The 144,179-nt window shown below is 34.9% G+C and overlaps 3 protein-coding genes across 4 annotated transcripts in view; all 3 read left to right on the top strand.

Annotated features, from left to right (window-relative positions):
- The first annotated feature begins 7,723 nt into the window (after positions 1-7,723).
- Positions 7,724-47,820, top strand: LOC132553290 (putative ferric-chelate reductase 1 homolog). 2 transcript variants are annotated; one of them, XM_060217522.1, is made up of 15 exons: positions 7,724-7,742; positions 28,799-29,043; positions 29,247-29,425; positions 32,612-32,706; positions 34,748-34,853; positions 35,617-35,829; positions 36,385-36,486; positions 36,823-36,970; positions 37,875-37,997; positions 38,367-38,482; positions 39,537-39,692; positions 40,165-40,264; positions 40,950-41,096; positions 42,573-42,643; positions 43,937-47,820. In XM_060217522.1, the coding sequence occupies exons 2-15, from the start codon at positions 28,815-28,817 to the stop codon at positions 44,027-44,029; spliced, it is 1,878 nt and encodes a 625-aa protein (XP_060073505.1). In that variant the 5' UTR covers positions 7,724-7,742; positions 28,799-28,814; the 3' UTR covers positions 44,030-47,820. The 2 variants fall into 2 exon arrangements, with proteins under 2 accessions (XP_060073505.1, XP_060073504.1); XM_060217521.1 differs by lacking the exon at positions 7,724-7,742 and adding an exon at positions 12,940-13,042.
- Positions 47,821-49,012: 1,192 nt separating this feature from the next.
- Positions 49,013-112,403, top strand: LOC132553289 (pikachurin-like). The gene is made up of 14 exons (XM_060217520.1): positions 49,013-49,342; positions 71,301-71,414; positions 92,843-93,274; positions 97,801-98,002; positions 101,769-101,913; positions 103,921-104,113; positions 104,387-104,512; positions 105,520-105,757; positions 106,257-106,485; positions 106,656-106,836; positions 107,695-107,773; positions 108,379-108,612; positions 108,903-109,006; positions 109,308-112,403. The coding sequence occupies exons 1-14, from the start codon at positions 49,183-49,185 to the stop codon at positions 109,463-109,465; spliced, it is 2,595 nt and encodes an 864-aa protein (XP_060073503.1). The 5' UTR covers positions 49,013-49,182; the 3' UTR covers positions 109,466-112,403.
- Positions 112,404-136,099: 23,696 nt separating this feature from the next.
- LOC132553293 (uncharacterized) overlaps positions 136,100-144,179 on the top strand; it is a 19,478-nt gene continuing 11,398 nt past the window's right edge. The window contains exons 1-3 of the mRNA XM_060217525.1: positions 136,100-136,216; positions 142,548-142,612; positions 142,920-143,032. Of these exons, the coding sequence (XP_060073508.1) occupies positions 136,140-136,216; positions 142,548-142,612; positions 142,920-143,032 (255 nt within the window). The 5' untranslated portion in view covers positions 136,100-136,139. The remainder of the gene's footprint in view (positions 136,217-142,547; positions 142,613-142,919; positions 143,033-144,179) is intronic.

The raw sequence follows: 144,179 nt of genomic DNA on the forward strand, positions 1-144,179 counted from the left end.
AAACCATTAGTTTCTGATAGTGGCAGTGTAATCGTTAGTTTTCTACTGTGTTTTCGCATTATTACAGTTAGGAAAACATTTCATTCATTAATGCAATATTCATATTTACACAAATATTTGTTATAAACAGAATCATCTGATTATAATCCACAATGGTAATTTCCATGTTGAAAAAAAAAAAATTAAGACCGATATTTTGTTTCAGCAGATTTCACTTATACATTAAAATGGTAGTGTAGCCTTTCATTTAATTTCAATAGCATAAAAGCATTTCAAATGTTTTTTCTCTAACACAAAACAATCAATAAAATTTTAAAATAAACTGAATTTTTAAAGAAACATAAACACACCTACACACAGCTTTGTCTTTCTATATCTGTAAAATTAATTTGTGAAAGTTTTACTTGCATTTCTAAATAAATTTCACATATCTTCTCATACTAATACTTCATTCCATTAAGGCTGTATGCTGCCTTACATAGATAATTAAAAGCAGATTTATCTCCGTTCTCGTCAATCTTTTGTTTTGTTATTGCTAATATGTCATTATTCCACAAAAAATGTTATGAAGTTATTCACACCTGAGACAGGAGTTTATAAAAGCCTTCAGACTATTTTGTTCTTTTAAACATAAAACTGAAGTTGGTTTGTGTCATTACACGATAATTCTAACCTTCTGCCATTATCTCGTTTATTTGATTTGGAATAGGAGCGAATAGAATCTTTTATCATCTTTTTTAAATACTGATGGCAATTTCTACTCCAATCATCTATTCAAAGAATCTTTGTAGGTAGACATCACATATAGTACATATATACTACATTGTACAGCTGCTACTGATGTATTTACAGCTAGATGTCTAGTAACTCATTATTGCATATAAATTTCTTGCTTTTAGTGTGGGATAATGTTATATTGATATTAAGGAATTATTCTATTCAGATTTAAATTAATAAGGTTAAAGGTAAACAAGTATATTTGAATTTTAATTGAAAAAGAAATAGATTTATCTCCCCTTACAGAAATACTGGGGAAACTAACCAAATATAACTAAGTGCATACTAGTAAAATACAATATGAATAATTGTTTGATAGTGAAGTATTTTGTTGTTCAAAGAAGAAATTAGAATCAGAAGGTTAGTTTTTAAATAGTATTAACACAGACATTAAACCCTGTCAATCAATAAATCATTTTTAAGCATATTTGTAAAAATGAATCAAAACTTATTTCAAGAAATGCTGGTAATAAAACCAGACAGTAGTAATAAATTGATTTAAAAACAAAAGTAGACAACACCATTTGCAACTTCAGTGAAATTCAACATTTTTAAAGTTCAACTCGCTATAATTTTTTCTAAGCTTTAAAGGCAATACGAACAATATCAACAGCTAAAAGCCCCTGTTTGAGACACGCCTGTCAGCACAGAACATGATAATGAATCAAACATTTACTTCATAGCACAAAAGCAAACTTCAAACTGAAAAACAAACCTAGATTGTATTGTTCTGCTGAAAATGAATGTGCCTTTCACCGATTTGGTTTAGATTACTCTATTTGAAGACATGCAATGATGTCAACTTTCCCAACTGCGATCTCAGATGCACACAGAATTGACGGACATGTAGACCTTCGTTCAAGTATTGTCTGCTATAAGTATGGAATGCTGGAATCTGATCAGTAGATGTCATGAAAAATGTCAAAAAGTGATCAGATGTGTGAATCCTATCATCAGGACAAGACATTAGGATTGTTCTAAAAGCTAAAAAATAGCCTTTCATTATTTGATTTTGATCACCAAAACTTTATCGAGTATACAATAAAGAATTTGATGATATTATCCCATGATAAACTGAATTTGTGAAGTTGAAGTCTGAAGATGATCTTGATGTTTGTTTGCTTGGATTTTTTTATTTTTTTATTTTTACCTTTTTACCTAGACCGAGGACCACCTGTGTAAAGAGATCACCTCTATTGAGAGACCACCTGTGTGAACAGACCACCTATTAGTCCACTTCATGTTAAGTTTTAGCACTACACTGTCAAAGTACTGATTCATAGTCCAAGAAAAACTTGTAATTAAAGTAACACTAAAACACATCATATTTCCATACCTACAAGACAGTTGTACACTTCACAGAATTTTGTTTCTTTGTAATGTTTACTGGACTTTGGATATGCTGGGGAGTTTTTGGTTAGTCCTGAACCATATTTTAATAAAATTTTACATAAAATTAGGAATTATATGCTCCCCATCCACAGAGCTCTAAGTAGGGGACTCAAATTTATCAAATTGATTCAAATTTCAGGGATAGAAGGATTAAAGATGATTTAATAAAATGTGAATTTTTTGCCCTTAGGGTTTCACATTTCCCCTTGGGAAGGAATTAACTACAATTTATACAGGAATATTATATTTATCTTCTTCTGCCTTTCTCTGTATTTCTGTTCATGTTATAGCATCTCTGTATTATCTATAAATTCCAGCTATGTCATTGACTTTTTACATTTACAAACAAGAAAATTGGTCCCATCATTGAATATCATGACATTATTGCCAATCATGGTGTTCAGGGTCTCCAACCCACAGTATGACAATGGGAGAATGGAAATCATTTTCAAAATTGTCCTCTTTGTAATAAAATCAACATGACGCTGTAATTGAACTATTAACTGAGGTAGATGATTAATGACCCTGGTGTCTTATTTTATAACAGACAGATTTGACAAGTCACCATCAAAATATTACATAACTAATTTAGATACATTTATCTTACAAATATATTTTACTTTAAAGATTTTCCAGTCAAATTAAAAAAGGATTTTTTTAAATAGGATATACAAATCTAGAAGAAATCAAATTAAACCTTTGCATTTTCCCCTCTGACCTTCAGCAAACTCATACATGAAACTACTACCCATTGTGCTTCTTAAGCTAACAGTTATGGTATAAACATTTTCCTATATTTTCTATTGATGCACTTAAATTGTTGCCAAAATTTGAAATATTAGGCGTTTAAAATTTGCACAAAACTTCAAAATTTGTTTATGTCTTTGTTTCATTAATTATTTTTTAATACACAATGTCACTTCAAAGTTGTGAAAAGAAAACTGTAATGGCTAGTTATGAGTTATCTCCCCTCTGTCAATATTGATGTTGTCAGAAACTACAAAAGGATATCAGCTTGAAGCTATGTATTTTTAGCAGCAATAAAAAATGCAACATTATACACAAATTCTAAATTTTTAGATAGCTTCATGTTTTATCATTTTTCCAAACATCTAAAATTCTTAGATATTCCCCTGTTGACATCAAATCAAAAGAATGATTCCATTTCTATATTATTATTATTAAGTTATTATTATTCCTTTTATGTCCTCCAAGATTACATAAAAAGAATAAATACAATTAAAACACAATCAACATTAAAGAAGAGTTGTATAAATGTACAAAGCAAATCATAATAGTGTAATTGAGAAGTTTTAAATATTTGATACAGAAATCTTAAATTTACAAGTCTGAAATATTCCAAATCTTCTTTCAACATTTCACAGCTAAAAGTACCCGCCAAGAAAGTATTTGCTAAGTCAAAGCCTTACAAATTATTCAACCACGTCGTGAAATTTATGCCCAACTTATTAAATAAGTGACACCTTAATTCATCTCAAATATCAATATTTCCATAGCAGTGACAAATAATATATGTAATAGAATCATCGCACAACATACCGCAGTAGTGACACAATTCCTCATGGTTCAAAATGCAAGAGCTTACACATATTTTAAAATACACTGTATATAAATATTGAAAATACTTTACTGCTAATTTCCGTGAGTGATGTGTTTTAAGCTTAAGATGGATAAACTCTGAAAAAATTGTTGTAATAGAGAATGATATTACGTATGAATAAAGTAGAACCTGGATTAAGGGTCAATTATGCATATCAAGTGAGTTACAACTACATATTTTCAAAGGAGATTATTCTTATACAATAAAAATGGTGGGTGAAAAAACCTAGTGCTTGCTGCTAAAGCAGTATCAAGTTGAAAATTGAGGGAAAACTTTTTAATATCTACGATGTCAAATCCTAAAATCAACAAGCAACATTTGTTATGGTATTAGATACACTTGTCTTGTCGAAAATGTTCTCCCACTTAATAAATATATGCTAAAACTAAGGGTTTTCTGAAAATTTAGTTATTTTGCCAATGCTAGATAATTAATATAATACATTATGATTTAATGTTGATTATCAGGAGTGAATCACTTCATGTATTTGGTTTTTTAATAATAAATTCAAACTTTATTGATAGTCTGTTCTGAATAAAGTAAAACTTTAGGAGCAACGTATTACGTGTAAAGTGGGTGAGAAATTCTATGAGAGGTTACAGTGGATGCGAGGCATTATAAGGATCATATCATAACAGGCTTGAAGTATTAATATCGAAAGTCAAATTTTATGTTTGGTCGATAATGCTAATGAGAAGTGGAGATTATTGAAATAAATCTATTACATAGCCAATGGGACATTTTACGGGAAGTCTTGTAAAAGAGGAAGTGTAATCTTTGTAAGGTGTAGAAAATATTGAGAAGAAACTGTCAGGATGGGGCAAATAGTACAAGTAGTTAATGAGTGTATGGTATTAGGTCTCAACTTTACTTATCACTTAATATGGTATTAATAAAGTTTGCTAATGTGTATTTAGTTATATGCAAATTAGAACATAGTGTACTATAGACCAGGTCAGTGTGTAAAATTCACAAATTCACGAAGACCATGTATGTATTATTGTGAGCCATGGCACTTTTGAAATTAATTAAGATCTGGCACGGGAAAGTGATTCTGTAAGTCCTCTTCGCAATAATGTTTTCTCTCACTTCTGGGAGAGGGGTTCCGATATACACCCCATATAATATTGAGTGGAAGTGATTAATCCTCCCCTAAAACGACTTTACTATTTGATCATGATTAATGACACATAACTGTAAAATTATATTGAAATACCATTATTAAAGATGAAATAACGATATTTAACATATTACATGGTGTATTAGTGTCTGACACATTTATGCTTAAGCTATGAAAGTACAGGTATTTTTTACTTAGTCTAATGATCAATGTACCTGTCAGGTATGAGAACTTAGCGGTACTGGTATATTTGTGTATATTTTAATATTATAATTTTTTGGGAGATAATCCATAGATCAAAAAGCTTTGAAATCTTTTCTATAAAAAGTACTTTTACAACAATAAGTTTCATTGGCATTAGTTTAAAATAGTTATTCTCTGGACATGAAGTTTCAACAAACGGCAAAAATTCTGAGAGCCCTGTACATTGCACATCGTCTTAGTATTACAAAGTATACTCTTAGTTTCATTATGTTAGTTTTGATACAAGTAAAGTAATGCTCCGGACATAATTTTTTAACAAAACACAATAACACTGTAATTAATAGACTGCGGACCCTGATTGTGGTTTACTGCACATCGTGTCAATGTAAACACCCAGTTACATTATCCTTGTTTAAAAACACAAAAAATATTCTCAGACCTTAAACTTTTAACAAAGGGCATTAAAGGTAGATAGTTAATATCTACGTTAGATTAAACAATATTACACCCATATATGTTACATCTTGGATGTAAATCCTGAATATCAAAACATAAGACAAACCTTTATGTGAATCGAATGTCAGTTCTATAGAGCGAAATTGAATGTCCGTACTATACAGTGAATTTCAATGTCTATATTATTAAGTGAAGTGGAATGTCCGTATTATTCAGTGAAGTGGAATGTCCGTATTATTCAGTGAATTTCAATGTCCGTAATATACAGTGAAATTGAACGTCCATACTATATAGTGAATTGGATGTCCTTTTATTTTAACAATGATACAATTGAATGTCCACACTAGAGAGTCTTGCTGAATGTCCATACTGTAGACGGAGTTGTCAATTTATCTGAATGTCCATACCACTGTCTGAAACTTAATGGTACATACAATAACATATGATAGATCCATATTCATGAAATTCACACTAAGTTGCGTCATTCTGGCTGATCTGTTGTTCACTTGAATAAACTTTTGAAAACTTTGTCGGCAAATTAATCGGTCCAAATATATGCCTATGGAAGAGAATGAATTCAGCGAGGTTTAGATGACAAGGGCCTCAGAGATAGTATCTGCCATTAACGGATTGTTTCAAATGAAGAAATTGATAACAAGATCCTTTATTTTGGTGCCTACGAGAAACTCTGATTTTGGTTTCCTTCGAAAACGTCTGCAGCTTTTGGGGATTGGGTGATGATTTGAAGAGTAGGCAAAACATATCATAAATGATGTCAGCTGAAACCAAGATACTGGTTTAAACAAAATAGAAATCAAATTTTCTTTTAAAATTATTGTTCGTTAGTAAGTTCAAGCTTCAATAAACTTATTTAAACAAATTGAATTCTAACTTTAATATTGTAATCAATTAATATATAGTCACAGCCTACAGGACAAAACATTGACGTGAGACAAATCTAAAATCCAACAGAAATTAGAAATTTTATTTAAGCTTTGGTCCATATTCCCAAATACATTTAGATAAATTAAACTTTCGGCATCATACAAGCATGTATTGATAACAAATGGTAAATTCTGAAGTGTGTGTGGTTATAAAAAATTTTGATAATCAGAGTAAACCATTTAAAGGGAGGCAACTTTTGTAGGAATATACTTACCTACATGAACTACTCAGATATATTCCATGGTTAGATGTGTAATTGAGGGCGTAAAATCCGGTAAAATAAATAAATAAATAAACAAGCGCATCACGTACCGGAATCCGAAGTTAAAGTGCATAATGAATAGTTATGTCGTAGGTGCTTGGAAAAGTGTTACATTTTGAAAGCACATCATAGCAATATTAAATGCATTCTATGTAAATTGATCATGAATTCTATTACAGATCTATGTGACGTCCCTGTCAGCATATAAATATTTTCGTGTATGGCATTAGAATAAACTTTTATTTTAAAATAAATAAAGATATTGTTTAAAACAGCTACGTGGACCGTGCATCACCAACTATACTACTTAATCTTAGTAGACCATATAAGTGTCTGATTCAAAGCTTTGGCTGTAAGCTCTGGGTGGAAGAATAGATACTTTTTATGTTTACAAATCAACCAAAAACAATGTTTTTATCAATCACTAAAGCTTAACTGTTCTTGCTTCTTTTTATCGTCGTATTTTTGGAAGTGGGTGGTGCCGGATGGTTTGGGTAAGGAGAGTCACGGTGTGAATGTTTTATTGTAAACCAGTGATCAGGTTCTCGACTTAACGCCTACTATACTTTAATGGTTTGTATAATATAAGACGGTAAATATGTTTACATTCTACATTTTTAAAATTACAATATTGCAGTACAACTGTGTATGATCGGGAGTGAGCTGTATGTGGTGGTTTGGTGGGAGGGGTCACGCTCAGGGGACTTTAACGTAAGATATAAACAAAAAGTTATATTATATCTTTCCGCGAAGTTTGATAACAAAAAATACTTAACAAAGTAAAGATAAAATAAAGCTGAAAAATCTCTATTTTCTGTCTATGCTGGGTGTCGAAGTGGACCATAAATCTCCTTTTAATACCGGTTTCCGTTCCGGAATTATTACGCACAACCAGTTTCCTGTTTGAAAAGTTAGCTGCTGGACCAAGACCAAATTATTTTGAAGATTCGAGGAGAACTAAAATAGTGAGTATTTCACCGTGAACTCAAGCTTATGTTTCATTTGAATATCATCCCAGTCAACTTTTACAAAAGTGTGTGTATCCATTTATGTGGAAAGACACGGACACAAGTATCAACTACACAATCCGAGTAAAAACTACACGATTCTGTCGAACAATTCTGTCTTATTGGAATAGGGACACTCTTCGTTCTCCAGACCTTCTTAGTAAAACGATAATCTATCTTGAATGCATGGGGACGCAGAGAGAGAAAAAATACAGTAAAAAGCTATAGCGAAGAAGTTATAAAAGTTATAACCTAGAAAAATACAGTAAAAATCTATAGCGAAGAAGTTATAAAAGTTATAACCTAGTCTTGCTATGTTACCAATTTTCTCTAGAAGTACATGGATAAGGGCGGGCGTTTCAGGATAAAATACTAAAACCACCGAAGTATATAAAGGGTTTTGGCCTCAATTTCGATTTTTGTCAAATTTGATAACACTTTTATCCATATTATGCTGTTCTTACATATTTTATCCCGATACCTGTTTTTCAGCAGTCGAAAGTACTTCGAAAGTACTTTTGTATTAGTTAGACATTAAGTGAAGTCAATAGTCACAAAGTATATGCAGGGACGTATAATACTGTTATATACGTCCCTGGTATATGTGACGTCAAAGTATTTCTTCGACTGCCAATGTCTTTTATGTAAACCGTAGTGTAAAAGGTAGACACTTTTCATATGATCCTGTTTTTTTTTTAGTGTTATCCTTGATTAAAAGTGAAATGTTCTGCTTAACTTAACACTGTGTATTTATATACAAAAACGTCAGCAAAAAAAATGTTTTATTAAAATCATATCAGTGGAAAATCCATACTGAAATTACATGTACATACATCTCCGAGTACATAAAGGTGGTAAGAGCAGTTGCTACTGTTATGATATAACTTTGATATAACATAGAATATTATTATATTGGTGTGCAAATCTTTTATGCTTTTGGTTTGTCAGTTTCAGAGGAATAAAATTGTTTTGTAACAGAGGTACTTACTCACATACACATGGAACGTTTACTTAGTTCAACACATGTCACACATGTGTATGTGTGTCAACAGTCGTCACAAAAACCAAGAGAGTTATGTGTATACCCAGGACTAATTGATAAAATATATGAAACAGGTTAAACAGTGTTGCAAGTTCTTATCTTCATTATTATCTATCTGGAGGGGTTCATTTGGACAGAGATATCTCTGGTTATCCTTTTTCCCACCACTTCAATTATTATGCAGAAAAAATCAGTTTGATTTGGTCTTGCTCTAATTGTTACTGAGAACATATACATTGAAAATATGACCAAAAGTAGTTATTTTCCTCAAGATCTCTGCTTTTATGTATTAGTCACCATATTGATTCTGAGGCGTCGTTAATAAGTGTATATCCGCAAGTGGAGAGTAGTAGAAAGCTTAATAATTTAAAAATTGATTGTGTGAAGTCTTTTGATAATCAGTTTCTGTTAACTTTTGATATTTTTAAAACGATACAAATGTTTAAGCTATTTACAACTGAATAAACACCCTATATTAGATACTACTGACTAATTTTCCGTTTCACTCATATAATTGTTCTGATATACTTTTTATAAGTATTCTTTTTTTTTTTCAAAAATCAGATTAATTTCTCATTGGTAGACAAAATATCTCTGGTCCACATTAACTACAGTATAAAATTGATTTAAGCACAAAGGTAGATAACAGAAATGAATACATCTCTTGCATAGAGAATACATGGTCAGTGTCTTAAAATATAAGCAGTATTTTGACAAGGGCAAAGAAAGACAAAAGTAGCGAGCCTCTGGTGAGCCTTTGTATATTTTAAAGACAAAAACCATGTATTCTCTTTCATCCGGCAACATTGATTGAAAATTAGATTATTGAAACTTGCACAATATTTTTGTTTAATCTGTGATTACCTGACATTGACGTTAAGCTGAAATTTGTCTAATCACTGACACCAAAATAATTGCTCAGGGCGGAAACATAGTTCATTACTTCATCGGATATAGCAGCGATTATATGAATTTTCATAAATCAACTTGTTCATTACAACATGTAAAATTGCTTATTTCAACAACTTTTTATATTTTTATACATAATATTTTAGTAAATTCAAAGAGTAATTCTATCGAATTACCATATGTACAGCTGTTTTGTGTCACTGCCAAATATAACAAAAATATATTTGGCAGGTGTATTTCGACAGTTGCATGATAAAAATTAATACAGTGTCACATGGGAAGGTTGTTTATGACAAGTTTACTTTAACTGGTAATATACTAGCTACTTCTAAGGACTAAATGTGATTTAAGAAATGTTTTGTTGTCCATTTGGTAGAGCAATATCCCGACATCAAATTAAATTGTCAGGTTTGTTAATTACTTATTACACACGATTTTATTGTTATTTACTTAATGGTTTGGTATAACCTAAAATTTGCTGTTGCCCAGCAGATAGTAGGTTGCATTTTCCTCAAGCTTCCCAGGAAAAAAATCTTTCCTCGAGACATGATGGTTTTATTTACTGATGCATATACACTTGATGAATAAAGATTTTGTTCCTAATTGGGGCAGAAGATCTATTCCAAATCTTATGTACATTCTGTCTATAAACACTTTTTATCAAGATGAAATATAAGGGAAAGGCTACAAGGATAATTATGATCCAAAAAAAAAATCAAGTATCTAATGATTTGAAAATGGCTGAATGGAAACATCCACATCGTCTGTGATCTGTTATGACTATGTACATTGTTACACTCAGCATTTAATTTTCTCATAAATATGATTTCCAGTTTGTTTCCTGTACCATTAGATGTGTGTGTTTAAATCAGCCTGTCAATTACTAATTGATCTTCCTTAAAATCATCCCATATCTTCTTGGTTTTGTCATTTGGCATTTTCAAAGAAAGCATTACCATATTATGGGTAACACTATGTATATTGATGTTGTAACAAAATGTTATTGGGAATATTCTTAAGATGACTGAGCAGAATTAAGGTACATCGGTATCTAAGTCAGCTGGCGTAGAGTTTTCATTTAGGTCCTTCATGACCAAGGTTGCATCCAAGTGATTTTTTTGTGAGAGGTTGTTTCAATGCGTATTCAAAAATCAAAGGCCAAAGATAAAATAATTCATCACAGAGTTATCAAAATAAGATTGTACCTTTTTCTGACAGTTTGTAATATATGATCAAGGTTTTCGTTATTCATTATCGAAAGTTGAAAGTCCATACCATTTCATAAGGGTGGATTCATGATTTTAAATGAGTATGGAATCATGATACACTGTATTGTCATTTAGTTCAATTTTAGTTATCTCTTTGTTATTTCAATATGATGATAACACCCTTAAACAGTGCTCCAGATAACTTTTTGACATGTGGGGTTTTCACTCCTACCTTTATAAATTGAGGGGTTTTTTCACCCCTGCCTTCAACAAGTGTATGGGTTTTTCCATATTAGGGTAACACTGAATTTGTAAACATTTTTGACAGCGCCCTATTTGCTATGCGACTGGTTTATAATCACGATCAAGAAAGCGCTTGGAGTTTCGTTTACTTGATAAGTGTCTGTTTTTAGATTATTGAGTTTTCTAACTACGTAATATGGCCGGACATGATGATACACTGTATTGTCATTTAGATCAATTTTAGTTATCTCTTTGTTATTTCAATATGATGATAACACCCTTAAATATAGTCTTTCAAAATGGATAATTAAACAATATATCTTCTTACATGTTAATTTTAGTTGTCAGTGACTTTACTACAGATATCCTTTTCTCAGTAGTAAGCAAGAAAAGCTTATTGTGCACATGCTCAATGCTAAATTTGTTAAAGTAAACACTTAAAAATCCATGCACATGTTTTCTTTAATTCACTTGACATTTCATTCACATCTTGTTTTGATACCATGTTATTATAATGTCTTGCATGCTCCTTTTAAAGTCAAGTTTGAATATTACTAACAGCAAGTATATAAAATTGAACATACCAGGTATAATTGAATGGAAAGGTGTGTATTGTAATGCAACTGATTGTATCAGAGCTAATATATGAAGTGAATTGTTAAAAGCCTACATTATTTATCCTGTTTTATTGCTGTTGAAGGAGCTTTAGTGTGGTAGATCCACCTCCACTTTTATCTGATTTTATGTAAAAGGATTGTTTTTTTAAAGGAATAAGGCGATTAAATAATAATTTGGAATAAATCAAATACATATCATTAGCATGAATATAACAATAACATTCTGTCATACACATAGAGTGAATGATATTTAAGTCTATTCAAATGAATTTAAAAGTCATCTACTTTATGTACAAGTTTGAGATTTAATTTTACAATAGAATTTGGGGCACCTTCTTATAAAGAGTTAATCTTGCACATTAAACTGACTAGCTCCTCAGTCCTGTCAGACCCATCACCATATGATCAATTATAATACATAGCTTAGGGAGATTAGAATATAGAGTATTGTATCAGTATTAAATATGCTATTTAGAAGATTTTTACATCTGTAAATTTTAACATTCTTTCAGCAAGTCCACTGTCCCCTGTAGGTATACAATGAATAACAGTGTTGTTATAGCACACAGAGTACTGTAACCTGTCAGACAGTATCCCTGGAGTGTCGCTGGTCCATTGAGGCGTAACCCACCATAAACAGTGGGTCAGGGTAAGCACTCAGCCCTCAAGTTTACAGCGACACTGTCCTTTTATATCAACTTGTTAAAGGACCATTACTTGAAATGATGGTAGTGTGGCACATGGTACATTATGCGCTTGTTTTAGCTGCCAGAAATAGCGAGGTGTCATAGAGAAATAACACTACCAATATACCAGTGTTGGAGTATTAAAACAAGTCATATTTCCCCTTGGGGGCCCCTGTGATACTGAGGAGTGTAAAGTTTTGAATACACTTACATTTAGTTGTGGGTGTTAAGATTAGCATAAATACACATATTGTGCTATAACAGTTGGATTATTAGATACATAAAGTACTGTGTGTTAATAGTCCCTTACTCAGTAGCATGTTATGTTTAGGCTAACCACATACTTCTCTGTAGCCTTGTGAATCATAGGGTCAGACTGTAGGAGGGTTCAAAGGTCACAGAGTGGAGGTCAGGCCTCCCTTGTTTGGATGTGAAACAGTATACCCTCTTTCAATATGGAGGATGCATGTAGCTGACTGAGAGGGATAAGTAAGCGTTGGAAGTTTGTGTTCTTTCCAAGGGAATCAGTTTGAAATCTGAATATTAAAGTGAGGTAAGTTGTTTGCCACACTTTGGGAGATTAATGTTGTGTAAAAGTATGTCGTAGACTGTTATTGCCCACAGTTTCTGACAGACATCTGTACAGGTTTCTATGGTATACATTGTGCTCTATGTAGTGTATTACATATGACAGCACAGTGGCAGAACCTGTTTGAGACTTCAGCACCAACTACCTGTGTATTTTGTGCCCTTTATAGACTGACATTTATACAGAGACATTATCTGTGTGTTCTCTACCAGTTGAGACTGACATTTATACGGATACATATTGTGTCCACTTTACAGACTGACTTTTATACTGATATATTTACCCACATTTTCTGTACACTTTATAGACTGACATTTAAATGCTGATATATTTACCTGTGTATTCTGTACCCTTACAGAACGACATAACAGTTTTACATTTACCTGTGTAATCTGTACCCTTTAAGACTGACATTTAAATGCTGATATGCTTACCTCTGTATTTTGTGCCCTTTACAGACTGACATTTATACTGATAAATTTACCTGTGTATTCTGTACCCTCAAAGAATGACATTACAGTTTTACATTTACCTGTACATTTTGTACCCTTTAAGACTGACCTGTGTAATCTGCACCCTTGGTAAACTGACATACTGATACACCCACCTGTGTAATCTGTTGTATCTGTGCCCTTGACAGACATACTGATACTTGTATAATATATGTGTTATTTATACTCTAAATGATAAGACATGCTGTTACATCTACCTGTGTAATCTGACCTCACTAGCCTTTGACATGTGTGTCATTCTCTTTGTTGCATTCATAACTATACAAAGAACTTCTATTTCAAGTTATACTGGTAATATGATAGAAACTAGCTGTGCTTCAGATTTCAGAATGTTTGTTTATGTTATATATATCAATTAGCATCAGTGATCACTTCTATGCATAATGAGGGTATTTTTTACCAGATATGTTGAAGTATTGAAATACAAACATTTAATTATGAATTAAGGACATCAAAATATGTACCAGTAGCTTGTATCTAGCCATATTTGACTTACAAGAAACTCATTAATGATGATTGACAGGCTATTTACCAGAGTCTATGTGGGGCGGAATATGGGTCCCATTCCCATTTCATAATATGGCTAAATTCCAAAAAACACATAGATTACCCCTAAGAATTTCCTTCCCAAATGATCTTTTTTTTCCATAAAAAAAGATAAAAAGGCCTATTTTCAAATGAGTGGAAAATGCTCTGATCGATTTAAAATCCATTTATGAAGAAATTTTGTCTTCTATGATACATATTGTACATTATTTTTGTAATAGATATATTTATACCAGTATTTTGTTCGCCTACACACTCTAGTTATACCTGTATTACCTACAGCACTCCTGCATGGAAGTTATGTCATTGGTATGTTATTGAGTGTAAACTGTTTTTAAGTAATCTTATATATAGGTTTAGGAGAGGCACTAGCCAAGTATTTTATTATGGTTTAGTACACATGTATACTTGTACACACCACTATAATTATTGGTGTTTATTTTTTTTTCAAGATTTAAGACAGAACCTTAAGTATTCAAAGGGTATTAGTGGATTACTGCCGAAATAGAACATTTACTAAATGACATTAACGAAAACAGAAAAAGTCAATATAGGTAAAGGGATAATATTTGTGCATGTATTTGCATTGGATTTATAAATACATAATTAAAATTCATGTGCTATACTATAAAACCTTATTTCCTGTGAAAATTAAAATTCATGTACTGTAAAACTTGTGAAAGTATGTATTAAACTGAAAAGTGGTTGAAACTTAAGCTAGCCAGATTCTAATAAGTACATTGAAATGAACATTATTTGACTTATTAAAAAAAAAAGTAGATGGTGGGTGGTACGGGTACTTGACAATCCTGCATTCTGTCATGATTTTTGCCCATTCACTCCTAAATACATGGAAAATCCTGGCAGCTAAGAGTAATGGGTCATTTCCCACAGTTTTTAGTCAATATAGGAAATAAGAGGGAACATTATATATAAGAATAAAAGAAAATGGCTCCTTGACCCCTCCAGGATCATCCCTATAATCTTGAACTATAATTTGGTATAAAGTTGAGATTGTATAATGGTAATATATATTGGTCAATTTCTCATGTAGTTTTGGTCAATTAATTTTTTCCAAAGTTTTAATGGCCTTTTTATTTTAAGAATCTTAATTAAAATTTCCACAAAAGATGGTATGACCAGTAATGGAAAGCCTTGCTACCTCCATTTGGAATTTTGAAATGCCTCTTATCAAAGCCAATAACAGCACTTCCATACTGCTTGGTTGCCAGCTGTGACAGCTGTGTCGCTGGGACATATCTAGTTTGGACGACTAATCTGAAGTACAGAAAAATGATACAAATGTGCTACACAACTCTCTGAGTTGATGATTTAAGGAATTTTTCACCTTTACCCTGTACATGTTATGATGACAGAATCTTGTTTACCAGATGAAATTTCTGTGATATAAGTCCTTTAGGTGTCCGAAATTGAATCAGATTAGCACCCTATATTATGGTAATCTGCTCATCCTGTAGGCTGCAGGCATTGCTGTGACCTCTGATCTCACAGCTCATCATAAAAACTGAATCGCTGGCACAGGAATGTTGAAAAAGAATCCTCATGTAAATTTATAGCACTGGTGATAAGACTTGTCTTCTGGTTTTTAAAGCTGCATTTTAAATCTGGATTTTAAGTTTTCAGTAAGACCAAGGTTTGCTTCAGATGAAAAATACTAATAGATAAAAAATAGCTGGACTTTTTACATGCAGAGATCCAATTTTGACAGACCATGTCTCCTTCTCAAAGTCATCTGTTAAGAGTTCAGCTTCATATTTCTTTGTGATGCAGTATGTCATGTTCAAATTTAAGTGTAATCATACCATGCTTCCTGAAGAAGCTGACATCCCCGTCTGACTCATCTGTTTCTGTTGGCTTGTGATTAATAATTAGTCCATCACAGAACAGTTTGTGATCAGGTAATGGTGTCTGGCACCTGTGTGAGGGACCATATGTGCATTAATTGATAATATGCTGTTCATGTTTTCTACCTATTGGAAGGTGTAAACATGTTGTTTTACAGTTGTTTAGCAGTGCTCATTAACAGATAGAAATACCCAGTCAATCTTTTTTGCTTAGTGTACTTGATGCCAACCCAGACCACCTTACTTACCAATTTTCATTCCATTGAAATATGTATATGTTACTATCTTTTTATTTTTCATAATTTAGTAACCATCTTAATTCCTAAATTGCTACATATACGTATACAGGAACATATTCCAGTATTTTGTGTAACACACTGGAAGTGTCCAAGGGATAATAAAAGTATATATCAGACTTACTACTAAAGTCTTGCTGAAATTTGAACTTTCTCTTGTCCTGTCAGACATTAGCAAATCTACCTTTTTCCTGAAAATACTTACCAAGCTACTTTCTTAGAGAAACTTTATTTCTTAATACTCTAGATCTAGAATATGAATTTTATGATAAACTTCTGAAGTAAAGGCAGCCAAACTTGAAAATTCCTCTATGTTCCAAAGTTATCTCCCTTCTATACCCTATCCTGGCCTTAAGATACATTTAATGGTAGCTCAAAAAGTAACATGGCCTAGATGGCCTTAATGTTTGACCACTGCTAGTAAATTCAGTCAGAGAACTGCCTTATAGCTATTGGTGGGTGTAGTTATTATTTATGATCTGTTAGACATTCCCCTTTTTTGTAATTATGCAATGGAATAAGACAAAGAAACCCGCACCTTTCACTTCTTAAAGCAAAGATTTGTTAGTATTGCTTTGTGTACAGGTTACATCATCACATTATCCACATACTGTCACACACTGTATAGAGCTGTCTTTAGATGTTCCATGTTTAAAAGTTACAACAGGTAAAATTTGATACATTTATACCTGATTTATGAAATAGCTTTCACTGTAATAGCAGTGGATATATGCATGTCAGTCAAGGGTTTGAACCAGGGACCCACAGAACTGTAGACGGATGCTCTAGCAATCGAGCTACATGATCACCAGACAGTCTACCTGGTCGAGTACTGCTACATAACAACAGAAAAATATAAAAGATAACCATTATGACATTTCTCCAAATACAGAGCTGTGAAAACATATCACATTCCTTAGATGTCTGTTTACCTTGCCCACAGTTATCTAATTCAATTTGGCAATCTCAAGTGTAAAATTTTTGGTCCCAAACAGGAGATGTAAATAATTTTATATTGAATAATAAATATAATTTATTCTATTATGAATTCTTGATAACATTACCGCCGGTCATAATTAGATGTTTTGAGATTGAATTTAAGTAACATAACAAATGATATCTCCAGCTTGTGAGATTTTTAAGCTTCAGTTTTGACCTCTTGGCAGTAATATTTTCATTTGGTTTTAAGCCCCTTTGTTTTGCCTTTTTGACCTTCCAGCAGACAAGAGAAGATAAGAAATTAAGAAGACTGGGTAAAAGTGGTTAGTGGGATATTAGAATGGAAAAGAGATAGCACTGACTGATACATCTATAGGGATAAGGGACTGTCTTTATCTTTTTGTATAAACTACAGTAAATAAAATAGGGTTTAATATCCTAGCTGTATATATATTCCATTTTTTTCAAAGGAACACAACAAATATTTGTAATATAAACGGCAGTTGAAAGCTGAAAATTTTTCAAATTGAGCATCTTAACTTGGTTTTTTGAAGAATAAAACTTTTCAAGTTTTGGTATTTTTAAAACAAAATGCATGTTGCATTGGTATACAATGGAGGATGATATTTAATTTTCAGTCTGGAATGTTAAGAAAATTGTTTTAAATTGATGGCATTATAAAGCTGAGCAATTTTCCTTTTGCTTAAAAATAGTTTGATTAGCTTCGTTTCTAAATACATCCTATAAGTGGATGAGGTGCAGGTAGATAGAATTAGATAGCAACTGTGAGGAGGTTAGGCTTCAATGACAACTCCGCCAAGCTTCCACAGGGCCTTGTTTCCAGTCCCTCCATACATATATTCCAGATATATGCTTACACTGCATTTTTACTTTAAGAGTAATCTCAATTGCTTAATATTTAAAGTCTCTGTCTGTTTCATGTAGATTGCAGATTTGTAATATTGTCTTAACTTATATCTGATGACTTATGTCAGACTGGAAACCGGTAACAACTACCAGGTATACAACATGCTTGTACAAAAGGAAAAGAGGGTTCTAACCTATGGCATTTTGGTATAGTTTGTATTTTCAGTTTTCCTAATCTAATCTCTTAATGAAATATTTGTTATTTTAATTTATATGACAAGCATTACACAAAATGATACAGGTCTAAATGGATAAAACATCTGTACACAGCAGATTTAATTACTGTACACCTGTGATGTTGGGATGAAGCTTAAAGTCTCTGTCTTTACAACACCTACATGAATCTGTGCAGTACATATAGAGCCTTTATCACTAATCAAGGTGTGTCAGTTGGCTGTCAGCCCCAGGGGGACATTCCTCATGGCTGACCAGGACAATGACAGTAGGTCCCCTCCCTCCAATATATTATACCTATATAACACAGCTCCAGGGTCAGAAAGGCCTCAGATGTCAGTCTCTCTAGGTGTGCTCAGTATACTCAGGTGTACAGATCTTGTGTTAGTTGTGAGATCAGTATTGCAATGAAAATTGTGCATTTCTACATTTTTTCCTACCAGATTTAGAAAGTTAGAAATGAAGCCATGAAATAGTAAGGAAATTATATATCTGTATAATAAATTATGTTTTATAAAGAGTTATAAAACTTATTTTAATAGTTCCAGTTAATGACATCTCTGATCCATAGTCCATATCCTCATCCTTACAACATCTCATTGTTTGTGACTATGAATGGCTGGGTAATTTTGTCTTTTTTTTTATTATGTGTACATGTCATCAAGGGAATACTTATAACCAGTGTTAAATAAATATTTGGTGAGGACAAGGACGAATGTTAGAACTAAAGATCAAGGTAGATGACATCTAGAGGTCATAAAACCTCTTACTCAACAAGTTCTATCACTTTAGGCATGTACAATGTATATGCAGGGAAACCGAGGGTGTAACTAAATGACCTCTTTAAATGTGGAAGGAAACTGGAGTACCCATAGAAAAATACACACTGAGCCCATACCTGTAGATACTGTATGCTATGTATTCAGTTCTATATTCTGCCCAAATTGTTAAAATCCTTTTTCTTTTGAAATTGATTTCCCTCTGTCTGGTTGACCACTTTATGTATATCTTCATAGGTGTTATATCTTTGATTGTTAACTGTCAAGATGGCCATTGATAATTGTGTATTTTGGAATTTTTATATCAAATCCTTTTAAGGATCAATTTCAAAATGATTCCTTTGGAGGAGAATGTGTTCAAATTGTTTACGATATATAAACATTATATGACATAGATTCTGTAGGATGTCTTTATTTACAGTGAAGCAATTAATTATTATATGTTGGTGCATTACCATTCTGCTGACCAATTCAAATTTTTATCAGCCAGTTTATCCCACTACCTGTATATCTATATAGAGTCTTAACCACTGACAGCTGGCTGCCATGACATGCCTCACTACCAAATATACCCTGTATATATGCCTCCATGGCTACATGTAATATGCCCTATCCCAGCCTGACTCCCTGTTATCCACCTGCCCCTGATCATCAGATGTACATGTACATTGGCTGTGAGCTGTTATACCACAAGGAAACACAGACAATTTGTAGTGATTATCTCTCCACCTCTGACCCAGGTATCTCCCTCGATCCTCCTCCCCCAATCATCATTTGAACAGACCCAGCTGCTAAACCAGGATATTACTGCTGTCTGCATAGTCAGATTCAGTGCATATCAATATATTCTTCAAAGAAAGAATTATACATATATTTGATTTTAAATTTTATGGTCAGTCGATAACTTTTGATATATAACTGAAAAATGAACCTTTAACAGTTATAAAACTGAAAAATATTTCAGACAGGAAGCATAAACAAGGACAAAAGATATATACTGTCCCACACATGAAATAGAGCTGAATTATTCACATAAACAGGGACAAATGATATACTGTCTCTGGCATGAAATAGAGCTAAATTTCTTCACATCAACGGGAATTAGAAAAACTGGAAAGCAGAATTATGTACTGATGGGAGAAGAAAAAACTGAGAGGTAACGTATATGAAGAATGTTAAAATTGGATTTCTTTTGTCGTATATATAGTGGTGCATGGTTTCTGGTATATACACAACATTTTAATTGAAATTTATGTCTTTTATGACACAACACCATTAACACATTTAAACATATACATGCCAAATAATGAAGATAACTGCATCAAACAGCTGTTCAAATATCCTTGTAGGATTCTTCAGTGATGCTGAAGTGATAAAAGGGGCAAAATATACTGAAGGAACCAAATCTTCTCAAAAAACGAAGGGTGAAATAATAGCTAAATCTAGAACGTAAAACATATCTAGAAATGATATATGATCTCTGATGTTGATTTTGAGGGAGGGTTTTACATGATGTAGACATTTTGGTTTGTGATGTAGATTTTGAGGGAGGGTTTTACATGCTGTAGACATTTCGGTTTATGATGTAGATTTTGAGGGAGGGTTTTACATGATGTAGACATTTTGGTTTATGATGTAGATTTTGAGGAAGGGTTTTACATGATGTAGACATTTTGGTTCATGATGTAGATTTTGAGGGAGGGTTTTACATGATGTAGACAGTTTGGTTTATGATGTAGATTTTGAGGGAGGGTTTTACATGATGTAGACATTTTGGTTCATGATGTAGATTTTGAGGGAGGGTTTTACATGATGTAGACAGTTTGGTTTATGATGTAGATTTTGAGGGAGGGTTTTACATGATGTAGACATTTTGGTTCATGATGTAGATTTTGATGGAGGGTTTTACATGATGTAGACAGTTTGGTTTATGATGTAGATTTTGAGGGAGGGTTTCAGATGATGTAAACATTTTGGTTTGTGATGTAGATTTTGAAGGACTGTTTCAGATGATGTAGACATTTTGGTTTGTGATGTAGATTTTGAGTGAGGATTTCAGATGATGTAGACATTTTGGTTTGTGATGTAGATTTTGAGGGAGGGTTTAAGATGATGTAAACATTTTGGTTTGTGATGTAGATTTTGAGGGAGGGTTTAAGATGATGTAGACAGTTTGGTTCATGATGTAGATTTTGAGGGAGGATTTAAGATGATGTAAACATTTTGGTTTGTGATGTAGATTTTGAGGGAGGGTTTTACATGATGTAGACATTTTGGTTTGTGATGTAGATTTTGAGGGAGGGTTTTACATGATGTAGACATTTTGGTTTGTGATGTAGATTTTGAGGGAGGGTTTAAGATGATGTAGACAATTTGGTTTATGATGTAGATTATGAAGGACGGTTTTAGATGATATAGACGGTTTGGTTTGTGATGTAGATTTTGAGGGAGGATTTCAGATGATGTAAACATTTTGGTTTGTGATGTAGATTTTGAGGGAGGGTTTTAGATGATGTAGACATTTTGGTTTGTGATGTAGATTTTGAGGGAGGATTTCAGATGATGTAGACATATGTATTATATGCTGATGAATGAAGACATTTTGAATTCCATTATATACATTTGTGTACAGTTCTGAATTGAAGAAATACAATGTGACAGGCCTATAAATACAAATCCTCCGTGCCTTGATTTAGTTAAAACTTGTGTTTCATTACTTATCCAAGTATTTTGAAGTTATTTTAAGAAGGAGTAAATGAAACCACTTTGCCTGTTAACGTGATGTAATGGTCTGTCAGATGTATTTATAGCAAACAGAGATAAGGTAATTCCTGTGATGCTGATTTGAACCAGACAGATAGCAGCTCCATATCTCCTGTATCTTCTGCTGCTTCTTGTTGTTCACCACAGATCTTGGAGTTAGATTTTATAGTTATTCTGTCCCTGATCAGGATTACATATGCTTTCTAAATGATAATATTTTATTTTGATAAATTAGGAGAAGTTTCACTGGAATGTATCATGATCACAAACAATTTATATGGTCTTGTCACAGATACATATTACAAAGACTAAAAAAATCCAGTTCTTGTATGTTATAATAATAGGCCTGTACTAGTATTAGGGACCGAAAGACATTGGGATCATGACCATACAGAAAGTACGCGAGTCTACATATATTTGATGAATTACTGTATATAATTGTATATTGATAAAGGAGTAATTATATATAGGTAGTGGGTACGGAAGAGATGGAGTGGTTACGGAAGCTTGTGTGTGTGATACAGCCGCTGGTATGTATGTAATGCAGTTACTTACAAGATGGCATGTCTGTAACAATGGACTGGTCTCATTCATTTTAGAATGTATGTCTTTGCTGTAGCAAATATGAAGTCATTTGTGGTCATGGTACAGGGCTCTCAAACCCCATTTTGGGACTGGGGCCCAGGGCCCTTATAATTGGGAAAACGTTGGGTCTAAATTGGGAAAAAAATATAATATTTTGCATTGGAAATGGGGCTGAATATCGGCCCCAAATCTGGCAGATCGAGAGCCCTGTGGTATATTGACATTCATCAACTTCCACCCCAGTTGCAATAGAATATATGGGTTTTTTTTTCTGATAAATGTGTCCAATAGTTTGTATAGCCATGCTGTGTTCTCTAGATTTCAGTGTGGAAATCTCTGATTTACTGCACACCTGTATCAGTGCTTGCCTATAACAATATATTGCTGGAGTCACGCTGGAGATCATCTGATAAATATTAGCCATCCCCCCTTAATTATCTGTACATTGAAGTGTGTGCTTGGCTCGCCTTCATTGTTATTACGGTATTGGTAGATGTATAGCCCGGAGTACAAATGGGAAAGAAAATGTCAAGAATTCTCATAGGTACAGTCATTGGTAGATAATCAAGTGAGGCTGTCCTGTTGCTGTAACCTTTACATGGAATATTATTGTGCATTGACAAATGGGATCTTTTTTTTAGTAGGATACACCATAACTTGGTGACCCCTTGCCTAAATTACTTGTATGATTAAGAGTTAATAATAGATCTTTAGTTCTGACTCAATTAACTACTGCTCTAAGACATAGATAGCTTCCTTGGGTTATGTCTTACTTCCTGACTAAAATGTATTGTCCCCAGTCCAGATTGAACTAAATATCCCACATCCATCAAACTTAAAATTATCATCTGTCTCTAAACATCTCATCTTTCTTTGAGTTCTGTCTTTAAAACTTTCAATAGATTGGTACGCATATCTTTTTGACAAAATGCCTGTTAATTAGTCTTAGGAGAATGGCATAATTTGGTACAGTAATGAGTTATTAAAGGAACAGATCCCCCTCCCCACTTTCTGTTCTGTACAGATCAAGGTCTAATTGTAACTGTAAGGGATTAATAGTACAGATCAAGGTCTAATTGTAACTGTAAGGGATTAATAGCCCCTTCTCTCTTTGTGGCCTCCGCCCCCACACCTGTATCATTCAGATCAACAAGTTCCTGTACATTGTAGTCAGCTATACTGGTCAGCCTTGGACACATTCTACTGTACACCTATGTGTGCAGGAATGTATACTAGTACATTGTCATTTCTCATTCATTAATTTCACAACCTTTGAAGCACTTGACTTTGGACTCTACTGTAACACTGGTTGAACTAAGAAATGTCTTTGTTTCAATACATAAAAAACAACTTAAAAGCAATTTCTTGATTTATATGTTTTTATTGCATGTCAGTTTCGATTAGGAGTCTATGTTTATGCCGTGTGAGTAACCGTGTTACACATAACTTTGGTATATAGCATGAGATTAGTATATCTAATACAGCTAAGGGATCAAGGCTGAGGTATAATGATTCGGGATCAGTTTGTTTGACTAAAAGGTAATCCAGGTCAGCATATACATACAACAGGCCAACATGTTATTTTTATAATAAAAATGAAAAAAAAATGATATTGAAAATGTTAAGATTTTTTAACATAAAAAACTGTTGAAGTTTCATCAGTTTAAAATAAATTGTTCATAGTAAGGGTTAGCCTGTAATACAACTGTAAAACTGAAAATGGAGTAGTATCTTCACTTAAAAAGGCTTTGTTTTTAATTTTCGTACCTCTCTTCAATGAGACAATCTGCAACAACTTTAAGCTTTAAGTTGGGAACCGAAACATTTTGATGAGCTTTTCCCCAAGTTTAGATATATATGAATAAGCATATGATATTTTTAGTCCATGAAAATAAAACTTTCAGGAATAAGTATATGTCTAATGTAAGATTTCACTGCATTAACTATAGAGACACTTTATAACTGTTATGATACACAGTAGCTGTAGGTTGTTGTACTGTGATGAGGAGCCGGCCACTCCTGCCAAGTGTTTGATGCATGTTGTGAGGTACTGCTAGTCTCTGAAGGAGAGAAAGAGAGAGCTGACTCACAGATATAATTCTGAGATCATATTTACACCTCACTGATGAGATAAGGTAAACACACACAGTTTGGTACTTCCTGCTCTCATAGCAGTCTGTACAACACACCTGGAACAGGTTACGAGGTACTGTTCAAACTTTGACTATCTTTTATTGGTCTTTGTATCCATGAAGTTAGTCTCTTTTTATCCATTGTTCACATTTACTGTCAAGGATATTCCATTTCCTGTTTTCCAATATACTGGACAAAATGTTGGGTATTCCTTTCCCTGTTTTCCAATATACTGGACAAAATGTTGGGTATTCCTTTCCCTGTTTTCCAATATACTGGACAAAATGTTGGGTATTCCATTCCCTGTTTTCCAATATACTGGACAAAATGTTGGGTATTCCATTCCCTGTTTTCCAATATACTGGACAAAATGTTGAGTATTCCATTCCCTGTTTTCCAATATACTGGACAAAATGTTGGGTATTCCTTTCCCTGTTTTCCAATATACTGGACAAAATGTTGGGAATTCCATTTCCTGTTTTCCAGTATGCTGTCCATGATGTTTGGAACCAAACATCAGAAATATTTAGCACTCTCAATATGTTTTGTTTACAAATTTTGATATTTATGTTGTTTAGTTGTGTATTGAACACTGTATCCTTAATCTCAGCATCTCATCTCAAAACGTTACAGCTTTTAAAGTAGGTTTTTGTGATAAACTGATAGACACTGCTTTATATGACATTTTAGATATATATTGCAAATAATTGACTTTCATGCTTAAATAGAAGTATTCTTTTGCTGCTACTGGTAAGCACCGCTGTCTTTCCAGTATAGTATATGAATCTTAAATGTTGTTTGATGGCTGAGTCATATGAGTATTCTTGTCAGAGTTGTTTACCAATATAGCTTTCCTTTTCCTCCCAATATACTGATTAAATAGGAGAAAACATAGTTAACATTTTCATGTAGTCATGTGGTATTGTTGAATTCTCATGTGGTACATGTTGAATTTGCTTAATTCATTGACTGTGATATTTTTTACACAAATTTAAATGCAGTGTATACCTTCTTGAATTTGGAAAATTCAGTGATATTTACATAAGAATAATCAAAGGATTTTTTTTTCATTTTTGGAAAACAGTTAAGGTTTTGACAAAGAGGAAATATTTCTTTGAAGGAATATCAAGAAGCAAATTGATATCAACATGGGTTTTGAAATTTATGAATGATAAAATGGTTTTACTCATAATTCTAAGCTAAACATTGTAAGGCCATTTATTATGAAGTCTTCCTCCACAATAAGAAGAGTTATTATAATGACACTTTTATGAGTAAACTTGTTTATGTGTTTGAAAGTGAGTAGGTGTGACTGTCATCATCCTATTTTTTCTGTGATATCAACTGTTCACTGGTATTTTTATATACGGATTACATTACCATAGGATATATTCTCGAGAGTCACATTTACGTTTACAATAAATAAAAAGGCTGTCTTTTGCATTCTTGAAAACGGCTATAATTTTCACATCTTTTCCGATGATAAATTTGATTCCTTAAACAATGAACATGAATAGATAGATATTTTGTGGCCATAATTTTTATGTTATGTAATACCAAACTTGCTGTTTGATGGAGTTTCAATAGATTTTAGTGTAGAACAGGAGATGTTCTGATTGCACCAATGGTGTATTATGACAGCAATCCTTTTGACCGGTTTTTTAGGTGACACTAACAGAGGTGCTGAGTTATATATGTGGGTAGATACATCCAAATTTTGTTGTGTCACTTCATATGTGTATAAGGTAATTTTATACGATAGTACCATATATGGACAGAGCATATAAAATACATGAACCTAATAAATAGGCCTGGAGTCAAATATTGTAGTGTCTATCATTGATAGTGGTTTACAATTGCATAGACGGTCACCGTTTTCATGGGTTTTAATTCGTGTGATTTCGAGGTGATTTAACTATAATGAATTAAAAATTCATTATCTAGATATAAGTTGATGAATTATTTCTGTGAATATTGTTCCTGATGTCAAGTTTCATCAAATTCATGATTTCGGGTTTAGCAGTCAATCATAACTATGATTTAATGGTAGTAATGAGCTAGTTATGCTTACAAACACATGTATTTGTGTACAGTGTATATCCTTGGAGTATTAGGCACGGCCATGACTGTAAATACTGATACATCATCAGTAAAATTATAGTTTCATACTTCTGATGATATTTACATCCATCTAATTATTTTATTCATCAAATTTCCGTGATCACAGTCATATGCCTCGCCAAATGCCAAGCAGGTTATTATTGATGATCATGGCACCACAAAGTGTTATTGATGATCATGACATCACAACAGGTTATTGATGATCATGTCATCACAAAGTGTTATTGATGATCATGTCATCACAACAGGTTATTGATGATCATGTCATCACAACAGGTTATTGATGATTATGACATCACAACAGGTTATTGATGATCATGTCATCACAAAGTGTTATTGATGATCATGGCACCACAAAGGGTCATTGATGATCATGTCATCACAACAGGTTATTGATGATCATGTCATCACAACAGGTTATTGATGATCATGTCATCACAACAGGTTATTGATGATCATGTCATCACAAAGTGTTATTGATGATCATGGCACCACAAAGGGTCATTGATGATCATGTCATCACAACAGGTTATTGATGATCATGTCATCACAATGGGTTATTGATGATCATGACATCACAACGGGTTATTGATGATCATGACATCACAACAGGTTATTGATGATTATGACATCAGAACAGGTTATTGATGATCACGACACCACAACAGGTTATTGATGATCATGACATCACAACTGGTTATTGATGATCATAACATCACAACAGGTTATTGATGATCATGACATCACAACAGGTTATTGATGATCACGACACCACAACAGGTTATTGATGATCATGTCATCACAATGGGTTATTGATGATCATGACATCACAACGGGTTATTGATGATCATGACATCACAACAGGTTATTGATGATTATGACATCAGAACAGGTTATTGATGATCACGACACCACAGCAGGTTATTGATGATCATGACATCACAACTGGTTATTGATGATCATGACATCACAACAGGTTATTGATGATCATGACATCACAACAGGTTATTGATGATCACGACACCACAACAGGTTATTGATGATTATGACATCACAACAGGTTATTGATGATTATGACATCACAACAGGTTATGACATCACAACAGGTTATTGATGATTATGACATCACAACAGGTTATAGATGATCATGACATCACAACAGGTTATTGATGATTATGACATCACAGCAGGTTATTGATGATCATGACATCACAACAGGTTATTGATGATTATGACATCACAACAGGTTATTGATGATTATGACATCAGAACAATATCATGACCAAAGATTAGATTAATGTTACTAATGTCAGTAAAATGTGGGAGGGTAACAGATATTTCTGAAAAATACAATTTTGGTGATGAAGATGGCTATGTTTGTTCTGAAATTGTAGCACATATATTTATCAGTTTTAGGAGGTAAGATGGAGGCTGAAGAAAAGTGTTATCAGTAACTGGTGGGTGTGGAGGGATGTTATAGATTGTAACTATCAGTTCATTCAGCAAAGATAATCGTTGAAAGATGTGTTGTAAATAGAGGGAGGTCAATGTCTTCATTCTGATGGTCAAAACCAGACTATACAGTAACAAAGAGATTTGATCTGCTCTATCAGGATTTTTTTTCCTGCATGCCTTGCAGTTTTTTTTGTTTAATTGTACAGTAACAAAGAGTTTTGATCTGCAATACCAGGATTTTTTTTATTCTACATGTCTTGCAGCTTTTTTTGTTTGATATTTTGTCTTTCTCAGTGTGATGCGTACATTCTTGCACCTAAAGGATACCAGGTTATATATGAATGGAAATGTACATGTGATTTAGTTTGTTTACTTTGTGGAATATTCAGTAATTTACTGTATTAGAAGTTAAAGCTTTCACGTACAGTTCTAGATAAGATTAGAACTGAGAAACACAGTGATGGAAGTGTTACCTGTAATTGTTCCACCTCTGTTAAAATAACACGATCTTCATTGATAGAATGTAACTTTAGTGATTTGATTATGTTGTATTATAGGAATAATATCCCATAACAAATATGTGTTTATCAATAGTGTTACTGACCTTTGTTACTTTCTTTTACAGGGACAAATCGTCCAGTATGTGTGTAGGGAGAGTAGTCCTGTTGGTCCTGGCCCTGGCAATTGGCCATGCCCGGGCGGACACAAGTTCTATAACACGGACTCCAACCATAGGATGTTGTGATTGTGTTACTCTGATGCCTGACCCCCGCCCAAATATTGAACCCCAATATATGCCCTCTCCATTCCACATCAAAGTCAGCAAGACTGTCTACAACCCAAAGAACAGTCAAGCAGAGGAAATTAATGGTAATTATCTTATTTTTTAATTTATCTTATTAAGGTTGAACTGTACATGCATATACATATACATATAAACCTGGTATTTCACATCTAAGCACTGAACCCACTTACTTTGTATTGAAAACATTAACAAATGAATTATCATCATGTGTTGATACAAACTTCATCTAAATGATTCAAAGATTGTAATACACTGATTTTTTTGGTAGTGAACCTGACATCCGTCCAGCCCTTGACAGCTTTCACACGATTCATGATACAGGCTGTGTATGTCAACACAGACGGTACAGTAAAAGACAACACACCACTTGGCAGGTTTATCGATCTCGACTACAACAGTACTGATCCTGAATTAAGAGGGAGAACAGAGATTACCTGTGCAGGCGGGGTAAGTAATTTAAGATGGTGGCTCTGTATGCTCTTTGTCTTAGGGTAGGTTTGACGTGGAGTGGGCCACAGAAATGACCTGGATATCATGAGATTACCTTTAGAGATTAGAGATTATGTGTTAACCTGATCCAGGTATCTATAGATTACCTGTATATGTGTTGTGTTTACTTTACCTTGATTTCCACAGATTACCTGTATTGGTGGTTTGTTAACCTTACCCTGATATCCACAGATTACCTGTATTGGTGTTGTGTTTACCTTACCCTGATATCCACAGATTACCTGTAAAGGTGTTGTGTTTACCTTACCCTGATATCAACAGATTACCTGTATAGGTGGTTTGTTTACCTTACCCTGATATCAACAGATTACCTGTTTAGGTGTTGTGTTTACCTTACCCTGATATCAACAGATTACCTGTATTGGTGTTGTGTTTACCTTACCTTGATATCCACAGATTACCTGTATTGTTGTTGTGTTTACCTTACCCTGATCTTCACAGATTACCTGTATTGGTGTTGTGTTTACCTTACCCTGATATTCACAGATTACCTGTATTGGTGTTGTGTTTACCTTACCCTGATACCCACAGATTACCAGTAAATGTGTTGTGTTTACCTTACCTTGATATCCACAGATTACCAGTAAATGTGTTGTGTTTACCTTACCCTGTTAACTGTAGATTACTGGCATGAATGCTGTGTTTACCTGACCCAGAGATTCATTGATTGATGTGTTTAACTGACCCCTAGATCCATAGACGTCCACTATAAATAAGTTAGTGTTTACCTGTCCCAAACATCCATAGATTACCAGTATAAGTAAGTGTTTACCTATCACAAAGATCCATAGATTACCAGTATAAGTAAGTGTTTACCTGTCCCAAAGATCCATAGATTACCAGTATAAGTAAGTGTTTACCTGTCCCAAAGATCCATAGATTACCAGTATTAGTAATTGTTTACCTATCACAAAGATCCATAGATTACCAGTATAAGTAAGTGTTTACCTGTCCCAAAGATCCATAGATTACAGTATTAGTAATTGTTTACCTATCACAAAGATCCATAGATTACCAGTATAAGTAATTGTTTACCTGTCCCAAAGATCCATAGATTACCAGTATAAGTAAGTGTTTACCTGTCCCAAAGATCCATAGATTACCACTATTAGTAAGTGTTTACCTGTCCCAAAGATCCATAGATTACCAGTATAAGTAAGTGTTTACCTGTCCCAAAGATCCATAGATTACCAGTATAAGTAATTGTTTACCTATCACAAAGATCCATAGATTACCAGTATAAGTAATTGTTAACCTATCACAAAGATCCAAAGATTACCAGTATAAGTAAGTGTTTACCTATCACAAAGATCCATAGATTACCAGTATAAGTAAGTGTTTACCTGTCCCAAAGATCCATAGATTACCAGTATAAGTAAGTGTTTACCTGTCCCAAAGATCCATAGATTACCAGTATAAGTAATTGTTTACCTATCACAAAGATCCATAGATTACCAGTATAAGTAATTGTTAACCTATCACAAAGATCCAAAGATTACCAGTATAAGTAAGTGTTTACCTATCACAAAGATCCATAGATTACCAGTATAAGTAAGTGTTTACCTGTCCCAAAGATCCATAGATTACCAGTATAAGTAAGTGTTTACCTGTCCCAAAGATCCATAGATTACCAGTATAAGTAAGTGTTTACCTATCACAAACATCCATAGATTACCAGTATAAGTAAGTGTTTACCTATCACAAAGATCCATAGATTACCAGTATAAGTAATTGTTTACCTATCACAAAGATCCATAGATTACCAGTATAAGTAATTGTTTACCTATCACAAAGATCCATAGATTACCAGTATAAGTAAGTGTTTACCTGTCCCAAAGATCCATAGATTACCAGTATTAGTAAGTGTTTACCTATCACAAAGATCCATAGATTACCAGTATAAGTAAGCATTTACCTGTCCCAAAGATCCATAGATTACCAGTATAAGTAAGTGTTTACCTGTCCCAAAGATCCATAGATTACCAGTATAAGTAAGTGTTTACCTATCACAAAGATCCATAGATTACCAGTATAAGTAAGTGTTTACCTGTCCCAAAGATCCATAGATTACCAGTATAAGTAAGCATTTACCTGTCCCAAAGATCCATAGATTACCAGTATAAGTAAGTGTTTACCTGTCCCAAAGATCCATAGATTACCAGTATAAGTAAGTGTTTACCTATCACAAAGATCCATAGATTACCAGTATAAGTAAGTGTTTACCTATCACAAAGATCCATAGATTACCAGTATAAGTAATTGTTAACCTATCACAAAGATCCATAGATTACCAGTATAAGTAAGTGTTTACCTATCACAAAGATCCATAGATTACCAGTATAAGTAAGTGTTTACCTATCACAAAGATCCATAGATTACCAGTATAAGTAATTGTTTACCTATCACAAAGATCCATAGATTACCAGTATAAGTAAGTGTTTACCTGTCCCAAAGATCCATAGATTACCAGTATTAGTTAGGTATTTACCTGATCCAGGTATCCAAAGATCCAATTGACTGGTGTGTATATATATATATATATATATATGTATATTATTGTTAAAATTACTGTTATCAGACTTTGACAACTAGTGACGTTTTTTTTTAAATAGGTTACTAGAAAGTCTTCTGACAGTGAAATTAGACAATGATCAATGAGCTCTTCATTTACAGTAAGGTTAAGATATTTAGTAAATTACCGTGAATATGGAAACATATGTAAACCTTTCTAAGAATGTGAAACAGTTACAATTATGCATTTTTATGATGATCTGTAGATGTGTATAGCTAAATAAAGAATGTTAACCTTCTTGTGATGTTAAACAAACTCGAATGATAAAATGTATGGTGTATTAACTGTGTAGTTGTTATGTCTGATGGAATCGATTAGTTTCACTTGACATTCTGAAGGTATTGATGCAGAAATAATGAGTTAACCAACAGGTGTGCCTAGAATTTCACCTGCCCACTTCATGTTAAAAATGAATAAATTAAACGATTTTACGTAAAGAAATTTAAGATCTTTGCATATATGGTTAGTTATTATGTTCTACTTTCTGCAATAGTGAAGTAAATCATACACAGTATAATGTATATAATTTAAGACATGTTTTTACATTACAGCGTGCTACAAAACAAAGTAATGCCAACCAACTGAAGAAAAATGTGCGTCTGGTCTGGAAGCCCGACGTGACCATGAAGGGGCCTATTGTGTTCAGGTAATTTGTAGATACCAAGACACCTTCATGATTATCGCACTATAAAGAACACATCCAAATCTCATCTTTATAGTCTGTGAGGTTTTTAAGAAATTACGTAAACTTCCCTGTTAATTTTTCTCTGATAAACTCAGGTATGACACCAGTTCGTTTTTTTTTTTTGCATTTTCAGTTCCTATCATAATTGATACTATGGGCTGTCACTTCAAGAGTCCTAGTGTACAGGATAACAATACCTGTACAGGTATCTTTGTGACACAGTATCTTTCATTGTTTAGATCTGTAGATAATGACTGTATTTTGTCCTTTCATCTACATTCATGTGTGTAGCTTGTTTCACGGTTAAACACACCTAAGTTAGATACTCCACTGAACATCAATACCAATCTAACACATGTTAACTGTGTTAACTTTCCGCAGTTGTTTGTATGTTTAACAGCTTATTTTGTCTGAAGGAAGTGAGGGATGGGTAGGATAATTGTGTAAATCTGTTATAAGGTGTTACTGAGGCTGTTTTAGAGAATACCGGTAAATGATTAGAGATTATGCACGGTAGATTGTCATTATCATATACCTGTATCATATATAAAAACTTAACACCTTCATGTCAGCGACAGACAGTATCATTTACATAATATCCATGAAAAATCTTTGGAGTGTAAACAGTGCACCACATCACTAGGTAAGGAATGTTCTGCCATGTAGTTAGAGAAGGCATGGGTGCTTTACCAATGTGAAATGCAGTGATCATTTCCCTATTAGGTGTAAGCTTCCTTCCCAATGGTAAATGTAATTAAGTTTAATTATAGATTTGTTTTGTAGATACAAATGTATCTATATATGAATTTAGTCTGATTTGATATGAGGCTGTGTTTTAATTAGGACAGCTGACTGATTATATGTACACAGTTCTATATAAAGATACACATATAAGTATTCCGTGCTTGTATAGTTCAGTCACGGTGTTTAATAAACATACAGGGATTGTTATTTGGTTCATTTCTCACTGGTTGGAAACATTTTATATACACTGTATAGTCTCTGTGTCAAGGCTGTTTCTGTTGATAACTTCAGTTGCTTGATGAGGCTGCTTTCTGTTGATAACTTCAGTTGCTCGATGAGGCTGCTTTCTGTTGATAACTTCAGTTGCTCGATGAGGCTGCTTTCTGTTGATAACTTCAGTTGCTCGATGAGGCTGTTTCTGTTGATAACTTCAGTTGCTCGATGAGGCTGCTTTCTGTTGATAACTTCAGTTGCTCGATGAGGCTGCTTTCTGTTGAAAATCTCAGTTGCTCTGTCATCTCTTCATTGCCTCCCTTATTATTCTCACTTTGTAACTTTGTTATTTTACTGATGATATGAAACATTGGTGTCAGTTTTAATGTTCATGCTGTCTTTCGCAGCAATATTCACAAGTTGCATTTAGCTGAGTTTGTCGAAGAGTGAAGTACTCTTCAACAACCAAGTTTGATATATAGGTAGATGATAGGTCGTATAACTTGAATCCAGATAAAAATATGAAATAGTAAAAAAAAATTCAAAACTGGCAAAATCTTCCTCAAATATGTTCAAATTGTCTTGAAATTTTGTACCTGTCTTCAGTAAGAAATGAACATAAACCTTTGAAATAGGCCTTGTGCTCATTGATTATAATTCTTTTTAATTCCTTAACTTCAATCTATAATTCTTAAAATGACTCAAAATTTACTGTAGTTCAACATGATTAACAAAAAACAAAAATTGTTGGGGACTTGATTGTTTAGAGAATCAAAGTGGAAAAAGAAAAACAATCTGCGGAATACTTGTACTTTCTTGTCTTTTTTCTTTGTTGTATACGCTTTTCAAAGTATAAGAATATTCATGATTTATTTTCTTAACGTTAATGTTGAAACTTCTCTTATTTTATATTAGAAGGACCTATCACTGCATATATATTTCTATCCCTGTACTGTTGGGTGGAGATGAATATAAATATTTTAAAAATATATTTATAAATATAAATTATAAGAAGTTTGTGTTAACTTATGAATCTCTTCAACAGGGCCACTTTCATTCAAGATGGCAACCGTTTCTGGGTGCGAGAACTGTCTGAGCCTGTCATTGACAAGAACGGTCCTCCCATGGACAAAAAACCTACAGATCCAAACGTAAGTGAGATGTAGATCTTGTTTATCTTACTATCATCACAATGAGGAATTCACTTTTATTAATATTTGAAAGTCACATGACATTTTTTGCTGATGAAAGATAAATCTGTCTTTTCTTCCAAGGGAAAGACAGGTCAAACTCGACTGTTTTGAAAATGACACTCAAAAGAAAGTCACAATATTTTCTTCATGTAATCACTGAACAATCTGTTAGCATTATCAAAACACATCACTTTGATGATGGCATGCTCTATTGAGCTCAGCTTTACCATACCTTGTAGCATTTTCTATTAGGAAAGTCTGGAAGAAAAATAATCAATCACATCTGTGTAACATAGACAGATAAGGCTCATCCAGTCTGATACTTCACTTCAAGATTGTTACTCATGGGAGGAGATTTCTCTTTATACTGAGGTTTCTCTTGCTTCAAAACAGAAATGAAACAATTATTCCATCTCATGTCAGGTCACACGGACAAGATTCTTCACATTTTTTCCAATTGTACTGTATTGCTTGGTTTCATTGTTGATATCCAGTTATGAAAGGTGGAGTGGTTTGTTGGGGAATAAACATTTTGCAGAACAGAAATAGACATATTTCTGTGGGAGACTTTTAGAAATTATTGCTTTCATAATCCTTATTAACTTAAACACATGTTGAACATATTGCATTCTTTGTTAAATTACCATATCCTGTTTAGTCTGTCACTTGTACTAAACAAGTGGGGAAAACTTATGTTAAACATGTTGTATTCCACTCACAGAGACTGCCTTTGATAGACCCAATAAACACGAGGGACTGTGGAACCAAAAAGGGTTGTTTCCGGATCCCTGAAGGCTGCTGGGAACCCTACTGTCAGTACATTGCCACCTGGGTCCACTTAGGAGGCAATCGGTACAGATTTGAAGTTGGAGGCATCACTGATGGGATCACAGACAGATATGTGTCACTTGCCATTTCGAATGACATCAGATGGGTAAGATATATCAAATGGCTCACCAATAGTTACTTTGCTTATCATTTGGATACACCACATATTAAGCAAATTGCCACCTTTTAAGTCTCGGAAATGATCAGATATCTCAAATATAGTCAAACTAGGTTATTTTAAAATCTGAAGAATTTATGACCACATTAATGTTGAAGTTTTTCTTCATTTTCAACAAATAATCTCTTTCTATCTTTGTTACAGTTATCAAACTTGTTGACTTGGATATATATAGATATATACATACTTTTTATGGACAGATCTACTTTAAGATTACAATGTTCAAACTTTACCTATCACATAAAGACAAAAAAGTTATAAGTCTTGTCATTTAAAGACATTGTCCAATAATAATTACAAAATTGTTGGGGTGGAGGGATTGGAGGATAGAGGTCAGAGAAAATGTACATAACCAATCGGATCTTGTTACACTCTCAATGAATTGTTTCATTGTTTGTAGGATAGAGGAAATTTCAATGGGATATGTATTGATGGGTATATTTATATGAATGTCTGTCAATATTTGTTTGTGTAAATTTTCAGGGTGGAGACTTGGTAATGGAGTGTGTCCACAATGGAGCTACAGGTCTAACACAGGTCTACCTGGCCAAGAGTGTTGACCACTTCACTCACAGACTCAAAAATGTAAGTACTGAGTGCTGAGATACAATCAGTACAGGTCTATCTCACCAAGAGTGTTGACCACTTCAATCACAGACTCAAAAATGTAGGTACTGAGCAATGAGCTACAGGTTTACTTTTCTAAGAGTGTCAACCACATCTCTCACTGGCTTCAAAATTGTTAGTGCTTACTGTCACATAGTCTAGAATGTAAGTACGGTAACCATTCACCACACTTACAGATTAAAAATAGTTTGTTAGCTCTAATTACATAGATTGAATGACAAATTTTTTTGTGAGATGAAAATGCTGCAGTCATATTTACCTTTCAAATTATAAATATTGTTGGTTTCATTGCAGCCAAAGGCTGGTATAATAGCCGAAGAGGGACAGTTCCTTAATGGCCGCCTGCGATGTCGATTTGAGAAGGTGCCCCATCCAGATACCAAAGATTACCCCATGTCTGGCTATAGCCATCTTCTCATGTCAAGGGGTGTCGCAGAATCAGGTTAATTTTGTATTTATATACAACAAAGACAGCTTCCAAATTTATATAAAAGAAATCATGGCAGAGTCCAGTTAATGATATAGTCATGTACAATGGAGGCTACTAATTGTATGCTAATAATGGTATTTGTGTTTTACTTTGTGAAATACTCTGACTTTACAGAGATGAAAGATTATAGAGAATATATGTATTTTTGTAAAATTTCTGTACGGCCTCCCATGTAATGCCTATTATGATGTAAGAACTAAGATAATAGACACGCTGATATTATAACATTAAAATGGCAAATTAAATACTCAAATACAACAGTTGATACTCAAATACATTCCTTGTACCAGCACAAACTAGTGAAGATATTTATGAAGCTCATTCTGACATATTCTTTTTTGTTGAAAACAATGGCTTATGTGAAAACAAAGGTTGCTTCTGTGTAAGCATTTGAAACGGTTAGATTGGTTGAACCTGCAAGGAAAATGCCAGGTACAGATCGTTTTCGAGGCAAGACTGCAGAATATTTGGCACATACAAATTGAGGGGTCAAACCATACCTGTTTGTAGTTTACTTGTTAAATATCATTAGTTTTCAGAATTTCACAATAAAGTAGGATCAGTACAATCACATATTTCCGGGAGCATTGTGCTATTAGGACTGAGTAAAATGGAGGATATCTTAATGTTAGTTAATTGATTTAAGCTTGACAGGAAATTCTGAAATCAAGCATTTAGAGCTTCACATATATCAGTTCCAACATCCACCTACATGAACATTTGTGTTTAGTGGAATAATTGCAGACCACCTGAACCGTTTCAAAAGGGTTACACAAAAGTGTCCAAAGACTCTCAAAATCTCTTGTGTATGAGTAAAGTAAGGGAGATAACTCAAGAAAATGCTGTTTTACTACAGGTGAAGCTGCCCCACACAGATTTGGTGTAGGAGAGATTCCTCTGTCCTCAGCTGATGAGATTACCCTCTCCTCTACAGCCAACATTGGTGATTACGCTCGTTACTCCCTTGTCAAGGGACATGGTAAGTAGATGGACTTTATGTCACGACATGATGAGTTCATCAGCAGTAGATTTTATTAATCAGAAATAATTTCCAAATTATTTATTTATTCAAATAAAAGGAGAAACATTTGACAACATTCTTGGTAAGATTTTAGTAGAGATATTTCTTTCTAGAAATTTTGTTTTTCAGGAAATAATTTTATCAGTCCTGTAAATGGAGGGATGGTTATCTAAAATTGTATTAAATGTTAAAACAGTAAAATATCAAAACAACATTTTACAAGAAATTGGTAGAGTGTTTTCTTGTTGTATAGAAAATGTCACTGTACTGACTGCTAAGTTACCGTTTTGTTATGATCTTCCTCAATAAGTACCATCTTTGTTACAGGTATCCTCATGATTTTGGCATGGTGTTTCTTTGGCACCACTGGCATGCTCCTTATCAAATATTACCAAACCATGTGGCCAAACAAGCGTTTCTTCAGCCATAGATACTGGTTTATTGTAAGTAGCGAATATTACTGCTCTGATATTAATGGTAATATCGTAATCATATTTCTAAGTAACACTAAAAGCAGAGAGTTACATGATTACTGGGTATGTCAATTTGATAGAAATTACCCAACTTTCACTTTAAGTGGGCAATCGTTACAATCTACACCTATATAGCTTGTGTAATGTATCTATAACATTTTACAAATACCTACGGTGACTTGATGTTTACAATATGATGAATGTAACAAATATACAGTTGTACTGGAAATGTTAGTTGTGAGAAATGAAACCAATTTCTAGGCCTGTGAACTTAGTAAATAAATGTGAAAATACCGTAAAAACATGTCAAAAGAAATGGTAAGACATAATGACACAGAAATATACCCTCTCATGTTTTGAAACTTGGAAAAATTAATTGTTATTAAAACGTATAAATGACTTTTTTCAATATAATAATTGTAGTAGTACTTCATAGCATATTTTTTTTCACTTTCCATGTATTTTAGAATATAATGCTAATAGTGTCTGAGCTACAAGGCCCTGAACAATGTGAACAAAAACTATTACTGAAATGATTTGTCATATAACACCTTTTTATTGAAATTGGCATCACTATTCACAAAGTTCTCATCGTCAATGTACAATAATGTAGCTATTAAAATGTTTGCACGAATTAAATGCTGAATTAAGTGACAGACAATGATAAGTTCACACAATATAACAGATTCAGCTTTGATTTTTGTTTCACATGCAAGAGGTGCGAAACTTTCCCAGATAGAGGATGACCTAATGACCCTAATTAGTCATGATGAACTGTACAGGTGTACAACTTTGAACATCTTAATACCTTGATGATTTAGCTTGTAAAAATTATATTGGGAATGAAAATTGAACAATTCTTTGAGAGTGAAAGGTTAATTTGAACGTTATATATTACAGTTGTGAAAACAAATGTTCAAATATGTGGTGACATCCCTAATGATTACAGTTTAAAAGTTGCCACATAGTTCTACTGTAACCTTACCATTACTTGTGTTCTATGTGTGGTATTGTTGTGTTTCAGGGACATATTAACTGTATGGCGTGGCTGCTACTACTGGTGATCATCGCTATAATTCTAATCTTTGTTGAGGTTGATGGGTACAGCAAAGCTGACTATCTACCCTACAAGGCTCATCCTATCTTGGGTATCATCATTTTTGTCTGTGTGATCCTTTGTGTAAGTATAATGTATCATGCCTTTGGTATTTTGTATAGGAAACATAGGCTGGTGAAGTGTAGCAGTGATTATAAAGCAAACTGGCATTATAAACCAAGAAAAATTTTAAACCTGAAAAATTATGTGTTTAGTAGTATTATATACGAGAGTATCACCTATTTTATTATATTTATAATATAAGGTTAGATATCTGACAAATATTTTTTAAAAATATTTTTCCCAAATGATCGGATTTAATTAATTAATGTTGGGAGATATTTCTTGACAGAGTAAAAAAACAAAACCCTTGACTGGACATTGTAAACAAACTTATATCTCTCTGTGTAAAATCATACATAACTTGTTAACAGACCCCGGAACACTTGTTACCAAAGATATTTATTTTTGACAATCCAGTGGAATACATGTATTAGAATATTTAATTACATGTGTATTTGTGTTGGTGTTACACATATGATATGTATTTGTACAGTTCATCATTGCCCTAATCCGACCTGACGAGGATAACCGCTGTCGTCCAGTCTTTAACTGGTTCTACTGGTTATTTGGCACAGTAGCCTGGTGTCTGGCAAGTAAGTAGAAAGTACAAGGTGGATGACCTTGATGTCTGCTTCTGAAATCTGTTTCCTTGTTTCATACTGTATTGAAACTTGTGAATGTTAACAGTTCATATTTTCACGATTTCTTTTCAAAACGACCAAATAGTAATTTAAACAATCAAAATTTTGCAATCTTGATGTGAAAGGACATCTAATACTCTTGTGTTTCATTATTTCATGGATTTAATTTTGGTGACTATGTTTATGTACCACAAAATAGTGAAAATATCATCCCCCAAAAAATAATCTGTTATACGGTATGTTTTATCCTATAATTCTATATCATAAGATGTAAATGCCACTGTTTAACCATCAACATGGATCTACTGATTATTTCATGTGTAACTTCATATGTAGTTTTGTGATTCTCACATTTGTTTGGTGTTCAATTTCAAATGTGATTTCCCCCATTTATGTAGAGATCAGTTTCAAAGTTTAACAATCTCTGTGTAATCCTTTTTTTAAATAATTTTTTAAAAAATATTTCGATTTTGTTATTCCATAATAAGGTCTTCTTGTGAAGTAATTTTAAGTGATGATTTTTGTAAAATTTTTATAAAATTTCTCATTTAAATGATTTCTTTAGAACATTCTAGTTGCTTGCAAACATTTCTACAAGATGTGATATTAGTACTCATTACCTTTGACTTGTTTTCAGTCCCTAACATGTTTATTGGGATGGACTTTGGGAAGTCTATGGTGCCATGGTGGGCTACATGGATCCTGTGTATCTACATATTGTTCCACATCATCGTTGAGATCACCCTTGAGGTTCACCAATGTTGTACACACAAGAAAAATAAAGGTACATAACATCACTGGCTTACAGACATTGTCAGGGCTAAATAATACATACCTGGTATAACTCAAGGACTAGATAAAGGATGTCATTCAGGCTTGGTGTTGTTAGTGTTTACTTTCTCTTTGGGTATATATTGTATAGAAAATTATTTATGCTGTACCAACACATGATTACTTACTGTAGTAGTCAATGACATCTATATATGACAATAATTTACAGTTTCTCTTTATACTTTGGAAACCAGTTTTCTCCTAAAGTTGCTTTTTTTCATGTGGTTCTAATTTTCATGATTGTCCAGGGTGTATTTAAACCACAAATTATAGTTCCAGTGAAAATTTAGTTCCAAGGTCGATAATGTATTTATAAAATCAATGGATATTTTCCTCCTTGATTGAAAGTTTATCAAATTAATAAAGAAGTGCAAACATAACTTTAAAAGTATGAATTTTACTGACTTATAGAGGTAGGAATTCACTAGATATTGTTGAACAATATGGCCTGTTATGTAGTACCGAATTTTCCTGATTATAAGTCACATATTTTTTTCTCATGAGTCAGCTGATGTGTGGTCGGGAAAAAATAGGCAAGATAAAAAAAAACAAAAAAAAGAACATGAAGTGTACCAGTACCTGCCTGTTGTGTTTTTAGGACTGAAACATATCCTCTAGAACCATCATTTGCAATAGTATACAGGATGATTTGCAGATTGAAATGAAAATAACATTCTCTTGGATTTAATCAATCATACTAGTTAATGTGAATCGCAATAATATTTTCTGGACTTTCGCGGTTACTTGAAAGCCATAGCAGAAGTTTCTAATTGCATCCTGGGTTCGATAGGTCATCAGATTGTAGGTCAAATTCTAGCATAACTGCCATGCTTGTTTACGATATGAATGGCTTCGAGTAACTTACAAGAGAAAATAATATGGGAATTTAAGAATTTAACAGTACAGACGATGGAGAGATTGTTTAGTAAACAATATGTAAGGTCAGGCCCTATATCTGTGCATAGACAATGCCTTTGAAGGCACCCAAACCAAACAAGTTCAATATTTCCTATTTCACATTTTTTGAAAGACATCGATAAAATTAAGGATTGTGTATAATTCATTTGCAAACTTTTATTAAATGTTTAACTGACGATCTTGATAAGTAGTCCTCCATTGTCTGTCATATCAACTAAATTTGGTCAACATAACGGTTACCACTCCGTAAGACAGGGTGTGGCTTATATTTGAATCAAATTGAAAAAAAAAAGGTAGAAATTAGCTCTGCAGCTTATAACCTCGAAAATACAGTACTTAATGTTTCTGCACATTGATAGCATGAAAAAGTTGACCCCAAAAAATGTATCCAATGATAAAAACAACAGTATATACTATATAGGACAGATACATAACAGTTAAACTAACCATGTTTGTTTGATGATAAGGCTTTTATTTCTTTATGTACTCAATGAAGATAATCTTTTTACAGAACGAAGGAAGAAATATGAGTTCCAGAAGAGAGACAATCCTAAAGCATACATCCCAGAGCCAGAACCAGCAGTAAGTATCACTACCGGAAGAGGACTTTACAATATAGCTTAGCACACATGAAATGACAATATAACGACAAGCAAAGCACCAGACCTGTTACATCAAATAGTCACAATGAAATTGGGTGAAAATAAGGTTTATTTTCACGTAGGAAGTTGTGATGGGAGTCTTTTTTCGGTGCCTGTGCCCTAAGTTGATTCTTAGAGATAAGCGTAACTTGTTAGAGATAAGTCTACCATGCAACTTCCCCAAACCGTAAACCTTCCTTATACTCGTTCATTTCTGAATACCAAACCCATTTTGTGTCGGATGTGATTGAAGTTTATAATATACTTCTGCAAACCAGTCTTGCTTGAGCAATCAAAACCCGAGCTCTGACCTGTGCATTATTGAATATTTTGTGCCTCAGGTTCACATGTGTCACCTGTAGGCATTATATATAATAGCTAACCCTTTCAGGAGGATTATATTTAGCATAAGGTATAGTTATAAATGTTGACAAGAAAAAGTCATACAGAATGCATCCATTATTACACTTCTGCAAGTAAAGGCTATAGACATTATGCAGAGCTAGAAAGCTACAGTTTCGAATCTCAGTGGCACACATTATGTAATATGTCATTATAACACATACAAAATTGAATCGTTGATGGAATGTTGTTTTGAAAGAGAATTTTGTCATCCTGGTCAACCAAAACACCAGTTATCAAATATATAGATTGTAAACACTTCCAAATAAGAGGACCGTCATTACAGGGGACTGGGTTTGACATAGGAATACAATTGTGGTAGTCTCGTATCTTTGTACATACATGTTATTTATTCTAAGTCACATTGGCACCCATGTAGGGACCCGGGAATAGTATTTAGCCATGCCCCACCGGTGTCGCTGTGACCCCTGGAAACTCGAGGACGAGTTATTTCCTGGAGGGGAAGTATGTAACCCTGGTAAAATACTAGCAGCAATATACCACTCGGCTAGGGAGAACGTCACTTTAGCTCGATTGGTTGAGCGTCAGACTAGTAAGCCAGGGGTCCCGGGTTCGTTTCCTAGCGGAGGCATTGAAATAAATATTGACCTCTGTTGCACAATTGTAATGCAAAGATAATGTGATGTACAGATGGCATCTACTCTGTCAACTTAATTTACTCTTGCAACTCAAACTCTCCTTTAACTGGTCAAATGTTTTATGTCTCATGCATGGTCTGTCTGGCTGAAAAAACCCCACTTTATTGCTAACTTGTTAGAGAAAGGTATATTGATAAATTACTAAGTTTTGTCTCCATTATATCTGTTTGCAGGGTCGGAGGTTCAAGAAGAACATGCTGTTAGCTCACTTCATTGTGACATGTATCGTAGCTCTCATCATGGTCATCTCCATAGCAGCATCCTAAACAGCTGGCTTAGTCTGAATGACCAATGTCCACTTACTCAGGACACCTTCATTGGTCATTTGTTATCATGTGATATAGTAGTGGTGCTTTGATTGACTGTAATAATGATAGTAATCTTTCACTATATTAGGATGTTATTTTCAGTATACAGAATTATGATAGATAGTATTGAAACATATGGCTGTAATTTAAAATTTTATCAAAATTATGAAACAGTCAAAGCATTACACTTATAAGACAAGATTGTAAACAAGAATGGTAGGAACTCAGATTACAAATGTACTGATGTAGTTAATGGTTGAAATAAGAGTTTAGGTAACTCTGATAAAATGTACTGTTGTAATTAATAGTTTAAAAAACCAAGAGTTTGAGTAACTCAGATGTACAACTGTATGGTTAAAACAAGTAACTCAGATATGGTAATAGAATGACACCAAGTTACGAATACATTTTAATTCCAAAACATGTGTACATATTCAAATTCTTATTGTGCCAGATAAAGGAAGGATGTTTGTAAAAGTGTGCACAGTGATATATCACAGAGAGGTGAATGTGTTGTCGTTCAGTGATCTAATGGTATTCACATTATGCAAACAAAAATAGTGCATCTTTCAACCAAAGGTATAGGAAAGTCAGAAGCCTTACTGCAAGTAATCATACCTATCATGTTAAAAAAAAAGATCTTAGTGTAATAGATAGTTGATGCTTACATGAGGTTCCCTATATATAGTAACAGGCTATGCATCATTGCCACACTTCGCCAAGTCAGGATAATATTCATTTTTACCTATAGGAGAGAGTGCATTCAGTATATTACCTGTGTCATCCTTGTATGGGTGTGTCCATTGAAATATTATAGTAATGTTCGGTAGTACTGTTATTCTGCTTTAATTTGTATGCCATATAATACCATATACATCATGTCATATTTTCTGATCCATTGTCAGATGATTTTCAAACCTTCTGAATGTAACATTCAAAACTGTTTTTTGGTGTTTTACAAGCATATTGTCATCAAATCTGAACTTTGTGGAGGTTGTTTGTGTAGAGGTAAGATTTGGGTGTCAACATTACCAGTCTTTACGAAACTGTTCGCTCTGACATAAGAAAATATGCCTAAATGCTCGCATAGTTATTAATAATATTAGCTCTCATTTAAAATATTCGTTAAGTTGTTCATCAGCACCTCCTTTGTAAAAACAATGAATGAAGAAAAGTCAGGTTTTGCTAGGCAAGAAAAATGGGTCAAGATTAAATCAGTTTGATATAAACCTGTGAATGAGTAGGTGAATCTTTGTAGATATATATGTTACTGATATAAATATTTTAATACTGTTACGTAGGAAATTATCAAAACAGTCGACTTTTTTTTCACTGTAAATATTTACAGTTTGAAAATATGAACTTTATCACTGTTAAGTGAACATTGATACGGATTTACAGGTTCCTTAATACCTGTACTTAAGTCACAAAATTAAAATTTGTCCTTGTTACTTGTAATCTTGATGAAAAAGTGAATTGTTATTTACATGTACACAATGAACAGTAAATAAACTTCACAAAAATATCATGTTTATCAAATAAAAACCAGCATTTACATACAACTAAGTATCTCAGCAATGTTATGCTCTAAATTTCCATGCCAGTGTTGTATATATCTCATTGTACGCTTGTTTGAATGTGAAAGGGAGAGAGTGTGGAATTATTTACTCTAGATGTCTACTTGTTTCTCAACAAAACAAGTCCTCATTGCAATGGTTGTAGCAGGGTCTCTAGGTAGTAAGGTCATTACCTGTATATTTGTTACCTGTATATAGTTAGATCTGACTACATGTGTATATAACAATATAGAGTATTTTGTTGTATAATTTAGATAACTGCTTTATAAGTCTGAATGTATATAAATCTGTGTCGCCCATATTATCCAATACACAGTACAAACTGTACAAGGAATGCCAGTGAATCTCTGTTTGTGGTATGTAGAAAAAATTCAGAAATTGTTGTTTATCTAATTGAGAGAACCTAAGTCACAGAATTCCTTTTTTAACATCTTCATTAATTCTTTTACCTTGTCTAATTGGCTCAAGACGTTTGGAAAGGAAGTGTAGAAGTAGAATTTAAGAGTTAAAGAATATCCAGTTTTTGAGATTTTTTTTAAAAAACTTAAAACTGAACTAGTTTATTTATAACCTTAAATTTTCTTGCAATGATTTTCAACCAAATGTCAATTTTTTTTCCTTCTGAATTTGATCCCATCTCTTTAATATCAACACAGTTTAGTTGTTCCTACCACTCAACAGTTATCCCCCTTGTATACAAGTGGGTTTTTGCCATGCGATATTTTTACTATGCTGAATAATATCAGGACCTTTAGTCACTGATGCATGGAGTTATGGATGAACCGGGTAAAATTGGATTCTGACAGTGCAGTCTGTGATGATTTTGTCTATGGTGGTCAGCGATAGGAATATAAGCAATGAATGTGTTGCTAAATTGTTGATTGTTTTTTGATGGTTTATTGTGTTAGAAATTTGTTTTAATATATTTTATATGTTATTACCAGATTCAAAAGGGATTTAATCTTCTGAATGTACTGTATCGACACTGTCTTCCTTGCAAAATTTTCAATCAGAAGTACTCAATCTAATCCCTTCCCTGTGACCCAATACTTAGCTATGTATTGTTAGATATACCCTGTCATGGTATATGTCAGTTAGGAGAAAAGTTATTCTATCCATAGAAAAGACTTAGTTATCAGCCTATACTAGATACGAGATAATAATTTCTATTTGGACATAAGGTAGACTAGTATTACAACATGCAAACAATTCTATAGTATTTATTTTTTGGGAATTAAGCTTTAAAAAGAAAACGATTTTGAGATGGGATACTTTTAAATGGGAAAGAAGACTTAGCCTTGAACAGGGGCTTAATATAATTTATGTAAATAGTCTACAGTATAAAATTATAGCATACAATGCATATATATTTACAAATAAGCTTTAAACATATGTTATAGATACTTTATCAGTGATAGCTGTGATGAGAGTCGACACAGTTGATGTATGGACCTGATTGCCCCACCTAACTAGACAACGATATTGATGAATGTACATAGCATGTGCAAGTTTTATTTATATTTGAACTTTTATATTAATATATCTGTATTTTTGCATAGGAATGTGCTTTGATGTGGTATATCTGACAGCAAGTGTGGATGGAAAACTTATTGCTTTTACAAAAAAAAAATATAAAAAAACATAGTTATATACAATATTTAGTATTTTTGTTTCCCTTTCTCTCATTTTTCTTTTGTTTTCACTTTTTGATCAACATATTCTTTGTTCTGTTAATTACTTTTCTTCTTGATGTAGAAAGTTCTATATGCTGATATTTTACATAAAATGGAGATCTGAGACCACCACTTTGTAATTTTGATGATTCAGCTGACAGATTACTTCAGTTTTACTCTTTATTCATAGTATGTATAGAACTTTTTATGAAAGTAGATATCTTAAAACTGATTTGTGATATTTTTGATATGCAGAAAAGTGCAATATGTTTATGAACTATTAAAATTATATTTTATAAAGCAATTTCAAGTCCAACAAGTTTTATAAAAGTACAAAAAATAGATAATGGTCGAAAATTATTTTTGTACATGGGGAAATAGTCAAAATCATGAATAATTTGTAAATTGAAGCTTGAAAGAAACTATAGTAAAATAGGATTAAACATCTGATTTATGTATTTGCTTTATATTTCTAATAAATAGTAAACATGCGACAAAATGAGCCTCGTTTCAAATTTATTGTCTTTACTGTCATTTCATGCCCTCACCTTTATACAGGGGGCATTTAACACTACCCATATTCACCCTGTCCTGTCTTGTTTCATCCTATGTGAAACATTGTCAGATCTTGAGAATCTCTCAATGTATCTAGTTTATATTAACCTCATAATATCAAAACATTAGGTTCTACACCTTATCATATCAAGATGGTTATTTGTCTAGGGTAAAGGGTCAATGGTCATATTTGACAACTATGGCAAGGATTGATCAAACCATGAACCATGTACTTAAATGCTTGGCAGTTGGGCCATTTATGTCCTGTAGATATTTTCTATTTTGGTTCTGTTTGTTGTGTTTCCTGTCCATCACGGGTAAACAGTGACTGGATTTGGTCAATTCTGGAAACCTTTATGAAACTTATCTACCAATGGTCTGTTAGAGTATTTCACTAGCGATAAGTCCAGGGGGCCAATACTGACAAAGAGTTGAGAGCAGGCTCATTGAAATAATAATTGGAATAATAAAAAAGCACTTGTTTGTTATTTTACTCAACATCAATAGATATGAGTTGGCTTATTACAAGGACAGATTAAAATGTATACATAAATTCTCTTCAGTGAGTGAACAAGTGTTGTGTGCAGAAATATCTGTACTGTTCTATATATATAAATCAGTGAACCACCATCTCTCTCCTTTATCTCTCTCCCCTCCTCCTGTTGTTACATCAATTTCTAGTTAAGCTCACGGGCAAATGATATCCACATAATCAATGTTATACTTTGTATATCTGTAAATATTTGTTACATAATATGTATCCCTGTGGGTAATGGTGTACAGCAATGTAAAGTAAAAAAGTTAAAAGCAACCGTCTATTTATGAAAAAATGTGCGTCTCAAAACAAATCGATTTAATTCAGATAAAGTATTTTCCCCAATGGACCTATAGCGTTCCTGGTAACCACCTGCTGATGAATCATGTGGTGGTTTGACATTCCAGGAGGAAGAGTTGTCTCCCCTATCAGAGAGAGCTTATTCCAGACATAGGTGAGGCAGGTATAATTGATTCTGATAAAATCCAATGTCTAAAAATAATATGATTTACATCCATTCACATACAGCATACAGGCATTACTTGAATCTTATACAACAACGTCATTGACAAACCGTTGTATGAAGTCACTAGATATAATTAAGAAATGACAGACGTCCACGCCTACATGGACTGGTCCATCATGTTATGGAAGGAGCCGGATCTGGGATACAGTGACCACAAGTTTGTGATGACAGAGGCTCGGTACCAGGGCGTAATGACACACGTCCAGTAAATACAGCGGATCGTGCCACCATGGAGTAGTCCGTATATGCGTTATAGTGCACACACATACACATTTATGTTATCGGGCACCTGCTTTCGTCAGTCGACAGCCATGCCAGCCATTCGAAGTCTGTGCGTTTCTTCTCTCCTTGTATTTGTCCTCCTGGAGTTAACCGTCTCTCAGGATATTCAGGCGTTTTATCAAGGTACGTATTTCAAATAGTAATCACATTTATGATTTGTGAGGGGAATGGACATAAACCACAAGTATAGACAGAAAGAAACGACTTCAAATATACGGATCAGCAAATTGAAAGTAGATTCGGAGGCTGGTACCATCTGTCATCTGATTCAGAGACCGGGAGTAGTCAAAGGCGGGCCATTCATTGATAATTCCCATATTACAATGTCATTTCAAACTGTTTTCGATTTTTCATTGTAGTACAATGATTTTGATAATTAATTTTAATATATCTTAATTAATCAATTAACTTTGTTAATGATCAGGTGTTCACGAATGCTTACCTTTTACCATGAAGCCTGAGTTTGATTCTCTAATCTGAAATGAAAATGGAAGTACTATATTCAGTCTCCTGCCTAACCATACAGGTTTCAATTGTACAGTTTCCTCATCCATTCAAATAAGAGGATCTACTGTGATAAAAGTTCCAATTTTTAATATTAATAAAGTGAACGGAAAAGTGAAATAAATTGTAACATTAAATGAGAGACAAAGGCAGGATTGTTGCGAAATTAAGATCTACAAAAGGCAGCTTGTCTTCATGAGGACAAGGTCATGGAATTGACAAACAGTTTACTTTTTCAGCAAAGGTTTGTTACTTAAAGAAAAAAAAAATTCAGTAATACTTATGGAAGTTAATATTAAGATAATGGAGATTCTAAGCTATCAACCAAGAATATAGACTAGATAAAATTGATCTTTCTTTTTGTAATAGAATAAATGTTCTACTTTTTATGAAATGCTTTGTAAATCATGAATCCAAAATTATGTAAGAACCTCTATATATTCCTTTAAAATCTTATCAAAATACTGTAAAATCAAAAAAAAAAATTGGGGAAAATTGTTGAAGGCAGAAAACAACAAAGGCTCTTCTCGTCAAACATTTTCCTCAAGTTTATGATTGCCTTTCTAACACAGCCATTTTAAAACAAGGGAATTTGAGTTTGATAAACTTTGAACTTGAAAGGCTTGGTTTGGACGTGTACTATTTATAGCAGCTAGAACAACTGTCAATAAATTTTTGATAGGAATGAAAATTCACCACATTGATAAAATCCCTATGGACTGTTGCTGTCATGTAATATTATGTAACTAAATACAAATCTAACCAGGTTATATGGAAATTGTTATGGAAATTTATCACCGAGTTTAAAAACTTGTAAAAATTTAAAAACATGATCATATTTCAAATGATGAAAAAAACACACTTTTTTTTGTACAATGTGTAGCTGACAATGCTGTGAAGTATAGAATGTTAGTATTGAATATCTATATAAAACAAAACAAGATGGCATGGAAACATCCTACGGTGGCTACATATGTATATTGATTTTGAATTTGTCATTAACATGTTTACCATAAGTGACAAATGGTTAGATATATATGTAGGTCAATAATATAGGTGTATTTTATGCAAATGATTGATTGACATAAATTACAGTACGTAAAATAGAATGTCTATTTGGTGAAGAAGCCAGATGTGTCTGTTTTAATATTGAACTTCTGTTGCTTTCTAAGCCCATGCCTGGTAATAAGCCCACCCATAACTGTTAGTGTTAAAAAGAATCTCCAAAACTGGTATTCTAAATATAGCAGAAAATAAACCCACTTCCTTGAAAAATACATATGTTTCTTGTAACATGTTTGAAAAATTTAGGGAAGGTAGCTAGGCAAAAATTTCATTTTTACAAATTATTTTATATGGTTTAAATAGGAGACAGATCTTTCCTTTAAAATTTGTCCTTAAAAATTGTCTTAAAATGTGAAATGTAGGCACATATTTTTAGGGTAGGCAGGAAACATCTTTTGTTTAGTCGTAAATGTAATGGTCTCCTGGGCTCATTGAGGAATAAATACAGTACAATATCTTTCTATGTCTTTTTTAATGTTGGGGTGGGGTGGAAGGGGAGGGAGGGGGGAGGTATCAAAGAGGCATGATCGTTGATTGGTAGAAGTGGATAGATATGATATCAGATTGTTTACAACTTTGGAAATGTAGGATTCATTAAATTTCAAATTCTATTTGGTTTGATCATTAATTGTAACAAGTCAATCTGTGGAAATATGTTTACTTTTAAATCTGGAATCTTATGAGTTATATGAATTGTTTGTTTCAATTATCTACAATTAACATCAACCTGCTACATGATTGTGACTATTGAGTCTAGAAGAAGAGAATAACATCTATGGAGATTAAAAGTGTTCTACTACATTATAGTACGGTTTGGAATGTCTGTATTGAGGTTTATGTGATAGCAAGGTTTGAAGGCTGAATATCATATTGGTACCGTAGATCAAAGGAATGTGTACATTATTTTTACTGGTTTAAATGAAAGAATTCTCATTTTCAGAAAAGAGGTGAGGATGTTATTATGTTTGAAATGAGCACTGATGTAATTAAAATCCAATAGAAAAGTAAATTTTCTTCATTACTGATATGCACACACAATTATTGGAAAGCTTAACATTTCTTTAAGAAATAATGTAATATACCACATAGGTAGGAAGTTATACTTCATCAGAAGAATCTAGAAAAATTATTTATTAGCAAGCATATATTATTTTTTAATTATTTCCATATGGCAGTTTTGAAATACATAACATTGTCATTGGATTGTTGTAGCATTCCCTATGTAATCGTCTGTAAGAGCACTTGATTTGTATATCTATCAGTACTGTGATTGTAGACCTTTTCAATTTTATTTTATAATTTCTAACTGGTTGATAAGAAAAGGCTAAGAGTTGTTATCAATGTTGATACAGAGTATTGCAAGTCAGCATGAGAAAAACTGGTCTTCACAAATATTTACAACAAATTTTGGATGAATTTTATATACAAAATCCTAAGTAGTTTTTGTAAATCTTTTATTCAAAGAGATTCTTCAAAGTGAAAAACTTCTAACAGGATCAATTATCAAGACTTTCCTTGACATGTTTTAAAGATGTCATTGGTTTGTCCCATCATTTGTTAGTCCTATCTATTGATTGGTTTACTGATACATTGACCAGCAGTGCAGTAGAACACTGTTTAGACATGCTGTCCTTCCTGTTACAAATTCATTTTTGTCAGGACTGGCTTTATGCCCAGGCCCAGTTTTGAAAGAGAAGACATTAAAATGATTGTGACAAGGCGTAATTACAGTTCCAACAACATTTTTTTTTGTTTATTTTGTTCATCAATGTGTCACTGTCAGGAACAGTGTGATTATGGAGTTCTAGATGCGGGTTGAGTAATGTTTAGGGTCGAGAAAGAGTTGAGAAGATGAGAGAAGGATGAAAATGATGTAAAGATTGAGTGGAGAAAAATGATGAAAATGATTGTGCAAAGATAAGAAGACAAGAGTGATGCATGAGGGTGAGAGAAGGATAAAAATACAAGACAAGAAAAATGGAAGCCATGCATATGGGATGGAAAAAGAGTTAGGACAAAAGTAATAGTAGTTATACATTTGATAAAGGAAGTGATAGGGACACAAGGAAAATAGAAGCCATTCATTTTGGAAAGGGAGAGATCGGGGAACAAGACAAGAAAAATAGAAGCCATACATTTTGTAAAGGGAGAGAACGGGTGACAGGACAAGGAAAATAGAAGCCATTCATTTTGTAAAGGGAGAGAACAGGTGACAGAATAAGAAAAATAGAAGCCATACATTTTGTAAAGGGAGAGAACGGGTGACAGGACAAGAAAAATAGAAGCCATACATTTTGTAAAGGGAGAGAACGGGTGACAGGACAAGAAAAATAGAAGCCATACATTTTGTAAAGGGAGAGAACGGGTGACAGGACAAGAAAAATAGAAGCCATACATTTGGTAAAGGGAGAGAACGGGTGACAGGACAAGGAAAATAGAAGCCATTCATTTTGTAAAGGGAGAGAACGGGTGACAGGTAAAGAAGAATGGGAACTATACATTTAGCAAAGGGAGAAACAGGGAGACAGGGCAAAGGTCATTGGTCAAGGTCAGTTTTTTTTGTGTAGCTCTTTACTGATGCACTTTTTTGTGATGTCATTATGAAGAAAATGTTGATAATTAAATAAGATGTCAACTGACTAAAGATCAAGGTCAATGGGTTTAAATGTTGGGTTCAAAGGTCAAGGACAACGTGGATCATGATAAAACAAGATGTCAAAGGTTAAAGTCATATCATTGTTGGTATAGTGTGTGTTTTGCATAGGGGCTAGTGACAGGGCCCTTGCTGTTCTGTCAGTGTTCAAGTTGTCATCAATGAGGCTAGCAAATTCCAGATTTTTACATGGAAGTATTAAAAATTTTGTTTCGCAAGGTAGAGAGACAAGAGAAATAGTTTATTGAAATAAATAAAAAAATGAATAAAAAAATAATAAAAAAATAGTACAAACTTGTGATAAATCATATATGTTACAGAGTTACAAAGATCAAATATATTACAAATATATATTACAAACTTAACATAAATCTAATATGTTACAAAGTTACAAAGATTCAAATATGTTACAAACTTTACAAAGATGAAATATGTTACAATGTTACAAAAATTCAAATATGTTACAAACTTTACAAAGATGAAATATGTTACAATGGTACAAAGATTCAAATATGTTACAAACTTACAAGATCAGTGGAAGGACAAAAGCTCAAAAGTCATAATGATCATCATGTCAAAAGTTCACATTGATTATAGATGGTCTAGTGGTATCTTTAGAATAGTTGCTGGGTTAAAAATGAGGTTATTTGTAACTCATTGCTGTTAAGTCATAAACAAGAAAGGAAAACAAAATGAAAATGTACATGTTCTGTTACACCATTTTAGAAAGTATCAAGATTCAGTTGGTACATATATGAAGCAGGATAGAACATCACTAAAGTAACTATTAGAGAGGCGGAGGCAGGAGAAACGAATGATGTATTTGTAGCAGATGGAAATAATTTTTGGAATGAAATGTATCTTATCTCACAGCATTAGACAAACTTGATATGTCAATTGTACTGAGCTGCCACATCAGGCTATAATCTTCATTCAAGGTCACATTGTCAGTTCAATTTTAATGCAAACTAAAAGAAGGTAATTTAAAACAGAAAGGTCAATGAGTGCCTTTGGGTGAGCCCTTTGAGTCGAAGGTTAGCTATCACATGGTATAAAGCAGTGTTAAAAGCAGCATTCTCTTTCTGTAACCTCATCTCTAGTGCAATGTCTCTAATCAATTTGTTAGATAATGGAGTTGAAAAAATGAAGTTTAGGGTTAATTTAAGTGTCAAGGCTTATAATTAAGCTACAGAGACAGAGTCATCAGATAGTAGAATAGCAATTGTCTGTTCACGGCACCACATTGTCCATAGCACCCAACGACAATCGCCCGTCAATCTCCCTAGCCGTGAAATGCATTTTATTAATGTTTTGGTATCAGATCAATAGACACTGAACTGATATCATGAAAATCAATTGCGCATGCTGGGAGCTACATAATCAAATTTACAATATTTACCATCATGTTAGCCCAAAGGTTCTTTGACGGTGAAAAATGATAGTGTTTGCAGAGTAAATTTTGTATACAGGTACCAGTTGATGACTTGAAGTGCCATATAAAATGATGTAATTTAGTTTTGTTGTTTTTTGTGATCTATATACCAAAGCCTGCAGATTTTCTTTGTGAAGAGAAAAGACTGCCATTGGTTCAGTCGATTCAACTTCAGATTATAACATAAAGGTAGAGATTTGAACCTGGCAACTGAATGACTGTATTGGCTCTATAGCTATTATGGTATGTAAATATTTCATAGTCTTTGTTATTATGTACTAGTATTGGTAGTTTCTGCTGGGTATGTATATCAGCCCTCAGGAATACTCACCATAGTGGAACACAGTCAATCATGGCTCAGGAATCAATAGGACGGTCTGTCATTAAAAATTAATCTTGTCGGTACTATTGATGCTGTGTCATCTGAGGTGTGTTGTGTTGTCTATTTCTCACAGTTGTATAATATCAGCAGGCAATGTATTGATACTTAAATGATGTAGTCTCCTTCTCCACACTTAATTGGTTATTCCTGGGGTGGCTGTTTCCCAGAAGCCGAATACCAGTTTGATGTCAGTGTTCTGATTCAGAAATTGTCAAGGCCAAACTGTCATGTTTATATATACTACATAAAGTTTGTAGCATTTGAGCAGTGTTTCAACATCAAAAGTCATAAATCATATTCTGTTTTCACATTCATTTATCATAGATAAACACTTAAACTTTAATGTCCTTGTTATATGTTTTCATTTTGCTTTCACTGGATATCAAAGTCACTTTGATTTTTTTTTTACTTCATTATCAAGGCAGATCACTTGTTTACATCAAATTGTTTCCATTCCAAGACAGATTTATGCTGACATGATGTTTAAATCTCAAGTTTTAAAGTCTGTTTTCGTTGCATTAGTGGCAATGTCAAGACTTCAATATCATGATGTTTTAATATCATTGCTGTTAGTATACTGCTGGTTAGATGAGTTTCTTGTTTGTATGATGCCTCTTTGAGAAATTTGTGATCTATACAGCTTCAATTTCCTTGTCAGTAAATACGGGATATTTAATGGTTTCTGGTTAAATATCAAAAATATTTCAGGAGTTTTGCACTCAAAAGATATTGATCAGTTTTGTCATACAAGTGAATTATATATTTTACGGGAAACCATAAAGGTTTCTCATTTTTTTTTCAAAATTTTTCAATGGAATATAAAAAAAAATGTTGATCACATATGGAATAAAATGGTGTTCACAAAAGTTTGGGAAATATTAGCACACTCTTCAGATTCATCAGATCGTTTGATTTGATGCCAGACAAGAAGAAGATGCCAAAATAGGCTGCTGTATGATGTATTCTATCTGTTTATGCTGTTATCTGTTAAGATCGCTTACAAAACTGTTTTGATATACTGTATTTGAGAAAACCATAAATGCATAAAGGAAATATTTGGTGGGAAGCCATCTTATTCAACTTCGGCTTCATTTGTGTCTGAACAAGAAAACTGGTAAATTTCAATGCAATGACTACAAAAGCACCACTCTAACTGATCAAAACTATGAAGGTTAGGAGAGCAAAGCTTTTGAGGCTAGTTAAAACTAAATTTAACATGGGTGGGGTAAATTTCTTTCAGAAGTGGAAAGGGGTATAGGTAATAATATAATACAAACTATTTATTATACAACAATTGCGAAACAAGTTATGTCAACTTATGCTAATCACTCTTGTTGGCCCAGATGTAAGCATGCGAGGGGTCTTATTGTGGGAGGAAACCGGACTACCCGGGGAAAACCCATGTGGTCGGGCAGGTGACCCCATACCTTTTCACATCTGTTCCAGGAATTGAATCCCAGTCGGCTAGGTGAAAGGCGCGTTCGTTACCAATGCGTCACCCGACCACTCATAGGTATAGGTAATCTGTACTACTTGAAGCTATTGTTTATAAATTTCTTGTATCAGACATTTAATGCCATGCAACCAATATCATGATGTTACAGCATAAACATAAGCACACAAAACATCAACATAATAAAATTGTGCAGTCAATCACTTGGTCTAGTGTGCTAAATTCTCTTAATTCCATAGTACTTACTAGCCATGGCCAGTCAACCAAATATTTCCTTGTGTTTTATTTTTCTTGATACTTTCATACACAGTATGTCAATGTGGCATACAAAGCTGTGCTTTCTCCAGGCACTGCCTGACTCAAATTACAATTTCTGGAAAAGTTATATCATCTCTAGTGGGGGATTCTTTATAAGATTGATAAATTCTGATTTTTTACTGTCAAAAATGATATGAAATATGTTTGTGTCAACTTCAGTCTGTGAGTCAGTGAAATGATTGTATTACTTTGTAAACTTAAATTTCTTAGTCAGGAAAGTGTTTGATTTAGTTTCACTTTCTTATACAGCTATAGGGAAATGTTTGTATTAATAAGCTTCACTTTCTTATACAGTTATAGGGAAGTGTTTGTATTAATAAGCTTCACTTTCATATACAGTTATAGGGAAATGTTTTTTTATTAATAAGCTTCACTTTCTTATACAGCTGTAAGGAAGTGTTTGTATTAATAAGCTTCACTTTCTTATACAGCTGTAAGGAAGTGTTTGTATTAATAAGCTTCACTTTCTTATACAGCTATAAGGAAGTGTTTGTATTAATAAGCTTCACTTTCTTATACAGCTATAAGGAAGTGTTTGTATTAATAAGCTTCACTTTCTTATACAGTTATAGGGAAGTGTTTGTATTAATAAGCTTCACTTTCTTATACAGTTATAGGGAAGTGTTTGTATTAATAAGCTTCACTTTCTTATACAGTTATAGGGAAGTGTTTGTATTAATAAGCTTCACTTTCTTATACAGTTATAGGGAAGTGTTTGTATAAATAAGCTTCACTTTCTTATACAGTTAGAGGGAAGTGTTTGTATTAATAAGCTTCACTTTCTTATACAGTTATAGGGAAGTGTTTGTATTAATAAGCTTCACTTTCTTATACAGTTATAGGGAAGTGTTTGTATTAATAAGCTTCACTTTCTTATACAGCTATAAGGAAGTGTTTGTATTAATAAGCTTCACTTTCTTATACAGTTAGAGGGAAGTGTTTGTATTAATAAGCTTCACTTTCTTATACAGCTATAAGGAAGTATTTGTATTAATAAGCTTCACTTTCTTATACAGTTATAGGGAAGTATTTGTATTAATAAGCTTCACTTTCTTATACAGCTGTAAGGAAGTGTTTGTATTAATAAGCTTCACTTTCTTATACAGCTATAGGTAAATGTTTGTATCAATAAGCTTCACTTTCTCATACAGTTATAAGGAAGTGTTTGTATAAATAAGCTTCACTTTCTTATACAGCTGTAAGGAAGTGTTTGTATAAATAAGCTTCACTTTCTTATACAGCTGTAAGGAAGTGTTTGTATTAATAAGCTTCACTTTCTTATACAGTTATAGGGAAGTGTTTTTTTATTAATAAGCTTCACTTTCTTATACAGCTATAGGTAAATGTTTGTATCAATAAGCTTCACTTTCTCATACAGTTAGAGGGAAGTGTTTTTTTATTAATAAGCTTCACTTTCTTATACAGCTGTAAGGAAGTGTTTGTATTAATAAGCTTCACTTTCTCATACAGTTATAAGGAAGTGTTTGTATAAATAAGCTTCACTTTCTTATACAGCTATAGGGAAGTGTTTGTATTAATAAGCTTCACTTTCTTATACAGCTGTAAGAAAGTGTTTGTATCAATAAGCTTCACTTTCTTATACAGTTATAGGGAAATGTTTGTATTAATAAGCTTCACTTTCTTATACAGCTGTAAGGAAGTGTTTGTATTAATAAGCTTCACTTTCTTATACAGTTATAGGGAAATGTTTGTATTAATAAGCTTCACTTTCTTATACAGTTATAGGGAAGTGTTTGTATTAATAAGCTTCACTTTCTTATACAGTTATAGGGAAGTGTTTGTATTAATAAGCTTCACTTTCTTATACAGTTAGAGGGAAGTGTTTGTATTAATAAGCTTCACTTTCTTATACAGTTATAGGGAAGTGTTTGTATTAATAAGCTTCACTTTCTTATACAGTTATAGGGAAGTGTTTGTATTAATAAGCTTCACTTTCTTATACAGTTATAGGGAAGTGTTTGTATTAATAAGCTTCACTTTCTTATACAGTTATAGGGAAGTGTTTGTATTAATAAGCTTCACTTTCTTATACAGTTATAGGGAAGTGTTTGTATTAATAAGCTTCACTTTCTTATACAGTTATAGGGAAGTGTTTGTATTAATAAGCTTCACTTTCTTATACAGTTATAGGGAAGTGTTTGTATTAATAAGCTTCACTTTCTTATACAGCTATAAGGAAGTATTTGTATTAATAAGCTTCACTTTCTTATACAGTTAGAGGGAAGTGTTTGTATTAGCTTCATCTTCTTAGTGAGATGTTTTATGTCTTTCTTCAATGTCAAGGTCAGTTCCCTTTTATTATTCTGCTGTAGACACACTAACCAATGAGGATATACATTACAAACAGCATTAGATAGAATTGGCCATCTGGAGAAGGTTAATAGATTTACAGTATCATGTTGGTATTGATCAACCTTTCTCCTTGCAATATTTCCTAATGTTCAAGTGAAAAAAAAGTTCCCAGCATCTTTCGTCTTTAACAGCTCTCACAAAATAATCTCTTGCAGAAAATTTGGTCTTTGGACATTGATTTTTGCCAACATTTGCTCAAGCAAACAGTTCAAAAGCATTAACCGTGATCAGAAACCATTTGAAGGCTATAAACTAGGACATCAATAATCTGGAAGCTTTTGTAAACATTCGTAATTGCATCCAAAGAACTTGATTAAATTCTGCAGCATTTTGTTCCACAAAAGGATAATTTTGGTGGCCAAGGGTTACCAACTAGTAACAGTGGTCAGGGATGTTTTTGACAGCAAGGGTGGTCATTGGAAAACTCTAAGTGGTAGTGGTTATGGTCACTAATAGTAGCCATAATGGCCAGTGTTAGGGCACTGTACTTGATGTATAAGGTAGTAATGGTTTAGTAAATGTTATACATTGTTGACCTTTGAACTGTTTTTTAGCTCATAAGGATTAATGTACCACCAGTTTCTTTTCTTGCATCAACTGTTTTACATGCCCATCTTACTAAAAAAATCTGAAGTGATTATGATAAAACTTTGTCAAGGACTAACAAAGTTGTGAATGACATACTGCGTGGTCACTGTTCCCAAATTCTCTGAGAAGTACATGTATTGCCAAAAATTGTCATTTTAGCTGGGGACCAAATGTGTCAACTTCATCAGGTAAATTAAAATTTCACCTTATCATATTACTACCATACATATTTACCATTAAAACAAACGTTGATTCTTTGGAAAAGAATGAAGAAACAAACAAATTTTAAAACAGCTGTGGAATTTTACAATCAAGATATATTACATAGTAATATGTAATTTTTAGGGGAAACATCACAGGAAACAGAATTAATCAAGTGATACTGAGGTGGTTGATATGCTTTAGTCCAACATGATGGGAACCATGATCCACCTTGATATAGTTACAGGCCATTACTGCAGCATGGTTTACAGGTGTTTGATTCTGGGGTTTTCCATAAAATGTACATAACAGGATTATAGGTTACAGTGACCTTGTTCAGACCTATATAAACCTGTATACTCTCTATGTTTGTTATTACCGATTAATTTGGACTGGTCTCTGCTATTGTCTCCTCCTATCAGGCAGATCTTATAACCAGGAATTAAAGTCCCATGTTCATCGATGTTTGTAGACAGTGCCCATTGTATAATGTAGTGTGTTGTTGACAAGTTATAGGTTTTTGATCTAGATTCCCGGAGTATTTAGACTTGGGCACTTAGTCCTCAACTGGAGCTGTGTAATTAATACAGGAAACAGTGCTATGGCCTGTTCAGTTAAATTTCAGCATACACTAATAGTAACATGCAATTTGTTAATGAAGATCGATATAAAAAGACTGACAGTTTACATGAAAGACGATAAAACATTGGATTTCAATAATTTATGATTTCTGTATATATGACATTTTGTAAATGTCATAATGAGTGTCTGTGGAATTCAGTGTACATGTAATTGAATCTTTCTGTTGTTCTCTTATGAGCCAATGACATTCAAAAATCATCACATAATGCAATAGACTTGATGTCCTTTCATTGAGGTTAGTGTTCTATGAGTTTAGCAGAATTTAAATCCAAACATTTTCTGTTTTAGCTCATGCCACTTTAATTGAGTGAAAATTTATGCACATGTACATATAATTGTGAACTTCCGAGCACAAATCTTTGTGACATGTGTCTTGATGTAATTACTACAAATCTGTACTTATCTCAGATCTGAGGGGGACTATCTCAAATCTTTATTTATTGAAGGGTGACTACCTCAAAATCTATACACACCAGAATGTGACTACCTCAAATCTATACACACCAGAATGTGACTACCTCAAATCTATACACACCAGAATGTGACTACCTCAAATCTATACACACCAGAATGTGACTACCTCAAATCTATACACACCAGAATGTGACTACCACCTCAAATCTATACACACTAGAATGTGACTACCTCAAATCTATACACACCAGAATTTGACTACCTCAAATCTATACACACCAGAATGTGGCTACCTCAAATCTATACACACCAGAATGTGACTACCTCAAATCTATACACACCTGAATGTGACTACTCAAATCTATACACACCAGAATGTGACTACCTCAAATCTATACACACCAGAATTTGACTACCTCAAATCTATACACACCAGAATGTGGCTACCTCAAATCTATACACACCAGAATGTGACTACCTCAAATCTATACACCAGAATGTGACTACCTTAAATCTATACACACCAGAATGTGGCTACCTCAAATCTATACACCAGAATGTGACTACCTTAAATCTATACACACCAGAATGTGACTACCTCAAATCTATACACACCAGAATGTGACTACCTCAAATCTATACACACCAGAATGTGACTACCACAAATCTCCACAAATCTATACACATCTGAACATTATCACTACCAAAATCTGTATACACATGAGGGTGACTAACACAAATTTATACACATTTGAGGGTAATTACCACAAATCTATACACATCTGAGGGTAATTACCACAAATCTATAAACATCTGAGGTTAATTACCACATATCAATACACATCTGAGGGTAATTACCACAAATCTATACACATCTGAGGGTAATTACCACAAATCTATACACATCTGAGGGTAATTACCACAAATCTATATACATCTGAGGGTAATCACCACAGATCCATACACATCTGAAGGTAATCACCACAAATATATACACATCTGAATTTGACTACCAGTGTATTACAAATCAATGCAGAATTGTTTTTTTGAATTTGGCTGCCACATTTCTATTCTATATTCACAGACAGTTGTGTTTAAACATACCTCTAAATTGTATTTGCTGGGATTTGGCACAAATTCCCTACTCATGGTCTATATATATTATAGTGACAAGGGTTGTCACATTTGAGAAGAGAAAACTGAACATATTTTTCAAATTTATGTCATTTTTTGGTGTGTCGAAGATAATAATATCACATACATAACCTTTAAGAAAAATGTTTTATCTTTCCAACTAGTGTTTGATGAATGAGAGTGGCCAAGTAATGACGAAGATATGACTTGACGAATTCGGAAATGTATGTAGAAATGGCCAGGAAGACAGTTTCCTGTTTGGAAGAAATTTCCTCTTGCCCCTAATGAGTACCTCTAGGACAATGTTGAAATCACAAAATCTATGCTGGTAGCAGTATACAAGTATACAGTACCTTATAATGATCATGTCCTCATGGAATATCCTTTGATGGTGTTGTGTCGTGTAAGTTGTAGAAATTCCATATTAATAACATCAAAGTGCTCACTTCCTTCAACAACAACGATTGGTGTACACTGAACCTGGTCTCGGCCCCAGTCCCAAAACCCAGTCCAGGATTATAATAACTGATTTTTATCTCAAGAATGAAAAAAAGAATAAATATATAATTTTCTTTAAAATGATATTTCATTTTATTGAAAATCTCAAACTTTCAATGAATTCATTGCATTTTCTTTTTATTTATATCAGGGACTTGTTCTGCTTATATCGACGATTTGCATTTTTCGGGCATGAAAACTTGAACTATACTCAATGTGAAATTGTAATGAATTAATTCAATGTACTCTGTATTAGATTTTAAAAATATTTAGATAGATTTCTAAAGAAAATTTGTTTTGCCATTCATGACACATTTCTCTGCAACTATATACTATTTTTGATGAAAAGTGAACTTTCCACCTAACGTAAACCTGTAACTACTATGTATACACAGGTAGGGTTTTTATTGATTGGATCGGCTGATGATCTTTTGAGGTAAAACAGAATTGATTGGAGCATGGTCAATTATTGAGATGGCTAATATTTGTCCATTATCACTGTCCAACATTAATATACTTACACGAACATTGACCGCCCTCTAAATGAACAATAAGAGGTCATTGATTGTTTATTAAGTCTATGCTAATATAGCCTACCCTTATTTGTATGAGGAAATGGAGCTCTGCAGACCATTCTATTGTGCTAGCTGAGTTATGTCGTCAAGTCTCGTTATCTCATTCTGATGCTGTGCATTGTCTGATAGTTTGTATGGAAGTGTGGAGATTTCAGAATGAGGAGGTCTCCCTGTGGTGTATTATTGCGTAGTCTTTGAGCAGAAATAAATATCGGTATTGGTCTTGAATTCATTTTGAAGTGTGAATGTACATATACACATGTGCTTTTCTAGGTTTTCTTTATGAATAAAATATGAATTCCTTCCGACACCTTGAGGATTCTCTCATTTTTTGTGAAGTAGTAATTCAATAAAACATGGAAAATTGCCATGTAAAACATGATGGGAAAGAGATAAGCATGTTTCACCAAGTGAACAACAAACTCACAGCAGAAAGGCAATAACTGACTGTTCTAGGATTTCAAAGGTATCCCCAATAAAACATTTTATACTTTAAAAGTGTTCAATACTCTGATAAATTATTAACTAAAAATTAAATCTCTTAGGAAATATATCTTTTTAATTTGCAACAACAGTAGTGATATGATGGTGTTTGTATTGCCAGTCTTCATGAAAATTTCCAGACAATTTCAGGGCATATATCACACCTAATCATACATTATCTGGTAAAATATTCCTAACAGTTTTGGTAAAACATTAATGAAACATACTAATTGCTTTTCAAACCACTAAAAGCAGAGTCATTTTCGAATGGAACGAATCAAATTTGTTATTTAGATGTTCGATAGTATGGTCTAAATCTGCCTAGAAGATAAAATATTCAGTATGCATATGTTACCACATAACCATTTACATATCAATCATTTTCACAAAACGCAATTTTGTCTCTTATCGCCATCTCTTACACTATAGCTGACTTGTCATTGGAACTTAATATTTCTTGTTGGGGATATGGATTCACCTTGATGCGGCATTGTGTTTGTCAAAACTCAGTCAGTTTGACCTACATTTTAATCTTTGACCTATATCAAAGAATAAGGTTGTCCTGTCTCTATCTTCATCACTACTACTCACCAGAACTTTTAACTTTGAGCATGGATTCACTTTCACTGCATTCTTGGCATATAATTTCACATTTGAAGTGAGCCTGTAAATTGCGGAATTGTCTAGTTTATTGGTTATGGTAAAAATAAAAATGTTGATATTATTTAGTTTTGAAAATTGTCAGTATCAACTGTATGTACATGTAGATATCTTTTGAAGTGTGTCTTCTATCACACCGAAAGGCAAATATCAGAATCATCTGTCCTCTGTTATTTAGTGACATCACTTTTAACTCTTCACCATTGACCAATAAAAGTCACTACAAAAAATAAGCTGCCTTATCAAGTGACAGTCATATATTGTTTCAAACTCCGCACCCACACAATACAGTTAAAAATCATGGACCTTATCAATACCATGTCAGCATGCAGCCTTTGGTCTGGTTGTCTTGGGTACAGTAATTTCTTTAGAACTGCATTTAAACTTTACAAACATACAGTTAAAAATGTATGTACAAAAGTGTTATAGGCCTACCTTATAAGGATCTGTTTCTTTTGAACTCTTTAAATGGGCTTTATATCCATTCAATTCCTTTGAAGTAATGATATTATATAATCCTTTTTACATCCTACCCTGTATTAACCTGAGACCATTGTGTCAGCTTTAGTACTGATATGAGGGTTGGTACAGAGGTTTAGGAAAAAACACTTATTTGATTATAAAGCAATAAGTCCATGCCTGCTAATAAGCCTACCCATGTGTATTACAGTTCATTAAAAACACTTATTTCATTGTCCTACAATAAGTGCATCCTCTACTTTGAACAAGATTTTATGTCTTGGTACCCTTGGGTTTTTACAGTATGAACATGATAGATAATCCAATTAAAACACTTTCAATTGATGATAAATTATAGCACAAAGTTACGTAACTAGTGCCTAATAGAAGAGACTATGCATATTTGAACACTTTAATTAGTATAAAGAAAAAAGTTATTTCATGAACAACAGAATCGATAAAGCCTGGGACTTTATAAACCTTTGTTCTTGATTGTAGTGGAAATTTCAAGCTTCATCAAAGTATATTAGGCTAATCAAAAGTTTGAAAATATTGATGATAAAGATTATTTAAAATTTCAGTTGAAAAATTAGCTTATGTTGTAAAACATTAATGCTCAAAGAAATTTATAATTTAGGTTAAAAACATTATTAGCTTGTAAAATTGATTTGGGAGTCTCCTTCAGAATAGGGAGGGATAATAGATTTAACATATCGGTATGTCCCGTTTTGTTTGTTTGCACTGTTATCGTACCATCTATTAAATCTATCATATCCTCATGACCAAAACAACTGATCTAATACAGATTGATTATATCACAGCTTGGTGTTCTTCTTTAATCTTCTTTTTTTTTGTAGATCATAGATTAGCATCAGAAAAATTTTGAATCAGTTGAAATGAAACAGAATTATTAGCTTTAATGATTAAAAATAAATGCTTATACCCTATTTACCTGTAAGGTCTGTATGTGTTCTTAGTAGTTAGTGTTATAGTCTAAAATATCAACCACATTGACATCTGTTCCTGACCCAACTGTCCCTGAAAGTGAAAATAAAAAATAAAATCTCACCTGTTTACACTATACCTGTCATTGTATTAATATACTGAAAAGTCTACAGTGTTCTACATCTGAACAGAAAAATTACCAACTCATTAAATGAATCGTTATACTTTCTAGCTGGTATTGACCTGGCAATATAGGATTGACCCATCACATTCCTAATGGCTGCTGAAGGCGAGTGAAAAAGCCTTGAGGTGGATATGATAAAGAATGGTTTAAAGTGTTGATTTGATTTTGCGTGATCAAAACGAATATAAAATATGTACTTAGAAGCAAAACCTGAAGATCAAATAGATTGAAAGCAAACTGGTCATACATGTAAATAAAAAATTACAATAGATATTGATTTGATACATCAAAGGTTAGTAATATATCTATCACAATGGATATAGATAGAAGGTAAAAGTATTGAAATAGTAAATACAGGTAAACATGTTTGAAACATCACAGAATATTGATATTTCTTAAACTGCTGGATATCAGCAGTAACAGCTTCACCATTTCAGTTCCCCTTGATTTGCAAAGAAATTAGTGACTTTCATAGACAGATGGCTTTTGTGTAAAGGTTCCATCTATGAATTGTATCAAATTAGGAACCAAAATGAGTGGCCTTAATAGAGAGGTGGTCTTTATTAAAGGTGACTTTTAAGACTTAAATGCTGTGATTTCAATACGAACGAAAAACAACCTTTCATTCTGACCTCCATGAGTAACATACCTGTATATGTATCAGACACCACACTTTCATTAATTTTCAGTCAATACTACCTTTCCCTTGTTCAGATGTTACTGGTATTTGCCCTGGGACCTAACATTACTGTTTCACCTTTGAACTCTTGTTGTCCCCTTTACAATGTATTGATTTGCCTGTTTATGTGGTAATCTGAGGTCATTGTGACATGTTATTGTGGTCTGCTAGACATAACCTTATTTCAGTTTGTAATCAGGTTCAGATGAAAGCATTTTACACACATTTGTATGTGATCTAGTTGGTTGTTGGTAATAATTGTGGGAATGCTTGAATTGATATGGTTTTTTCATTGTCGGGATCTTGTAGACAGAAACAGTTGACACCATTTCTTGTCTGTACCGTGTGTGAGGGAGATGTATGGTTGGTGTTCCTTGATGTCGAAAGGGTATCACTTGGAGCTATTTGCTGTCTGTATCATTGTTGTAGGTCACATATAGGTAGCAAGCCTAATGGAAAGTAAAGATAGGAGGAGAATCAATGCATCCATTAGCAATCTGAGGAGGAAGCTGAGAGGCATATTGTGCCTCATGAATCAGTAAAACAGTCAAATCCCTTCGTTCTGGGATTGATATGCTTTGTAGGTACCAAAGATATATATACACATTTACACAATGGATTTGCAGATCAAGAAAACGTGGACAGAGACCTAATGTTGTTCATGTTGACTCTATACAATATACAAATATATAACTTTGGGTTGAACACATTAGTAGGAATATAGTAGCTTTTGTGTGTGTCAATGTGAGTTGGGACACATGACCAGGAATTCATATTCCTTACACTGTTGTATGTCAATCTTTGGTTGGACATTCATTAAGTAAATAGGCTGAGATATGCCAGTGTTTGATAGGATACCAGACAGGGAAATAGCTCTACTGCTAATGTATTGTTCCGCTGGACACATAACAGGGAATTAGTTCCTACTGTATGTAGTATGTGGTAGGACACATACATGGTAAGGAAACAGTCCCTTCTGTAGTATGTCAATGTTTGGTAGGACACATACATGGTAAGGAAACAGTCCCTACTGCAGTATGTCAATGTTTGGTAGAACACATACATGGTAAGGAAACAGTCCCTACTGCAGTATGTCAGTGTAGGGTAGGACACTCTACATGATAGGGACATAGTCCAAACTGTTGTATTTCAGTGTTAGGTAGGACACACAAATGATTATTAGTCACTAATAAAATATGTATTGTTTGATTAGCCATGCTTTGTTCAACATCATTTTTTTTTAGATATGTTTAATCTTAAGCTAAAAACCTGGGCTGAATGTTTTTTTCACTTCGTCCTTCAGAGTTCAGCTAATGGTCACTGCCAATCATCAAAACACATATAAGTTTCTGCTGGCGTCTGTGTGACATAAAGCTGCATTTAGGAAGACTAGCCCACTAATGGTTTCACCTTGGGTCCATCATATAACTGTCAGCCATGTCCAGTAATCTCATGAGTAGTGCTAGTTTGTCTAAATTATTGTAATAACCTGTTTACATCTCAGGACTCCAGATCTAGAGCACATCCAGTTAAGGAAGGATAGACAGTGTAATGGAGTTAACTAGGTGTATATCCCAGTTAAGGAAGGATAGTTAGTGTTTTAGAGTTAACTAGGCTTATATCCCAGTTAAGGAAGGATAGTTAGTGTTTTGGAGTTAACTAGGCGTATATCCCAGTTAAGGAAGGATAGTTAGTGTTTTGGAGTTAACTAGGCGTATATCCCAGTTAAGGAAGGATAGTTAGTGTTTTGGAGTTAACTAGGCGTATATCCCAGTTAAGGAAGGATAGTTAGTGTTTTGGCGTTAACTAGGCGTATATCCCAGTTAAAGAAGGATAGTTAGTGTTTTGGAGTTAACTAGGCGTATATCCCAGTTAAGGAAGGATAGTTAGTGTTTTGGGGTTAACTAGGCGTATATCCCAGTTAAGGAAGGATAGTTAGTGTTTTGGAGTTAACTAGGGGTATATCCCAGTTAAGGAAGGATAGTTAGTGTTTTGGGGTTAACTAGGCGTATATCCCAGTTAAGGAAGGATAGTTAGTGTTTTGGAGTTAACGAGGTGTATATCTAGTTAAGGAAGGATAGTTAGTGTTTTGGAGTTAACGAGGTGTATATCTAGTTAAGGGAGGATAGTTAGTGTTTTGGAGTTAACTAGGTGTATATCCCAGTTAAGGAAGGATAGTTAGTGTTTTGGAGTTAACAAGGTGTATATCTAGTTAAGGAAGGATAGACAGTGTTGTGGAGTTAACTAGGTAGTCAAGAAAGGAATGTCATTGTTCTTGAATGAACTGTATAATATAATAAGACCCTCTCTTCTTGTTTTGATGTGATAAGTTTTTGTGATCATTTTAGTTTATTTATACATCTTCTGATATCCATTTGCGTGATCAATGTTGATTCCACTTATGTATCCACTATAGGATGATATGTGTATGGCATGCATATATCTTACCAAATATTTTTCAGGTTTGCAGGTATGCGATATAGATAAAACTGTGGTACCCTAAAAATGCTATCTATATAATGTTTTGATGACTTGGACATAATATATATCTGGCCGCTTTCATCAAATATCCAGTTAAGTATGTGTGGTACACTTACACGTAGGAAAAAATTGTTTTAAATGTCAGTATTCACAGAAAGTGTAGACATGCAATCATTTTGTAGCAGATAAAGTGGATTATACTTTACTTTAAGTTTAAGGAACAATCCTAAGATGTTACAAGTTATTGTTATGATAAAAATGACAAATTAATAAGGTTACTCTTTGTAGTCCTAATCATATATATGAAAGACACAATGGGCCCACTCATCTTGATTCAGAACTGATCTTGTATGTCAAATCCAGATGATTCTTGTACTGAAGGCTTGACAGATTGTTGTTTCTATCTTCTGACTCGGAGTTATCATAGTCAATGACAATTTTACTGTATGACATAGTCTTTTACTTCCAATGAATCTCTCATCGCTTTCTATTTTACCTGATTTCAGTTTAAGTTTCCATGTCTTTCTGACATTCACCAGATAAGACTTCAAATCGCCCTCTAGTCTCCAATTTTAAGGACTTAGCATGCAGTTTTGTATCACTCATTCGGCAATGTTTTTCTCTAGTTGGTCCTTAATTTAAGAAGTAGCTCTGTAGGCACTGTGGAGTGTATGCATTGCCTGACAAAAAACAATTATCTGGATGTGTATTCTGGATGTTGTAGCTATACATTATATATCAGGTGCGAGATACAATGTCCAGGTTCTCTACTTAGACTTAACACTTGTACTTGGTCATATGGTAGAATATCATCTCAGGAATATTTATGCTCACCATCATACCTGACTGACAGATAAATAATTTTACTGTATCGTACAGATAATATTGTAGGGTCTTGGCACTTCTGGACCCCAGGTCTACATACAAGATCTTTATCACGATCAGGCTAGTCAATGTGCTGCAACTGTTAATGGTATTGAGACACTACTTATTCTACTCAATAGTGATAAACAAGTCTGATCGGTAAAGCTTTCCATTTCATCAGTTTCACAAGCAAAAATGTCTACATACCATTGAGGTTACAATTGTGTGGTAGTTGTAAGATGTATACGTACCATTGAGGTGACTAATGTGTGGTAGTTGTAAGATGTATACGTACCATTGAGGTTACAATTGTGTGGTAGTTGTAAGATGTATACGTACCATTGAGGTGACTAATGTGTGGTAGTTGTAAGATGTATACGTACCATTGAGGTGACTAATGTGTGGTAGTTGTAAGATGTATACGTACCATTGAGGTTACAATTGTGTGGTAGTTGTAAGATGTATACGTACCATTGAGGTGACCAATGTGTGGTAGTTGTAAGATGTATACCTACCATTGAGGTGACCAATGTGTGGTAGTTGTAAGATGTATACGTACCATTGAGGTGACCAATATGTGGTAGTTGTGAGATGTATACATACCATTGAGGTGACCAATGTGTGGTAGTTGTAAGATGTATACGTACCATTGAGGTGACCAATATGTGGTAGTTGTGAGATGTATACATACCATTGAGGTGACCAATGTGTGGTAGTTGTGAGATGTATACGTACCATTGAGGTGACCAATGTGTGGTAGTTGTGAGATGTATACGTACCATTGAGGTGACCAATGTGTGGTAGTTGTGAGATGTATACCTACCATTGAGGTGACCAATGTGTGGTAGTTGTAAGATGTATACCTACCATTGAGGTTACCAATGTGTGGTAGTTGTAAGATGTATACCTACCATTGAGGTTACCAATGTGTGGTAGTTGTGAGATGTATACGTACCACTGAGGTGACCAATATGTGGTAGTTGTAAATGACTCCACTGATAGAAGAAATCTTCGAATCTTCCAAATGCTACTTCTGCTGATGATGATATCATGAAATGATGATGATGATGATGTGTTTTTTTGTTTTCCACCAGGTAAATGTCCAGAGGAGAAGGTCTGTGATCACTCCTGTATACCTATAGACAATGGCTACTTCTGTACTTGTAAAGAGGGATACATGCTCAGCACCAATGGCTTCTCCTGCCTCGGTAAGTAAACTTTGCATCTTTATTTCCTTCCTAGTTGTCTCCCCTTTTCTCCAAGAATGGAATTTACCTTTTCCCTGCAAATCTGAAGAAAAAAATAATTTTGATTTTTTATTAACCAGTATTTTCAAGAACAAACATTGCCTAGTTTTCTCCCATACTTTCAAGAATGTTGTTGAACCTTTAGGTCTTCATTGGTCAACACTCTCAAAGACTTGGATATTTCCTGGAAAGTGAGAAAATGTTATATGATATCAATTTCAGCTTCCATGCATGCAGTCATTATAACATAATGCTCCAATTTCAAATTTCCAGGAAATTAATCAGAGTGAGTTGTTTCAGGAGATTGCGGATGTCACAAAGTAACGGTTTCAAGGAGAAATCTATGTATTTGTAGTTGTAAAATATCTCAGCTTGTCATGTGGGCATGTCAAGTAAATGTCTATAAGTGGTCCACAACACTAAATCAACGATAGATCACCGCCTAGATTTCCCTCACGTGAAATCATTTTTTACTATTTTCTGTTAAAGCTTCTTTGTACACCGAGATTTATAACTACCACTACCAACAGAAATTGATCGCTCTAGTCAAAAGAAACCGAAATTTCCATTTTAAATATGTTTGTTTTGTAGAGAATTTTACTAATAATTGATTATTTCAAACTAGTTCACTGATGTTATCTGCTGTAAGAAAAATTACTGTGTGTGAAAAAAAAGTTTCCTGTTCTAGAGGGAAAACGTACCGTCAGTGTGATAGTAATATTATTTTGTGACAAGAACTGTTAGTAACTTATTAGACACAATAATTTTACCCCTATGAATTTATTTTTCTGTCATCAATAAATCATTTATATCTAATTCAAAAACTGCTAAAATGATTTAGACTATGTTTGCAAAATTCTTTTCAACAAAAGACTTAAATATACGATGTTTTGTATACCCATGAGGTTTTAATGCTCTCAGCTTGTATATATCTTATTTAATAGAATGAATGGTACTATTAATCTCAAAAACACCACTTGTTAAGTATTGGTAAAGGGATTTTAACTCAATTTCACATGAAGCATTCATGTCGAAATGGAATTGAATATTGAAATGAACAGCATCAGCTTCGTAAAGCAGGCAAAGTGTATGTGATAGACTGTTGGGTCTACCCTTGGTATACAGTATGTGATAGACTGTTGGGTCTACTCCTGGTATACAGTATGTGATAGACTGTTGGGTCTACCCCTGGTATACAGTATGTGATAGACAGTTGGGTCTACCCCTGGTGTACAGTATGTGATAGACTGTTGGGTCTACCCCTGGTATACAGTATGTGATAGACTGTTGGGTCTTTCCCTGGTATACAGTATGTGATAGACTGTTGGGTCTACCCTTGGTATACAGTATGTGTTAGACTGTTGGGTCTACCCCTGGTATACAGTGTGTGATAGACTGTTGGGTCTACCCTTGGTATACAGTGTGTGATAGACTGTTGGGTCTACCCCTGGTATACAGTATGTGATAGACTGTTGGGTCTACCCTTGGTATACAGTATGTGATAGACTGTTGGGTCTACCCCTGGTATACAGTATGTGATAGACTGTTGGGTCTACCCTTGGTATACAGTATGTGATAGACTGTTGGGTCTACCCTTGGTATACAGTATGTGATAGACTGTTGGGTCTACCCTTGGTATACAGTATGTGATAGACTGTTGGGTCTACCCTTGGTATACAGTATGTGATAGACTGTTGGGTCTACCCTTGGTATACAGTATGTGATAGACTGTTGGGTCTACCCTTGGTATACAGTATGTGATAGACTGTTGGGTCTACCCTTGGTATACAGTATGTGATAGACTGTTGGGTCTACCCTTGGTATACAGTATGTGATAGACTGTTGGGTCTACCCTGGTTATACAGTATGTGATAGACTGTTTGGTCTACCCTTGGTATACAGTATGTGATAGACTGTTGGGTCTACCCTTGGTATACAGAATGTGATAGATAAGTTGAATAAATGATTTAAAAAATTCAAGTTTTTGTTTTTGGTGAAGTTTGTTAATCAGCCATTTGTATGTTCTCTCAGATGGTATTTTTCTTCTTGACTTTTGCTGAATGGCTGAATACTGTATAAACTTCACCACGATTTTAAAGCTATTTTGTTTTCAGTATTTATCTCTCTGTTCAAAGAAGTGATTACATGAAAGCCCTGTAACATTTTCGTTATGAGATTTATTTTTTTGTTATGTTTTATCATGAAGTCTAAACAATTTTGATAGCCGAGTTCATGAGTTTTGGTGCAAAGATTTTTAATGTTCCTGACGTTCCTTGTACTTTTTGTCACTTTTATAAGTGATTAGAGTATATGCAGAAGAACTTGTTTTACAATTATGTCAGATGTTGTTATCTGGCCTATAACTATCAAGAGAATTTATCTCCATAGCAATAAATCAAATAGAATAGTTCCAACTGTCTTCAGCTTTGTCATGCTAATGAGTACAAACTGTGTTATGAAAATCCTTGTCGTGTAAAATGCTTTATAGTCTTGAAATATTAAAAATACAGAAAGGCAGTCTTGGCAACAAATTATATATGTCCCCTAATCCCATCTGTCAGGAACAAATTATCCAACCAGTATCATTACAACCAATGACCGTTCTTCTCATACTGACATCTGTTGTATTAGTGTGCAAATTCCACATGGCATCCAAGGTCTGTGGAACAACCAAGAAAATACTTGACATGTTAACAGAATCTGAATTCAAACACAAATCAATGAAACTATGGCAAAATAAAAACAAAAAAAAGATTTACACAGAGACTCCCGAAAAGTACAAGGGGAATGAGACTTAGCCTAGTACCGGGCCAGTGTTGTGATTGTTTTCTTTTTGTCACTTTTTGGCTAAGGGTAAGTGTCTTCTGTTTTATCGACAGCACCAGCCGTTTAAATCTTGGTCAATGAAAATATCACATTCTCAAATGAGAAACTACCTGCAGGAGTTGAAACATGTTGAACTTTTTAAAGGATTGAAACCGGTTCGTTTATACACATCAAACTAGGTCTGTTGTTTGTAATTTCAAAGTATTTCATCTTTTTCCTTTATTTTTCAAAACATTACCTGTTTCAAGGTCAGATGAACACTTCAAAACATTATCCTTATACATTATGATAGGATTAGCTTATTTACCGGTATAGTTCTTTTCATTTAACTTTTCAAAATTGATCATGATGACGAGAACTAATTCAGGATATGGAAGTAATAGACACTGGAGACAACGTCAAGGGATTTCTTAATGATAAAGTTTGATATAATGTATCTTGATTTTACCATTTTAGCAGTTGTCAGAAGAAAATCATATTTTCATTAACAGTGGTGAATAATGAAAAAACCTTTTTCACAATTAATGCCACAGATGAATTTCAAAACCTGTTTACTAAAAGATTATCTCATTTGCGCATCGCTCATTTTGATAATATTGACATACAAGAATGATTTCTATAGCAAAGGATATTACAAGATGTAATTCACTTTCCCTATAGAGAGGCACCTACTTTTGTTATCAATTGTGATCAATAAATTACCAAAATAGCTCAAATCCTTTAATTGCTAAGCAACAAAATATGATTAGAACAGTAAAGCTGTTTCTCAGTGCACCTACAGCAGTGAGTGTTGTAGATGGACAAATTTGCCACTGTTAAAGCTGATGTGGGAGGCAGTCCGCGTTGTGTAATTACAGTGTTTTTATGATATTTCTGATGTTCCTGACACCTCTAACATGTCCAGGTTCTCCAAAGTAGTGCAGATGCTGTATGACTCATCTTGACTAAATTTGGCTTGCTATGGCTATGATGGCTCAATCTTTCATCTAGACATCAGGTGGTTTAATCTAGCAAGTGGCACTGGCATTCCAAGAAATATTTGGTCTGTCAGTCTTGTAGTCATTTCCAGAATGAAATTCTTGGTGTGATGGTATAGCAATTGTCCCCTGAAATCTTTTGTCTGAGTGTAAAGCAGTCACTCTGTGTAGCAATTAAAGAAATATTTGGTCAACCAGTCTTTTTACAGAAAGAGATTTTTTAATCAAATTTGCTTCATGATGGACAACTCTAAGACTATATATATAAGATAAGATAGTCATACCCAGATGTCTATCTGCCTGATGACATGACAAAGATATCTAGACATCTCATCTCATTCGTTCAGGTAATTTAATCGGACAGGTTTGGGTCCATTGTCTGAAATGTTTGATCAGATATCAAATTTGGGTTAGCATCTGAAATATTTTATCAAACATCAGGTTCGGGTCAGTGTCTGAAATATTTTATCAAATATCAGATTTGAGACTGCATCTGAAATAATTTAGTGTGACATCTGGTTTCACTTAATAATGTAAGGTTTGGATATGTGTATAAAAAGTTTGGTTTGACATCATGTTTGAATGTACACCTGAAATGTTCAGTATGATCTCAGGTTCAGATCAGTATCTGAAATGTTTGGATGGACAGCAGGTTCATACTAATTTAGCGATGACCAATAAAGTAACAGGACCACATGATTTAAGTGATGTTGCCACTGTCTGACATTGTTCTTTCTGTCTGTAGGATAATTGTGGTGGAATGTTTGTGATCTGTGTGATACAGCAGTCATTCTCAGATCAGACACATGTTGTGGCGGGGTGGCTGTTACAGAGAGACAGGCACAATGACAGACTCATCAACTATATCACATGGATCAATTGATTCCTCAACTAGTCTTATTAAATTTGAACCAACAAGATAAAACAAATTGCCAATTATTCATGAAAAAAAACATTCTAAATCTTTTCAATGTTTGAACATGACCATCAATTTTCCTGGGTAGCCTTATTGTTGTAATTCATTCTGGTATCAGACTACAAATTTCTCTGACATGATTGATACTAATTAAGCGGGTCCTCCCTGCCTTACTATAATCAACTTGTTATTTCAATGATTCAAATCAATTTACTAAGGTTACTAGGGCTGTAAGATGAATGAGAATGAATGGAAGGTTCTATTTATACATCAAATGGACATTAGTGAATCATTGTTATAGTAAACTGCTTCAGTAGTGCCTACCCTGTGATGGACACAGCCAAGTACACAACATAATCTGTGATATAACATAAATCATTTAAGCACCATTAAGTTTATAAGACATTTTAATCAGATTGTGAATAAATGATGTAAGATTTATAAGTAATATCTCGTGACTCAGGTAATAAAGCTATAGTTAGCTTAAATACCCAAACTGACTGTGTCATTACCGTGTTCACCCCCTACTAGCAGCAGTTTTGAGATTACACTCTGAGAAGTTTGGAGGGTCAGTGAAAGAGAAATCATATTGACCCCAAGGAAGAGATCACATATTGATCCCAAGGGAGAGATCACATGTTGATCCCAAGGGAGAGATCACATGTTGACCCCAAGGAATAGAATACATATTGATCCCAAGGGAGAGATCAGATATTGACCCCAAGGAAGAGATCACATATTGACCTCAAGGAAGAGATCATATGTTGACCCCAAGGAAGAAATCACATGTTGACCCCAAGGAAGAGATCACATGTTGACCCCAAGGGAGAGAATACATGATGATCCAAAAGGAAATATTATATATTGATCCCAAGAGAGATCCCAAGGGAGATATTACATGTTGACTCCAAGGGAGATATTACATGTTTGACTCCAAGGGAGATATTACATGTTGACTCCAAGGAAAATATTACATGTTGAATCCAAGGGAGATATTACATGTTGAATCCAAGGGAGATATTACATGTTGACTCCAAGGGAGATATTACATGTTGACTCCAAGGAAGATATTACACGTTGACTCCAAGGAAGATATAGCATGTTCACTCCAAAGAAGATATAGCATGTTGACTCCAAGGAAGATATTACATGTTGACTCCAAGGAAGATATTACATGTTCACTCCAAGGGAGATATAGCATGTTGACTCCAAGGGAGATATTATGTGTTGTACCCAAGGAAGATATTACATGTTGACTCCAAGGGAGATATTACATGTTGACTCCAAGGGAGATATTACACGTTGACTCCAAGGAATTGTATTTATTATTTTAAAGGTATTTTTCAATAATATGCATCTGAGATGGCTACCATAGCTTCTACAAGTTTGAATTTATATGTGGTCCAATTTCGATGAAATCTGGTTTTGTAGATATAAACTAGGTTAACAAGATTTTTGGACTGGTAAAAGTGTTTTAAGTAGATATCATTAATATCATAATCATATTATTATTCAAAGCTACAGGTTTGGTTTTGGGAACTTGTGAAATGGTTGTCATTAAAACTTGTTAATGTTCTATACTGGTACTGTATTATATTGTTTATTTGTGTAAGACCTTCAGTTATTGAATCAATCTGAAATTAATTTCTGAAATTAAATGTACGGGCACCAGGATCCAATGATGCTGGAAAAAGAAGAATTGTTCAGTCCTAAATGTTACGGTAAATTGATGGTTCTATGATTGGATGTCAGTGCTTTTATTCAGTTGGATTCAATTGCACACGACTTTGCTCTCTTTCATAACACGTTACTATAGAAAATTATAACAATTCAGGATTGCAAGTTCATCATGGCCTGTAGTGCACATTGTAGATTCCATACTAAGGGTGTTGGTTAGTTCAAACATTGGAGACATGTATCAAGCCTGTGTACTTGTACTTACACATTCATCACTTTAAAACTCAATTTGAAGATTGAAATATTGATTGTGTATATTGGGGTATATGTACGAGTGTTAAGAAGAGTATGGGAAGGATCCAAAATGCACTACATCTTGGTTTAATTCCATGGGAATCGATTGGATTTAGACATTCTAGAGTGTGAGAAATCTATAAGTATTACATAACAGCAAAACCTCTATACAATGCCCTTGTTATGTTTTTCCACTTTACTTTCCAAATCAGGTTTTTCATTTTTCTTCAGTGTGTTTTTTCTGTCCCCAGTCTGTAAAACACCACTTCCTGTAATACCCCAACAAACAGCAGTTGAGTATAAGGTTTCATTGTTTTCACTTGATCCTAAATATTTCTTAATACAAATTACAGCACTTACAACTTCTAGAATACTAATTTGATGATAATTTTAAGTTGTTGTCATGGTTACTGAAGACAAAGCTGAAAGAAAATGGATTTCTCAGAAAGGTTTGCACGAATTGATTACTTTGAGAGCAGAGGTAGCTGGGATCTGTGGGAATTAAATGTTTGTTTGTATTTTATCTGAAGGAATACTACATACCGTGTTGTAAATCAAATTACTATTTAGGGAAGCACTGAAAGCACAACGTGTACACAATAATTCAAATTTGTCTGTAGAGGATTCCCGGCAAACTTATGGAATAAATCTAATTTCTCTAAAAGCATTCAAAGCTTAAGTTTGAATCAAAGAAACTAAGCTAAAGACTGCTGTAGATGTTCACATGGAATTGTGTCTCATAGGATGTGGTGGCTTGGTGCATTCATATTACCTAATTTTTTATAATGTCAGCTAGAATGTGACATTAAACACTGATGACAGTGGAATGTGCTATATATGTAGAAGGGGAGGCAAGGTTTATTTACAGACTCCTGTAATTAATTGTCTGTTATAATTACTGAGGGACATGATAAAATTGATGTCTGGTGGTCAAGTTAGCAACTGTCCACATATCAATAAGAGCAGAACTAAGGAAACATAGGAATGAAACCATATTGATTCTCTAGGTAATAAATTAACAACAGTGAAGGAATTCATAGTAAAAATTTAAGAAAATTAAAAACCAATTCATACCTCCTTTGTTCAAGAAAATTACTTTTTACTTTTTAAGTTTTATTGAATTAGTACATGACACGGAGTAATCTGTAATAAAAGTTTATGTGCCATCTCATGTAACCTATTTTTTTCACTGTTAATTTCAATAAGCCATTTTATGAAAAAAAAAACATGTTTTGGTCCTGAAACATGGATACAATTCATTCTAATTAAACCTCACCATCAGGGTCACCTGTCTATAAAGAACACTTTTCAGCTTTCCTTGATAACCTCTATGGACAAGTTTGACTGTACATCATGACACCATGTTTACTTAAAGTTGATAATTAAGGCTGTAGAGCCACAATGTTTAAACACTTGTAAACTACTGAAAGCTGCACCATTTACTCTGTTCTGAATAGTTATACATAAAGTTGACAAAGTACGCACCTGACAATCCTTTTGGGTAGATCTTTCCTCACCACTATCAGTAGATTAACACTGCCTGAAATGGAAACCAAATTTATTTTCTGACATTGGTGAAAATGATGCATGCTTTTCATGCTTCATCTAAGTCTTAGAAGGCTGATAGAGAATCCTAATGTGATTGTCTGTTGACAAATTAACACAGATTTCCCGAAGGAAGAAATCCCAGGATTATGATCCAATACAAAGAATTTATCTGGAGAGAAATCAGAAAGGCTTACTTGATTGGTGTGTGTATATGATTATGTAGACCTCATCAGACTTTATACACAGTCAATAAGATTACTGTTGATGGACTTGATACTTTTCAGTATTCATTAGATGATAATGCCAGAAATTCATACAAAATAGGTTTTGATTTAGATATGTTCTGAAGTATATCATTCTTCAAACTTTCCAGATTGATGTTTGTTAACATTGATGTGATCATTATGATGGACAGGTGATTAAACATCGATCAAAACATCCAGTCTAACCAGTTATGTTTATGGTTATCAGCGTTTTTATGTCTGAATGTTACCTTTTGAAATAACTTCCATCCTTGTAATAGGGAAATAGTTCTGTTCAACATACATATTGATCAGTTGTACAGCTACTTTATGAGGAAAGGATGGGAGTGGTGTTGTGGGAGGGATGGACAGAGTGGGGAGGGGATAAAGATAGGGGAGAAGTGTGGAGGAGGAAGAGGGACAGTGTGGGGAGGTGATAAAGATAGAGGAGAAATGGGAGGAGGAAGAGGGACAGTGGGGAGGGGATAAAGTTTGGGGAGAAGTGTGGAGGAGGAAGAGGGACAGAGTGGGGAGGGGATAAAGATAGGGGAGAAGTGTGAAGGAAGAAGAGGGACAGAGTGGAGAGGGGATAAAGATAGGGGAGAAGTGTGGAGGAGGAAGAGGGACAGAGAGGAGGAGGGGATAAAGATAGGGGAGAAATGTGGAGGAGGAAGAGGGACAGAGTGGGGAGGGGATAAAGATAGGGGAGAAATGTGAAGGAAGAAGAGGGACAGAGTGGGAGTTAGAGGTAGGGATGGGAGGAAGAGGGGCAAAGTAGAAAAGGAAAGGAATATGATGGGAAGGAAGAGAGGCATTGAGGGGAGGGAGAAGATCTACATTGGGGAGAATTTATAGGGGTAGGATAGGGAGGGAGAGGATCTGGGTGGGAAAGGAGAGTGGCAGATTTGGGAGAGAGAGAAGCTGAGTTCGGAATGAGTTAGAAGGGCAAAGGAGGGAGAGTGGCAGAGTGGGGAGGGAGAGGGACAAGTTGTTTATCAATGGTTATCAGATGTCTGTACAGCTGGTCTACTGTGGCTACATATTGTTTATCAATGGTTATCAGATGTCTCTACAGCTTGTCTACTATGGCTACATATTGTTTATCAATGGTTACGAGATGTCTGTCTGTACAGCTGGCCTACTGTGGCTACATATTGTTTATCAATGGTTACGAGATGTCTGTCTGTACAGCTGGTCTACTGTGGCTACATATTGTTTATCAATGGTTATCAGATGTCTGTCTGTGCAGCTGGTCTACTGTGGCTACATATTGTTTATCAATGGTTATCAGATGTCTGTACAGCTGGCCTACTGTGGCTACATATTGTTTATCAATGGTTACGAGATGTCTGTCTGTACAGCTGGTCTACTGTGGCTACATATTGTTTATCAATGGTTATCAGATGTCTGTCTGTGCAGCTGGTCTACTGTGGCTACATATTGTTTATCAATGGTTATCAGATGTCTGTACAGCTGGCCTACTGTGGCTACATATTGTTTATCAATGGTTATCAGATGTGTGTACAGCTGGCCTACTGTGGCTACATATTGTTTATCAATGGTTACGAGATGTCTGTCTGTACAGCTGGTCTACTGTGGCTACATATTGTTTATCAATGGTTATCAGATGTCTGTCTGTGCAGCTGGTCTACTGTGGCTACATATTGTTTATCAATGGTTATCAGATGTCTGTACAGCTGGCCTACTGTGGCTACATATTGTTTATCAATGGTTATCAGATGTCTGTACAGCTGGCCTACTGTGGCTACATATTGTTTATCAATGGTTACGAGATGTCTGTCTGTACAGCTGGTCTACTGTGGCTACATATTGTTTATCAATGGTTATCAGATGTGTGTACAGCTGGTCTACTGTGGCTACATATTGTTTATCAATGGTTACGAGATGTCTGTCTGTACAGCTGGTCTACTGTGGCTACATATTGTTTATCAATGGTTATCAGATGTCTGTACAGCTGGCCTACTGTGGCTACATATTGTTTATCAATGGTTACGAGATGTCTGTCTGTACAGCTGGTCTACTGTGGCTACATATTGTTTACTTATAGTAATCTTATCGATGTCTCATTGATCCTATTGTAGGGAACCTCCTGGAAGTTGTACACTCTGAGAATGCTACCTTTTGCAATAAAAAATAGATATTTAATTATGATTCAGCTGAACTAAGTCAATAGCTTTATCACCAATTTTCAAATTTTAATTTCCTCAGGTTGGTTGATTGCTGTCGCCACCTCGGTACATTTGAGATATGCAGGCCTAATCAATACAGAACAGTGTTAGTGCCGCTTAGAAAAGCTAGAGGAAAAATCAAATTTTTCTCCATTAATTTGGTTTATAACCTTCTAACAATGTAGGATTGGTGGTCCCTAATGCAATTTTTCCTTGTGTCCATGTGTAACTTTGCCCCACCAGGTCACGTAACTGCCAAGTACTATGGAAAATTGCCACTGCCTTCTGACAGATATGTGTTACTATGGTATCATGGGGAATCAACTCATCGTTTCTTGACTTAAAACGCAATTTTTCATTGTCAGTTTCAAGGAAGTAAGTGTTCTGGTTTAATTTAAACAAATATCTCCAAATATCATTGACATGATCTATAATGAAATATGGTCGATTGGTGCAGGACAGCTACAATAGAATAAGGTCAAGTGGTGCAGGACAGCTACAATAGAATAAGGTTGAATAGTGCAGGAAAGCTATGATAAAATATGATCAAGTGGTGCAGGACAGCTACAATAGAATAAGGTTGAATAGTGCACGACAGCTACAATAGAATAAGGTTGAATAGTGGAGGACAGCTACGTTAAAATATGGTCGCGTGGTGCAGGACAGCTACAATAGAATAAGGTCAAGTGGTGCAGGACAGCTACAATAGAATAAGGTTGAATAGTGCAGGACAGCTACGATAAAATATGGTCGAGTGGTGCAGGACAGCTACAATAGAATAAGGTTGAATAGTGCAGGACAGCTACAATAGAATAAGGTTGAATAGTGCAGGACAGCTACGATAAAATATGGTCGAGTGGTGCAGGACAGCTACAATAGAATAAGGTTGAATAGTGCAGGACAGCTACAATAGAATAAGGTTGAATAGTGCAGGACAGCTACGATAAAATATGGTCGAGTGGTGCAGGACAGCTACAATAGAATAAGGTCAAGTGATGCAGGACAGCTACAATAGAATAAGGTTGAATAGTGCAGGACAGCTACGATAAAATATGGTCGAGTGGTGCAGGACAGCTACAATAGAATAAGGTTGAATAGTGCAGGACAGCTACGATAAAATATGGTCGAGTGGTGCAGGACAGCTACGATAAAATATGGTCGAGTGGTGCAGGACAGCTACGATAAAATATGGTCGAGTGGTGCAGGACATGATCAGCGTTGCAGTACTTGAATTATGATTTATGGATTATGAAAACTTTCTCAAAATATGTAGTTGTATTCTTATTTTCTTTTCTTCTAAGATTAGTTATGTACATATCTTCCTTAACGGTATTGGAGACTTAAAGATGTACTGCAGTCATTTCCTCATACTGGTCACTGCATGTATTGCTGCTTCTGTAGCACTTGTAGATCAGATTTATCTTTAGGTTCCTGAGGGTACCAGTGGACTGATAACCCAATGAAATCCTAGGACTGGTTGCTTGGATCACAACTGACTAGCTATAGGTCAAGAGTACCAGTTAGGAAGTCAGAAATACTCGCCAGCAGACATTCTAAAGTATAGAATTGAAAGAGAAGACAACTATATTTTGTCTCCATGTCTTCGCTACCCATTTCTCATTGGAGTAAATATATTGCTTTGAAACATGGATAGGGGTAGGAGACTGGAAAACAAATATGTGACTGCATCACAAGTGAAATAAGCCTATTTAGGCAAGGGAACTTCTGCCACCATAGACATACAGGGGGCTTTACTGGGAGACTTAGGACCACTGTGTCTCCATCTCTCTACACACTTATCTGAGAGATCAGTCTGAATATAGACTTACAGAGAACTTTTCCCGAGAGACATACAGGGATATACTGGGAGACTTAGGACCACTGTGTCTCCATCTCTCTTCACACTTATCTATCTGAGAGATCAGTCTGAATATAGACTTACAGAGAACTTTTCCCGAAAGACATACAGGGATATACTGAGAGACTTAGGACCACTGTGTCTCCATCTCTCTTCACACTTATCTATCTGAGAGATCAGTCTGAATATAGACTGACAGAGAGCTTTTCCCGAGAGACATACAGGGATATACTGGGAGACTTAGGACCACTGTGTCTCCATCTCTCTTCACACTTATCTATCTGAGAGATCAGTCTGAATATAGACTTACAGAGAACTTTTCCCGAGAGACATACAGGGGGCTTTACTGGGAGACTTAGGACCACTGTGTCTCCATCTCTCTTCACACTTATCTATCTGAGAGATCAGTCTGAATATAGACTTACAGAGAACTTTTCCCGAGAGACATACAGGGGGCTTTACTGGGAGACTTAGGACCACTGTGTCTCCATCTCTCTTCACACTTATCTATCTGAGAGATCAGTCTGAATATAGACTTACAGAGAGCTTTTCCCGAGAGACATACAGGGATATACTGGGAGACTTAGGACCACTGTGTCTCCATCTCTCTACACACTTATCTGAGAGATCAGTCTGAATATAGACTTACAGAGAGCTTTTCCCGAGAGACATACAGGGATATGCTGGGAGACATAAGACCACTGTACATTTGTCTCCATCTGAACAGACATATAAGTGGACTTATTATCCTGAGATCAGTAACCATAGACTTACAGAGAGATTTCCTGGGAGACTTACAGGGTTATACTGGGAGACATAGAACCACTGTGTCTCCATCTCTCTATAGACTTAAAAGAGGGCTACTTCTTCTGTTGAGATCTGTTTCGATAGACTTACAGTGAGCTTTTCTGGTAGACTTGCAGGGTTATACTGGAAGACTTAAGACCACTGAGCATGTGCCTCCATCTGAACAGACTTTTAAGTGAACTTATTCTCCAGAGATCAGTCACATCGACTTATAAAAGGACTATATTGGGAGACTTAGAACTACTGTGTCTCCATGTTTCTATAGAGATTCAAAAGAGGCCAAATTCTTCTGTTGAGATCTGTCACCATAGACTTAGAGGGAATACACTAAGAGAATTAAGGCAACTGTGCCTGTAGCATTTCTTTGAATCTTAGATCACAGCCATTTTACAATGGACAGACTATTCAAAATTCTGCTGATGAGCATATAAAACTAATTACAACAAATAACAAGTTACCATGGTAACTAAAAAATTTCAGACAATTTTGTAATTATTTCATCACTATATAATGTTCTACATTAAGAAAGAGAGAGTGATATATGACAGCTGGCTGTTAACATCATGTAGCTTCCTCAGATACACAGCTGGAAATTAATGTGAGTCACTGCTATTAGGAATTGATCAAATACCTCCTAATATGATTTAAACGTTCCGTAATGTATTCAGAATGAATAGAACATGAAAGATTTTAGATGTAATGATGTAGTAAAATAAAGTCTGTGGGTCTATTATTAATAATTACTACAGTACAGGGCTGATGTGGGGGTTAGTATGGTGTTATGAATTGTAACTTGCAGACATAAATCAAATTCCTAAATGACCAAACCTTACTAGGTAATTTAGAATATAACAACAGGCTAATGATGATCTATAAGATGCACATTCTGCTGTTATGTATTTGATAGCTCATACCATTGTTGATAAATATTTTATCAACACTTTATAGCAATAGTCGGTGATACATACACTGGATCGTGACAGTGTTTCCGAATCTGGACAAGATATGATGATAGCAGATGACAAGCGAGCAAGCAACTATTTCTGTCATATATCATATGTTATATGATAAGTTTTTTTTACATTTTTGAGAAGAACACATTTAAAACAAATCTCCTTTGCCTGTATTGATCAATGTTAGGTCACCAATTAGAATGTTGAAAGTTTTGATGCTCTCTAACCAAAAATCAAACAATATATCGTAAACAGAGAGTGTTTGCATTTGCCTTAATAATAGGGTTAAAGTTAGAATTTTTCTGTGATATTTTTGTATGCTCAATACTTACCATATGCATTTGATTATTTGAAGTATTGGTGGACATTCAGTTTTGTATATTCAACCAATCTGATATTTTCTTAAGCCAAGGACAAAATGTATATCCTGATATTCTGAGTTTGTATTTTTCTAACGAGTTTCTTAGCTATGTATTGGTTCTGATGAAGAAATCAAAAGCTAAACTGGCATCCATAGTTCATCTCATGGACAGGAAGTTATACAAATGACATAATACTTATCAGGTGACATGTGCTAGTCTTGTCAGGATTGATTATAGTCACTAAGGAGTTTACGGGAATATAACCTCAGACAATACACAGATAAAATACACACCATCACAGCTCCTGCCTGGCTATAAATCTTTATTCTTGATGAGGGAGATTGTTGTGAAAGAAAAGTCCACAGCCATCGATTGTGTCAATCTTATCCTGGATAACGCAAGGATAATTAGATTTTTTTCGAGAGAAATTCATTTCAAGGAGCAAGCCAGACTACAGCTTCATTTTCACTAATGTTGGACCCACAGAATATGTATATCTTTCACCTGTTGCAACAAAACAAAATCAAACAAAAATGGATTCTGTAGGTTTGGGAGACATCAATCTCACAATTCACCACAGAGCCACTAAATGTTCATCTCTTTGATTACCCAAAAAAAGGATCCCTTAAACACACACTCTGGATCTAAATGATCTACCCTGGTCTTACTGCCGTACTGAATCACAGGTCCCACTTGGCATTGAATCATCCTTACCCTGATATTGATGCTGTAATGACTGATCTTGTTTAAGTTCATCATAATATTACTAGGTGTGATGATCTTGTTTAAGTTCATCATAATATTACTAGGTGTGGTGATCTTGTTTAGATATGTCATGATGTGACTAGTCATGATAATCTTGTTTAAATATGTCATGCTATTACTGGGTGTGATGATCTTGTTTAAATACATCATGATGTGATAAGGTGTGATGATCTTGTTTAAATAGGTCATGATATTGTGACGATCCTATTTAAGTAGGTCAAGTATTTTTTGTACAGATAAGTCACATCTCCATTATGTAGACTTTTCATATCTCTCTGTGATCAGCCATTTACAGATACATCAGTGTTGAAATTTGGTGCCTTTCTTCTCGTTTAATGCTATCAGGGCATTCTCCTATCCTTTCAGTTCAACAACAGCTTTTTAAAGATTGTGCCTCCAGGTCAGAACTGGTTAAAGACTTAGCTAACAAAGTTAACTGGTAGGCAATCCCATTATCGCATCTCCTGTCTGTCTTCTCAGGCTTCCAAAGCCTTGTTGTCAGACTGTGTTGCCGACATTTAGTCAATAAAGGGCTTCTGCAGGTTTTCAATACTTTAAAGAATAAAAGTACAAGTAAGTGATGTGTTGATGACGCTGTAGTACCACAGAGCTTTGGAATTGTCATAGTTCAGTCATTAGTAATATCACTGTTGTAAGTTCCACAATGTTCACCGCCAGTAACAAAGATCCATGTTTTTTGTTGTTTTGAAAACAGAAAAAATGAAATATTTTCTATTTTAAATGACACTAAAGCACTTTGGTATAATTGCTGAAGAACATAAATTTTCAGCATATTTTTAGCATTAGCAAAACTCCTTTAAAAATCTTCAAATTGACATAACATTTTGTACATAAAAAAAAACACAAAGAAATTGATTCATTCATGCAGTTTGGATTTAATTATTTTAAACAACTTAAAGAAGATACATCTAGGTGAGTTTCTTAGAAAATAAGATACTGTTGATATCTTTGTTGTACAGTTTGATAATTCAATGTTTACAACTCAAATTATCAGATTTGATAATTGGTCCTGGAGTATTTTGCAAAAATCAGGAAGTGTTTGGGGATTTTGAGAATTGTCAAAAACTTAAGACATATAAATAGGCTTGAAATTCTGTTTACTCTTCTCTTTAATTAATGCTATGTAACATTTAGTCATGTTAGAAAGTCAAAATGGGGGTAGTGAGACATAATTCTGTTGAATTCTTGTTGTATGTTCATGTATGCACTAAAACTATAGTAAGAATTTTTGGGGAAAAGAATTGAAGAGAAGGATTAGAAATTTTGGAAATCTTGACAAACCACACTTCAATAAGCCGCAGCTAAGAAGCCTTTAACACAAGTGAATGGATTATGTGATCAGTAAGGGAGATTTCCTGATGATGATGACTTGCTGACCTTGACTGACCTCAGCTGACTCCTACACACTGGCCACTGAGATCATGCCCATGAGTTATAGTTGATGTCACATTCTGGCACCCTCCATCCACTTTCCATATTTCCTAGAAATCAATTGTGGAGCTCGGGTTGTCTCATTGCTTCTGGTCTGGTAGTTTACATTACAATGTCATTCAGTAGTCGGCCACAATACATCTCACCTGATTTGTGTTCAATTGAACACTTCACCGTCCCCTAGACACCACTGCACTGGCCTGTTGGTGAAATGCATCTGTATTTGACAGTTAGGTCATGTACACCACTGCCTTGTATTTAATTAGTCCCAAAGAATGGAGCCATACAGAATTACACTGCTGATATATGGACAAGTCCTACCAGAAAGAGAAACCTTGCTCACTCAGTACATCAGCTTGAAATGATTCTGAAATTATTTTACCTGGGCAGTATTGAAGCTTGTAATAGTGATTTCTGAGTAAATAATTGTGTGATATTTAAAGCAGTAAAATTTCAGTTCAAAATGTCAATAATTGTGTTTTGAACTGTTATTCACACCTTATCACTATGTTATGTGTGGTCTTTAAGCTGGAGATCTCCAGTTTACTGAGTGACCTTTGACAAGTATACAGTTATGTCTACAGTACATCAAATAATCAATAATGAGCTCAAATGCAAGAAAGTCTGCCCTAAATTCTGTTTGGTTTTACCTCAGCTGAAGTTCTGTCCTTTTTTATTGTCATGTATTGTCTGTCATCCTACTATTAACAAGTGATATGAATATCTTCTTCTCAAGATCTAGGTTTGAAAACAGTTCACCGAAAACCTAACAGATATCCAGAAAAATAGTGCACAAAACAAACTGCCATAGCCTAGAATATACCAAGTGTTTTTATTACCAGTTCAGTTAAACCTGTCCTAAGTAACCTTCAAAGGGAAGCATTATACAAGGTCACATGTACCAGGTGCTCTCTTAATTAAAAGAAATCTAATTCAATTCTTTATTGTGAAAAATATTTCCTATTTACATTAAGTTAAAAAAAAGCAGTTTTTGCTATGATGTAGTTCAATATGAAATATCGAATATAATCATGTTTTTTCGCTTAAAATAAATTTTGTCAGCTGTAACCCTATGAGTCTGTAATTGACATCTCTGCTGTTCCTTGTGATACTTATTATTTGTTAATTATCACCTGAAGCACACCAAGGTAGCCAGTCCCATCTTCTATTTTGTGCCGTTGGTAAACAATAAAGACCAAGTTAAGTCACCTACCCACAGCAGTCTTAGTACATGTATACCAAAAATTTCACAGTTACTGCCGATGACATAGTAAGGACTCATAGTAAGGACTCATAGTAAGGACCCATAGTAAGGACCCATAGTAAGGACCCATAGTAAGGCCCCATAGTAAGGCCCCATAGTAAGGCCCCATAGTAAGGACTCATAGTAAGGACTCATAGTAAGGCCCCATAGTAAGGACCCATAGTAAGGACCCATAGTAAGGACCCATAGTAAGGACCCATAGTAAGGACCCATAGTAAGGACTCATAGTAAGGACCCATAGTAAGGCCCAAACAATTAGAACAAGAAAAAAATGAGAATTGAACACTGGCTACAGATTATTTTAACAACCACTTTTTATCGCTTTTTTTTCATTCACCAGTATTAATTTTTTCTTAAGATTCCATGATTCTGATAAAAGCCATGGTTTATAAGATAAGAATCCTCTCCTATAAAGCCAGGAGTATGTTTTAATGACCATACAAAGCCCATTCTCTCCATGAAATCCATTGTGATGTCTTGTGTTCTGACCATAAATCATGATGCCAAAAATGAGTTAATTTGCACATCAGTGTGGTATTTACACTTTTGTGGCTATTTGTTTGTGATATACAATATTTCCATTCATTTACAGAAAGAGCAACTAGTTACGGGTTAATCATATCAAATTAGAGAATTGCGTTAATTTTATTGGTAAATAAAACTGCTACGGTAGCATGACTTACAGGATATGTGACTGTCGCTGGATCATCTATCATTTTGTGCTGCAAAATTGTATTGACATTTATGAGAGCCTGGTCACTTTCAGAAAGTTACATGGAAAAGGTTGTTTTGGGTATTTGGGACACTCAAATAATGGTGCGTCACATAGGTGGTGGTTTAATTCATGTCATTTGTATAATGAATGACATTGGGAGGAAAAAATTATTGTCACATATGACAGGAAGTTGTTTAATTCAGGTGGTCGTTAAAGCAGGTTTGACAGTACATTTTCATCTAACACCAGCAGAAAATTTAGGGTAGAATTAAGTATTCAAATAGCCTAAATGATGTATGGGGAAAAAAACCCATAGAGTACAGACTGAAATGGCCAAATTGGCTAAAATTTTGAAGTTTTGCTGCAGACTCAGATATATCAGAATTAATTATTCTTCAAGGATGAAAAGTGCTTTGTTAAAATTGTGAAATTCATTATCCTTGAATCTTACACTGCTCTCTGAAGAGGAAGTATTTGTCTGTGACATTTCTCTCTGGAGGGGGTCCATATCGACCAAAATCACATTGAGATTTTGTGTTTTTGCAAAGAAAGAATTAAAAATCTGTTTCAATTACCTGCGTAATCAAGGAGTGTTTGATGGTTTGAAAATTGATTAATAAAAAGAAGTAACTAAAATTAACTACATTTTCTCAAGGGTCGTTATACATGTATTATAATGATATAAGAATCTTTAATAGAAGATTAGAATGTATAATTACATTTTGTGTGTTGGTTTGGAAGGAAACTTGTCTGCAGTGTGTGCAAAATATAACACATAGATACGCTTCAACAGCATTTTGTTGGTGAACTCGCAGTTGCTAATATTACTATTTCATCTATTTTTTCGTCTGATTTTTTTCCCATGATTTAAGAAACATTTGTAATATGGTCTTGGTGACAACCACAGAAAGCTTTGTAAGCCTTGTGTCTTGAGCGAAGCTTAACATAATGTGTATTTACCAGGCTTCAGTATGGAAGATGCACCTCGAACTGAAAGCATGATCGAACATTACATAGAAGAGCAAGTACCAGAATAAACCAATAGTGTGTTTCTACTGAAGTACTCAGGCCTCGACTGAGAAACAGCAAGTGCCTTAAATTTGTACTTGCTAAAATGACTTTTTACTTGCTATTATCGCAAATCACCATGTTCAAATAATGTGTTTTGTTTTGTGATTTATAATGTATTACCTTGCTTCATCCAATATATATCAACATTATAGAAGAATTGCTTTGTCCCAATATTTACACATTGAAAATCAAAACAATTTAATTCTGTGAAATGTTAGGAATAGACAGGCACTCACAGTTTGCATCTGATGAATCCACTTGCTGAAAAAAGCAAGTCATTATTTTTTCTACTTGCAATTCTTGGATTTCTACTTGCAAATAGCCAGTAAAAAGCCTTAAATTTGAGGCCTGGTACTTTAGTGACTGTTGAGGCATACTAGAGACCTGATATGATTTCATGAAGATGTTAGAGAATATGGTATATGGACTATAGAACAAGTTGACAGTTATGTATTATGTATTTATCACTGCATCACTAGATTAACAACTTCCAGGAATATTTAAATTAAATGGAAAATGCAGATTCCAAGATTCTTTTAGCAAATTTCATAAATTATTGAAGTAGACCCATTATGAGATTTCCATATCACTACACAATTGTAATAGAGAAAGGTCTTCTTCCATCGAATATAACTTACACTGACCATGTAAAAACCAGAGCGAGTTAACCAGATGAGAGGCGTAAGGAACAGCTATTATGTTTACCCTTGGGACTACAATGAGGGTGGCTGTCTGATAGATAATGGTGTTTTATTTAGGGACTAGATTAGATCATGTAGAAGAAACAGGAGGTTCCAAGGCCTTTCGTCTGGATCATCATACATCCAATTGTTACTTACACCTTTACCAATGTTGCTTTACTGTTACTTTCAGCCACCGTCTTCCAAATTGGCCAGCATTTGGTTCGGCATAATTCTGTGTTATTAGACTTAATAACCTCTTCAGTGCTTGATTTAATTTTTCAACTTCATTGCTACTTGATTTAATTTCTATTTTCTCATACCTGATCTTTCTACTTGTTTTTATTTTTGCTTCTGTGATAGTTTTTTGACTCTTTAGGACTTGATTCAATTTTTGCGCATGTCTCTCCCCTATCTTCTGGCTAGTATTTTGTTGAATGCAAATTGCTTCTGTGATATTTGAGAACATTCCTTGACATTTAACTTGAGTAAAGATTAAATCTCAGTTTGTTTAAAATTATCCCAAATATATGTCAAAATCTACTATATACACACTTAGCTGAAATAATGCTGTGAGAATTGATGGAAAAGAGAATAAACTCTAAAACGTGCTTCAAGTCTTCAGTATATGTTAGTGTATTATTGTATGAAGACCAATGAACTGCTTCTTAAAAGAAAAAAAAATAATAATTGACTGAAAATCTTCTGAAGTATATACAGCTTTGTTAATTGCTCAGGATTCAAATTTTACAGTCTTGAAATGTATGTACATTTGTTTGGTGTTTTGTTACAGAGATTCCTGGCATTAATGATGGCCCTGTTGTAGACGAGGTGCTCAACTCAGGCTCATCATCACCATCCTCATCTGCCTTCATTTCATTGTCATCTTCTGAGCAACTTGTGATAAAACCTGCTGGACAGATCAATCAGAAAGATCAAACTGGACATGCAAATGACCAAACAAATTCCCTGTCTCAGGACAATGACCATGACATGGCACTTAACACAAATGACCACATTGTGGCAGAAATGTTTGACCTCAAAGAAAAAACAGTAAAAGACACTAATGGTGATGTGGTACAAGGTGTGGGAGCACCTTTGTCTCTGGTCCATCGACCTACCTGTCATGGCGTCCTCTGCCAAAATAATGGTACTTGTGTGTTGGATGGGAGTATTGTGCGATGTAACTGTCCTATAGGCTCTTCAGGACGTAGGTGTGAAAAACGTAAGTATCTATGTATATTCTGTTTGTATGTGGGGTATAACTGACCTCTAGGCTATTATTCTATAATATACAGCCAAATTGATATCAGAATGTCCTTAATACCCTTAAAAAGGAAAATTTCAGCGGTTTTTAATTAATTTAGAATATATATATACATGTATCAGCATTATTATAACTCTTGTTAACATATATTTGATGTGATATGCTTTATGAACAGTAAATGGATATTAATCTCTATGTCACATGTACTGGAGTGGTTATCGTGTAATTATTGTAATAGCGGTTGTTTAGACACGCTACGGTTATCAGACGGATGCAGTGAATCCTATTTTAACACACAAAAAATTCATTATCTTCACGTCTCATCCAAATTGTCATGTTATCAGCTTGTGATCATCATATATCCTTTTTCATCTCTCCAAATAATCTCAAAAAATCATTTCATGTCATCGAATGATTTGTCTGTTGACTTTTTCATGTTACTTATTTTTTATAAATTAAACTCTCATTAGACACCTCAAAATCCAGATTGATGTGTTAGAGAAATATTATATGTAAAATACTTGGTGGTCTAGGGCATGTCAAGTATTGATGGTCGAAAATGTTTTAATGGACAAAAAATCTGTTCTGCTAAGTTCCCTCAGCGAAGAGTGGTTTGGTTAATGGATGTTTTTGGAGAATCATGATGTAATTATATCTGAAAAATGGTTGTTAGTAAAGCTATCATGAGCAGCATGCTGGAGGAGAGATAGATTTCTACACAAACCTGGAAAAATATCCTGAACATATATAATTGTTCAATTTCATTTTTAAAAACAAACAGCAGTATTTTGGACGGGAAGAAGTAATATTCTGTGAAATAGCTTCATTATTATCACCATGTTTAATCTTTTGTATGCTGTGGTTTGGTTAATGGATGTTTTTGGAGAATCATGATGTAATTATATCTGAAAAATGGTTGTTAGTAAAGCTATCATGAGCAGCATGCTGCAGAGATGGAAACAAGAAACTCTGTCATATTTAGAAACATGGCGCAAACAAACCATGCACGTGATTCTTGTCCTAAACAAGTAAATCAGAAGTCTATTGGAGATGTCCCCATGTCTACATTAATATGACAGAACTCTGTCCTGAATGTCCCCATGTCTACATTAATATGATAGAACTCTGTCCTGAATGTCCCCATGTCTACATTAATATGACAGAACTCTGTCCTGAATGTCCCCATGTCTACATTAATATGATAGAACTCTGTCCTGAATGTCCCCATGTCTACATTAATATGATAGAACTCTGTTGGAGATGTCCCAATGTCTACATTAATATGACAGAACTCTGTCCTGAATGTCCCCATGTCTACATTAATATGACAGAACTCTGTCCTGAATGTCCCCATGTCTACATTAATATGACAGAACTCTGTCCTGAATGTCCCCATGTCTACATTAATATGACAGAACTCTGTCCTGAATGTCCCCATGTCTACATTAATATGATAGAACTATGTCCTGAATGTCCCCATGTCTACATTAATATGATAGAACTCTGTCCTGAATGTCCCCATGTCTACATTAATATGACAGAACTCTGTCCTGAATGTCCCCATGTCTACATTAATATGACAGAACTATGTCCTGAATGTCCCCATGTCTACATTAATATGACAGAACTCTGTCCTGAATGTCCCCATGTCTACATTAATATGACAGAACTCTGTCCTGAATGTCCCCATGTCTACATTAATATGACAGAACTCTGTCCTGAATGTCCCAATGTCTACATTAATATGACAGAACTCTGTCCTGAATGTCCCCATGTCTACATTAATATGACAGAACTCTGTCCTGAATGTCCCCATGTCTACATTAATATGACAGAACTCTGTCCTGAATGTCCCCATGTCTACATTAATATGACAGAACTCTGTCCTGAATGTCCCCATGTCTACATTAATATGACAGAACTCTGTCCTGAATGTCCCCATGTCTACATTAATATGATAGAACTCTGTCCTGAATGTCCCCATGTCTACATTAATATGATAGAACTCTGTCCTGAATGTCCCCATGTCTACATTAATATGACAGAACTCTGTCCTGAATGTCCCAATGTCTACATTAATATGACAGAACTCTGTCCTGAATGTCCCCATGTCTACATTAATATAACAGAACTCTGTCCTGAATGTCCCCATGTCTACATTAATATGACAGAACTCTGTCCTGAATGTCCCCATGTCTACATTAATATGATAGAACTATGTCCTGAATGTCCCCATGTCTACATTAATATGATAGAACTCTGTCCTGAATGTCCCCATGTCTACATTAATATGACAGAACTCTGTCCTGAATGTCCCCATGTCTACATTAATATGACAGAACTATGTCCTGAATGTCCCCATGTCTACATTAATATGATAGAACTCTGTCCTGAATGTCCCCATGTCTACATTAATATGACAGAACTCTGTCCTGAATGTCCCCATGTCTACATTAATATGACAGAACTCTGTCCTGAATGTCCCCATGTCTACATTAATATAACAGAACTCTGTCCTGAATGTCCCCATGTCTACATTAATATGACAGAACTCTGTCCTGAATGTCACCATGTCTACATTAATATGACAGAACTCTGTCCTGAATGTCCCCATGTCTACATTAATCTGATAGAACTCTGTCCTGAATGTCCCCATGTCTACATTAGATACAACAGAACCTGGATGTCCCCAGGTCTACATTAGATACAACAGAACCTGGATGTCCTCAGGTCTACATTAGATATAACAGAGCCTGGATGTCCCCAGGTCTACATTAGATATAACAGAACCTGGATGTCCCCAGGTCTACCTTAAATGTTACAGAATCTGGATGTCCCCAGGTCTACATTAAAAACCATATATAGTAAATTTGGACCTGTTTCTGTACTCCTGAAATATCCATTACAATAAGGAATAAAGACAGTGTTAAATACATGTGATCCATTTAATAATGATTTTATTCTGTTGAGGAGTTGTGTTGTGTGTCTTCAGATCAAGTTTGTGGTGTAATGAGAAATAAGCTAGTACCAATTTCATTTCAAACAGAATTAGCTTGTATTAGATCTAAAAGCCTTGGGTTTGGAGCTGTGATTAGGTTAGTTGGGGTTTAGATGTGTTAATTAAAGAATGGGCTTATGTCTATCACAAGGGGACATGGACTTTGGTCAGACTAACAAATGTCTTAGCCAGGGTGGATTGGTTGAATTTCATTAATTAGTGATCTCAGGTATGGATGCACAGGGCTTCCCTCTACTATCAATACCTCCAAATTATCTACTTAACATGGATGATGCAGTACAACAGCAGACAGGTTCCCTCAATTAGCCGTGTAATTGAAGTTTAGTGTAGTGAAGACTTCACTGTCAACACCACACAGTCAACACTGCAAGAAGAGTGCAAGTGACACATGGCTGTGTTTGTTTGATACTGACATTGGTTATGTGTGATAATGACACAGGATCTTCTATATGATGTTTACACAGGGACATGTGTGTGATGCTGACACAGGGCCATGTGTGTGATGCTGACACAGGGCCATGTGTGTGATGCTGACACAGGGCCATGTGTGTGATGCTGACACAGGTCCGTGTGTGTGATAATGACACAGGATCTTGTAGATGATGCAGACACAGGGCCATGTGTGTGATGCTGACACAGGGTTGTGTGTGATGCTGACACAGGGGCATGTGTGTGATGCTGACACAGGGTTATGTGTGATGCTGACACAGGGCCATGTGTGTGATGCTGACACAGGGTTATGTATGATGCTGACACAGGGTTATGTGTGTGATGCTGACACAGGGCCATGTGTGTGATGCTGACACAGGGTTATGTGTGATGCTGACACAGGGGCGTGTGTGATGCTGACACAGGGTTATGTGTGATACTGACACAGGGTTGTGTGTGATGCTGACACAGGGTTATGTATGATGCTGACACAGGGCCATGTGTGTGATGATGATACAGGGCCATGTGTGTGATGCTGACACAGGGCCATGTGTGTGATGCTGATACAGGGCCATGTGTGTGATGCTGACACAGGGGCGTGTGTGTGATGCTGCTGACACAGGGCCATGGGTGTGATGCCTACACAGGGCCATGTGTGTGATGCTGACACAAGGGCATGTGTGATGCTGACACAGGGCCATGTGTGTGATGCTGACACAGGGGCGTGTGTGTGATGCTGACAAATGGTCGTATATGATTGCTGCTGCAGTTTTGTGTGTTGCATTGTAATCATGTCATCTTACAAATCCAATTTTATAGATATTAACTGTCCTCTCTATCAGAAGAATAACACAGATAAGAAAATAAGCAAATTTGTTGTAAAATTTGTTGCCTAAGATGTAACCACAACTCATACACAGTTAGAAGTTTTGTTTGTTCTGCGTGAAGTCTCTTTAAATATCCTATTTTATGTCTGCAACATATTTCTGTATATAGTCAAGAATTTTAGAAGTACCACTGACTTTGTGTGTTTCAGAAACAGTGGTGCGGTTTCCCAAGTTCCTTGGAAATGGTTACCTTGCACTTCCTGTACTGAAGACTGGCTACAAAGAATTTGATATCCAGATAGACTTCAAACCACAGGCCAACAACGGTTTACTACTGTTCACAGCTGAGAACACCAACACCAAGTCTGATTTCTTTTCCATTACTCTCATCAATGGATATGTGGAGTTCAGGTTGGTATTTGTTATGTCCATAGCTTACACATGGGGAATTCTGTCACTCGCAGCAGAGTCCAGTATAACCGTACTTGTTACCGGCACTCCATAATTACATGATCTATAAACCCCTAGTAAGGTTACAATAGACACAGGCTGAGGAGTAGCAAATTATTCTTGTCACCTAACAGGGCTGTGATTGGGTTAGTTATTGTGACATTACCTGGGGACCTGAAGACAGTAAAGACATTGATTCAATTATACGTTGGTTGTAGTGCTACTCTCACAGGGCCTAGTAACTCATTATACTGACTAAACCATTTTGTCTGTCTATGTTACAGTTGGTGCTTTCTCTACTGTGTATAATTAACCTTTGTATTTCATTGTGTATCACGTCTCCATGTATAATCATGTATTATTACTGTCTCTCTGTTTATTCTGACTTTCGTGTATTATTACTGCTAAGATTGCAGGATTCATATGTGGTAGTGAGACTACAGGATCCACATGTGGTAGTGAGAAATCAATATACTGTTTGAAAGGGAGATGTAAGGATCCTATATGTCAGGAGGGGTCAGGGTATTTGTCGGGGAGATTGAGGATCCATATGTGATGGGGAGAGGTCAGGGTATTTGTCGGGGAGATTGAGGATCCATATATGATGGGGAGAGGTCAGGGTATTTGTCAGGGAGATTGAGGATCCATATGTGATGGGGAGAGGTCAGGGTATTTGTCAGGGAGATTGAGGATCCATATGTGATGGGGAGAGGTCAGGGTATTTGTCAAGGAAATGTGAGGATCCATATGTGATGGGGAGAGGTCAAGGTATTTGTCGGGGAGATTGAGGATTCATATGTGATGGGGAGAGGTCAGAGTAATATTTGATAGGTAGAGGCGAGGATCCATATGTGATGGGAAGAAGTCAGGGTATTTGTTGGGGAGATGTGAGGATATACAGGTAGTGTTGAGAGGTCAGGATGATATTTAATGGGAAAATGTGAGGATCTACAGGTGGTGTTGAGAGGTCAGGATAATATTTAATGGGGAGATGTAAGGATCTACAGGTGATGTTGAGAGGTCAGGATAATATTTAATGGGGAGATGTAAGGATCTACAGGTGGTGTTGAGAGGTCAGGATAATATTTAATGAGAAGATGTGAGGATCTACAGGTGGTGTTGAGAGGTCAGGATAATATTTAATGGGGAGATGTAAGGATCTACAGGTGGTGTTGTGAGGTCAGGATAATATTTAATTGGGAGATATAAGGATCTACAGGTGGTGTTGAGAGGTCAGAAACATATTTAATGAGAAGATGTGAGGATCTGCATATGGTGTTGAAAGGTCAGGATAATATTTAATGGGGAGATGTTAGGATCTACATATGGTGTTGAGAGGTCAGGATAATATTTAATGGGGAGATGTAAGGATCTACAGGTGGTGTTGTGAGGTCAGGATAATATTTAATGGGGAGATATAAGGATCTACAGGTGGTGTTGAGAGGTCAGGATAATATTTAATGGGGAGATGTAAGGATCTACAGGTGGTGTTGAGAGGTCAGGATAATATTTAATGAGAAGATGTGAGGATCCATATGTTATGATATGCCAAGTGGTTTAAATGGAGGTGTAATTAGCAGGGTCCGCATGTGGTGGCCAGATGATTGTATTGGAAAAGTAGCCAGAACTGCATATGTTGAGAAATGATTTAACAGACAAAGGGAACAGAAATATTTCATAGTCACATCTGGGCATCATTGAGTGATGTCCCACAGATATGTTCAACAGGATAAATAAGAAAATAAACTAGTAATTTGTCGCTCATGAGTGTCCAATCAGGGTAATGTTGATAGACATGTGGTGGACCAGGTCCCTGTCATAGCTACATAACAGCTCAATCAGGAGACAGTTTCATTCTCAACTAAACCTACAAAGTGGATGATTGCTGGTGTAAGTGTTGTGGTTACAATCAATAAAGGAATGGGAGTGTTGATTGGCATAATGACACTGATTTTATACCAGAAATTGCAGCAGTTTTATCAAAATTTTGTAACAATCTACAAATAGTTCTGTATGTAGAATTTTCCCCTTGTTGACTCCATAGTCAACATGTTTGTGGTAGAGACGGTAATGATGGGCAGCGGGCCTGTCACCATCTTCCTCATTACAGCCTTATTCAGGCTGCCAAAATGAACCGTGTGACATTTACTTAATAATGTATATTTGTAAGTGTTGGTATTTTTGTTCTACTATGTACACATGCAATCAAAGAGCATGGACCAGTAAGCTTACTATCCTGTGAATTACTCATGCTACAACTGATGGTATACTGTCACAGAGCTCACTGGGACTCCAGTGTTGGAATCTCGCATCCCTTGAGAGTCTTATGGGGAAGTAAATGGTGCAATGCTTTAGGATGAAAGAATGGCAAAACATCAACGGAGACTTGTGGTAGAGCTTTTATAGCACATCTCAAGGGACTTCCTAATTAGGGTAGTTTTCATACCTATAAGGAGCGTTTTAATTGATTCTATTTGTATGAAAAGACTGCAGTCTACTCTAAATGAAGTTGACTTGGCTAAGGATGGCCCAAGGAATAGTTGATCAGACCTTTGGGTTCTATAACACTTGTTTAATGGCAGTATTATTGTTCTATCTGATCCCTTGTCATTGGTTATTGTATAAACGCTAGCCATGTTTGAGCCTTCTGATTGACTGCAATGTTTCACTACACTAGCCTTATGCTTTCATTCCCATAAAGAACTTTCTGATCAATGAGAGGACTTCAGTGTAACATCCTAGTAAAGCTCTTGCTACAATCTTCAGTCTTTCTCATATTCTCAGGAAACTTAAGAGTTTCACATATGCAAAATAAACTCTTGTACCTATATGCTTACAGCCCACCTTTGTAAACACAATATTTGAAATCAGTCTTTAGAACTGGTATAAATCTGTTGATTGTCAATTCTCTGTATTTAGACATACTATGTTAATTACCATTACTGTTAGTTTTTATTCATGGTTTTGTACTCTTTTGACACCTTCATCTCCTCCATCAGCAATTTTTCAAAACCCACAATATTTTTGGATTTTAAGTATCATAACCATTTATGATTTACACAAATAATAAGCATATTCTATATGGAAACTCAATAGTACATTAAAAAAGATGGTGTCCAGTTAAACTGTATATAAGGTGCTTTATCAGGTATGACATTAGGTTATCATGATGTCATTTGACCTTTGATCAGTGGTTCAATGTTCCCTACCCACAGGTGTCAGAAGTAGGTACCCGATACACCAGTAACTATTACTATTGTTTGACCTTGTAACTTTATGAGTAATGCATTGTTTCTAATGGTTCTGGAGCATTTCTCTTGTATTATTACATCTTTAGGAAATAAATATATCACATGAAGGTCATTGCAACAACTTTACCTTCACCAGGTAAAAAGTGTTTCCCGTAAATATCTTGTCTCATATAGGATCTGAAAGATTTGTATGCAGTAGAAGACAAAAACTGGGGAGCAGATTATACATGTACTGAATAGATAATAGAAAGTGAAAGCTGGGTAGGGCTTTAAGTTATATCAGGATTGCTTAGAGTTAAATAGTCCCTAGCTTTGTCTTTGATAGGGGAATGTAGTGAAGTTAAATGAACATACTTCATACACTGAGAGTAAAGCTCAATATAGACCAAAATGATACATGCTTTCAAGTGAGTTGGGCTTGTGTTTATGTGACCAATAGGGATGACATTAAAGATGCATTGCCCTCTGTGTTGAAGGTATGATTGTGGAACAGGACCAGCCATTTTGAGAAGTAAAGTACAAGTCACCATGGGCAACTGGAACAGAGTACATGCCCGTAGGGTGGATAACGAGGGCTCTCTCCGACTCAACGATGGAGAGATGGTTGTTGGATTCTCCAAGGTAAGTTCTATATGAATACACCTTATACATGTATTACAATTTCATTAATATCAAACATTCGGGAGATAAATATTCATGTTTCCTCCATACACAGGAAATAGATGAACACTTTGAGGATGAGGATATTGGTATCGCAAGATATCCCAGAGGATATGTGACGATAAGCTTGAGAGAATGATCGGAAAATGCTATGTTAGCATAGAGTTTTTGTCAGTGATAGTCTAGCATGTCCTTAGTCCGACACCACTACACATTCACTTGAGCTTACAGGCCCTTTGTACCATTTCCTCTTAAAGTAAGATACACAAAAATCTTGACAATAGCACAGATTAAGCATTATTTTGAAGGGTTGACATTTAGCTAGTAAAAGAGGATGCACTAAAGTGCTCTCTATTTAGAAAGTAATTAGTCTGTTAGTCACTAATGGCAGAAATCAGTACTTTTAGTCTGTTACATTCAAATCTCTGGGAGGCAACACACATGAACCTCAACTCAATCTAAGACTTGGCATGCCTATATCCAAATATTGAGTTTTGCATTTGTACTGTTTTGATGCCTGGGCCATTTCCAATGCAAATTTTATTCAGTGGCTGTATACCTTTACAAGTATAGACTGAAGAAACTTTGGGCACATCCATGGCTGCTGTTTATACATCTTACACTGAGATATTACTGGGCACATTAAAATAGCTTTGTTATAGATTGATATTCCTCTGGGTCTATACCTGAAATTCTATACATCATCAAACAATGTATAAAAAGATCAAGTATTGATTTTTTAAACTTCTGAATTCCTTCCTAAACAACCTTGTATTGGCAACCAGTTTACTTCTTTGTGAGTAAGTATTTAAGTAAGCTGTGATACATATAGATCACTTCAGGACTCCTGTGATGGTGTAATCTTTGCCAATAAAAATGTGTTATAGAGTTTCTGCTGGTTATTGTTTCAATACGAAGGTTAATGCTGTAATACAAAGGTTACTGCTGTAATACAAAGGTTAATGATGTAATACAAAGGTTAATGATGTAATACAAAGGTTAATGATGTAATACAAAGTTTACTGCTGTAATACAAAGTTACTGCTGTAATACAAAGGTTAATGATGTAATACAAAGGTTAATGATGTAATACAAAGGTTAATGATGTAATACAAAGTTTACTGCTGTAATACAAAGTTACTGCTGTAATACACAGGTTAATGCTGTAATACAAAGGTTACTGCTGTAATACAAAGGTTAATGATGTAATACAAAGTTTACTGCTGTAATACAAAGTTACTGCTGTAATACAAAGGTTAATGCTGTAATACAAAGGTTACTGCTGTAATACAAAGGTTAATGCTGTAATACAAAGGTTAATGCTGTAATACATAGGTTAATGATGTAATACAAATGTTAATGCTGTAATACACAGGTTAATGCTGTAATACAAAGGTTGATAATGTAATTCAAAGGTTAATGCTGTAATACAAAGTTACTGCTGTAATACAAAGGTTAATGCTGTAATACAAAGGTTAATGCTGTAATACAAACGTTACTGCTGTAATACAATGTTACTGCTTTGATAGATTAATTCTGTAAAATACAGTTGAATGCTGTAATAGAAAGGCAATGGCTGCTATAAACTGGTTAATTTTATTATAAAGTGGTTAATGCTGTAATAAACAGGTTAATGTTATTATAATGCTGTAAACTTCAGGTTTGTTTTAACAAATGGGAATGGTTTACATTAATGGTGTAATACACACGTTAAGGATAAATATTATATGGTGCCTATACGTTCCTCTCTTCTACTTAAATAAAGCAATGTAATGTATAGGCTTTATAAAGAGTCTAATTCTGTTAGATAGGTTAGATAACTTGACAGTAACTGGACTCTTCATCAGTTAATTTATTTTCTGTCTGTGTTACTAAGATTTTTATTTTATTTTAAACTTTTAAGAAAATTAAAATTATGCTTCATAGTTCATTCTAATAAGGAAGTTATTTTTTCTGTCTGTTCTGTAGGGTGCATACTCTCGGATCACACTGAGACTACCAGTGTATGTTGGCGGTTACAGGAACATGACTGCCATGTTACCACGAGTTGGGATCACAAAACCCTTCGTTGGCTGTGTCCAGGAAATCGTCATCAATGAGTACCGATATGATCTGAGAAAACAGGAATTAGTGGGTGATACAATGTTTGGCCTCAACGTAGGTAAATAACTTACTTCTCTCTCAACAAGATGTGATCCCTTTAAATCTTGTTTACGATTATTCAGCTTTAGAGTGGAAGCAAAATGGGAAAAGCTCTTTACAGTGAGCAACAGCATTTATTGATTACAAGAGAAATTGACGTTCCTAATAGGCCTTTGTATGTGATGATTATATACCCTTTTGGTAGATATTGTTGTACTCCTTAAGAAGAGCTATACCTGATGTATGTACACTGTAAACAGATAATGTATGTAAGCTTTGCTTTTCTCCTTAGGCGAGTGCAGTGAGGGGGTCTGTGACCAGGTTCAGTGTGCAAGGGGAGGTAAATGTGTCGCAAAGTCAGCTGACCAGCACATCTGCCTGTGTCCCCTTGGAACAGGGGGAGAGAACTGTCAGTATGGTATGTGTACATTTTTTGAGAAATGTAGATAACTCCTCCTATGCCCATCAAAAACCTAGAGGAACATGGGAAGGAAACTGTCATGTGATATTTGTATAGCCATTAGTGGAAGGTAAATCACTCCTGTAGACAGCTTAAAAAAACTATCAGAACAAAGGGAGAGAACTGTTGGTATGGTATGTACACCCATTGGTGGAAGGTTGATAAATCTTACAATCAATATACAGTCAGTAAGGTAGAAAACTTGTCCCAGCAGAAAATAATCTTACAGCAAGGGGAGACAACTGTCACTATGGTAAATAATAACAACAGCAGATGGCAGATAAGTGTTATCTACTACAACTCTCCAAGAATAGGGATGAGGGGAAAGATATCTCATAACAAAATACATAATTATATTTAAGACAAAGTTTCTAAACACAAACATTTAAACCACACAGAATGACTGAAAAATTCAGCTTTAGTCATATCATATTGAATATCATTTTGAATGGTAAGGATTATCTAAATAAAGTGAAGAGCATAAAGTGAAGGGCATATACAGGTTAAGTTTTTGTCACCACCATATTTCAACACTAAGTTTGACAAATGACTACGCTATGGTCATAATCCAACATAAAAAGTCACACCAGCAATTCTACCTTTCTTTTGATCGTTTTGTTTCCCATTGCATTTCCAATAAGGAGGTTTTGTCACTTCAAAAAATGTTTTGACTGCTAAGACTGAAACTTAAAAAATGTTTCCTGTTGGAAAGGATGTGCTTGGGATTACTCATCATCAGATTAAGGTGCTGCTACTAGAAAAGGAAAATTGGTTCAGCAAGTGATTTGAGTCTCTTGAGCTTATCTCGCATGCTTCTCAGACACATAACTACCTTTGAGGGGAGTTTTTAACTGAAATCTTTGTGTGGATGAATAGCCAGGATGTTGGTTAGGTGAGACATGGCCCACTTTATTTTGATATAAGTTACCTGTACAGAGTATGATATTAATGTATCTCTGTTACAGAAATCAGTGTAAGTATCCCAGAGTTTGGTGGTCATTCCTATCTACAACATAACGGACTTGGTCGCTCCACGCTATCCTACACGCAGATAGAGATTGTCTTCAAACCCACAAGTCGTGAGGGAACCTTGCTATATAATGGTTTCACACTGGACAGAAAGGGTGATTTCCTCTCATTGGCCATGAAGGAAGGTCATCTGGAGTTCTGCTTTGACCTTGGCACAGGACCAGGAGTGATCAGGTAAAGCTAACACTGAAATCTAAGATCCAGCAAGCTGTTGCTTGGAACAAATTTCCAGCATATTTTATTGAACGAAGGAAAGGTTTAAGCCATCATTCTGATTGTTACAATCAGAGTGATTCTAAGCTGTTAATAGTGTTGATTGTATGTATATTAACTGATCACAGCCATTTCCTATTCATAAAAAATTCTTGAAGGTTGCCTTTTCTGATTGTTATGATCAGAGTAATTTTAACCTGTTAATAGTGTTGATCGTATTTGATTCAAAATGGATTTTCTCTCTCATTTTTACCTTATTTATGCAGCAGTAAGCCTATGGTAGTAATAAGCCTTCCCATTAATGTTGCTTTTTGTTGGATGGTAAACCAATGTTATCTCTTTGTCCTGCAATAAGCCCACCCTCTGGCTTTTAGTCAAAAGTAATATTCTGGCTTCTTGACTTTTTGGAGAAAAAATGTGATATTATGAGTAGATAAGCTTAACCTTTAACCTATTCCAGGAGTGTAGAGGAAGTGAGTCTGGGCCAGTGGCACTGGGTGCGTGTGTCTCGTACAGGTCTGCGAGGTGTGATGGAGGTGGATGAGCAACCGCGTGTGGAAGGGGTGTCACAAGGAGCGTTCACTCAACTAACTTTGCTCCAGGACCTGTATATTGGGGGACACAGGAACTATGACCACACTTCTCGCCTTGCCAACCTGACCACATCATTTCAGGGCTGTATACAAAAGGTAAGCATGACAACCAGGAATTAGCTGTCAAATGGGCAATAATTTACTTCAAGTATGAAACATTTGGTCTTTTTAGCATAATATTTTAAACCTGTCCTAACTGTGGTATTCTTGAGGTTACAATTTATCGTTGACCTTATTTTCAACCTGTGTATTTCTTTTTCTGTCAGGTGATCATCAATGAACAGCCTCTACAACTACTGGAGGATGCTTCTGAGGGTGTCAACATAGAGGGCTGTGAACATCCTTGTCTAGGCGAGCCCTGTATGAATGGTGGGGAGTGTGTTCCAGACCGGGATGTCTATCAGTGCTTCTGTCCTCTTGGCTATGGCAATACCAATTGCGAGGAAGGTAGGTCCTGTATATTAAGAACAATTCAGTTGAGAATTCGCTCAGGAAGTTATGTAGAATGTACGAGGTTTTTTCTACCGTACTTTGGGATATTTTGGATGTGATTATATTTTGGTTTATTTGACACTCAGGATAAATGATACTCAGGATAAATGATCAAAAATTAAAAACACTAAAATTTAATGAAAAAAAAACAACATCTGGATTTTTGCTCTCCGTCTTCCCATTCATTCACTATATAGCTATTTCTAATTTCTTAGAGCTGTGTTATGTGTGCTGGAATATTGTCACACTTCATAAATAACACCTTTCTACAATTTCAATCTTGATACAGAGATGATTGCTGTAAAATTCTTCATCGTTTTTATATTCATTCTTGTATTAGTTCTGTTCAAGATAGTGTCATGTCTATCAATCAAAAAGTATGTGAAAAGGTGAGCAAGCTTTTCTTTTACAACCAGGTGAGACAAAATAAAAAAAGATTGATGGAATCTGAAAACAATTTGTATAATACTGATATGTTCTCAGTAAATTCAAACACAGGTTATCAAGGTAATCCTGTCAGGTAGCGGCACAGCTTTTCAACACTGTGTATGTAAAAGTATAATGAACTAACAGAACAATAGATTTAATATTCAAAATTAAACACACAGGATAGTTAAGTACAAAATTTGACACATTTAAGTTCAACAAACCCATTTTCTGCAAAAAATACCAAATTTTGGCAATGCCGAAATATCCTAAAGTATCGTACTCCGATAGGTAGGATTTTACCGAGATGAGGAGTTTTCTTACAACACCCACCTGTTGATACCACAAAGAAATGTTTAACTGTTAAAATGTTTTTGTGTATTTCAGAGATTGAGAAGACTGTTTATGTGCCCAGATATAATGGTCACAGTTTTCTGCTATATACGGGCCGAAGCATCAACAAAAGGTTAGTAGTCTTCACCATATAGTAGACTACTGATAGATCACTCAGTAACAGGCATAGATTTAATATCATGTTAGCAAAAGACGCTTTTCTTTAACGTCCATCTAAAGATAAGATCTGTAAATTTTAGAAAGTTTTGTTCTCCTGCCTCACCATTTTATATATATAGTGTTACTCGTGTCTGTCGCTTGTCTCATCCTGTCCTGTCCCCTTGCATCCTGTCCTGTCCCCTTGCATCCTGTCCAGGATCAATGTCACATCTTGAGAACCTCTGAACAAATTCGGTTCACATCTAAGTCATAGTATAATATGTAAGTTCCACACCTGATAAAATTCTAGTTTGTGTAGGAGTGAAACTAAGCATACCTTAGAGACATTTTCTTTTGGGGTTTTTTCTTTAACAATTTTGATGTTGATATGATGATGATTGGATTATATGTTTGTTAAGGATACTCATCTTTCAGTGGAAGAGTCGCAGATGTCAAAAAGATTTGTGTGAGAGATTCTAAGGTAAATTTACATTGGATACTGTTTAGACAGGGAAAGGTTTAATATGTATTAAAAGGTAAGGTAAGATTGTATATTTACATAGTCTTTTTATCTTACAGAGTGAGTGGTTCTAAAATTGACATTCAGCTGACGTTGAAGCCAGAGAGTGCAAATGGTCTGATTCTGTGGAGTGGACGAGACCAGCCAATCACATCGAACAGTGACTATCTTGCCCTTGGCTTTGTCAATGGTGCCTTGCAGTTTCGCTACAACCTTGGTAGTGGAGAGGCTGTCATCTCCTATAATGACACACGCCTGTATGATGGTGCATGGCACACCATCAGGGCCCAACGGTAAGGCTGGGGTATCTCTACAATAAATGTATGAGTGCTAACTTGCTTAATATCAAGTTCTGGAACACCTTCAGGGCCCAATAGTAATGGTTTGGTATTTCTACAATCATCACACGAGTGCTAACTCACATAAAGATTGTGTTCTGGCATGAAATTATAGAATAGTGTACAGTTGGTAATGTATATACTCAAAAACAGCATTCTTATAAATCTGACAATGCTTTCAATGTAATGACTAAAGGCTGTTGTTGAAAAATTATTGAAATAAGAGTAAATATTTATTCTTTTAGTGATAAACAAGATGGATTCCTGGAGGTGGATGAGACCGAAATAGTGGAAGGAAGCTCTCCAGGCAGCTATACAATGCTAAACACCAACAAAATGTTGTATATAGGTAAGGGAGATAACTCCGACACAACAGAATGTTGTATAGAGTTAAGGTGTTTTTATATGTGTACAGGAAGAGAGGGATGCCTTAGCAGCATGGACATAAATGTGTTTTTATTGCAGATACATTATAACTGCTTAATATTCAGCTAATCTGGTCCTAGTGAATTAATCCTACATAGTAACGCATGTTTTGCTTCTTACATTGTTTTACATAATGACCATATCTCTCATACATCTCTTAAGTATTTAGAATTTACAGCCTTCGGTTTTATGGGGGATTAACTTTGAATTTGATTATATTTCAGGGGGTTTGCCTAATGTTTCACAAAACACCCTGAGAAAGTTTACACAGGGATTCGATGGCTGTATTGCAAGCCTGATGCTTGGTGAAGACTATGACGTACGGCTGGTGGAGGAGGCACAGAATGGAAGAAATATACTGCCCTGCCGGACAGAGTCATGATAGGGCACAGCGATGAAACCAGTCAGGTGAGCCTCTTGTATAGAGTGCTTACTGATGTGGACATGGTGAATTACAGTATTATGTGATATAAAGACTTAAGTTCCTGTATCAGGTTCCATCAAGAAGGGAGAAACCATTGCCTCTCTTTTTACCTGCTGATAAATCACCTCAGGTGTAATGAGGACTCAAGTGTTACTATATATAGTGCTGGATATGTAGGTACAGCAAAGAGGAATGTACCGCCATAATCTATGTATATAGGTGTACACATAGGCATAAGAATCAGATACTATTTTGACTGTGTTAATTTCTACAGATTGTTGACATTACCAGAAGGATTCAAACAATTTTTGAAAATAAAGTTGAAAAACAAGTTATGTTGAAGAGGGAGAAGAGCCAGAAAATATGTTATTCCACAAAAACCAAGGCACTAGAAATTGAGAATCAGTGTTAATCTATAGAGGTCAGTGTCATTTTATGATAGTTCTTACTCGCATTCATTTCCACTCATTTTTGTCCGTCACCAATTGAATGGGTAAACTTACAGGAGTTATTTCCTATTATGTGGTAAACGACAGAAAATAACTGGTTTGTACGAGTTACCTCCCATTATATGGGAACAGACATAAATACTTTGTACGAGTTACCTCCCATGAGCAAGTGATTGTATCTCATTCCTCATTCTTCAGAAAGTTTAAGGTTATCATTTGAGTTTTTATACATTTAAGATAGATTTATTGTTGAGACAAGCCACGGAAATAGAATTCATAGTGGCGAGGAGAAAATTGTTCACTTTTTTATACATTGAAAACTTTTTGAGGTAATAGTGATGTGTTACTGGGACCACTCTAATCGGAAAATTTTAATTTGCTCAAACATAAAACCAAATTTAGATGTTATTTTATTATTTCTTAGCTAATCAATTTGACAATTTTGATGCCGGGACATTTAAATTGAAGTATTGACATTACAGTGTAATCAATATGATGATTTAGCTACACAGAGGGAAGTTGATGTAGGGTTCATCAAACAACAGGGCTTGGCTTTGGAAGTCAAGGAAATCATCACAATCATCATCAACATCATCAACATCATCAACATTTGTACATAGCTCCTTTGTATGTTGTTAACTAACCAGACTTGTTTGATCATGTCACCTTACATAATCTGAACAATTATTGTAATGTTTATTAAAATATGTACCAGAGCTATTGTTGTTAATGGGACCAAAGGGAGATAACTATGGTGACTAGGAAAGGTACAGGAGTAAACCGGAATAAAAGTTAATGTAGGAAGACAGAGGCGACATGTTCTGCTAGAGGTTTACACTGTTACTTACAAAGGATTGGTCAAAGCTGTTTCTAGCTACACAAAATATACTTACAATATATAAATTTTACTGTGACACAGATATTTATGTTTGTAATCATGTGTGTGTTTATCATTTTCTGAGAACATTTAAATGTTAAACATAATTATCGTATGAAGTTACAATCAGTACCTGATGCTGATTCCAAGCTTCTTTGTCACCCTGTAACTTGGAAACATTGGACTGGTCAGATTTGACTACATACCAATTCAGTCAGCATTGATGAAAAGCTTCGGAAGAAGACGTAAGCTTTCATAATTTTCAAGCCATTCATACTGTATGTTGACTGTGTACTGTTTAACCACATTCCCCCTCCCCCTCCCCCCACTCTCTCTCTCTCCCTCTTTAGAATTTACTTAGCTCAGGGGCTATACTACCGTTGTCATTTGTGGTAGATCTGCTGAGGACATATACCTATATAACAAGTCGACAGCCTGCTCAGGGGATCTGTATGCTCATGGAAGGGTTGTTAAGCCCCAACATTTTCGAAACTGTCTATCTGGTGCATAGAATTGTCAAGCTGTGTTATTTCATTCCTTTTAATTACAAAATGCAGTGTCTCATTATTTGCAGAAATCTTCCGTACAGATTTGTGAGGAGGGATGGTGGTGGTAATCAGAAACAGTGTTAGGTATTACTAGTAACATTTCCAGAAACTAAAGGAGAGAAATGTTTCTTAGATTGATGTCCTTTCTTTCTTTATATGGTAGTTATAATTTATATACATGGGGAAATAACATGTTTTAGTGATTTGACACAGTAATACATCATAGATAAGTATTTAATAAACAGAATATAGAAAATAGTGATATAGGCCTAATGTCAATCAAATATCCAATTAAGTATATAATTACAGGTTTCTTTGAGACAAAGAAATAATCTGGTTGTGCAATTTTATTCTTTCCAGCAAAGTTTGCAATGATGCCTTCTTAATCTGAATGTCAATCTCTTTGAAGTTCAATTACTGCTTTTTATGCGATGCTAATACTGTTTGTCTTATAACACTGACAATTTATTAATGAGACATTCAATTTGAAGAGGTTTCACTGTATTTCAGGTTTCTACATTCCAGTATGTTGCGGTTGTGCTAATGTTAACATTTTATATGCTTTTTACTATGTGATACGCTACTTGAACTGTTTTCTGTTTTTACGTTTTTAATCCTTGTTATTACCATTAATATTGTGTTATATATGGATCAACTGTAATGTATATTTCATTGTGAAAACATTTTTACTGTGTTACCTGCTGCTTTTAAAACATCTTGTTAGATACAAGTGTGAAGACTACAACCATTTAATTTAGTGTGTACCTCTTTATCTGTAACATCTAGTTCCAATTTAGGAAAAACATTGCGTTGTTAAAATCAGCACTTTTATTAATCAAATAATTTGCAATATAAGTTTAAATTTGTATGCTAATTAGGGTTGTGTATGTTTAGATCTCTGTCATTGTTGTGTCCAGTATATATTCATTGTCAAATTACTTTATCATAGCTACGGACTTGAATGTGTTCATACATCATTCTATTGAAACAGAGACATTCTTCAAATAAAAGTGTTAAAAATGATATAATGTTCAGAGTTGTTTATGATCTACCTACAGTTTTGTTCCAACTTATAACCAACTAGATTTTTAGCTTACCTACAGTACCAAGAAACAGAATTATTCAATTTGGCAGTGCCAAACATCAATGGGGTCGTTCTATAAACCGCTATTAGTCGCAAACGGAAGAGATTACTGTTTAAGAAATTGTGACAGAATTCACGTTTTGGTTATTTGTAGATGGGTACAGAAATGAGGTTTTAGAAGTAAGAATCTGCATGAAGATTTGTAGATTTGTAGCAGATGACTACAGAAATGAGGTTTTAGAAGTAAGAATCTGCATGAAGATTTGTAGATTTGTAGCAGATGACTACAGAAATGAGGTTTTAGAAATGAAGGTTTGTAGATTTGTAGCAGATGACTACAGAAATGAGGTTTTAGAAGTAAGAATCTGCATGAAGATTTGTAGATTTGTAGCAGATGACTACAGAAATGAGGTTTTAGAAGTAAGAATCTGCATGAAGATTTGTAGATTTGTAGCAGATGACTACAGAAATGAGGTTTTAGAAGTAAGAATCTGCATGAAGATTTGTAGATTTGTAGCAGATGACTACAGAAATGAGGTTTTAGAAATAAGAATCCAAGTGAAGGTTTGTAGATTTGTAGCAGATGACTACAGAAATGAGGTTTTAGAAATAAGAATCCAAGTGAAGGTTAGTAGATTACAGAAATGAAGTTTTAAAGGTAAAATGAAAGCTTGTCGATTTGTTATCCATGTGTTAATTAATGGGAGTCCGAGTTTTATTGATGAGGCAGAAGAGGACGATGTTAAGAAGGCTTTTGAAGTTTTAATGTATCGGTAACAGTATCTGGTATGACGTAAAACCTTATGACGGTTTTTTATCAACATCCTTAAAAAATCGTGAATAAAAACGAATTCACGTGTTTCGATTTTAACCTATCGGAAAGTGAGGGTATTCATCTGGAGGACTTGGATCAAGGTCAGGACTGACAATGGTATATCTATTTAGGTTAATATTCAGGACTTTATCTTATCGTACTCTGTACAAGATAAGGCGTGTAGAAGTGATCACCAGCGGTAGGCCTATCATGGAGGTGGGGCGAACGTTCGGCGAGGGGCGTGGCCATTGTCGTTTGTCCACTTTATCAATATCACACAATATAAAGGCTGTATAATCAATATCTTCATCAATTCGCACTGCACATTAACTTTCAGATTCCATAATGAAATGATTTACTTATCTTAATATATTTAATAATTGTTGGCTGGGAACACACGTATCGTAAAACACAATAAGAGAATTGTAGAGAAAACAACCTGGTACTCACTGGTGCTGGGCTGACGCTGAAATCTCCCGCTCTCATTGGTGAGTATTTTTTCATTTTTTTATTTATTCTTACTCTAAAAATGTCACATATTGACCACATGACACCAACGTGAGAATATCTCATTCAATTTTGATAAGATATGCCATGGCTGTTTTGACCGGAAAAGTAGAGCATATGAAGATTATTTTTGTATTTCACATTTAATGCTCTTTCATACATCTACAATATGTTCATACTAATTGACTCTTCAGACCAGAGAGATGAAGTATTGTCGATGCGTTATAAAATTTGTTAACTTTGGCTACTTTTATAAGCGCATGTATTGTTTTTGTCCTAAATATTGTCATCGCCGTGGTTTCGAAGCAGATAAGGGAACTACCTTTTTTTCCCGAATTTCTGGTTGTCATTGTGAAGACCGTCATCATTGCCATCCCTAGCAATCAATGGTTTACTTTATTTTGTTATTGAAAACTGATTCGGGAATTCTGAAACTGGGCAGCAACTTGTACAAAGATTTCAGACTTCCAGTTTCAAAATTTTCCGGGACTGCAACTTTTCACGTTGCACACTGTTCCACTTGACGACAGATTGAACGAGAGATCAGATAAGTCTTACGAAAGTTACAGCTGACAATCTTATTGTTCTCGGCTCCTGCATAAAACGAAATTGCCTTTATATTGAATGTGTAAGACATTTCATTATCTTAAACTTATGTTTTCCTAGCATCCTTTCGAATATGTCTGAAACACTTCCCGGGAAGATAAAGACGACCGAGTTTAGTTAACACTTTCTTCTGATATTGATGCAACTATCATCACGGTCAGGTGTTTCTGGTCACGTGACGTCCGTGCCCAGGTGATTTATCGCTATCTTTATCTTGATCTGAATCAGGTCAGGTCATTTTTGACCCGGCAAAGTCCTGGAACATCTGTTCGATCACACAACGACCGTCTTTCAAAAATAAACAGATTTCTATCCGGCCGTTAACATCTTAGATAAGGACAGTTGTACTAAGACTATCTGTTATCAACCCTATTTCCGAATCATCCATTCTCTTATGTAATCATTGCACAATATAAACATAGTGCGAAATCCTGTGATCTATAAAGTAAATTCCGATCGTAAACTGTAATCACCACGGTATTGTAAACATGTGTTTATCTATCGTGTCAATAAATACAATCGTAAACTGTAATCACCACGGTATTGTAAACATGCATTTATCTATCGTGTCAATTATAAATATTTAACCTATATATTCATAATTGCACAATGCAACTGGGTTCACACACCTTTTGTTGCTTGTACTTGGTCAAGACTGTTGTTGGTACTTGCACTAGATTGTGCAACTTGGTCGGTACTCATGTTGATAGCGCTTGCACTAGAAGGTAAATGTTGGTCAAGACGCCTGTTAGTGCTTGCACTAGATTGTAAAAGTTGGTAAAGGCGCCTGTTAGTGCTTGCACTAGATGGTAAAAGTTGGTAAAGGCGCCTGTTAGTGCTTGCACTAGATGGTAAAAGTTGGTCAAGGCGCCTGTTAGTGCTTGCACTAGATGGTAAAAGTTGGTAAAGGCGCCTGTTAGTGCTTGCACTAGAAGGTAAAAATTGGCCAAGTCGCCTGTAAGTGCTTGCACTAGATGGTAAAAGTTGGTCAAGGCGCCAGTTTGTGCTTGCACTAGAAGGTAAATATTGGCCATGTCGCCTGTAAGTGCTTGCACTAGTTGGTAAAGGCGTCTGTAAGTGCTTGCACTAGATGGTAAAAGTTGGTAAAGGCGCCTGTTAGGGCTGGCACTAGACGGTAAAAGCTGGTAAAGGCGCTTGTTAGTGCTGGCACTAGAAGGTAAAAGTTGGTAAAAGCACCTGTTAGTGCTTGCACTAGATGGTAAAAGTTGGTAAAGGTGCCTGTTAGTGCTGACACTAGATGGTAAAAGTTGGTCAAGGCGCCGGTTAGTGTTTGTACTATATGGTAAAAGATGGCCAAAGCGCCTGTAAGTGCTTGCATTAAATTGTACAAGTTGGCCAAGCATCCTAATGATGCTTACAAATTGATTGTACAACTTGGTCAAGACTCCTGATGATGCCTACAATAGATTGTACAACTTGGTCAAGGCCGCGCGTGGAGTGGCGAGGTCCTAAGTGGAGGTCATTACCTGGGAAAGTAGGCTGTTAATATGACATATCTCCCATATAACCCGTCCCTCTGTTTAAAGCACGTGCAATTTAGCCATCGTGTGTATACTTCAGATTCCTTCCTCATCTATCCGCCCAATATCAGTACAGTGTAAATACAACACCATATAATTATATAATGCTATATAATTCCACATGTTGATGGAACCTACTATACTTTATTGTACTCCACCTTTGTAAGAGGTCGTGGTTTGTTTACCATATTAAACAAGATCTTCTGTCTGGAGAGGTGATGAACAGGGCTGATCAGTCGGGTTATACTAATATACATTAAACGTAACCTTCGACAAACTTTCCAAACAGTCGCCATGGCCAGATCACTATTACCGTCATGGTATTATCGCTCCAGCAAGATGAAGGTGATATCCGCCTTCCTAATATTGACAAGTAAATCATAATATCTTACCGGATTAAAATCGAAACAATATTTCATGTTCTTTATGAAAATACAACAAATAAATAAATATAAAAAAAATTGTCTCCTTTAATAAATATCTGTATTGTTCTTTATCCCCCATGAATGACTTCCGGACGGAATTCATAACAAATTAATATTGAAGTACAAATATGATATTAAAGTTGCATCATATTACGTTGAGGAATGTGCTTAACATTTTAGTAAATAAATCAAAAAGTTTATCAAAGTATTTTGTAAGTTTATAGCACGAAACTTGATCGTTTAGTATTCAATCAAACAAGTGATGCAATATGTTTTGTTTCCAGGCAGAATCTATTTTTTTGGGTGGAAAAGAACTGACAGGAAAAATCAATCATTTTAGACAAACAATGTTATGTAAATTTACAGGCGACGAACAGTCTAGAGATATATCAACTGTAAGCGGAGGTATATAAAATTGTAGAATAAATAATGACCAGATGACACCATTAATTAAACAAAGACAATCTCGTCATCGCGATGATCGTTCCTGCGATAATGTTCCCTGGGGAAAACCTCATTGTCATATCGTCTTTAATTACGTTTAATTAACAACTTGGCCAAACTCTCTCTCTCTATATATATATATATATCGATTTATTATTTGCATTGTACGTGAATGCGCACACATATTGATACATATTGAACTCTTCGTCCGTCGAACCCAGTTCGAATCATGTATCCAATGAAAAGAACGACAGTGCTTTGTTATGTGAGGCATACCGCTGTCTCACGTGTAAGATGTTAGTTTAAATCTTTTGAAAGAGCTATGACAGGGCATACTGTGTTCTCTCTGTCCTGTCACTGTATTCTCGTTTAGACCGAGTTCTCTCTAGCTCTTACTGCAGACACGAGATATTGTAACAGACATATGTCTTTCACCACACACTCTCCTTAAACATTTCTAACGACTGGTGAGTCAGCAAGAAAATGACTCTTTTCTTGATAGCTGACAGTCTTCAGATGCACAATCAATCTTTTCGGATCAAACTTTTAATAATTGAAATGAAGTAAGGAAAAATTACGGTTGTTCAACTGCAATTAATAACATGTCAGAGCATATTTCAAGTGAAAAGAAACCGTGAATTTAAAAACTGAACTAGTTACTGTTATTGAATAATAACTTCCATTTGATTCTTGTATTCTGTTGACTTTGTTACATGTGTTTCAATGTGTGTGTAAACTGTCGTCTGCTGGCAATATGGTGCGTGCAGTATGGTTCCAAGCATATATCCGTGATGGTGTTCTTCAGTATTTTTCATATTTTTCAAAATTAAATGTACTTATTGAGACCCTAATTGATTTTTTTTAAATCAATAACACGGTACATGATGTTTAACCTGTTAGTCGAAATAACAGAGGTAAAACATGTTGAAATCTGAGATCAATTTCTCTATACACATAAGAACCAGAGTGGTGTAAAGAACGTTTAAATTTTCCATATATTGAAGTTTGAATCAATAGAGTAGAAACACAAAACAGCAACACACGTATGGTTTTTAAATGTTTAAATATTGAAAATGCCTTATCATAGCACTTATGGTCGATATGGATGACACGACTTTTGCAGACAAACATTCTCCAAGCTGGCAATGCTCTGACGTTCATATTGACCATAAACGACAGTTCAATGCTTCAATATTTACACAGATACTCGTACACGCCGTCTCATCGCAACCAGTAAATCCAGAGATTCGTGTTTATCCTCCTTGTCCTTGCGCAATCCTTGTCCCGGTATGTGATATTCTACTTATTGTATGACAGCGTAAATGTCGGTCAACTCCTTACGATATTATTTACATTTTTAATTCAACTCAAAACACATTGAATTCTACTGCTAAGAAAAAGGCAAATACAAGCTCATTTGATCAAATAAATCACTTAGTCGTTGAACGTGTTACCATAGAAACACATACCAGTTTTCAAAGTCTTCGAAACTTCTAGATAAAAAAACACTAAAAAATCCCTGTAAATTCGTGACAAGAGTCGGACATGTTCTTAACAAACAGAAAACTACACACATAGGATTACATACATATCTATTTGATGTTTTAGAACTAAAGAGTCAAACACCAGTTTGTTTGCGTAGATCAGACGGTCATGAGAGGTGTCGCAGGTTTTTGTAAAAGGGGCCAACCGCATAATAGATTTTTTCACTATTTTTTATAATCTTATTTTAAATGTATGACGGCTTCATAGAGCCATGTGTGTTTTATTTATTTTTCTTCAATTACTTCGCGTATCGAAATAACCATTGTTCTGTCGTCCTGCGAGAGCGAATTAACGATAATCTATGCTCTTTCTGCGAATCCACGCACGTGGTGAGGTTGTATCAAACAGATAGTCATCACGGGACATCAACTTATAATGGCTGCGTAGAAATGAAGGTAGTCTGCATCGTAAGACGACTCTAAAGATGAAAATATGAACGAAAATAACGATGATATCCGGGACGAAATATAATGGGTCGCTTAATGGTGATTTCGCTATATTTGGTTCTGTTGCTGCCAAAAGACGATGTTCTGGTGTAATGAAATATATCGGTCACCAGAGTTTAAACAGTAGATGTACATGTGAAGTATACATTAAAGGACCCCGGTGCGTGGAAATCGGGTCTAGTTCGTGGTTTTCATTATGAATGGCATGATTCGACGTTTCAATGCGGGAGACAGTTTGTCAGAATGATTAGTGTTAACTACACCTATTATGGAAACACCGAGAAAGTCCTATTGCGCAAAGTGTACTCGTGACAATTCTATAAATAGGTTTAAAGTGTATATTTGAACAAGGACTATCTACCCAACAAAGGGCTAGAGTGGCTTTACATACATAACTTATTACGACGACATTCCGCGACATCGATTGAGTGTAAAATGAAAATTATTGACACTTGAGTTTCGTGTTAGCTTTTAACATCGTCGCTTTTTTACGAGGTGGTAGTCTCTTTACAAGGATTTTTCAATGTTTGCGATTTATGATATTTTGTTTCACGGAAATTAGACTTATTTGTGTATCATTAAAGTTCCGTAGTATTTCACGCACTGCACTTTCATGTAGAATCTCGTTTTTCAGATAAATAAAAACCACTTAATATATCAATCAATTGTAAATAATAGGATTTGTGTCCCTGTCCCTATTTATTTTTTCTTCATGAACACATACACTCGGACTTGAAGCTGTTAGCTTCCTTACGAGTTTCTCCATTAACTCTCAATGTTTGCAGGTTGGTACTGCTATCTACGTCTTATTACAATAGTATACAAAACAATTTTTCACCACTATACTCCGTTTTCTTTCTTCCTTATTTCAATACGGAAACAACTGACACTGTCATCTCAATCACATTAATATTGCTTTAGTATCACCAAAACCGGAATCTTGCGTTCATGATTCGAAACATAATTATCAGCGGAGTGCAGAAAAAAAATCATCCCGAATCATAGGTACATGTAGGCCCGATGACAGCGAATAACGCTGTTTTATGTGAAGGATACGTTAATATAGCATGTTTACGCTGACCAGTCATTTTTGAATGGAGAGAAACATAAACCTTTTATGATATTTTCGGATGAACTTGCTGAAATGCAGTAGATGGCTGCACTTTTTTTGCTTTTTTATCTTAATTTTTTTTTTTTTTTTTTTGAGTTTGTTTCCTTGACTTTATTGTCAGTGGAAGGCAGACGGGTGGATGTCGTGTCATAAGACGTCCCGTCATGTACATACCAGTTGTCTTGTAGACATAGTGCTGAAGTTTATTTGATTTTTAAATACTTCTTTTAAATAGATGAAACACTGTATATTTATTGTTTATATTATCACTAACGATTAAAAATTTACTATTTACAATTGTTTTGATAACTTAGGTGTTTATTGGTACACTTAAAATCAGATTCCTATATTATGCAGGTGTGACAAGACAAAATCCGATACACATTTTTTTCATTTCAATAGAGATTCCCTCCCCCGTAACTTCAAAAAAGATTCTGTGAGTAGGTTTGACAACACAAAATCCGGTACATTTTCACTGAAATAACGATTTCTTCCAACGTAACTTGAAAATTAAAGGAAATTACTCCTGCATAACAGTTCGCCAGAAGCACATTATGAACATTTTCCCAAAGTCTTTTTTCAGTCAATTTAACCAAAACCTGTTGTTTGAGATTGTTGCCATGGTTATTAGAAGTAAAAGTGAATATTAAAGTACAAATCAATTCGTCTTTTTTGCAAATATAATTGATTTCAATGCATCATTACTTCGATCTAGGCGTAGTGTCAAAAAATTGTCGGACTTGTGTGAAAAACATCTACGGGACTTCAGCTTTAACTATGTGCGGGAAATGCTAGATAAATTGTTATATTACAAGGCAAACTAAACAAAAAATATCAAATCTTGATTCCCATCCCCACATAAAATGTCATTCTCCTGCGGTACGCCTACATCCGCTGTTTATCGACAAGGACTCGGTATCATTGCGGTATACATTTCGAGGAAAATGTTGGAAGGCGATTTTATTCTACTTCTTAAATGTTCTGGAATGTGTAACAAAATTAACATTGTCAACTTTTCATGAGGACAACTATCAATGATTATCCACAATAACAGATTCTGTTACACAGTATGTTCAACAAATATTGAAGAAATATTCGCATTGGTGACGAGGATCACTCCACATGACATTTATTTATTCCTCTGTCGGCCATGATGACTATTCAAAAACCAACGTACCAAAAGGTAATATATTTACCAGCTTTACTTCTTATACCATCAACACTAAAAACATATTGGTGAGGTCAACTCTCCTAAAGGTCAACAGTTCATAGGGTCGACTTCTCACTCTAAACCGTACAAGACAAACTCTTCAATGTTAATTATCGTTCTCTGTACGAAACCATGAGACCAAACAACACCACAATTTGTTACAACGATTTAATTTCAGAATTTTGTACAAGTATTTCAGATTGTTGGACATTACACTTTCCTTCTAGCTTTTGATTTTCATATTCGCTATCGCTAAGACTTGAATTTATCTGTACTTAATGACTTAGATACATGAAATTTATAGAATGTTTCACTTCTTAGAGTGTTCAAGTGTTTTTTTCCTCTGCCCATACAACCTCGTAAGTCCTGTAAAAATTTTAAAAAAATACTTTGTCACCAGCGATGATGTTACTATTCAAACGAAATGACATGTTTTAAGAGTAAACATCCTGAATGCATACATTTTTTTAGAAAAGATACGTTGTGTCTAGCAAAGTGTCACATTTAAAATACGGATTTGTTTTTTTAACATATCACCAATATAGTATAGTGTTGATTCCTTGATGCAGCGTAAACCTACCGCAACATGATCACGTTTCTTTTGTCATATATCCGTTTTATGGATGAATGCACAGAGTACATCCTCAACACTTACGAAATCAATATATCTACCCTACAATTTCCTTCTTACGTTTAAAAATCTTGTATTCGTGACAAAACAACAATTCTCCTATGGGAGTTTGTCATAGATATAGCAATAATATATGCTTGTATGCTTAAGTATACACTCCAATTCCATTGAGATATTTTTTCTTACTTTTGTTTTTACCTCGCCCCCAGACCCCCACCAGGGCTTCGCTCTGGACCCTCTCTTGAAAGCATACACTCCTAAAAACATGTGCTACGCCACTGCCCATCGTGTCGTTTCCGGCAAACTATATCAAATCTATGTCATTTGACGGAACATTAATTGATCGTGCTTACGGACAGCTACTTACCGAGTTCCTTATCAGCCGTACACTGTGCCACGTCGAGTGACCTTCAGTGTACTTTCCATCACCTTAATGGAAGTTCGTCGGGAACGTTTCGTTTTGTTGCCAACACCGCCAACTTTCTTCAGCCATTTTATCGCCACAAGGTTGAGGAGACCGTAGATGATGAAAAGCGCCCCCAAAAGATACCACATTTGTCTAGGGCAAAACCATCTGGAAACCGGTCGAGCAAGTTTACACAGAGTGGCCCGGGCTTGCTGTGCACTTAGATGCAAATATCCGCCGGTCATCATACACTTGCCGCCAAATTTGCCGACGGAAGTGACACAAGAGGATACACATTGGATCGTGGATTCGATCATTTCGTCACCGAATAAATTAACGCAATAACTAACGACTAGTAACTGTGTTTCTATGTATGTCACGTGATTAGATTATGACAGTAGGCATTCATGACGTCATAGTTGCCGAGAACGATGGTGACGTCATGAATAGTATTTCTCGTTAGTTTCATCCGAGATAACCTACATTCGTGCGAAAACCTAAAGATAACCTAGTTCTCGCGGACATCGGAAATTTTCTAGTATGTACTCGGAACCTTTCTAATGATCAACAATGAAAGGAAAGTGAAGGAGTTAGAAGACATAATACTCAGAAAGGGGTAGTCAACATGCCGTCTTATCTGACAAGAGACAAAAACCAAATACATCTGTGGTGATGTCTGCGAAATCTGGCAGGAACTGTTAAGAATTGTCAGGCGAAGAGGACGTCAAACTTATAGGAGGTGTCGCGTCCATGATTTACAGCACAGCGTTTAAACTGTCCAAACGGCTAGAGAGGACAATAGTTTTAAGGAAACAAGTGAAGAGAACAATGGCAGCTCTAGGATACAAATAAAGTGGAGATATATAACAATCAAGCATAAGAAAGAAGACAGTGACAAATAAACAGTAACACTAGAGGACAGACGCTTTCATATGATTATCAGAAATATTCTGTCAACTTCTGATGATCGGAGTCCTTCTTGCTGACACAGACGGAAGAGTGCCAAGTAGTCGGGCAGTTGATGGCTTGGATATATATATATTTCAAGCAGTTTAGATATGTTTAGATCAAAGAAATAAAACACAGAGGTTAGGGTTTAAGGAAATGAAATATAGGAAGGAGGTAGTAAAGAACAGGCCAGTGTTTGTTAATAACAGGAAGTGATTTGACTGATGTCAGAGAGACAACACTGGTACAGATAGGTTGAAATAATACACGTACTTGGTTGAAACATGTCGGGAAAGTTAATAATACAACACCAATGGAAGGAAGTTGTTAACGTGACCTGGGAAATTCTAACGTGCTGCGAAGAGAAACAAGAGTGAATTTACATAGATGTTTGAATCTTTTACCATGATCCACTTGAGAACCATACCACTTGTGTTCAAAATCTATGTTCAAGCATTTCAACGTGTATTTGTAAACTCCAAAGATTGGGTACACAGGGATGTTGATATTCAGAAATGGAAAGTTCACGACAGGGAAATTGAAATCATCGCTTTTAACATAAAGCTTGGTTGAATGCTGTCCATGTTGGTTTCATTGTAGAAAAAGATCGAGATAAGCGGCTGATGTAGAAAAGTCTGCCGTGTCCTTGATTACCAATTCTGGTGGGTATATACGATGGACGAGGACAATAAATTTCTTGTTAATTACAAGATGTAATCAATTTACCTTAAGGTGAAACCAAACGACTTTGCAATGTTTTTGTGACCTACTTTGATAAGTTCTTCGATGAACTCAACCTCGTATGAGCACAAAAACAAGTCAACCAACAAATTCCATGGTTCAATCAGGTTTGTCGCGAATTGTTAAGGCATTTCCGGAATAAATCGACGAGATCATCAAGACACTCCCGGAACTTGTCAACAAGATCATCGGAATAAATTCATATGATCAGCAAAACCATCAAAGCACTCCCAGATCATATGGTTTAGACCATCAAAACACTCCCAGAACACAATCCTGGGATCAGCAAGACACTTCCGGAACACATTCTCGTAACCATCAAAACACTCCCAGAACACAAGCCCGGGATCAGCAAGACACTCCCGGAACACAATCCCGGGATTAGCAGGACACTCCCGGAACACATGCGTTAGATCATCAAGACACTCTCGGAACACATTCTCGTATCCATCAAGACACTCCCAGATCACATGCATAAGATCATCAAAACACTCCCAGAACACAATCCCGGGATCAGCAAGACACTCCCGGAACACATTCTCGTATCCATCAAGACACTCCCAGAACACAAGCCCGGGATCAGCAAGACACTCCCAGAACACAATCCCGGGATCAGCAAGACACTCCCGGAACACATTCTCGTATCCATCAAGACACTCCCAGATCACATGCATAAGATCATCAAAACACTCCCAGAACACAATCCCGGGATCACACATGCGTATCCATCAAGATCATCAAGACACTCCCAGAACACAATCCCGGGATCAGCAAGACACTCCCGGAACACATGCGTTAGATCATCAAGACACTCTCGGAACACATGCATTAGATCATCAAAACACAACCGGAACGCATAAATAAGAACACCACGACGCTCCCGGAACACATCCACAATACCATCAAGACACTCCCAGATCACATGCATTAGATCATCAAAACACAACCGGAACGCATAAATAAGAACACCACGACGCTCCCGGAACACATCCACAATACCAACATGACACTCCCGTAACACATCTACAGATCTACAAGAATTCGGTCAATAATGACTCCTTCCATAGGGAATATAATAGAGATAAAATGACATATAATTAAACCCTTGCTGTGTAATGTATACGGGTACATGTACATTAAGTACTTTTGGCTCAAAAGTACAGAACAGTCTATCTTTGGACATGTTCACTATGCGGAACGGAACTGTACACTAAATAGTCAGCGAAGCGGGAGTTAGTAGTTCGTTAGCTTATAAATTAATATGTATATATAATTATATTGTACAAAGTTATAAAGGAATCGTATGTCCACATAGAAGTAGTAAGATGCAAACGGAGACAATATTGGAACGAAAAGTCTTTATTTAAATCGTAAATAAACAGTCTAACATGTGACTTACCACCCTTATCTAATGTTATAGGTACTATGACGTCATGGTATCTATGTCGTCATCAATTCATTGTTATTGTCGTCAAGCACTTGGAGAATGAAATAGCCGACGCGTAACACTCATGTTCAAACTATTTTTAACATTTAAATACTAAAAAGTGGGGTTTGTTACGTGAGTTTGCATGAAAGCATCATGAACCGATCTATGATATTCTTATTTTCATTAAAATCTTAATTTCAAGCCGTCGTCTTCTGTCGCATCGGTTCCAATATAATGAAATACTTTGGGAGACAGAAAGCTTTATTCATATTCTGCTGAAAATGGGTACTTGTGTTTGTAATTAGAGTTTTCCTGAAGATTGCCGAATGTCACGTTTTGTACGTACACTGGTTTAGAACCTTTAAAAGCATTAATCTTTACTGTTAACGATACACTGGCATATATGACTGCCTTGTGTTTTTGTGAGCAGTATTTTGATTCAAAATGTTTCAAAGAATTATTGCCTTTTTCAGCATTTTAATCTTGGTCTTAAATGTCTTCCTCAGTTTTCAGTCAATCGTTTTACTTTGCGGTATGCTTTGACTTATCACCAAAACCTACAGCAATCTTTTCTCTCTTGGCATTTGGCTCAATATTACCACTTCCGTTTTCTATTTCAGTACAATAAATCATGAATATTGCTTTGACATGTGGAAGACGTATATCTGTTACTGCTCCTTCCTGAGGTACTTTCGTTATGTAATGAATAATGTAAGAATGTAATGTTTATTCTCTCTATTCCTCCTTAAAGAAGATTGTACAAACAGAATGATATATATGTAATTATAGAAAATCCTACTTTATCAAATTAAGGTCCATCACACAACAGTAATGATTCGGTTTTGTATAAGCATGTTGGGATTGAATTTTCAGTCGTAATCTGCTGTAAGCATTTTCGATACGTAATTGACTGAAGTAACGTTAAGTTCAGTTATTTCTGATAGGCTCAAATCACAAATTATTTTTCCATCAATAGGTGTAAGAAATAATTCTACGTCTAAATGAGAATGTATATATACAATAAACTGATCATGATGATCTGGAACCATTCGATCTTAATACTCTGTATGGTCGCTTTATTTTTAAGGAAACTTTTCACAGTCTATAAGGAACCAATTTATCAGGGATTACTACATGTATAAATCTACAAAACTTCCGGTCTTCTTTTCATATAAATGTACTGAAGATTATACTTTCTCTCATGTGTTTGTTTACAGGGTTTATAATCCGGTAAACAGTCGGAGTCATTTATTTACTGTATTTTTAACCTGTTCTGTAAAATTATTTAAAGATTTAAATGCATCAGCTAAAGTGCGAAAATTTAAGATATTTTCATTGTGTTCCGTAAAGCAGACTGAAGTTCTAGATGGACGTGTAAATTTGTGCAGTGCTCAGTAACAAATATAACTCGATTTATTCAATCTTACAAAATATTTAGATTGTGATATACGTAGTACATGTTAAAAGCATTGGTAGAAGGTAACACTGCAGACAGAGTACTGGTTTGAGATGTGATACCATATTTGTCACTGAATTATCTATGGAACAATCACATTAGTATATTACAGGTACAATACCATCAACTTCCGTTACAGAGACAAAATGTATCGCCGTTACAATAACGTCAACTGCTGGTACAGAGACAAAATGTATTACCGTTACAGTAACTTCAACTACCGATACAGTGACAAAATGTATTACCGTTACAGTAACTTCAACTACCGATACAGAGACAAAATGTATTACCGTTACAGTAACTTCAACTACCGATACAGAGACAAAATGTATTACCGTTACAGTAACGTCAACTTCCGGTACAGAGACAAAATGTATTACCGTTACAGTAACGTCAACTACCGATACAGAGACAAAATGTATTACCGTTACAGTAACGTCAACTACCGATACAGAGACAAAATGTATTACCGTTACAGTAACGTCAACTTCCGGTACAGAGACAAAATATATTACCATTACAATAACGTCAACTTCCGGTACAGAGACAAAATATATTACCGTTACAGTAACGTCAACTTCCGGAACAGAGACAAACTGTATTACCGTTACAGTAACGTCAACTTCCGGTACAGAGGCGAAGTTAACTATTGGTATATCAACATCACCTATCGGTTCGGAGGCAAAATTGACTACTGGATCAACCACCGGTATAAAGGCAAAATCAACCAGCGGTATAAAGGCAAAATCAAACACCGGTATAAAGGCAAAATCAACCAGCGGTATGCTTTCATCAATTACCGGCACAGATGCCAATAATAACCACCAGTATCACTTCACCAAGTTATTAAACTTCTGTCTCGGAAAGGATAATTTAAAGTCAATATTCACATATATATTGATATTGACATTTTATTGTCTCTAAAACGACAATTTAATATCAATTTTCAATTTTATTGTTCTCATATATTAGCATAATGAATTGGAATAATGAGATTAAATTTTGATATAAATGTAAATACCAGTAACAGCATAATAAATGTGAACATTGACAATAAGTCATCATTTTATAGACAGAAAACTTCAATTTAAGTGTAGTCATGGAGAGAAGTACCAACAACACAAAAGAAGGAACATATCTTGAAGACGTGTCAATTTATTATTTATCACGAGATTTCTACAACATACACATGAAACTCGTAATGCTAAAATCTTGCTGGAGAAAAAAAAACTAAACAGAATCAAAAGCATTCGATTCCTGTTGATCTAATTTCGCGCAACCTCAGTATCATTACCGAGGTTTCTCGTGAAGTTAAGAATCTATGTTCTTGGGCACACTTCATCCCAATTACTCTGGATCGAGTCAGTTGTCGTCCAAGTTGTTGGTTGGTTGGTTGACAGGTTTTCCGCCTCCGTGACCCCTCCCGTTGTCGGGTATCGTCTCACCGACGAGCGTCAGTATTCTGACGACGTTGTTTGTTGTTAAGTGGGGTATCAGCTACTACAGTACTACAGGAAGAACACGCCATAAAATAAAAATGACACTGGCTGTTGTGAGGAATCCAGCAAAAGTAAATATATAATGTTTGATGTTATATTCAATCGTTGATATTTGACTTAATTTCTTTTTTCTGGAAATCAAACACTTGTGTTTCGAAGGATAACAAACGGTCATCTAGCAATTTTGAAATCGGAGGGTTGATTTTTTCCAAGATTAGTAATAAGTGAAATCGTCAATTGCGACCACTATCTATGTAGACAAAACAAATTTAAAGTCACTAATCTTTAATTGCCAAATCATTTATGGTCGACTGTCGACCATTTTGTTATTCTGATCAGTCTCAAAATCAAATGGGCAAAACTGGGTACCACGAAGAACACACGTGTGAAATATGAGAACGTTCCATTGAGTACTTCTTAAGAACCTTCTTTGTCAAAATCTACGATGAATGCCTATCAGCTATTTCATTTTTTTCTATCAGTATCAAAATCAACAGGGCACAACTAGGGATCAAGGGAAACCTTCATATGATATATATATACATATGATATATAAGAAAGAGTCATGCTGCTCTTCTCAATAGTTAGCGATAACAAGACCTGTTCACGGACGGACGAGTGCATGGCGGACTAAGGACGTCCGGTGATTTGAATATCCCACTTACATATATACCTTGCGATATACATAAACGGCTAAATATTTTAGAATACATATCTGCATTAAATAAAATTTTCTGTGTGCAGTTTAAAGCGATACGTGTTTTCCATAACGATTTCATTCTTTGTGTTAACTTTGTAAGCCAGGCAGTTCTAATAGTTTTTAAATGTCATCATGTGTTTGCTGTGTTATTGTGCTATGTATCGATCGATTTATTCATTTATTTATCATTTTAATGTTACTGTGTATTAGACTAAGTCTAGTGTACATCTCTGTAAGCTGTATATTTGCGTGACCTTTGTATAACCTTTCGTGACAGATTAATAGTTATGATACACAGTGGTATACCCGCTGGGTAACTTTGATGTGGTTTTTTTGTTATGTACCCTATCACAATCATGACGTCATCTATTAAATGACCGACAATGAATAAGATGTCTTATGAAGGTAAAGCCTTGGCACAATTTTCTCCGCGGTAGACACTATGTGACTTATACCCGTGGTAGGATATCAGACTATAGATCCTGCCATTACACGTGTACAAAAAGTTCAGTGAAAGGTTACGACAGGGGGGGAGATTAAAAAAAACAAATGTCGACTTTGTTTATATCGCGATAAAGCAGAAGACAGAGAGAAACGAAACTCTCAGCAATGATGAACAACAAATTCAACAATCCGATGCTTTCCGAAAGCTGTAACAATCTTAATTTTAAAACACCGAGTAATGCTGGTAGTAGGGAAAAAGTGATCATTTCTTGGTAACCCAGGGCAATACAGGATCTGTCCTCTGACCAATCGAATTCAAGTCTATTAAGATGGTACACTTAAGCAGTATAGACTGATGATTCTAGTGTCAGTATAATATAAGCGGTTGGGTTAGCAGGCTACAAAAAGATATTGTATCCGTTTTATCAAGTATCCGTTTTATCAAATCTAAGTGTGATAGCACTATAGAGGTGTTTTAAAGGTCACATCCTCCATGTACGCTGTCTTTTTATGAAACCCAAACAACCCACGTATACAGTTCATAATGCTTAGATTTATACATTCAAAAAGATTGAATACATTACAGCAATGTATAGGTATGGAAACACCGACAGCTTTTCGACAATATGCGATAAACGCAATCGGCACACGTTAACATACAAAACATACATATTATATATGTCAGGTGAAAAAAATGAACGGAAGATCTCCGGAGACAACAGACGAAAGGAGGGAAGGTTAAATAATTTCGTTTACTTTTGATTATTTTTGTTAATATATGACAACCACAGTAAATTTGACTTGACAAACGAGTATCCATGTAACACAGAATTTATCAAATAATACAAGCTTGATCAATTTCATTTGACATCGACAAGAGTGAAAGATTCTATTTATGATAAAACTTGTGTTTCTGAAAAATAAGCGAAAACTATAAAATTTCCCTTTTGGTACTCATCACCAAACTATATTATTTATAGAGAACTTGTCACTCATCACCAAACTATATTATTTATAGAGAACTTGTCACTCATCACCAAACTATATTATTTATAGAGAACTTGTCACTCATCACCAAACTATATTATTTATAGAGAACTTGTCACTCATCACCAAACTATATTATTTATAGAGAACTTGTCACTCATCACCAAACTATATTATTTATAGAGAACTTGTCACTCATCACCAAACTATATTATTTATAGAGAACTTGTCACTCATCACCAAACTATATTATTTATAGAGAACTTGTCACTCATCACCAAACTATATTATTTATAGAGAACTTGTCACTCATCACCAAACTATATTATTTATAGAGAACTTGTCACTCATCACCAAACTATATTATTTATAGAGAACTTGTCACTCATCACCAAACTATATTATTTATAGAGAACTTGTCACTCATCACCAAACTATATTATTTATAGAGAACTTGTCACTCATCACCAAACTATATTATTTATAGAGAACTTGTCACTCATCTCCGAGCTGTATGATATATGGAGAACTTGTCACTCATCACCAAACTATATTATTTATAGAGAACTTGTCACTCATCTCCGAACTGTATGATATATGGAGAACTTGTCACTCATCACCAAACTATATTATTTATAGAGAACTTGTCACTCATCTCCGAGCTGTATGATATATGGAGAACTTGTCACTCATCTCCGAGCTGTATGATATATGGAGAACTTGTCACTCATCTCCGAGCTGTATGATATATGGAGAACTTGTCACTCATCTCCGAACTGTATGATATATGGAGAACTTGTCACTCATCTCCGAACTGTATGATATATGGAGAACTTGTCACTCATCACCGAACTGTATGATATATGGAAAACTTGTCACTCATCACCAAACTATATTATTTATAGAGAACTTGTCACTCATCTCCGAGCTGTATGATATATGGAGAACTTGTCACTCATCTCCGAGCTGTATGATATATGGAGAACTTGTCACTCATCTCCGAACTGTATGATATATGGAGAACTTGTCACTCATCTCCGAACTGTATGATATATGGAGAACTTGTCACTCATCACCAAACTATATTATTTATAGAGAACTTGTCACTCATCTCCGAGCTGTATGATATATGGAGAACTTGTCACTCATCTCCGAACTGTATGATATATGGAGAACTTGTCACTCATCTCCGAACTGTATGATATATGGAGAACTTGTCACTCATCACCGAACTGTATGATATATGGAAAACTTGTCACTCATCACCAAACTATATTATTTATAGAGAACTTGTCACTCATCTCCGAGCTGTATGATATATGGAGAACTTGTCACTCATCTCCGAGCTGTATGATATATGGAGAACTTGTCACTCATCTCCGAACTGTATGATATATGGAGAACTTGTCACTCATCTCCGAACTGTATGATATATGGAGAACTTGTCACTCATCACCAAACTATATTATTTATAGAGAACTTGTCACTCATCTCCGAGCTGTATGATATATGGAGAACTTGTCACTCATCTCCGAACTGTATGATATATGGAGAACTTGTCACTCATCTCCGAGCTGTATGATATATGGAGAACTTGTCACTCATCTCCGAGCTGTATGATATATGGAGAACTTGTCACTCATCTCGGAACTGTATGATATATGGAGAACTTGTCACTCATCTCCGAGCTGTATGATATATGGAGAACTTGTCACTCATCTCGGAACTGTATGATATATGGAGAACTTGTCACTCATCTCCGAGCTGTATGATATATGGAGAACTTGTCACTCATCTCCGAGCTGTATGATATATGGAGAACTTGTCACTCATCTCGGAACTGTATGATATATGGAGAACTTGTCACTCATCACCAAACTATATTATTTATAGAGAACTTGTCACTCATCTCCGAGCTGTATGATATATGGAGAACTTGTCACTCATCTCCGAACTGTATGATATATGGAGAACTTGTCACTCATCCGAGCTGTATGATATATGGAAAACTTGTCACTCATCTCCGAGTTGTATGATATATGAAGAACTTGTCACTCATCTCGGAACTGTATGATATATGGAGAACTTGTCACTCATCTCCGAGCTGTATGATATATGGAGAACTTGTCACTCATCTCCGAGCTGTATGATATATGGAGAACTTGTCACTCATCTCGGAACTGTATGATATATGGAGAACTTGTCACTCATCACCAAACTATATTATTTATAGAGAACTTGTCACTCATCTCCGAGCTGTATGATATATGGAGAACTTGTCACTCATCTCCGAACTGTATGATATATGGAGAACTTGTCACTCATCTCCGAGCTGTATGATATATGGAAAACTTGTCACTCATCTCCGAGTTGTATGATATATGAAGAACTTGTCACTCATCTCGGAACTGTATGATATATGGAGAACTTGTCTCTCATCTCCGAGCTGTATGATATATGGAGAACTTGTCACTCATCTCCGAGCTGTATGATATATGGAGAACTTGTCACTCATCTCCGAACTGTATGATATATGTAGAATTTGTCACTTATCTCTAAACTGTATGATATATTGAGAACTTGCTAAATCAGTGATAAGAAAGTTGATATCGAAATGGTCAGAAACGAGTCACTCCGAAGAAACATATTATAAAACAAAAATAATTTGTGAATATGTCTTGTCATCATGACGCTTGCGAAAGTTTAATGAATTAAGTGATAGTGTTTGTGAAGTTCGTGAGAGCGTAAACAGTCAAATGTTGTTCTACATCATGTACAAGCACCTGTTTCGTGAGAACATCGAATCATGGAATTTATAAATAACTTGATTCTCAATATTATATTTAAATGGCCATAGCAACATAACAATTGTAAATTCTAACGTGAAATAGGTAAATATATGTATCACACAATAAATCCCTGTTGAGGGTGAGTTTCTGGGTTGGTCACATTTCATTCCATCTGGGCACGTGCTTTGCGGAACGGTAGCTTGTTCCAAATTCTCACCTCGCGTGTATATACTAATTATGCAAATTAATCAGCTTGCGTAATGCTTTCTGTGTGGTCCTTAACGGACTGGGGGTGTGTCAACTATATCAGAGGGCGTTGCACTAAAGCCAACCAATGACAGTCATAGGTGGAACACACCCACGTGATATAAACATAAGATTCGCTCCAGCCTGTTAATGTAATTTCTGCTGCGGCCTCCTGAGAAGGTAAGTCGTACACATATCTTATAGAGACTGGTTATGTAATGTGATTTAACCGTTGCACCGACGCGAACTTAGGAGACTGGTTACATAGAATGCTCAGATGTGACAGTCGGGCCTGTATATAAACAGACACATATATACAAGCATACTGTTCACACGCAGTGGTGTCCGGATCGATATCGGCCGAAAACACCTTTTGATTTTGGAGAATGTCTTTAAAATTAACTGTTTCTATGTATTTCACGGAGATTTAACGCCTGTTATATATTAGTAGGCGAGCAATAATAAACATGTTACATAATGGGTCTATATAAAACATAGAAGGTCATGGTCACTGCCCACAGGTCACGTGGACTGACCATTGTGACTGAATTATACCTATATCTCCATGTTATGTCAACACAATAAGTACCGGTATTTCGGTCTAGGTCATGCTCCTCCGTTGTTTAGAGTTGGACCGGTTCTGTATATAAAGCAAGCCAAGCTGGTATAGTCAGCGGTGGTTGTCATTCATGTTCTCAGTTTACACGAGGTAAGATATTAGAAGTGGGGAAAAAAAAGGTAGGACCAGTTTGACCAGACGGGCAGTTTTTGTTTTTGCGTAGATGTTTATGATCGAAATATCAGAAAATGTTGTAACATAAACTAAAATCTTTCAAGTGTAGATAAAGCTTTAATACAAGATGGTATAAAGCATGCTAGATAATGTAGGTATGTAGATATCACTATGAAAAGAGAGAAAGAGAAAGCGAGCGAAAGGTAAAACATATATTTTATCTTTAATAAAACTTTAAACTATTTGGTAAACAGGGGGATTTTTATTGGAATTTTGGTAAAAGTTTTCAGTTTCATCACATAATTAGATATACCAATGTACCTAAGTCTGTGGTTACATGTTAACCAACCTGGATGAAAAAGATACATGTTGCAGATAGGTTCAATCAGATTACTGGGTATGTATGAAAATTAACGTGTGCATTTAGCTGTGTCCAGATGTAATTGGTACCTTTTGCTGTCATAATGCCATTTTCGATATATTTTTTTTTCAAAGAAACAAGTATATAATCATGTTGTTAAAATCATTTAGAAATATCAAAAAGCTCTGAAAATAATGATTTAAGAACTGAAATTAATTGTCTGGTTCAAACATGCCTTAAATTAAGCTTTGCCTGTTATGGTAGGAGCAAACGGTCAAAGGATTATTTTGTTTTCTTTTTAACTAAGTTTCTCGAACATTCTGGAAAGTGTTTTAAAGGAACTTTAAATGTGCAGCAGGTATTCTAAACATGTACACGTTGCTTTATTTTTTTAATACACTGTCATTATATGGTGTGCATCTGGGAACCATCTTGAATTTTGACAGTAATAGCATGTTTTTGCTACTTCTTGAGTAGTCCTGGATGAATAACTTTTAAGTTTTAAGTTTAAGGTTCTTCTTGGTACCTAGGTTTTGGATTTTCTCACTTTGGGACAGATCTGAGAGAAACGAAATGACTGACTGGTGTCCATCTTCAATTTTGCCTATGAAAATTTGTTGTTTCAATTTCTAGGGAAGTACTGTATGGATCTTTTTAAGATTTCATATACATATAGGTTCTCCTTAATTCCTAGTTTGGCTATTTTAATTCTGGGACAGATCAGAAAACAAAATGGTGGACAGGCAGCCATATTGGATTTTAACAATGAAAGTTTGTTATTGCTCTTTCTTCAGAAATACTGGATGGATCTTTCTCAATTTCATGTGTATTTCCCCATGGGCCTTAGTTGTGCTGATTTGATTTTGAAATTGATAAAATAAATAAAATGGCTGACAGGTGACGATCTTGTATTTGACAATGAAATATTATTATTGCTATATCTTATAAAAATAAGTTATGGTAATTTCAATCACATCATACCCAAGTGTCACCAGTAAGTGGGTTATTTAATGGCCGTTAAGTAACCCACTTACTGGTGATGCTTGGGTATGTTGTGATTAAAACTACCTTGATTCATTTATCTTATGTTATTTTGTCTCCCTGCATACCTTTCGGTATCCATACCCCATGCGCAGCACCTCACTGATCAACCTACTTATTTTAAAACTAATGTTGGCTCCACTCTTGTAGTAGATCTTAAAAAGAGTTTTCAAATTACATTCGATTAAGTGCAAGAAAAGAAGAAAGAATAGAAAAAAGGGGAAGATAATTGTTTTAAAGAAAAGATAAAATCTAAACCATGGAGAGTGCCAAGATCTCTCCGGAATAGCTTATTTTCCTGTAACGATGACAATGGAAACAAAAGGCTAAAAATTAATATTTGGCAGTTCTGAAATATATCACAAAAACTTCATTTTCATCAGTCTTTTGCTGTTGTTATTAAATTTCGTGATTTTATCTGTAACCATACAAGTGAATAGCAAAAATCTTCACATTTATAAATTCAGCAAGTTTCACAATACTGAACAATTTTGTTACAGGTATTTTTCTACTTTTCATGCTGTGTGTGATGGTGACAGGTATATTATTTGTTACAGGTAGTTTTGTGCTGCGTCCGAGATCACCTTACCAAAGCCTTTTCCTGACCTCCAATCATGATGCTGAATATCCTGACCGGAAATCTGACCTTTGAGTCACTTCGTCCTCCAGACTTGACCTGCTGTACTAAAAAGTAGGTCAACTGTTAATGTTTTTGAGAAGTCTTCTGAGAAAGACATTTGATTCCAGTTATTCATGTCAAAAAGTTCAGTGTAGTAAGTTCAGAGGTTACCCAAAAAGAAGTGATTCAGTTTTCATATCTTTATTCTTGTGTGCCATAGAGAACAGGAGAGAGGAAAATAGAATCTATTATTTCCCTTTCTTATAGGTTAATAGAATCTTTAACCCCACTAAGGGTGAGATATATGCAATCTCTAACTGAAGGAAAAGATGCTCAATTTGGTTAGTACCACATTTCTTGTTCTTTGGCAAATTCAGCATCTTGCCCTGAGGGTTGAGATTCCCTATTTCACACCAAATGGGGTGAATAATTGTTTCACTTTTAGCCTGCTGTGAATCCTATGTTTGTCCTATTGTGGTCTCTTCAATTCATTTTATTGTTGCTGTAATATCATACAATTGTCATGGTAAGCGATTCACTTCATCTCCACCCAAGGGTGAAGTTAATGAAGTGTTTCACCCATGTACAATGTGGATAGAGATTGCTCTTATCCTGAACGGGTGTTGCGACATGACCGATGTGAGATTTCCTTGTTTCACCCCAAGGGTTGAGACTGTGGAAATCCCCTTCCGCAACAACGATAAGAATGCAAAGACATCAAGTTAGCAAATTCAGTAACGTCATAATAGCAAAGTCATGTATTGATCACTCTGAGGTATGTCAACATATTACGCTAACAAAAGATAAAAATAATCATTCGCCCACTTTTATGTGAGATAAGGGATTTCCCTTAGTTGGCAAAGCCATGTGTTTGTCAGCTTAAGAATCTTGCTGATTTAGTTGGTTTTGGCCTATCTCCTTGCCCAGGGGTTAAAAACTCTGTTGATTTCAACCCAAGTTCTAAACTAAAATAATAAATAAATAAACAGCAAGTTTGTAAATGATAACTCTGTCTACATTACAAAGAGGTTATTATTTACTTCCACTCTTTCCTTATACATGTATAAAATATAATATTAAACTGTGTTTGTGAACTATATACATCACACCATCTTCAATAAGTGATGAAAGGTATATGAAATGATATGTTTATGAAACACTATGCCCCTGCAAAATTCTAAAGTGGGACATTAAAACGAAAGCGTAAGTCAGGTGCTATTTGAATGCACAATTGTTCAAATGTAGGCCAAAGGTCACGGTCAAGGTCACATGCCTAATATGAAAGCCCTATCTCTTACAGTGCAATAGTTATGGCAAGGTTAAAGTCGACAACAGACAAACAAACAAAAATATATGGCAATGACAATATAGCCCTGAGCTTTCCAATACGGGCATAAAAAGAGAATGAAATTATCTAGTTGTAAAACAATAATGCTATGTAAAGTGATGATGAGACCTTACTGTGGGTGATGAGGTCAAAGTGCGTGGCCGCTGCCTTTTACTAGATTTAAGTTTCACTAACACCCCAATAAGGAGATTTTAAAAGCCGTGCTTTGCTGGTTTGTCAACATCTAGAATTTTACATAAAGGCTTTGAGAAGAGTATTTATCATTAGACTGAGGCTTTGGAGAGAGAATTTATCATTAGACTGAGGCTTTGAGGAGAGAATTTATCATTAGACTGAGGCTTTGAGGAGAGAATTTATCATTAGACTGAGGCTTTGGAGAGAGAATTTATCATTAGACTAAGGCTTTGAGGAGAGAATTTATCATTAGACTAAGGCTTTGAGGAGAGAATTTATCATTAGACTGAGGCTTTGGAGAGAGTATTTATCATTAGACTGAGGCTTTGGAGAGAGTATTTATCATTAGACTAAGGCTTTGGAGAGAGTATTTATCATTAGACTGAGGCTTTGGAGAGAGAATTTATCATTAGACTGAGGCTTTGAGGAGAGAATTTATCATTGGAGAGAGAATTTATCATTAGACTGAGGCTTTGAGGAGAGTATTTATCATTAGATTGAGGCTTTGAGGAGAGTATTTATAGGAGAGACTGAGGCTTTGAGGAGAGAATTTATCATTAGACTGAGGCTTTGGAGAGAGAATTTATCATTAGACTGAGGCTTTGAGGAGAGTATTTATCATTAGACTGAGGCTTTGGAGAGAGAATTTATCATTAGACTGAGGCTTTGAGGAGAGAATTTATCATTAGACTGAGGCTTTGAGGAGAGAATTTATCATTAGACTAAGGCTTTGGAGAGAGTATTTATCATTAGACTGAGGCTTTGGAGAGAGTATTTATCATTAGACTAAGGCTTTGAGGAGAGAATTTATCATTAGACTAAGGCTTTGGAGAGAGTATTTATCATTAGACTAAGGCTTTGGAGAGAGTATTTATCATTAGACTAAGGCTTTGGAGAGAGAATTTATCATTAGACTGAGGCTTTGGAGAGAGTATTTATCATTAGACTGAGGCTTTGGAGAGAGAATTTATCATTAGACTGAGGCTTTGGAGAGAGAATTTATCATTAGACTGAGGCTTTGGAGAGAGAATTTATCATTAGACTGAGGCTTTGGAGAGAGAATTTATCATTAGACTGAATCTTTGGAGAGAGAATTTATCATTAGACTGAGGCTTTGAGGAGAGAATTTATCATTAGACTGAGGCTTTGGAGAGAGAATTTATCATTAGACTGAGGCTTTGAGGAGAGTATTTATCATTAGACTGAGGCTTTGAGGAGAGTATTTATCATTAGACTGAGGCTTTGAGGAGAGAATTTATCATTAGACTGAGGCTTTGAGGAGAGAGTATTTATCATTAGACTCAGGCTTTGAGGAGAGTATTTATCATTAGACTGAGTCTTTGAGAAGAGTATTTATCATTAGACTGAGGCTTTGGAGAGAGAATTTATCATTAGACTGAGGCTTTGGAGAGAGAATTTATCATTAGACTGAGGCTTTGAGGAGAGTATTTATCATTAGACTGAGGCTTTGGAGAGAGAATTTATCATTAGACTAAGGCTTTGGAGAGAGAATTTATCATTAGAGAGAGAGTATTTATCATTAGAGGCTTTGGAGAGGCTTTGAGAGAGAATTTATCATTAGACTGAGGCTTTGGAGAGAGAATTTATCATTAGACTGAGGCTTTGGAGAGAGAATTTATCATTAGACTGAGGCTTTGGAGAGAGAATTTATCATTAGACTGAGGCTTTGGAGAGAGAATTTATCATTAGACTAAGGCTTTGGAGAGAGTATTTATCATTAGACTGAGGCTTTGAGGAGAGAATTTATCATTAGACTGAGGCTTTGGAGAGAGTATTTATCATTAGACTGAGGCTTTGGAGAGAGTATTTATCATTAGACTGAGGCTTTGAGGAGAGAGTATTTATCATTAGACTAAGGCTTTGGAGAGAGAATTTATCATTAGACTGAGTCTTTGGAGAGAGAATTTATCATTAGACTGAGGCTTTGAGGAGAGTATTTATCATTAGACTAAGGCTTTGGAGAGAGAATTTATCATTAGACTGAGGCTTTGGAGAGAGTATTTATCATTAGACTAAGGCTTTGGAGAGAGAATTTATCATTAGACTGAGGCTTTGGAGAGAGAATTTATCATTAGACTGAGGCTTTGAGGAGAGTATTTATCATTAGACTAAGGCTTTGAGGAGAGAATTTAGGAGAGAATTTATCATTGGAGAGAGAATTTATCATTAGACTAAGGCTTTGAGGAGAGTATTTATCATTAGACTGAGGCTTTGGAGAGAGAATTTATCATTAGACTGAGGCTTTGGAGAGAGAATTTATCATTAGACTGAGGCTTTGGAGAGAGTATTTATCATTAGACTGAGGCTTTGGAGAGAGTATTTATCATTAGACTGAGGCTTTGGAGAGAGAATTTATCATTAGACTAAGGCTTTGAGGAGAGAATTTATCATTAGACTAAGGCTTTGGAGAGAGAATTTATCATTAGACTAAGGCTTTGGAGAGAGAATTTATCATTAGACAAAGGCTTTGAGGAGAGAATTTATCATTAGACTGAGGCTTTGAGGAGAGAATTTATCATTAGACTGAGGCTTTGAGGAGAGTATTTATCATTAGACTAAGGCTTTGGAGAGAGAATTTATCATTAGACTGAGGCTTTGGAGAGAGTATTTATCATTAGACTAAGGCTTTGGAGAGAGTATTTATCATTAGACTAAGGCTTTGGAGAGAGTATTTATCATTAGACTGAGTCTTTGAGGAGAGTATTTATCATTAGACTTTTAGTCTTTGAGAGAATATATATCCATTGACAAAGGCCATGAGGAAAGTAGCTAATAAACGAGCCAGTTCTAACTTCAGTTCAGAGCAAGCTTGCCTTGCCTCAGAAATCTATCACAACATTTTTGCTGTCTGGACATTACCTTCAAAAACTTGACATTCCATAAGTAATAAAATGATGCTGCACATAATGCACAAAATCTTTTGATGTTACTGAAGTACCAATCAAGCTTCATGTATTCATTTTACGATGTAGTTATAAGAAAATGCCAATTTTAATGTTGCTATTTTGTCTTATTTCCCAAACTTTCAACATTTTTTTCTACTTTTTCTGACAAAATTGACAGTTAAAAAAGGTTTTTGGTGTCATTTTGGTTTGATTCTTATTCTCATTGTTGTTTTTGTATTATGAATTAAAACTTCTTGAAGAATTTGCATCACATAGGGATCAAATTCAATTTCTCAGCATTCTTTTTCTTTCAGTATGAATGTATTTTGGTCATGTTAGAAAGTACAATGTCTTTGATAAATTGTGCCGTGTAATGAAAACACCCTTCAAATTAAAATTCAGAATGTTATGAATTACATACATGTTACTTTATGTCTGCCAAAGTGATCACTCATCTTCACTACTTCATTTTGTTTTGTACCTTTTTCTCAATCTTAAAAGTACATTTATATTGCTGCTGTCAGTGAGCTTTGAAATGATTGTTTATGCATATGTTTTTTTTTTTTTAATTTTAGAAAATTTTTGGCTTGATAAATGTGTTATTAGAATAAGAGAAAATCCATCTGGTTCTGACACCTTATGAATCTGAGACATTTTCTAATATATTTGATGTGGCTGTTGAATCATGTATATCAAAATTGTCAACAAGTGTCAGTAGTGAGTTACCAACCTACATGTACAGTGATGATATATAGGGGCAAGATTCTCATGGGTTATGAAAGAGATATTTTTAAAATCAATTTTGAAACCTAGAATTTACATTTTTATCTCGCATGACCTAAAGGATTGTAATATACAAGCTTATGCCTTGGTGTAATGTCCCTTACTTGGTGTCTGAAAGACATAGAATCACAATATTTAGAACTATAAGGCATAGAATCACAATATTTAGAACTATAAGGCATAGAATCACAATATTTAGAACTAGAAGGCATAGAATCACAATATTTAGAACTAGAAGGCATAGAATCACAATATTAAGAACTAGAAGGCATAGAATCATGGTATTTAGAAAGTGGGTTCCAGTAATGAAAGGAATGAAACCTGACTTAGTTTGTGAAAAGAAATGACCTTGATCCATGTTCAGACAAGGGTCATATTTTATTAAATATTTTGATCAGTTTCTTCTGATTATCTTAAAGACTTAGCATCAGATATCTGGCAATAGCTTTCAAGAATAAAGCCCCACAAAGTTACTACAAAAAAAAACCAAGAAAAAAATTCATCTTTTTTCAAGGTCATAGGATTGTCAAATTTGTTTTAGAAAAACCCCCCAAAAAACTTGAACATCTTTTGATTAACCTTTAAGGCATATATCATGATATTTACCTTCTAGGATCCTGGAATAAGGCTTTGTAAGGTAATGTTGAAGAAACAATATTAACTTTAGCTGTATTCAATGATACAGGGGTCAAATTTGTTAAAACGTTCAAACAACTTCTCTGATGAACCAAAGAGTGTAAAATTCAGATTTTTAGCTTACAGGTTCTTAGGATGAAACAGAGACAAAGATTGAGAATAGAAGTGACCTAGACCATGTATATTCAAGGTCACAAGAGCCAAATATATATCATGAAGTTGGTGTAAATTAATTGGATAACCCATTAAATATATTTTTAAAAATCATGGAATTCCAGGCGAGTGATGCAGACCTTTAGGCCTCTTTTGCATGTCTGCATGATGTTCTCTGATAATTTATTCATTAATTTATTTAATTGGTTTTCCAATATTAATTTCAAGAAGACTAATTCTAATCTGGGTAAAAAACAGGTAATTTGGTAAGATTTGTCCAGATGACCTACAAAATGTAGAAAAGCTGGCAACACTGCCATGTCTTTAAGAATGTGATGTAGATTAATTGTTTTGAAACCTCTTGGGTTCCCGTCGTCCCTAAAACTGAATGTATAATTTACAGACAACTGCGGGAATACTTTGAAAACAGCTACGACTTGAATGAGTCTCTCTTCACATCATTGCGAGGTAATGCTTTGTGGAGTTTGGTATATCTTATAAGCTGTGTTGGAGATCAATCATGATGCATGATACATTTCATCAAAAGTGACCACTTTCACAAATTTGAATAAATTCACATTTTCATCTTCCATGTTCATTTTCATTTAATTTTTCATTTTCAAAGTAAAAGATGTAAGTAAAAATGTAAGAAAGGGTAGATGTAATGAAAATCTGAAAGTCTTATAGAAAATAATGTTCTTTGATAAAATTTGTGAATGTAGACTTTTTTAGTTTCACATGAAGTAATATTCTACATGGTGTTATTGTGTTGTAGACGAGTCTGTGTTCTACACATGTCCAGACAGGCTGAGACTTCCCCTGGTATTCTACTTTGCCCATACTGCTTCCGTTTATGTCAACAAGCTCATGCTGGCCGGACTCATCAAGGTAGAAACCTCTATATAACGGCAACTCTCCATTCTGACCTCCTTGTTTTATATGTGTACAAATACCTGAAATGTTTGTGCAGATACTTATAATCTTTGCTTTATCTCTCTATAGTGACATTTCTATATTAATACAGTAGTTCAGATAAGTCCAGATGGCACATGACAAACTTTTAACTCCACGGAGAAAGAGGCCTTGGACTTATTGCGGAACAATGGAATAGCATTTGTTATCAGTTTTACTTACTTCAATAAAAATCTCTGGGCATTTTGCCGAGAGTGGGCCTGTTGCTGGATATGGTACCAACATATCAATGTGAACTCGTGGCTTTTTCTTAAATCTTCACATTAAAATCCACCTTTACTCTGTTAACATATAGGTGTATATGTAAATGCATGTAAACATTTTTACACTTTATTTAGACATAAATCCACAAGTTTTTACCCTTATATGTGGGACTTCCATATAACAACACTTATGTATACTGACATCTATTTATTCAGCACCTCAGTTGATGCTGCCTGATCTGTATGTACAGACACTTCCTTATAATGACACCTTTTTATACAGACACACCTCTATATTTACTTCTTTGTCTGGCATCACTAACACATGGTCAGACATTTCCTTATAATGACACCTCTTTATACAGACACACCTCTATATTGACTTCTCTGTTCCGCATCACTAACAAATGGTCAGACACTCCCTTATAATGACACCTCTTTATACAGACACACCTCTGTATTTATCTCACATCACTAAGACATGGTCAGACACTTCTTTATAATGATACCTCTTTATACAGACACACCTCTGTATTTGGCTCACATCACTAAGACATGGTCAGACACTTCTTTATAATGACACCTCTTTATACAGACACACCTCTGTATTTGGCTCACATCACTAAGACATGGTCAGACACTTCTTTATAATGACACCTCTTTATACAGACACACCTCTGTATATGTCTCACATCACTAAGACATGGTCAGACACTTCTTTATAATGACACCTCTTTATACAGACACACCTCTGTATTTGGCTCACATCACTAAGACATGGTCAGACACTTCTTTATAATGACACCTCTTTATACAGACACACCTCTGTATATGTCTCACATCACTAAGACATGGTCAGA

The sequence above is a fragment of the Ylistrum balloti genome, unplaced genomic scaffold (assembly GCF_031769215.1).
Source record: "Ylistrum balloti isolate Yb309-2 unplaced genomic scaffold, AGI_CSIRO_Ybal_v1 Utg370314, whole genome shotgun sequence".
NCBI lineage: Eukaryota > Metazoa > Mollusca > Bivalvia > Pectinida > Pectinidae > Ylistrum > Ylistrum balloti.

Bases quoted from the DNA above. Each gene is read 5' to 3' on its own strand.
- LOC132553290 (XM_060217522.1), top strand. From the start codon at position 28,815: ATGTGTGTAGGGAGAGTAGTCCTGTTGGTCCTGGCCCTGGCAATTGGC. The intron at 41,097-42,572 runs GTACATAACATC...ATCTTTTTACAG, and splicing joins TACACACAAGAAAAATAAAG to AACGAAGGAAGAAATATGAG. The intron at 42,644-43,936 runs GTAAGTATCACT...ATCTGTTTGCAG, and splicing joins TCCCAGAGCCAGAACCAGCA to GGTCGGAGGTTCAAGAAGAA.
- LOC132553289 (XM_060217520.1), top strand. From the start codon at position 49,183: ATGCGTTATAGTGCACACACATACACATTTATGTTATCGGGCACCTGC. The intron at 98,003-101,768 runs GTTGGTATTTGT...TCTGTGTTGAAG, and splicing joins AATGGATATGTGGAGTTCAG to GTATGATTGTGGAACAGGAC. The intron at 105,758-106,256 runs GTAAAGCTAACA...AACCTATTCCAG, and splicing joins ACAGGACCAGGAGTGATCAG to GAGTGTAGAGGAAGTGAGTC.